Here is a 144,179-nt window from a genome sequence, read left to right as displayed (position 1 = left end):
CACCATGGAGCCGAAGACGGTGTCATCGCCAGTGCTTTTGGCAGCCGAAGACCACATTTGGTCAGGATAACTTGAACTAGATGTTCCCCTTTGAAATGGACAATTCTTGGTGCCCTTCCCTCTCATTATTTGGGGAGAGGCCCAAGGCCTCTATAAATAGAGCTAGCCACCACAGAGTAGAGGGGAAGACACCCAAGAGAGATCGAGACACCCTGGAGAGACCAAGGCACCGAGGACGGGAGAAATCTGGGGACGGCTGGAAATCTGGAGAACCATAGCAAAGAGAGAGGAAGAGGTGACTGAACTCACCCTAGCAGTTCATCGCACCAGCTCAAGAACACCTCTCACGAGGCTGTTCTTCCCTTGTACTGTCCATCATCATCCCAGAGGCAATCCACCACACCACACACTGGAGTAGGGTATTACACCACAACGGTGGCCCGACCCAGTATAAACATCGTGTCCCTTGTGTTGTTCATCATTTTCATCTTAGTTCGCACGAGAGGATCGGACGTAGATCGGTAGGGGAGAGATCTCCGCGTGCACCCCAGTGTTTGAACCTTAAGGGTCTGCCGGAACCCGAAACCCGACAGGGTTTAACAATCCCCAATTCAAATTCAAAAGAATTTAAACATGATGTAACACATGACTAGCTTGCTCAGAGCATACCAGAACTAGGGATGTGAAAACTCACCCCCACTAAGCAAGAATCTCGTCCCGAGATTCAAGCGTAGGGTAAGATGGAAGGGAAACACAAACTAACACAATCTTCATGATCCGGGTGGCACTTCATAAGAACGTTGATTCGATCACCATCATTGTCTCGATGTCTTGCCCCGAGAAATCCAACTAACATGACAATGAGAGGTAAGAGAAAACTCTAGAAGGATCGATCTTATCGAAGATCGAACAACTCAGGATTAACTCACGGAATGAGACATAGATACTTCTCACGATCTAAGACGCGAAGCACACATCAGGAGTGATGGAAAGAGGTAGATGACAAGGTTCTACTGGTAGGCAAAAATCCCACGCTGAAGAGGGTGTGGCAAGATCTCATGATAGCGATGAAATAATCACCATGATTGCATAATGGGGCACCTTAGGGAAGGTGAGTCATAGAATTATTCCCTTAAGTGGCAAAAAGAATTACTTTTGATCCATAGATCATTGAAACTCTCCATACCAGCCTGAGGCAATTCATAATGGATCGTTTAAAGGAGTTCGAAAGAATGACATACTCGGGCAAGAATAGATGATGTGAACTACCTTGTTGAAGACAACGCTAGGGATGATTTTGCTTGCACGTGCTCTCAAGAACTTGAGCATTTCCATATTCATCAAGGTTCTACCAACATCCGAGTCGAGGATCCTGGCAACACATCTTACTACCTTGACAAATAGTGATGGACAATGCAGGTGCATAGAAAGACAACCCTTTCTCAGATTTCACCTTAGCGAGGCCAAGGGAACGAAATCTGGATGATCGACCGAGAGACATGTAGCACTCGGCTTCTAATGTTCTCCTTGATGTACTGGTTACCATGGTCATGCTTTAAAGCATCAACATAGCCATCAAGTAGTGGTCGGACTTCGGAATACAAAGGATCCATAAGGAACAACTTCTGGAGTAAATCCTACGAAATCCTTATGGGGAGGTGGCCAGCTTCTTCAATCAAGATACTACAATATTAGGTCTTCCGACTGGGTGTGTCAGCCACGACATCCACTTTACCGGGTTACACAGAGACCAATATTATAGTTCTTGGGAAAACGTTCCAACCATCATATCTGCCTGAGATTCAGATCTGGTTGGTGTCAGCATATTCCAGACTCATCGAGTCTAGAAAGAAAAATGATAGTTTGCGACACAAATCGACGAAACGACGTTGCGAGATTCTCGGGAAATGGACTACGGTAGTAAGCTCCAAAATATGAGCTGGTTTTGCTACAAACAGGTGAACACGTTGCCCGAGACAAGCGTGACCACGTGGTAGTCTTATAATAAAATACTACCAAGTTCCGGTTGGGGAACCGTCATCGAGGATAACGAAGTCCTAACGTAAGTCATGATTCTTAAGAAGGAACTTATTCGCCTTGAACAAATCAATCAGTGGCTTGGTGTGCTAGGAAACACATATAGAATGGAGACAGCCAACCTATCAAACCATGGAGTACTTCGCACATATGCGGGACTAACTTGGGAAGATTCCAGAGGAAACAAAAACAATCTTTCTCAAACCCACAGCGACAACTTGCATCAAATACACATGAATTAGAGGAAGTCACTTCTTTCATCCGAACATATGCTTCATGAACAGGACATGAAGATAATGCTTATAAAAGTTTTCAACACTAGTATAATGTTCAACATGAATCATGGGGGAGACAAAGTGCTGCTGATGGGCTCAACAGCGACTCATTGGAATTTCCATATCACTGGACTTCCACCATCACGTGAACACGGTGATAGCCTTGGTCAGACCAAAAGATGTAATGGTGTATGCTCGAGGGATGAACCACGAGTAAGACAACATTACGAACATCGTTGGTTCTGATTTGACTTGACGATAGCCCATACTCAAGTCAAAGTTTTCACAAGGCAATAGATCCAACAACTGATCACGAGGACCAATCAATGGAGATATCATATTTCTTCAACACACACATAGAAGATATCCCTTAGAGATGAACTAAGTTAAGCAAAGCTTCTACCTTCCAACTCTCCAAGTTGTTGTCTAGCTCAACCAACTAGCTCAGGGATATCCAACACAGATTCTTGGAGAAGGGGTGATTTATAAGAAAACCAACTTGATCACGAACTCAACATAGCGGTCAGGTGACAACCATGTAATACTTCCGAGAAGATCTTCGGAAAATCACGAACCACCGATATGTTACTAAGCTCGAGAACAACCTTTCTTTTCAGGGCAAGATGATATGATCAAAAGAGTGAGGGATTGACATAATCCTAACTCATTGATCGAGGAGTGCACCAGAAATAAGGACTAGGTAGCACAATCTATCTTAGAATGATGATTCAATAACCAACACGCTAAGAATGAGAATATTGTCCATTTACTACCAAGCAACTAGTTGCTAGGATTATCTATTTCACACATCACGGTTCACTTGTCAGTATTTCGATTGCAATAACACGGAACCAAGGAGCGAATGATGATGGAGAGAAGTATCACCGTGTCAAGATTTCATAAGAGGTGGTGCAATTCTCATGACAATCCTGACATAAGGAGGCAACACTCCAAGGTAGAACAGAACAAAAGCTGGATCGGCATTTTGATCTGCGGAATACAACTGCTTTGACCCATTCCTAGATATGGATGAACTACGGGAGTTTGTTTCTCCTAGCCATTCCGGAATAGAATGGCTTGACAGACCACAAGAATAATAGGCGGGGGTCAGAATACAACTAAAGAGAACAACTCAAGGAACATATATCTTTCTGAGTTGTGGATGCATAGATTAATATGTCGAACCAAGTTCAACAGGTTTCTTCCAGATAACCCATGCAGAAAGGTAGAGTTGGCAGAATCACAATTATGAATGGAGAACTCCTCAAGAGTACTCTAATTGTGATATTTTGGTTCAAAGAACTTCTGCCTTAATGGTTCATGGTATTTGGAAGAAAGAAATACCACGGACCTCGAGGACTGTCGCAAGGTTACTAATATCCTCAAGGAATGAGCAAACACTATCAACAGGAGGTAAGTAGGGTGAATCTCGGGTTCAAGAACCCAGGAATAGAATACCTACTACTAAATGGCATCATGGGATGCTTTCGAGAATGGTGGCCAGAATCATCACACCGGAACACAAAACATGGCTAGATTACTAGGTGACTCCCTAAAACACCTAGGATCATAATAGTAGCTCGAACATATATGTCGAGGCAACAGAGTACCTCAACTCAGCGATTAGTATGGTTGAACTGGCCCAAAGGAACATCGGGAACGGAAAGAAGGGATTTGCAAATGCATCAGACTATTTAGAAACCTGGGATGACTCGGGAAGTGTAACGGTTGTAAATGCTCAAAAGATTTGAGACATCTTGCAAAATGGTGGCATAACCACTCAACAACACAATATCAAGGTTCCGAGATCAACTGTCAACATACAGAAGTAGTAGGAACGGAATTGAGGCTTGAAGCTATCAATTCTATAAGTCTATGGATGAGTAACACGTCATCCTGATAGATAGATGAGATGGCCTAGTTCTTAATCCTCGTACAAAAGAAGAGGTTGACTCAGATCAGAAGGACATAAGGTATAAGGAGTAAAAAGAGCCTTACGTTCCCTTCCACAATCAATTCCCTTACATAACTAAAGCATTTCTAGACACAACTTCGACCGGTTTGGCTTGGTAATCCTACAGGCAGTCAGGATCTAATACCAACGCTGTCAGGACCCCAATTCTAAGTCACACCGATCTAGCCTGTAACACCTCATATCACTTTGCGGCCTCATGCACGGTATTCCCATGGGTGTCGCCTTACCATGGCCCGGGACTGTTTCCGCCTTTTGGCTCACATATATGATAGTGTCGCTAGCATCCATATGACAGAGAGCCCTGGCCGACATGACTAGTCGTGAACCCAAAGTGGCACTAACTTACGGGGACAGGCATACATGAATCAACATCGAGCATGTCGGTCAGGAGCGTGCGAAGCCGGGCTATAGCACTGGGCTAACAGGACTCCGGGAACCCGGGCTATAGCAGGCTAGGCAGGATGCCGGATGTCACCGCGTGACATTTCCCCGAAGGGACAGACACAGGAATGAAGTGAATCACATGCCGGCCAGTCAAGTGTTCCGGAGCAGTAGTGCTGGGCTAGCAAGACTCCGGTGAACCGGGCTGTAGCGGAATACTATGGCTCATGGAAGCACAAGACTACATTTCCCCATAAGAGAGGCTACCAAGGATAAACAACTAGGTTGTCGGATCCCACACATACCAAGCATTTCAATCATACACACAATATGCTCGATATGTGTAAATACAACATGGCATCACAACATAACTCTATGACTCAAGTATTTATTCATTAGGCTCCGAGGAGCCAAGTATTACAAACATGGGTCTCATGACCCAACATACAGAGCATACAAGCAACAAGCACATGCGGAAGCTTAACTTGACTGAGTACAGACAACTACAATGAAGAAGGCTGAGAAGCCTGACTATCTACAAGACCCTGCCGAGGGCACAAGATCGTAGCTGAGGTAACAAGCTAAACGTCGAAGTCCACATGGAACTACTAGCGAGACTGACGTCTCTCTGCAAAACATAAATTAAGCAAACGTGAGTACAAATCTACCCAGCAAGACTTACATCAGAACTAACTACATATGCATCGGTATCAACAAGGGGGTGTAGAGTTTAACTGCAGCAAGCCAGCTTTGACTCAGTGGCTAACCTGAACTACGACTGCAAGCAACTCTTTTGAGGTGGAGCACACGAGTCCACATATTCACCATTCAATACACCACTATGGATCCGCTCCCGTCTCCCTAAGAGAAGGCCATCCATAGCACTCACACTTATCTTGCAAGTTTTAGAGTATCCACTTCAAGTTATCTATGAACTGTAGAGGCAACCCAGAAGTCCTTTACCGCGGACACGGCTATTCGAATAGATCATTTATAACCCTGCAGGGGTGTACTCCTTCACACACGCTCTCACCACTTACCACCATGTACACGTCGTGTATCTCGGCAACCTTCAAGCGGAAGCCTGGCGAGGGAGTCGGCCATGACCTGACTAACCACACAAGTCTCTGTCGGGTTTCGGGTTACGGCAGACCCGTCAGGTTCGAACACTAGGGTGCGCCCGAAGATCTCTCCCCTACCGATCTACGTCCGATCCTCTCGTGCGAACTAAAATGAAAATGATGAACAACACAAGGGACACGATGTTTATACTGGTTCGGGCCACCGTTGTGGTGTAATACCCTACTCCAGTGTGTGGTGTGGTAGATTGCCTCTGGGGCTGATGATGGACAGTACAAGGGAAGAACATCCTCGCGAGAGGTGTTCTTGAGCTGGGGCGATGAACTGCTAGGGTGAGTTCAGTCGCCTCTTCCTCTCTCTTTGCTATGGTTGTACCAGATTTTCAGCCGTCCCCAGATTTCTCCCTTCCTCGATGCCTTGGTCACTCCGGGGTGTCTCGATCTCTCTTGGGTGTCTCCCCCTCTACTCTGTGGTGGCTAGCTCTATTTATAGAGGCCCTGGGCCTCTCCCCAAATAATGAGCGGGAAGGGCGCCAACAATTGGCCATTTCGAAGGGGAACATCTACTACAAGTTATCCTGACCAAAGCTGGTCTTCGGCTGCCAAAAGCACTGGCGATGACGCCGTCTTGGGCTCCAGGTGACCTCCGTCCTGCCGTCCGGCTGGTCTTGGTCTCGTTGCACCGGAATGGTAACGTTTTCCTGATGCCTTGGCCTGTGCTTGCCCCCTTTGCACCAAAGGGGAAACAAGGACACTGCGTAGGCCGGTGCCCGCCTTGTCTCGGTCGTCATGGCTTGCGTCACGGGTTCCACGCGAGCCTGCCTGATGAGGCTGCCTCTGAGGAAGTTTCCTGTTGTCCGCCCCGCGAGGCTTGGCCCCTCACGAGTGTCTTGAGCTTGAGCTGATGAAGGTGGGTCGCGCTGGGCCCCCGCTTGAGCCACGCCGCAGGCCGTAGGTAGGCAAGTCTGGGGACCCCCATTCCCAGAACACTGACAGTAGCCCTGGGCCCAAGGCGCGCGTGGGCTTGTCTTAGCAGAGAAGAGAAGGGGCAAGCGCAAAGCGCCGCGGGCCCTAACAGCCTGCGGCCTTGGGCAACGCGTGGCAGTTGATTGGGCGTGGGCGCGGGCGTCTGCACTTCCCACGACGCCTCAGCAACTGCACGACTTGACAGGTCCCTTCTTGCAGAGATATGGGTCACGATTACCTGAGGTCATGATGCCCGGCGGTTGGCCTTCCCCGGCTATAAGTACGGGGCCGCGTGAGCTTCGCCGGTTCACCCCTTTCCGTCACTCATCCTCTTCTTCTTCCTCATCCTTGCTTCCTCTTGCGCCAATGGCACCGATCCACCGGTTTTGAGCTGAGGAGAAGGGAAGGGCCCCCAGAGAGGGTCCTGACCCCCTCCCATCGAAGAAGCGGCCAATCCTTTGTCACCGGGACGAAGGCGCCTGGCAGGTGGTGTCGAGGCCGTGGTACGAGCGGCCGCCGCATAGGTTTCTGCTGCCCTTGCACGCCTGCGTTGTAGGCCCCAGGGGGGAGGGCGTGGTGCAACGCTGACAGCGTCGCCGCCGACGCCAGCGAGTTACAGTGGTGCGCGTCGTCCCCCCTGGAGTCCACACGGAGCGCTCCTCTCGCGAGCTTGTGCTTCACGCCGCCATGCCTCCAACTTCGTGGATCCGCCTTCCTCCCTCCTTCGCCTTCGAGATGCCGCCGAGCGAGGCCCTGGAGCTCTGGCGGCAGCACGCCGACTGTGGCACCCCTGCAACTGGAGCGGAGGTCGTGGTCGTCGCTCCGGGCAAGGTCTTCAAGACCCGGGGATGGGGTGAGATTGCCCGGGTCTGCCGTGCGGACGGCGCCTTGGTTATCCATCTTGAATACGACAGTGCCTCCTTGATGTTCTTCAAGGTCTTTGATGCAGAAGGACGCCGGATGGAATGCTGCCCTAAGGGAAGCGGCAGTGGTGATGAACTGGCGAGAACCAGCCACGCCCATTGGTCCTCCTGCAGCTCCGCAGGCAGCAGCGGAGGGACTGCGGGCTTCAGCGGCTCCCTCGAACTCCTCGCGCACCTGGAGATGAGCGACGACAGCGACGAGCCTTCGAGCTCGCGCCGCGCTCGGAGTGTGGCAACTGCCTCGGGCCGCCGATGCCACTGATTTGGATGGGGTTGGCGCCGGTACTGGGAAGCCCACTGTTGATGATGGCGTCGCCTGGGGAGGTGCTAGCAAGTAGTGTTCCTTAGGGTTAGCACCTTTTGTTCCCTGCAAGGAATTAAAGCAACACCCCGCGTGGGTATGTAAGGCGTCTGTCGTGCTTTTGTAATTACTATATCCTTAATATGAATTAGCGTGAGGTGTCCGTTCTGTTCCGGCTAAGCTCCCCCTTTCTATCCCCACGAGGACTTGGCGCTCTACGCTGATAGGTCCCAGTCCCCAGGCAACCTTCAGCCGTCGCTGGTATGCCAGGTCGCGATGCCGTGGTCAAGGCCAGGAGGTGAGGGGCCCGAGGTCCGGTAAGAGCCCCCGAGTCGCGATGCTCGGGAGGTCCCCTTCAGCGCTCAAGCAACCCTTGCTGGGCGAGAAAGGAAGGTAGCGTCGCCATGACAGAGTTGCACTAGGCGGGGATTTAGAGCTGCGTTGGTCTAGCTTTTGCGACGGTGCAACTTATCTTGTGTGTCTGACGTAGTTCCTCGGAGAGGCGCCTGGCCCGAGAGGTAGTGGTCGAGGTACTGCTGGGTTAGGCCCTCGCGAGCTTCTTCCCACTCCCCCGCACTTTCCTTAACGCTCTACATCCTCAGGTCCCGGCCCTCGAGCGAGCTCAGCCGCCGCTGGTATGACAGGTCGCGGTGCCGTGGGTCAAGGCCAGGGGGTCAGGGCTGGAGAGCTAGTAGGAGCCCATGAGTCGCGATGCTCAGGCACCCCCCTTTTAACGTGCAAGCGGTCCGCGCCGAAGAGAGGGAGAGAGAACTCACGATGCCCCCAACATTGCTCCTGGAGTAGGTCCTACACACCAATCATGAGGAGAAACAAGGCCTATCGTTACGGTCGCCGGCCAACCTATGGTCACTCCGAGGGAGCGGTCAGGGCATTGAGGGCCTGGTGAGGTGGCGCCGTGCGGGGCTGCCGCGGCCAGAGCTCGACCACTCAAGTTTATCAACGCTGCAGGGACGGACCCGTGCGCACGTGCCGTGCCAGAGCGAGCGGCTCTTCAAATAGGCGTCGATCGAGCAGGTGATTAGGTCAGGTATGTTAAGCACATAGGAGGAAATCCAATTTCAAGCAAGCGTAGGTAAAAGGAACCGCCGCTGGGTTGGGCCCGAGCGGCATGGGGATGATGCAGCCCGAGGGGCGCCCCCAACAGGGTAAGTAAAGAGCATAACCAAAATGGATACATGTTGTGGGGACGGACCCACGTGGCCTGGGAATGGTGCAGCCCTGTGGGCGCTCCCAGCTGAAAGTAGAACTCTGAAAGATGTCACCTAGTCCTGTTGAAGACGAAGTGATGCTGAGGAATGAGCGACGCGTGGTGAACACGTCGGCCCTTATGAGCCCCCAGGCCCAGGGGCCTCGGGAGGCTCTGGTGGCACGTGCAGGTCTTCGTGGACCATCGCCACCTCCGCCAGGACCACGCGATGGCTAACCTCCTGAGCCTCCAGAATGCTCCTCAATAGGCGCTGATGTGTGACGACCACGCTCGGCAGGCCAAAGGGCATGCGAACGTAGCTGTGGGGTGGTCCCACGCAGCGCCATACAGCCGAAGGCCATAGGTGCTCCTAGGACGCAGCTCGGTTGAGCCCTGGTACGTCAACGCAGACGCGCAGTCCTCCATGCTCGCCTGGATGTGGGGCCACGGCAGGTAAGTGGCGGCTGCCGCGCATGACTCTGGACTCTTGTAGCTCTTGGGTGTTCCTTGCGATGAACTCCTGAGGGTTTTGTCTCCTTTGACTTGTACCTTTCTGAGGGAAGCGTGCCTGAAAGAAACCCTCCAAGTGGTGCCCGAGCGCCTCCCCCGCGACCTTGGCAAGGTTGGTGGCTCTCCAAGAGAGAGCCCCTGAGCCCTGCCCAAGGAGGGCACCTGCCGCGCCTTCCTATGCATGAGAGGGCGGCGCTCCCTGATCGGGCGCGAATCCTCACGCAATACCTCCGGAGGTGCCTACTTCCTTGTGGCTCTGGCCAGGTGAGGTCTTCTTCTTCTTGAGGGTCGCCTTGGGAGGCCTCCCACTCCTGCGATCTGGGTCTTCGATTGCTGCGGCTTGGAACGCACGCTCGAGCGTGCACACTGCGTCCCTTTCTTCACAGGGTACGGTGATGACTCCACCGCTTCTTGGCATCTTGAGGACATTGTAACCATGGTGAGTCACTGCCATAAACTTGGCTAGGGCTGGGTACCTGAGGATGGCGTTGTACGGCAGGCGGATGTGAGCGACGTCGAAGTCGATGAGCTCGGTGTGGTAGTTGTTGCGTTGCCCAAAGGTGCCCGGAAGGTGAACCTGCCCAATTGGAACAGTGGAACCATCGGTGACTCCTGAGAAAGGCTTGGTCGGCTGAAGCTGGTCGTATGGCACTTGGAGATTGTCGAACGTCTCGACGGACAGGACGTTGAGTCCTGCCCCACCATCGATGAGGGTCCTGGTGACCTGTATGTTGCTGATGACTGGGGAGCAAAGCATCGGGAGGACTCCGGCCGTTGCTGCACACTTGAGCTGGTCTGCGGAACTGAATGTGATCGCGCACAAAGACCACCTGAGAGGGCGCGTGGCCTCAAGCTTGGGAAGGACTGCATTCACCTCGCAAGCAAACTGCTTGAAGATGCGCTATGAGGCTGGGGCCTGGGCGCCGCCCAGGATGCAAGCAATTGCACGCGGCTCTTGGAAGCCCCCAGCCCCATTGTCTTGGTGTTGGTCTTTGTTCCTCCTTGGTGGAGGCGGCAGAGGAGGGAGGCCTGCGTTGCCGTGGGGACGGTCCTCACGAGGCTGGTCCCTCCAGCCTCCCTCGCGAGGCTGGTCCTGCCAGCGGTCCTCGCATGGGCGGTCATGCCATCCGTGGCGAAGGCCACGGTCTTCCGATCGTCCATTGCCTCTTCCTCCTCCTCGGCCATAGCCCCTATTGTTGTGCTCTGGCGTCGGCTGATTCACCCATCTTGCACGGCACTGAGCTCTTGACATTCGTTGGTGTTGTGGGTGTGGAGGTCGTGGTACACGCAGTACCGTCCACCCTTGGATGACTCAGGCTGATCCCTGCCTCGCTTGGTGTCTGGTTCCGCTGCTAGCACGGCAGCCCCCTTGCGCTTCACCTCCTTGGCCTTGAGCTTCTTTTCTTCCGGGTCGGCTGTCGGGAGCTCGAGGAGGGAGAGACGCCCTTCCTCAGCCCTAGAGCATTTGGTCGCCAAGTTGAACAGCTCCAGGGATGTGCACAAGTCTTCATGGATTGCTAGCTCTTCCTTCATCTTGACGTCGCGCACACCGTCGGAGAAGGCTGAGATGATGGCTTCTTTGGTCACCTTGGGGATCTTGAGGCGAGCATAGTGGAAGCGCTAGATGTACTTCTGCAGGGTTTCTCCTGGCTGTTGCTTGATACGGCGTAGGTCGCTCACGGCCGGGGGGCCGGTCGCGAGTGCCCTGGAAGTTGGCGATGAAGCGGGTGCGCATGTCGCTCCAGGAGGAGATCGTGCCGGGAGCCAGGTTTAGGAGCCAGGTGCGGGCGCCGTCCTTGAGCACCATGGGGAACCAATTCGCCGTGACCTTCTCATCTCCGTTGGCGGCTACGATGCCCAGCTCATAGAGCTGCAGGAACTCCGCGGGGTCCGCTGTGCCATCGTAGCGGGGAGGAAGGTCAGGCTTGAACTTGCATGACCATGTGACGCCGCGCAGCTCGGGGGTGAAGGCGAGGCAGCCCGCCATGGCCACCGGCGCCCTTTGCTGGTGCTGGACTCGTTCTTGCGGGTCACCACGCGCCGCCACTGGGAGCAGCGCGGGGTTTTGTCGTGGAGGCGCTGGGGCGCGATCTTGGCGCGCCGGTGCTGGGAGCGCGCGAGCACCTTCCCAGGGACGTGGGATCTCTTGGCAGCTCCCTTCTTGCTGCGCAGGCGCCGGACGTGGAGGGTCTCGCCCTGGGGCTGCGCGCCTTGGAGCCAAGGCACCTTCTTGGGGAGGAGGCGGTGGAGGCGCCTCCTGATCCTCGCCCCCTGCGCGGGACGGAGGGCGAGGCAGCGAGAGGGACCGCAAGGGGGAGCCCACTGCGGCACTGACGAGCTCGGTGATGCGGGCGAGCCAATCCTCATAGAGGTCGTCGACGGGGCGATAGTGCAGGAGCTCCCGCGCCAAGAGCAGTGAGGCGTGCGCATCCATGGGTGCGTGACGGTAGTGGGATGACGAGCCAGCTGGAGTCAGCGACATGGTGGCGGTGCGGCCATCCCGCCGCACCGAGGGGTGCTGGGACGAGGCCTGCTACTCGTTCCCCGCCAGGCCGGTGGCGGCGTTGGCGGTGGGCGACGGGGAACGACGAGGGGGGCCGCCGACGGGCGCCATCTGGGCGACGCGAGTGACGTGAGCAGCCCGGCGCTCGGCGCGAGCCCGACGAGCGTCAGCCATGGACACGACGGAAGATCACACGCGAACAGCGGAAGGAAGATTCCGGCGCACCCCTACCTGGCGCGCCAACTGTCGGGTTTCGGGTTCTGGAAGACCCTTGAGGTTCGAACACTGGGGTGCGCGCGGAGATCTCTCCCCTACCGATCTACGTCCGATCCTCTCGTGCGAACTAAGATGAAAATGATGAACAACACAAGGGACATGATGTTTATACTAGTTCGGGCCACTATTGTGGTGTAATACCCTACTCTAGTGTGTGGTGTGGTGGATTGCCTCTGGGGCTGATGATGGACAGTACAAGGGAAGAACAGCCTCGCGAGAGGTGTTCTTGAGCTGGTGCGATGAACTGCTAGGGTGAGTTCAGTCGCCTCTTCCTCTCTCTTTGCTATGGTTCTACCAGATTTTCAGCCGTCCCCAGATTTCTCCCTTCCTCGGTGCCTTGGTCTCTCCGGGGTGTCTCGATCTCTCTTGGGTGTCTCCCCCTCTACTCTGTGGTGGCTAGCTCTATTTATAGAGGCCCTGGGCCTCTCCCCAAATAATGAGCAGGAAGGGTGCCAACAATTGGCCATTTCGAAGGGGAACATCTAGTACCAGTTATCCTGACCAAAGGTGGTCTTCGGCTGCCAAAAGCACTGGCGATGACACCGTCTTGGGCTCCACGGTAACCTCCGTCCTGCCGTCCGGCTGGTCTTGGTCTCGTTGCACCGGAATGGTAACGTTTGCCTGATGCCTTGGCCTGTGCTTGCCCCCTTTGGACCAAAGGGGAAACAAGGACACTGTGCAGGCCGGCGCCCGCCTGGCACCCGCCTGGTCTCGATCGGCATGGCTTGCATCACGGGTTCCTCGCGAGCCTGCCAGATGAGGCTGTCTCTGAGGAAGCCTCCCTTCATCCGCCCCGCGAGGCTTGGCCCCTCGCGAGGGTCTTGAGCTTGAGCTGATGAAGGTGGGCCGCGCTAGGCCCCCGCTTGAGCCACGCCGCAGGCCACAGGCAGGCAAGTCTGGGGACCCCCGTTCCTAGAACGCCGACAAGTCTCTAGTCCAGGTTTATCACCTATTCGGGTTCCATCCGCGAGGAGATCCGGCCGGAGTTTCGCTCACAGCCCCAAACGATGTGTGCAGGGTTCCTGAGACACCAAACGGGTGCCCGGTACACCATGCCACGGTTTATCTACCGCATCATAGCCCACCCCTAGGGTCAGCGCTACGCACGGCCGCCAACACATCCTACAAACACCAGAAACTAGTTGCAACTCCTGGACAGAGGGCAAGGATAGTTAATAAGTCGAGAGGGTCCATTGGTTTCGGGCCCAATGCATGGTAGTAGCTGTTCGTGGATCACAAACATAGAACTCAGTTCCTGAGAACGGTTTCAATAAGACAACCCACCATGTACTCCTACATGGCCTCTCACCGTTACCTTTACCAAATCGTGTTCACACACTTAGCTCACACATAGTAGGACGTGTTCATCATTATTCCAACTCATCCCCAAAGAATCAGACCTGACTCAACTCTAAGCAGTAGCAGGCATGATAAACAAGCATGAATGAGTAGGCACATCAGGGCTCAAACAACTCCTACTCATGCTAGTGGGTTTCATCTATTTACTGTGGCAATGACAGGTGATGCAGAGGAAAAGGGGTTCAGCTACCTTAACATATAACAGTTGAATTGATGTTGTTCTAATGCAGTAAAAGAGAGCAGGAGCGAGAGAGTGGGATTGTATCAGAATGATCAAGGGGGTTTTGCTTGCCTGGCACTTCTGAAGATAGTATAGCTCTTCATCGGTGTCATCGAACTCATCGTCGGAAGCATATCTATCGAGAGGGGACAAATACCGGCAACAGAGAAGGAGAGCACAATCAATGCAATGCACAATATGATGCATGATCATGACATGTCAATATGTTGTGTTTTGAGCTAATGCAACTAGCAACATGTTAAATGGAGTTGGTTTGAACCCTAGGTTCAAATTCAAACTCCATATGTGAGGGTTTAAATGCCATTTATATGATTTGGCCTAAACAGCAGCCATGAGTTGTTCTAACATGCATGAAAATGGTATAGATGGATAGATTGGATTTTTCTGATCATTTTTCATATATAATTTATTTCATTCTGAGCTACGGTTGATTTTATATGATTTTTAGAAGTTTAAAACATTTTCTAGAATTTCCTGTGAAAGAATATATCCAGAAAAAGAGTTGTTGTGTTAGCATGACATCGGGGTGATGTCAGCCGGTCAAAGGCGTCGACCAAGTCAAACCTGACCAGTGGGACCCACTGGTCAGTGACTCGGTCCACTAACTGAGTTAGTTAGTGCTAAACTAACCCTAACTAGGCTGTTAGCGGGGCGGGGCCCACATGTTAGTGACTTGTTTAGTTGACTAAATTAGTTAGCTCTAATTAATCTAGAGTTAACTAATTAGGGGCTTGGGCCCACATGTCAGGGGAGGTCAAACCAGTGGTCAAACCCCGGTCAAACGAGTCAAACCCGTCGGCGACTCGACGCCGGCGAGGCCAGACGCGGCGGGGCAGCTCGGATTTCACCTACAGGGCACCGTTCGAGGCGCCATTTTGCTTTACGGCTGCGGAGCGACGAGGCGCGTCGGTGGTGGCCGTGGGCGGTGCCGGGGCGGACTACGGCGTCGATGGCAAAGACGACAACGGCGGCCGGAGCACGGCTATGCGCGGGCGGGGTGCTGCTGCTCGAGGCGAGCGAACGGAGGTGCTAGGCAGCACCTAATGGACAGCATGAGGATGCTGGAGCAACTAGTAGGAGCAGAGGGGCTCAGGGGTACGGAGCTCGCCGGCCATGGCGGACGGCGGCTTCGGGTGCTCGCGGGGCAGCAGCTATGGGGCGTGCGCGAAGCAAAAGGCGGAGGGGAGCGGTTCAGTGGCTCACAGCGAGGCATCCGGTGCAGATGGCGGGGTCGGGGAGGTTTCAGAGCGAGCGGGGCGGCGAGGTGAATCTCCGGCGACCCGAGGAGGATGAAGTGGTCAGGGACGGTGCTTCGAGGCGTCCGGCGCCGCGTGGCCCGGTGGAGAGGACTAGGGCGATGAGGCGGATCTTCTGGACTGCTCAAGGGGACGAGGGAGAGGCGATGGCCGCTGTGGTGCTAGTCGGCGGCGGCGGGCGCGTTCGGTGAGGTGGGGAACGATGAGGGAGGGGCAGGGGGAAAGAGACGAGTGGGTCGGCGCGATCCGGACGACAGCGGCGAGGTGTTTCGCGGCGTCGTGCTGGCCTCGGGCGGCCAGGCAGGTAGGTGTCGTGGCGCGCAGGAAGCGGGCGCGTCTCAAGCACGCGCCCTGTCCACTGGTGCTAGGCGGACGATGACTGGCGCTGGGCTAGTGGGCCACATAGTAGTGGACTGCACAGGTGATACCATGTACTTTCTCTCTCTCCTTTATTTCTGTTTTTTTTCTATTTATTTTTCTCCGTTTTGATTTAGTTTGAAAACTAAACTATTTATATAAATTCTGAGATTATTTGTGGGAGCTCTCTGCAATATACCAGCGATCCACAATTACTTTCAAAATATTTGGAGCTATAAAATTAGTTATAGATTTTATTTGCTCCCACTCAAATAGAATATGAATTAATTCAAAAATCCATAAATGGCCAAGAAATATGGTCATCATTTTTGGCAGAGGTTTTCACCTTTATCATAAATCATGAACGTTTTCAAAGTGCATTTTGGGGTCTTTGAAAATATTTTTATTTTTATCCTAGTTGCATTTCATTTGGTTCTAGGGTTTAACAATCCCCAATTCAAATTCAAAAGAATTTAAACATGATGTAACACATGACTAGCTAGCTCAGAGCATACCAGAACTAGGGATGTGACAATGGCGCGGCGGATCCAGCCGCCTTCCTGCTGGTCTACGAGGAGGCCGTTTGAGAAGCGGGGGGAGATGACAGGGTCATGGACAACTGGTTCCCCATGGCCCTGGCCGGCGTGCCACGCGCCTGGCTGCTCAGCCCGCTAGGATCCTCGATAGCCTCCTGGTAGGAGCTGTGCGATCTCTTTGTCGCGCGCTTCGCAGCACCAGCGCCCCCCGCCGTTGCGGCCATCCTCGGCGGCTCGCAGGCACCGCCCTCAGATCGCCACCTCAAGCAGTTATTCTGCCAAGTGGGCGCCGCCTCTGTGCAGCAGGGACCACCCTTGGGATGGGCGGCACCCCAGGACGACATCAGCTTCAAATAGGAGGACCATCCGACAGTCGCCGCCGGCTCGGGCATGCTCCCGTTGCTCTGCACACCCACTATCTGCAACGTAGCGGTCACCAAGACCGTCATAAATGGAGGAGCCGGCCTCAACGTGCTCTCCGTGGAAGCCTTCAGCTTGCTCCATGTGCCGCTCGGCCGGCTCCGCCACACCAGGCCTTTCTCGTCAGTCAGTGGTGGTTCCATCAGCCCCCTAGGGAGATCCGCCTCCCCGTCACCTTCGGCACCCGCGACAACTACCGCACTGAGCTTATCGACGTCGACATCGCTTGCATCGGCCTCGCCATCCTCGGGTACCAGTCCTGGCTTAGTTCATGGCAGCGACTCACCCTGCATACAACCTCATGAAGATGCCGGGGAGCAACTGCGTCCTCACCGTGGCTGGAGACACCAAGGAGGCCCTGATGACCCTCGAGCTCGTCTTCAGGGCCGCGGTAGCGGCGCGCCCCGCTGGTGAAGTAGCCCCTGAGACCCAAGGGGCTACGCCGGCAAAGAAGAAGCAGTTATTCTCGCAAGATCGGGCCAAGACGAAGCAAGTACGAGTCGAGGTGGATGGGGCCTCGGGAGCCACCTTCACCATAGGAGTCATCGTCGACCCGGATCTAGAAGAGGCACTGGTGAAATTCCTACGCGAATAAGGAGGTATTCGCCTAGGAGCCAAAGCAGCTGGTGGGGGTCCCAAGGGGAGTAATCGAGCACCACATGAGGGTGTGCCCCAATGTGCACCTGGTGAACCAGATGGCGCCGCGGCAGTCCACAGAGAAGCAGTCCTTCATCGTCCAGGAGACCCGCAAGTTACAAGCAGCGGGTGTCATCCACGAAGTCCGATACTGCTACCTCTTGAGCACTGTGTTGGTTTTGCCTTGAAGAGGAAAGGGTGATGCAGTAAAGTACCATACGTATTTCCCTCAGATTTTGAGAACCAGGGTATCAATCCAGTAGGAGATCACGCTCGAGTCCCACGCACCTACACAAAAAAATAAGAACCTCGCAACCAACGCGATAAAGGGGTTGTCAATCCCTTCATGGTCACTTACGAGAGTGAGATCTGATAGATATGATAAGATAATTTTTTGGTATTTTTATGATAAAGAGAAATAAAGATGCAAAGTAAAATAAATGGCAATAGAAATAACTAAGTGTTGGAAGATTAATATGATGGAAGATAGACCCGGGGGCCATAGGTTTCACTAGTGGCTTCTCTCAAGAGGATAAGTATTACGGTGGGTAAACGAATTACTGTCGAGCAATTGATAGAATTGAGCATAGTTATGAGAATATCTAGGTATGATCATGTATATAGGCATCACATCCGCGACAAGTAGACCGAAACGATTCTGCATCTACTACTATTACTCCACACATCGACCGCTATCCAGCATGCATCTAGAGTATTAAGTTCAAAAGAATAGAGTAATGCTTTAAGTAAGATGACATGATGTAGAGGGATAAACTCATGCAATATGATATAAACCCCATCTTTTTATCCTTGATGGCAACAATACAATACATGCCTTGCTGCCCCTGCTATCACTGGGAAAGGACACCGCAAGATTGAACCCAAAGCTAAGCACTTCTCCCATTGCAAGAAAGATCAATCTAGTAGGCCATACCAAAATGATAATTCGAAGAGACTTGCAAAGATAAACCAATCATACATAAAAGAATTCAGAGGAGATTCAAACATTGTTCGTAGATAGCTTGATCATAAACCCACAATTCATCGGATCTCCACAAACACACTGTAAAAGAAGAGTACATCGAATAGATCTCCAAGAGAATTGAGGAGAACTTTGTATTGAGATCCAAAGAGAGAGAAGAAGCCATCTAGCTAATAACTATGGACCCGTAGGTCTGAAGTAAACTACTCACACATCACTAGAGAGGCGATGGAGCTGATGTAGAGGCCCCTCGTGATCAATGCCCCCTCCAGCGGAGCTCCGAAAAAGGCCCAGAGATGGGATCTCTCTGGTATAGAAGGTTGCGGCGGTGGAATTAGGTTTTTGTGGTGCTCCTAGAAGTTTAGGGGGTACGCGGACTTATATAGGAGGAAGAAGTAGGTTGGTGGAGCAACGAGGGGCCCACGAGGGTGGAGGGCGCGCCCCCTGCCTCGTGGCTTCCTCAATTGTTTCTTTACGCCCACTCCAAGTCTCCTGGATCACATTTGTTGAAAAAATCACGTTCCCGAAGGTTTCATTCCGTTTGGACTCCGTTTGATATTCCCTTTCTACGAAACACGGAAATAGGCAAAAAACAGCAATTTGGGTTGGTCCTCCGGTTAATAGGTTAGTCCCAAAAATGACATAAAAGTGTAAAATAAAGCCTATTAACATCCAAAATAGATAATATAATAGCATGGAGCAATCAAACATTATAGATACGTTGGAGACGTATCAAGCATCCCCAAGCTTAATTCCTGCTCGTCCTCGAGTAGGTAAATGATAAAAAGAAGAATTTTTGATGTGGAATGCTTTCTAACATATTTCTCAATGTAATTTTTTCTTTATTGTGGCATGAATGTTCAGATCCGAAAGATTCAAGATAAAATTTTAGTATTGACATAAAAATAATAATACTTCAAGCATACTAACTAAGCAATTATGTCTTCTCAAAATAACTTGGCCAAAGAAAGTTATCCCTACAAAATCATATAGTTTTGCTATGCTCTATCTTCACCACACAAAATATTTAAATCATGCACAACCCCGATGACAAGCCAAGCAATTGTTTCATACTTTTAATGTTCTCAAACTTTTTCAATCTTCACGCAATATATGAGCATGAGCCATGGATATAGCACTATATGTGGAATAGAATGGTGGTTGTGGAGAAGACAAAAAGGAGAAGATAGTCTCACATCAACTAGGCATATCAACGGGCTATGGAGATGCCCATCAATAGATATCAATGTGAGTGAGTAGGGGTTGCCATGCAACGGATGCACTAGAGCTATAAGTATATGAAAGCTCAACGGAAGAAACTAAGTGGGTGTGCATCAAACTTGCTTGCTCATGAAGACCTAGGGCATTTTGAGGAAGCCCATCATTGGAATATACAAGCCAAGTTCTATAATGAAAAATTCCCACTAGTATATGAAAGTGATATCATAGGAGACTCTCTATCATAAAGATCATGGTGCTACTTTGAAGCACAAGTGTGGAAAAAGGATAGTAGCATTGTCCCTTCTCTCTTTTTCTCTCATCATTTTTTTATTTGGGCCTTCTTTCTTTTTATTTATCTTTTTGGCCTCTTTTTTTCGTCCGGAGTCTCATCCCAACTTGTGGGGGAATCATAGTCTCCATCATCATTTCCTCACTTGGGACAATGCTCTAATAATGATGATCATCACACTTTATTTACTTACAACTCAAGAATTACAACTCAATACTTAGAAAAAAATATGACTCTATGTGAATGCCTCCTACGGTGTACCAGGATGTGCAATGATGCATGAGTGACATGTATGAAGAATTATGAACGGTGGCTTTGCCACAAATACGTTGTCAACTACATGATCATGCTAAGCAATATGACAATGATGGAGTATGTCATAATAACGGAACGGTGGAAAGTTGCATGGCAATATGTCTCAGGATCGCTATGGAAATGCCATAATAGGTAGGTATGGTGGCTGTTTTGAGGAAGGTATCTGGTGGGTTTATGGTACCGGCGAAAGTTGCACGATACTAGAGAGGCTAGCAATGGTGGAAGGGTGAGAGTGCGTATAATCCATGGACTGAACATTAGTCATAAAGAACTCACATACTTATTGCAAAAATCTATTAGTTATCGAAACAAAGTATTACACGCATGCTCCTAGGGGGATAGATTGGTAGGAAAAGACCATCGCTCATCCCCGACCGCCACTCATAAGGAAGACAATCAATAAATAAATCATGCTCCGACTTCATCACATAACGGTTCACCATACGTGCATGCTACGTGAATCACAAACTTCAACACAAGTATTTCTCAAATTCACAACTACTCAACTAGCATGACTCTAATATCACCATCTCCATATCTCAAAACAATTATCAAGTATCAAACTTCTCATAGTATTCAATGCACTTCTATGAATTTTTTTATATTATCCCTAAAATAAAATTTCCATGTTGTTCTAAAGGACTCTCAAAATAATATAGGTGAAGAATGAGAGATCAACTATTTCTATAAAATAAAACCACCACCGTGCTCTAAAAGATATAAGGGAAGCACTTGAGCAAAAACTATATAGCTGAAAAGATATAAGTGAAGCACATAGAGTATTCTAATAAATGTCAAATCATGTGAGTCTCTCTGAAAAGGTGTGTACAGCAAGGATGATTGTGGTAAACTAAAAAGAAAAGACACAAATCATACAATACGCTCCAAGAAAAATACATATCATGTGGTGAATAAAAATATAGCTCCAAGTAAAGTTACTGATAGACGAAGACGAAAGAGGGGATGCCTTCCGGGGCATCCCCAAGCTTAGGCTTTTTGGTGTCCTTGAGTTTTACCTTGGGGTGACATGGGCATCCCCAAGCTTAGGCTCTTACCACTCCTTGTTCCATAATCCATCAAGACTTTACCCAACACTTGAAAACTTCACAACACAAAACTCAAAATAGAAAATCCCGTAAGCTCCGTTAGTGAAAGAAAACAAAACACCACTTCAAGGTACTGTAATTAACTCATTATTTATTTATGTTGGTATTAAACCTACTGTATTCCAACTTCTCTATGGTTTATAAGCTCTTTACTAGCCATAGATTCATCAAAATAAGCAAACAACACACGAAAAACAGAATCTGACAAAAACAGAACAGTCTGTAGTAATCTGAAGATAACGCAAATTTCTGAACCTTAAAAATTCTAAAATACGTTGATGGACGTGAGGAATTTATCTATTAATCATCTTCAAAAGGAATTAACTAAATATCACTTTCCAAATAAAAATGGCAGCAATTCTCGTGAGCGCTAAAGTTTCTGTTTTCTACAGCAAGATCAAAAATACTTTCCCCAAGTCTTCCCAACGGTTCTACTTGGCACAAACACTAATTAAACACAAAAAATAGAGGCTAGATAAATTATTTATTACTAAACAGGAGCAAAAATCAAGTAATAAAAATAAAATTGGGTTGCCTCCCAACAAGCGCTATCGTTTAACGCCCCTAGCTAGGCATAAAAGCAAGGATAGATCTAGGTATTGCCATCTTTGGTAGGCAATTCTTCAATAAGACACTTATAACCTCTAGGAGTTTCTTTATTTTTATTAATTATCAGACTCCTAGGCACAAAATCAAGAAAGTCATTTGTAGCAAATAGTTCCTTGATGATAGCAAAAAGATTGGGATGAACACTTATTGATTTTAAATCTGCAGTTTCCTTACTAGAGGATTCACCCTTATATTTAGGAACATAAACAAGCTTGGCAATTTTGGCAGGAGGATTTGGAGTATTTTTGACGGAAGAAAAAGCGGACCCCAAGTTGGTGATAATTCCCTCAAGTTTATCGATTCTAGTAGAATCTTGATCTGTTATTTCATTAACTATGGGTTCTTTTTCCTTAAAACTTTTCAGAGTAACTCCCACCTTAGATCCATATTGGGTAATTTGGTTGTGGATCTTTTTATCCAAACTCTCAATCAACTCTACAGTAGCAACTTTATTCTCAATAATTTCAAGCCATTGCATCACATGTTCCAAAGTTAACATCGTTCGATTAACCAAAAGAAGTGGTGAGCCAAACAAATCTATCATAGCATTATAAGAATCAAAAGTGTGGCTACCAAAGAAATTCCCTCCGGTAGTGGTATCAAGAATATATCTGTACCAAGGAATAGCACCTACATAAAAATTGCGGAGAAGAACGGAAGTAGATTGCTTCCCGGTAGATCTATTTTGAGCATTGCAAATTCTATACCAAGCGTCTTTTAGATTTTCTCCCTCCCTTTGCTTAAAATTAAGAACTTCATTCTCGAGAGACAACTGAGAAGATAGAGGACTATCCATAATGACAAGGCAAGCAAGAAAGTGACGAACGGAAAAGAGAGGGCAAATAAAACGGCAAGGGTGAAGTGGGGGAGAGGAAAACAAGAGGCGAATGGCAAATAATGTAATGCGAGGTTTAAGAGTTTGTGATGGGTACTTGGTATGTCTTGACTTGTGCGTAGACTCTCCAGCAACTGTGCCAGAAATGGCTCGTTGTCGGGAGTCAAATCTTGACTTGACTTGGCGCGAATCTCCCCAGCAACGGTGCCAGAAATCCTTCTTGCTACCTCTTGAGCACTGCGTTTGTTTTCCCTTGAAGAGGAAAGGGTGATGCAGTAAAGTAGCATAAGTATTTCCCTTAGTTTTTGAGAACCAAGGTATCAATCCAGTAGGATATCACGCTCGAGTCCCACGCACCTACACAAAAAAATAAGAACCTCGCAACCAACGCGATAAAGGGGTTGTCAATCCCTTCACGGTCACTTACGAGAGTGAGATCTGATAGATATGATAAGATAATATTTTTGGTATTTTTATGATAAAGAGAAATAAAGATGCAAAGTAAAATAAACAGCAATAGAAATAACTAAGTGTTGGAAGATTAATATGATGGAATATAGACCCGGGGGCCATAGGTTTCACTAGTGGCTTCTCTCAAGAGCATAAGTATTACGGTGGGTAAACGAATTACTGTCGAGCAATTGATAGAATTGAGCATAGTTATGAGAATATCTAGGTATGATCATGTATATAGGCATCACATCCGTGACAAGTAGACCGAAACGATTGTGCATCTACTACTATTACTCCACACATCGACCGCTATCCATCATGCATCTAGAGTATTAAGATCATAAGAACAGAGTAATGCTTTAAGTAAGATGACATGATGTAGTGGGATAAACACATGCAATATGATATAAACTCCATCTTTTTATCCTCTATGGCAACAATACAATACGTGCCTTGCTGCCCCTGCTGTCACTAGAAAGGACACCGCAAGATTGAACCCAAAGCTAAGGACACCGCAAGATCTAGTAGGCCAAACCAAACTGATAATTCGAAGAGACTTGCAAAGATAAACCAATCATACATAAAAGAATTCAGAGGAGATTCAAATATAGTTCGTAGATAAACTTGATCATAAACCCACAATTCATCGGATCTCGACAAACACACCACAAAAGAAGATTACATCGAATAGATCTCCAAGAGAATTAAGGAGAACTTTGAATTTAGATCCAAAGAGAGAGAAGAAAACATCTAGCTAATAACTATGGACCCGTAGGTCTGAACTAAACTACTCACACATCACCGGAGAGGCCATGGAATTGACGTAGAGCCCGTCCGTGATCAATGTCCCCTCCGGCGGAGCTCCGGAAAAGGCCCCGAGATGGGATCTCTCGGGTACGGAATGTTGCGGAGTGGAATTAGATTTTCATGGTGATCCTGGATGTTTGGGGGTACGTGGACTTATGTAGGAGGAAGAAGTAGGTCGGTGGAGCAACGAGGGGCCCACGAGGGTGGAGGGCGCGCCCAGGGGGTAGGCGCCCACTCCAAGTCTCCTGGAGCACGTTTGTTGAGAAAATCACGTTCGTGAAGGTTTCATTCCATTTGGACTCCGTTTGATATTCCTTTTCTATGAAACACTAAAATAGGCAAAAAACAGCAATTTGGGTTGGGCCTCCGGTTAATAGGTTAGTCCCAACAAATGATATAGAAGTGTAAAATAAAGCCTATTAACATCCAAAATAGATAATATAATAGCATGGAGCAATCAAAAATTATAGATACGTTGGAGACGTATCAGATACCCGGAGTGGCTGGCAAACCCCGTCATTGTGCCCAAGAAGGGCAGGAAGGAACGCATGTGCGTTGACTTCACCAACCTCAACAAGGCCTACACTCAGGACCCGTTCCCGCTTCCGCACATTGATCAGATCGTCGACTCCACTGCCGAGTGCGACCTGTTATGTTTCCTAGACGCCTTCTCAGGATACCACCAGATCAGGATGGCGGTGGAGGGCGTAGAGAAGATGGCATTCCTAACCCCGTGCGGGGTGTACTGCTACACGTGCATGGCCTTCAGGCTGCGTAATGCTGGGGCAATCTTCCACTGGCTGATGCACATCACCCTAGGCCAACAGCTCGGGAGGAATACTGAAGCCTACGTCGACGACATTGTGGTAAAATCTCAGGAAGCTAGGACCATCATTCAGGATCTGGAGGAGACTTTCGCCAGCCTACGCAAGATAGATTTGCGGCTCAAACCGGAGAAATGTGTGTTTGGCATCCCCTCCAGCAAACTTTCGGGTCTCCTCGTGTCGCATAGGGGGATCGAGGCAAACCTGGAGAAGGTCAAATAAATAGAAGACATGGGCCCACCACAGACTCTCTAGGAAATGAAAAAACTTGCGGGCTGTGTAACCTCACTAGGGCGCTTCAGCTTCTAGTTGGGGGAGCGTGCCCTCCCATTCTTCAAGCTGATGAAGAAGAAGGGCCCGTTCGAGTGGACTCCGGAGGCCGACATGGCGTTTCAGGACCTCAAGAGATACCTAACGAGCCCTCCAGTGATGGTGGCGTCTCGTCCCCTCGAGCCCCTGGTGCCTTACCTGGCTGCCACACCTCATTCCGCTAGCACAGCGCTGGTGGCCGTCTGGGAAAAGCGCCAGGCCAAAGGTCCGCCACACGGCGCTACACGTTCAGTCAAAACGGTATGGCACCAAGACGGCCTTCCTGAGGCTGCAGCGGCCCCAGTGGGTAACGAAGTTCCTGAGGTCCCCTAGTCTCAGGAGGTGCCCATGCCTCACGAGATCTCGGACTCCACCAACACTCCTGTCCTTGTCGAACAACCTGTGTCCTTCATCAGCACGGTGTTGCGAGACACACGGGCCTGCTACCCCATGCAGCAGAAGCTTCTGCTCACACTCCTCGTGGCCTCGCGCAAGCCACGCCACTACTTCCAAGGCCACCCCATCAAGGTCGTCTTAGCTTACCCGCTGGAGAGGGTGCTCTGAAGCCCCAACGCAGTGGGAAGGGTTGTCGAGTGGAACATCAAGTTGCAAGCCTTCTAGCCGAAGTTCAGCACCACCAGGGTCATCAAGGGAGCCGCGCTCGCCGACTTCATGGCGGAATGGACTGACGCTCCAGGGCCCGAAGCATGCGAGGATCGGTCTCTCTCGCCAGGAAGCGAGGCACCATACAGCTGGGTCATGTACTTCGATGGCGCCTTCGCGCGCTAGGGCACGGGGGTTGGGGCTGTACTCATCTCGCCCACCCAGGACAAGCTTTACTATGCCATGCAGCTTTGTTCCAGCAAGGTGAGAAGGTCTCCAACAACATCGCTGAGTACGAAGGTCTGATCGCTGGCCTCAAAGCTGTGGCGGCCTTGGGAGTGAGGTGGCTCACCATCAAGGGAGACTCTCAGCTCCTCGTCAACTTCTCCAACTAGGTATATGAGCCAAAGGACGAGCACATGGAGGCGTACCTCGCGGAGGTATGCCAAAGGGAGACGCAATTCTTGGGCCTAGAACTGCAGCATGTGCCTCACGACACAAACAAGGAAGCTGGTGATATCGCCAAAAGGGCGTCAGGGCATCAACCCCAGGAGCCTGGCGTCTTCGAGGAGCGGCTCTTTAAGCCTTCAGCGGCGCCTCTGGCTACGGAGCTTACGCCGCCTCAGGAGGAGCTCCCCCTGCCACCAACCTCTAGAGCTCCCGCCTGTGGCCCGACTTCAGGAGCACGCCTGCTCCTTGCGCTTGAACCCCAGGAGGGGTGCTGGACTGAAGAATTCAAGGTGTACCTGCTGCAAGGGACCCTGCCAGAGAAGGAGGGGCAGCGGAGTGCGTAGCTCGCCAGGCTACAACACACTTCATCCAGGACGGTGAGCTATACCAAAAACGATCGAATGATGTTTCTTTGCGGTGCATCCCTATGGAGCAGGGGTGCGAGCTGCTAGCTGACATACATGGCGGAGACTGCGGGCATCACTCGTCATCGCACCCTGGTGGACAAGGCATTCCACAGCGGGTTCTACTAGCCCACGGCACTCAACGACGCAACCGAGCTGGTGAGGTCCTGCGAAGCCTGCTAGTTCCATGCCAAGTGAATCCACCAGCCCGCTCAGGGCCTCCAGACTATCCTACTCTCATGGCCGTTTGCGGTCTCGGGGCTGGACATCCTAGGCCAGTTCCCTCAAGCGCCAGGGGGCTACCGCTACCTCTACGTCGCCATCGACAAGTTCACCAAATGGGCGGAGGTGGAAGCCACCCACACCATCCCAGCTGGCTCCGCGGTTAGGTTCATCAAGGGCCTGGTGAGCCGTTTCGGGGTCCTGAACCGCATCATCACCGACAACGGCTCGCAGTTCACTAGCAATCTCTTTAAAACATATTATTCTAACCTTGGAACGCAGATAGGCTACGCCTCAATAGCACACCCCAGAAGCAACGGCCAGGACGAGCGCGCTAACGCGGAGGTCCTGAGGGGCCTCAAGACAATGACCTTCAAAAAGAAGCTCGAGGTCTGTGGCATGGGCTAGTACGAAGAGCTCCAATCTATGTTGTGGTCTATCCGCACCATGATGTCCACTATGTTCTTGTAGACGTTGTTGGGCCTCCAAGTGCAGAGGTTTGTAGGACAGTAGCAAATTTCCATCAAGTGGATGACCTAAGGTTTATCAATCCACGGGAGGCATAGGATGAAGATGGTCTCTCTCAAACAACCCTGCAACCAAATAACAAAGAGTCTCTTGTGTCCCCAATACACCCAATACAATGGCAAATTGTATAGGTGCACTAGTTCAGCGAAGAGATGGTGATACAAGTGCAATACGGATGGTAGATATAGGTTTTTGTAATCTGAAAATATAAAAACAGCAAGGTAAGTAATGATAAAAGTGAACACAAAATGTATTGCAATGCTTCGAAACAAGGTATAGGGTTCATACTTTCACTAGGCAAGTTCTCTCCACAAGGATAACATAATTAGATCATATAACAATCCCTCAACATGCAACAAAGACTCACTCCAAAGTCACTAATAGCGGAGAAAAAATGAAGAGATTATTGTAGGGTACGAAACCACCTCAAAGTTATTCTTTTCGATTAATCCATTGGGCTATTCCTATAAGTGTCACAAACAACCCTAGAGTTCATAGTAAACTAACACCTTAAGACACACATCGACCAAAACCCTAATGTCACGTCAAGTATCTGCTGGTATGATTATACGGTATGCATCACACAATCTCAGATTCATCTATTCAACCAACACAAAGAATTTCAAAGAGTGCCCCAAACTTTCTACCAGAGAGCCAAGACGAAAACGTGTGCCAACCCCTATGCTAGATTCCCAAGGTCACAGAACCCGCAAGTTGATCACCAAAACATACATCAAGTGAATCAATAGAATACCCCATTGTCACCACGGGTATCCCACGCAAGACATACATCAAGTGTTTTCAAATCCTTAAAGACTCAATCCGACAAGATAACTTCAAAGGGAAAACTCAATCCATTACAAGAAGGTAGAGGGGGAGAAACATCATCAGATCCAACTATAGTAGCAGAGCTCGCGGTACATCAAGATCGTGCCAAATCAAGAACACGAGAGAGAGAGATCAAACACATAGCTAACCCACAAGTATAGGGGATCGCAATAGTTTTCGAGGGTAGAGTATTCAACCCAAATTTATTGATTCGACACGAGGGGAGCCAAAGAATATTCTCAAGTATTAGCAGTTGAGTTGTCAATTCAACCACACCTGGAAACTTAATATCTGCAGCAAAGTGTTTAGTAGCAAAGTAATATTTTTGGTGTTTTTTAGTGATTGTAAGAATAGCAATGGAAAAGTAAATAAGCGAAAAACAATATATGGAAAGCTCGCAGGCAATGGATTGGTGATGGAGAATTATGCCGGATGCGGTTCATCATGTAACAGTCATAACATAGGGTGACACAGAACTAGCTCCAGTTCATCAATGTAATGTAGGCACGTATTCTGAATATAGTCATACGTGCTTATGGAAAAGAACTTGCATGACATCTTTTGTCCTACCCTCCCGTGGAAGTGGGGTCCTAATGGAAACTAAGGGATATTAAGGCCTCCTTTTAATAGACTACTATAACAAAGCATTGTCACATAGTGAATACATGAACTCCTCAAACTACGGTCATCACCGGTAAGTATCCCGATTATTTTCACTTCGGGGTTAATGGATCATAACACGTAATAGGTGGCTATAGACTTGCAAGATAGGATCAAGATTTCTCATATATTGATGAAAACATAATAGCTTCAGATCTGAAATCATGGAACTTGGGCCCTAGTGACAAGCATTAAGCATACCAAAGTCATAGCAACATCATCTCAGAACATAGTGGGTACTAGGGATCAAACCCTAACAAAACTAACTCGATTACATGATAAATCCCATCCAACCCATCACCGTCCAGCAAGCCTACGATGGAATTACTCACGCACGGCGGTGAGCATCATGAAATTGGTGATGGAGGATGGTTGATGATGATGATGGTGATGGATTCCCCTCTCCGGAGCCCTGAACGGACTCCAGATCAGCCCTCCCGAGAGTGTTTAGGGCTTGGCGGCGGCTCCATATCGTAAAACGCGATGAATCCTGCTCCCTGGTTTTTTCTCCCCGAAATGGAATATATGGAGTCCAGGTTGAGGTCCGTGGAGTGTCAGGGGGCCCACGAGGCAGGGGGTGCGCCCAGGGGGTAGGGCGTGCCCCCACCCTCGTGGATAGGTGGAGGCCCCCCTGACATGGATCTTCCATCCAGTATTTTTTATATATTCCAAAATAATTCTCCATGGATTTTCAGGTCATTCCGAGAACTTTTATTTCTGCACAAAAATAACACCATGGCAATTCTGCTGAAAACAGCGTCAGTCCGGGTTAGTTCCATTCAAATCATGCAAGTTAGAGTCCAAAACAAGGGCAAAAGTGTTTGGAAAAGTAGATCTGACTGAGATATATCAGCATAGTGCCGGAACAGGGTCCTGATTGGTTTTTGGTGGCTACAGAGGATTGCGGCGGCGGACCTCCCAATCTAGGTTTCCTTTCTGGAGTTTTTGTATTTATAGGAATTTTTGGCGCCGGGAACAAGTCAGGGGGTCATCAAGGAAGGGGGGCGCGCCCAGGGGGGTAGGGCGCGCTCTCCACCCTAGTGGATGGCTCAGGACTCTTCTGGCCCAACTCTTTTATTTCGGGGGCTTCTTTTGGTCCATAAAAAATCCACAAAAATTGGTAGGTCAATTGGACTCTGTTTGGTATTCCTTTTCTGTAAAACTTAATAACAAGGAAAAATAGAAACTGGCACTGGGCTCTAGGTTAATTGGTTAGTCCCAAAAATCATATAAAATAACATATAAATGCATATAAAACATCCTAGATGGATAATATAATAGCATGGAACAATAGAAAATTATAGATACGTTGGAGACGTATCACACCACCGCCACCAAGCCAACAGGTGAGACTCCGTTCTTCCTCGTCTATGGAGCCAAAGCGGTTCTGCCTCAAGAGGTCAGGCATCGCACCACGCAGGTCCTGGCATTCGACGAGCCACGCCAGGACGCCATGCGCGGGATGGATCTCGTGCTAGGGGAGGAACGCCGCCGCCAAGCCTCGCTCCGTGCGGCAAGCTACCAGCAGGCGCTGCGGCGGTACCACTGCCGCAGCGTCCACTCCAGGACACTCGAGGTGGAAGATCTCGTCCTGAGGCAGGTGCTCTCCAGGGAAGGGCTGCATAAGCTCTCACCCATGTGGGAGGACCCGTTTAGGATTGTCCACGTCTCTAGGCCTAGCGCTGTGCGCCTGGAGACGCAGGACGGGATCCTGATAATCCCCAAGTGTAGGGAATGATCGTAGCAATTCCCAATGATGGAAGTGATAAGTATGGAGTGTCGAACCCACAAGGAGCTAAAGATAAGATCAATATTCTCTCAAGCCCTACCTTCCACTGGTACGATTCTACGTACACCGAATGTTTGCTTCCAACTAGAAACAAGAAATAAAACTACATTGTGGGTATGAAGAGGATAACTTTGCATGCTATCGGACAGCTAAAATATGAAAGTAGGTGTTGTTATCATAAAGTTAGAATATATTACTAAATATTATAAATAGCGAGTGTGGAATAATGATGGATCGGTGTGCGGAATTGTCCTAGGCAATTATTAACAAGACCGATAGTCGTCATTGCAATTTCATATGAGGGAGAGGCATAAGCTAGCATACTTTCTCTTCTTGGATCATATGCACTTATGATTGGAACTCTAGTAAGCATCCGCAACTACTAAAGATGATTAAGGTAAAACCCAACCATAGCATTAAAGCATCAAGTCCCCTTTATCCCATACGCAACAATCCCCTTACTCGTGTTTATGCTTCTGTCAATCAAGCAACGCACTATAAGCGAATCATGAACTTATTGCAACACCCTACAGGGGGAATCCCACACACTTGCATGACATGGAGGGCAAAATAGGACAGCACCAAAATAAAACGTACAACTCATACCAATCTAGATCATCAATCAACCCAAAGACAAAGGATATCTACTCAAAACATCATAGGATGGCAACACATCATTGGATCGTAATATGTGGCATAAAGCACCATGTTCAAGTAGGGATTACAGCGGGGTGCGGGAGAGTGGACCACGTAAAAGAGATGAGGATGGTGATGATGATGGTGATGTTGATGAAGATGATCACCGCGGCGATGATTCCCTCCCAATGGCACTCCGGCGCCACTGAGAGAGAGGAGGAGAGGTTCTCCCCCTTCCTCCCCCTCCTCCATGGCATCCCCCTAGATGGGGAGAGGTTCTGCCTCTGGTCCTTGGCCTTCATGACGACAATGGCCCCTCCGGGATCCTCCTCCATGCCCTTCGGTGATGATGGGCCCCCTCCGGCTGGGTGCCAGAGAGGGCCTAGATTGATTTCTCGTGGCTACAGAGGCTTGCAGCGGCGGAACTTCCGATCTAGGTCAATTTCTGGAGGTTGGGGTATTTATAGGAGAGGTTGGCGTCAAGAACAAGTCAGGGGCGCCATGGGTAGTCCACGAGGCACAGGGGCACGTCCAGGGGGTGGGTGCGCCCCCACCCTCATGGGGCCCACGGGACTCCCCTCCGGTAGATTTTTGTTCCAGTATTTTTATATTTTCCAGAAAAATTCTTTGTTGATTTTCATCGCATTCCAAGAACTTTTATTTTTGCACAAAAACAACACCATGGTAGTTCTGCTGAAAACAGTGTCAGTCCGGGTTAGTTCTAATAAAATCATACCAAAATCATATAAAACTATTGTAAACATGGCATGAATACTTCATAAATTATAGATATGTTGGAGACATATCAGCATCCCCAAGCTTAATTCCCTACTCGTCCTCGAGTAGGTAAATGATAAAAGAAATAATTTATGAAGTGTGAATGCTAGCAAGTGCATAAATTCGATCAATGATAGTTCCAATCACTTTTTATAGCATCATTATATATCATAACAGTAGCTCAACTCATAAAACTTCTCATGATCAAGTAACGAGCTATTCACATGTTAAAGTATAGATCATAAACTTTCTTGAGAACAAACAAACCATGCTCTTAGTCATCAAACAATTTCAATTCATCTTATTTTCAGGAAGAGTCTATGTAAGAGCCTTGATTCAGCAAACTCCACATACTCAACTATCATTTAATCTTTCACAATTGCTAATACTCATGTGATATTAATGGGTTCAAAGTTTTAGTCGGACACAGGGAAAGATAGGGGCTTATTGTTTTTCCTCCCAATCGTTTATCTCAACGGTAATGTCAACAATAATAATTTATGACAAGCTACATACAAGTGGATATATATATCCGGATCACTCCAACACAAAGTGCTTGCCAAAGGAAAAAGTGTAAAAAGGAAAGGTGATGATCACCATGACTCTTGTATAAGGGTAGAAGATAAAAGTAAAAGATAGGCCCTTCGTAGAGGGAAGCAGAGGTTGTCATGCGCTTTTATGGTTGAATGCACAAAATCTTAATGCAAAAGAACATCACTTTATATTGCCTCTTGTGATAAAGACCTTTATTATGCAGTCCGTCGCTTTTATTTCTTCCCTATCACAAGTTTGTATAAAGCTTATTTTCTTTGCACTAATAGATCATATATATTTAGAGAGCAATTTTTATTGCATGCACCGATGACAACTTACTTGAAGGATCTTACTCAATCTATAGGTAGGTATGGTGGACTCTCATGGCAAAACTAGTTTAGGGAATGCTTGTAAGCACAAGTAGTATCTCTACTTGGTGCAAAGAATTTGGCTAGCATGAGAGGGAAAGGCAAGCTCAACATGTTGGATGATCCAAGACAATATAACGTTTCGGATATTGGAAAACATAACCCATTAAGTTGTCTTCCTTGTCCAACATCAACCTTTTAGCATTTCATATTTTAATGAGTGCTCACAATTGCAAAAGATGTCCAAGATAGTATATTTATATGTGAAATCTCTCTTCCTTCAATATTCTTTCATGAATTGTTCAAGTGACCAAATCTGCGTTTGCTAACTTCCAATAAGTTTACTACCTATAGTTATTATGTGTGAAGTCATTACTCCCCATGTTGTAAGCATACGAAACGTATATAAATTCAGATTTATGATATTCAATTCATTCAAGCATTTACTCATAGGATATACATGAAGCGCATGAGTAAATGACAAACTACTCCAAAAAGATATAAGTGAAGAACGCTGAGTAGTCAAATAATTAACTAGCCATGGGACGATTCCTTTTTTTCATTCAAAATTTCAGATCCAATGATTTTAATCAAACAGCAAGTAAAAATTGAACATACGCTCCAAGCAAAACACATATCATGTGACAAATAAAAATATAGCTCCGAGTAAGGTATACCGATAGTTTTGAAGACGAAAGAGCGGATGCCTTCCCGGGCATGCCCAAGCTTAGGCGCTTGAGTCTTTGTTGAATATTACCTTGGTGTGCCTTGTAATCCCCAAGCTTAGGGTCTATCCACTCCTTATTCTCCTCATATCGATATCTCACCCAAAGCTTGAAAACTTCAATCACACTAAACTTAACGGAATTTTGTGAGATAGGTTAGTATGACAAAGAGTAAACCATTCAATTTGGTACTGTCAAAGACAAGGTTCGTAATTGTTCTCACACAATGCCCACTGTATCGTATCATTTCTACAATTTATATTGAGAAATATAAGCCATAGAAACTAGAAAACAAGCAGACTATGCAATGAAAACAGAATTTGTCAGAAACAGAAAAGTCTATAATGATATGAACACCAACCATACTTATGCTAATCCAAAAATTATAAAATAAATTGGTGGACGTGAGGAATTTGTCTATTCATCTTCTGAAAAAACAATCAACTCACTCGCACTCTTCTGTAAAAAATGACAGCTAATTTCGTGAGTGCAAAGTTTCTGTTTTTTACAGCAAGATCACATTAACTTTCACCCAAGTCTTCCCAAAGGTCTTACTTGGCACTTTATTGAAACAAAAGCTGTAATACATGGTTAATACATTAGCTTAATCATGAGAACACACAAAAATAGTAAGGGTAAATATTGGGTTGTCTCCCAACAAGCGCTTTTCTTTAATGCCTTTTAGCTAGGCATGATGATTTCAATGATGCTCACATAAAAGATTAGAATTGAAACATAGAGAGAGCATCATGAAGAATATGACTAGCACATCTAAACCTAACCCACTTCCTATGCCCAGGGATTTTTTGAGCACACAATTTATGGGAACAAGAATCAACTAGCATAGCAAGGGAAAACAAGTATAACTTCAAAACTTTAAGCACATAGAGAGGAAACTTGATATTATTGCAACTCCTACAAGCATGTATTCCTCCCTCATAATAATTTTTTGTAGCATCATGAATGAGTTCAAAAATATAACCATCACATAAAGCATTCCTTTCATGATCTACAAGCATAGAAATTTTACTACTCTCCACATAAGCAAAATTCTGCTCATTCAGAATAGTGGGAGCAAACTTCTTCTAAATCCACTTTAGATGATAGTATTATTCATACTCCAAAATATATATGTGAAGTTCATGGAGCATTCTACAATTAATGTAGTCTAACCAATATCCAAGCTCAAAATATATAAGTGAAGCACACGAAGCATTCTATAAAACCATACTCAAAAGATTTAAGTGAAGCACAAAGAGCAATTCTATAAGATCATACTTAAAAGATATAAGTGAAGCACATATAGTATTCTATGAATAAATAAAGGTCTATCTCATACTAGCATGGTTCTTAAAGGAAAAACAAAAACACAAAGGACACAAATTATGTGAACAAAACAAAAACCGAGGTATACCGATAATTGTTGAAGAAGAAGGATGGGATGCCAACCGGGGCATCCCCAAGCTTAGATGCTTGAGTATCCTTGAAATACTTACTTGGGGTGACTTGGGGATCCCCAAGATTGAGCTCTTCCTCTCTTTATTCTTCTCATATTGATAGCTCCTCGATCTTTCAACACTTCATCCACACAAAACTTTAACAAAAACTTTGTGAGATCCGTTAGTGTAAGAAAGCAAATCACTACCTTTAGGTACTGTTGCGAACTTATTTAAATTTCATATTATAACTATATCTACTGTATTCCAACTTCACCATGGTTCATACCCCCCTATACTACCCATAGATTCATCAAAATAAGCGAACAACTCATAGAAAACAGAACCTGTCAAAAACAGGACAGTCTGTAGTAATCTGGAAGTTTAAAAAATTATACAGAAGTAATGTTCAAAAAGTTTCAGACCCATTTGAATTTCCAGTAAAAAAATGTAAAATCACGCGCTACAGCCAAATTTTCTGTTTTTGTACTGGACATAGTAAACAAGCAATCTAATCATCCTAAAACCGAAGCTTGGCACATTATTTTTATAATACAATCAATATATACAAGGGGTTAATTATTTTTCAGAGAAGCTTCCATGAAATGTTTTACATTGTTTCCATGAGCATGAACACAAGTGCTCAAGGTCGACCCTCATTTCTTCAATGCATAATCTTCCAATCACTTCTCTTATTGAAAAACTTTTTAGGCATGAGAGCCAAGTAATTTTTTTGTATTTTAGTTCTTTTAAAAAAATTTGTGTGTTTCACCCCCAAATAAACAAAAACAAAAAGGAAAACAAAATCTACTAAGTGAAGAAAGCAAACAAGCACACACGAGAATATCAACCCCACGCTATTGCTATCTGGCAACGGCGCCAGAAAAGAGCTTGATAATCCGCAAGTGTAGGGAATCATCGTAGAAATTCCCAAAGGTGGAAGTGATAAGTATGGAGTGTCGAAACCACAAGGAGCTAAAGGTAAGATCAATATTCTCTCAAGCCCTATCTGCCACTGATACGACTCTATGTACACCGAACGTTTGCATGTTATCGGAGAGCTAAAATATGAAAGTAGGTGCTGTTATCATAAAGTTAGAATATATTACTAAATATTATAAATAGCGAGTGTGGAATAATGATGGATTGGTGTGCGGAATTGTCCTAGGAAATTATTAACAAGACCAATAGTCGTCATTGCAATTTCATATGAGGGAGAGGCATAAGCTAACATACTTTCTCTTCTTGGATCATATGCACTTATGATTGGAACTCTAGCAAGAATCCGCAACTACTAAATATCATTAAGGTAAAACCCAACCATAGCATTAAAGCATCAAGTCCCCTTTATCCCATACGCAACAATCCCCTTACTCGGGTTTATGCTTCTGTCACTCAAGAAACCCACTATAAGCGAATCATGAACGTATTGCAACACCCTACAGCGAGAATCCCTCACGCTTGCGCGACACGGAGGGCACAATAGGACAGCACCAAAATAAAACATACAACTCATACCAATCTAGATCATCAATAAACCCAAAGACAAAGGATATCTACTCAAAACATCATAGGATGGCAACACATCATTGGATCATAATATGTGGCGTAAAGCACAAAGTTCAAGTAGGGATTACAGCAGGGTGCGGGAGAGTGGGCCGCGTAAAAGATATGAGGATGGTGATGATGATGGTGATGTTGATAAAGACATTCACCGCGGCGATGATTCCCCTCCCGATAGCACTCCGGCGCCACCGAGAGAGACGAGGAGAGGTTCTCCCCTTGTGATTCCTCCTACATGGCCTCACCCCTAGATGGGGAGAGGTTCTCCCTCTGGTCCTTGGCCTTCATGACGATGATGGCCCCTCCGGGATCCTCCTCCATGCCCTCCGATGATGATGGCCCCCTCCGGCAGGGTGCCAGAGAGGGCCTAGATTGATTTGTCATGGCTACAGAGGCTTGCTGTCGGATCACCAGTTCCAGCAAAACCCTCAAGGTTCAAACACTGGGTGTGCGCGAAGATCTCCCCCCTACCGATCCACGTCCTAGCATAGCTAAGATATTATGAACTAATTCGACGAACTCATGACACAAGGGACAGGATATTTATACTGGTTCGGGCCACGTTTGTGGTGTAATACCCTACTCCAGTGTGGTGTGGTGGATTGTCTCTTGGGCCGAGGATGAATAGTACAAGGGGAAGAACAGCCTCCTGAGCAGAGGTGCTCTTGTGCTTGGTGAACTTGTGGTTGTCCTGGTTTCTCTCGATCTGACCTCCCTGGCTATGGTGGTGGCTAGTCCTATTTATAGAGGCCCTGGTCCTCTCCCCAAATATTGAGCGGGAAGGGAGCCAACAACGGCCAATTCGAAAGGGGACAACAAGTACAGCTTATCCTGACAAAAGCAGTCTTTGCCTGCAAAAGGCTCTGGTGGTGACGCCGTCCTGGGCTCCACGGTGGCCTCTGTCTTGCCATCCTTCTGGTCCTGGCCTCGTTGCACCGATATGGAAACCTTTGCCTGACACCTCGGTACTCCGTGCCTGCTCTTGCTTCCTTAGCACCAAAGAGGAAACAAGGACACTGTGCGTGTTGGCGCCCGCCTGATGCCCGCCTGGTCTCGATCGTCATGGCTCGCGTCACTAGAACCTTGCGAGGTTTGCCTGGCCTTGAACTCTCCACCCCTCGCGAGCCAGCCTGGTGAGGCCGCTCCCGAGGAGGTCTTGTGTCATCCGCCTCGCGAGGGTCTTGAGTCTTTGCTAGTGAAGATGGGCCATACGGGCCCGCTCGTAGAGCCACGCCGTGGGCCGCAGGCAGGCAACTCTGGGGACCCCCGTTCCCAGGACGCCGACAGTAGCCCCCAAGCACAAGGCGTGCTCGGGCTTGGCTTTGAGGCGAAGCCGAAGGGGCAAGTACGGAGCGCCGCGGGCCCCAATAGCCTGCGGCCTTTGGTCGACGTGTGGCGGTTGATTGGACGTGGGCGTCTCCGCTTCCCAACGCTGCCTCGGCAACTGCCCAACTTGACAAGTCCCTGCTGCATGCAAGGAAAGACCATCATTATTACTGTAGATCATGGAGGCCAGCGGTTGGCCTCCCCTTGGCTATAAATGGGAGGGGGCCCAGCCCCCGTCGCCCATCTCTTCCCATTCCACTTGCTTCTTGCTCTTTGCTCTATCGCTAGTTGCAACACCAATGGCGTCGTTGAAGAGGTTTTCCGCCGTGGAGAAAGGGAAGGCCCCTCGCGAGGGGCCCGGCTCTCCGGCGCCCAAGCGTGTACGTGGCCGTCCCCGCAAGCACTCCGCGACCCCCGCCGCGGCCCCGTGCAGCCGTGGCGGTGCCGCTTCGCGTGGCAGGGGCCGCTCCGGTCGCGGTGGTCCTGTCGATGAAGGGAGACATGCCGAGGTCACGCAGCCTCCCCGGCCGCGCTTCCACATGGCAGAGGTTCTGCCGGAGGTCGTCATCTGGTCGGAGAACCCGACCGGCAATAGGCTTCAGCTCCCAGGTTTCTTCGCTGATGAGCTGCCAGCCTCTGGTCCAGGCGGGCTCTGGCTGCAGGCGGATGGCTGCTACAGCAGGGCTTCCTGGGTCGTGGTCGAGGTCTCCATTGCAGGCAACATAGCCCTTGCCCGTGGCTGGCAGATGTTTGCCCCCGCGCGCGGCCTGGCAGGCGGTGCACCCTCCACTTCAAGTATGACGGTAACGCAACCCTCTACGTGAGGGTGTTTGGGGAAGATGGTCGCCGCGGCGGGTGCTTCCCTGAGGTCAACGATGGCGAGGAGGTGCTCGGCCTTGGTGATGGTCGTGATGAGGATGAGGGCGAACCCGCCCTTGGGGCCGACCACGTCTCGTCCAGCTACGGCGGCCCTTCCTCCAGCGACAGCCCCAGCAGCGGTGGTTACGACCAGCCGCCGCGCTCGCTTTGAGTGTGGTAGTGGGTCATCTCGTCGCCGCGCCTCCGTGAAGCGCGAGGAGGGGTCTTGCTGAGCTCAGGACGGCGCTGGAGCCTGCCCCCGTGAATCGCTGTAGGGGCAGACACCGCTTTTATTTTGTTCTTCCTTTCCTTCCTGCATCAAAAAGAAACCACAATGGGCCCCAGAGGGGCGTGTATCTTACTATGATCTCAATCACTATGCTATGTTTGTTGCTCCTGTGCTGTGTCGCAACTTCGTCATTTTGTGTAGGGATAACTTACCTTGACTTGTTCGGAGTAGCCTCCTCCTCACGAGGTGCTTGCTTGCTTCCCGGTGCCTGTCGAGGCTTCCTTGACCTGATAGGCACTTAGGAACTGCAAAAAAAATAGTCAAGAGGATTATCGTTCTCCCGAGGTTTGGTCACAGGCGCCGCTGGCCTTGACCCAGTGCTTCGTATCGCGGTACCCGAGGAGCACGAATTGAGAGAGAGAGGGCGCCAGCTGGTGGGCTCGAACGAGGGTACCTCGTGAAAAATAGAAGAATCAAGCTCACGAAGGTACCTGTTCAGCCCCCTTGCGAGGAACGCGCGTGCGCGCGAGAGAGAGTGAGTATAGGCCGACCAAAGAAATCAAGGCAGAAACAGAGGTAGAAGGCGAAAGGGAGAGACCAGCAAGAGACACCAGAAAGCAAATTTCAATTAAAGAGGGGCAAGCCAACTTCGGAAAGCAAATGAAAAGCCGCGTCCGACACCTAGTCTAGTCTTCGACATCTTCTTACCAGCACGGAGCTAAGTGCTGCCACTAGGACGAGGGAGGGAGCCCCCGAGGCCCAAGGGCGGCACTCCTGAGACTCCGGAGCGTGTACATCCCCACTCGTTATTACGTGAGAGTGTCACGGGCGGCGATCTTCACAGGCGCTGGGCCTTCTTCATAGGCGCTGGGACTTTCTTCACAGGCACCGGGCCTTCTTCATAGGTGCTGGGCCTTCCTTTAGGGGTAGAACTTTCGGAGGTGCTGAATGTTCCAGGCGTTCTGGATGGGTACCCCATCCTGTATCTCCAGGCGCGTGACTCCAGGCCTAGAGACATGGACGAACTTGAACGGGCCCTCCCACATGGGTGAGAGCTTATGCAGCCCTTCCTTGGAGACAACCCGCCTGAGGACGAGGTCACCCACCTCGAGCGTCTTAGAGCGGACGCTGCGACAGTGGTACCACCGCAGCGCCTGCTGGTTTCTTGCCGCCAGTAGCGCTGCTTCGCGGTGACGTTCCTCCCCCAGCACGTGGTCCATCCCGCTGCCTGGCGTCCTGCTGCGTTTCATCAAATGCTAGGACCCGTGTGGATCTATGCTAGGACACTGTGATAGAAGTCAACTCGTTCCCCCTCCCCTCCCCCAGGCCATGGCCTTGAGGTGCAGTTGAAGGAAGAGCTCATCCAACAAGGTGAGGATCTCCTCTGATTTTTTTGCCAAATTCTCATTCTGATCTGCTATACGATGAATTTCTATGAGCTGATTCTACTGCTTCTATATGATTCATTGCTATGAGCTGCTCCTACTGCTGCTATATGATGAATTGCTATGAGCTTCTGTTGCTATATGATGAATTGCTATGTGATGCTGCTGCTATATGATGAGTTGCTATAAGCTGATCCTACTGTTGCTATATGATGAATTGCTATGAGCTGCTCCTCCTGCTGCTATATGATGAATTGCTATGAGCTGCTCCTGCTACTATTATATGATGAATTGCTATGATCTACTGCTAGTACATGATGAATTGCACACTGCTGTTGCTGCTGTATGATGAGTTGCTCCGAGCTGCTGCTGCTATATGATGCTTTCAGGTGGTTCTGCTATATGATAATAACCAGCCACTTGGACCATCGTATTTCGATAAATAATTCCTCTTCATTTAAATTTAGCTCATGTGTTCTTCGTTTAAATTAGGCAATGGGATCTTGATGGAAGACAATGACCATAGTAGATTGTGCCAAGTAGATGGTATCTTTGTATTTGCATTTTGAACAAATATTGATGGTCCGCTTTCCTATCATATTAATTACTACACTAGATTCAATTTGTGATTTTGCAAGTCAAATTAATTTTCGCATGGGCAGCAAAATGACAAAATATAATGCAATCTAGACTTTTCACTAATCATACCACAGATAAGCTGAAAAGGCAGGCAATGAAAAGAACTGGTTGTTTTATTACCTGGATCTTATATTCAAAGGTGCTTATTTTCTTAGGATAACTCGAAATAAATGTCCCTAAGAAACTTGGCGAATAAAACTAACACACAAATAACATGTCATGATGATTGCAATGGAGGCCCAGTTCTTTTGCCACATTCTCCCTGAATTTGACCCCTACCTAGATTTTCCCAGAATCTTTGAGCCCCATTTGTTTTACAATCCTATCTAGTTAGGGTCTAATTAGGTAGGATTGTAAAACAAAAGGGGGTCAAAGATTCCAGGAGAAGCTAGAGAGGGGCAGATTCTGGGAGAATCCTGCAAAAGAACTAGGCCGAAGTGACCTACCATAGCACACTATATAGGCTCACCGTTGCCTCTCCTTTTTTGCGATGTTCCATGAAATTGCCACATACATCTTGTACTTGTTCATTGTGTAACCCTATCTGCATGTTGACACTGCTAATTTCAAATATCTCTACATGACAATGCATTGCATATCCCTTGCGCATATTTAAACCACCAATTAACGATTGTGTGTGTAGCATAAACTACCCATGACTCTGTGTGCTGGACTAGCAGGCACTCTAAGGGAGCCTAATGTAGTGCACTGGAATTCCTACATGCCACCTACGATTTTGTGTAATGTACTACCTCTGTTCCTAAATATATATCTTTGTAGAGATTCCAGTATGGACCACATACAGATGTATATAGATGCATTTTCAAGTGTAAATTCACTCATTTTTCTTTGAATGTAGCCGATAGTGGAATCTCTAGAAATACTTATATTTAGGAACAGAGGGAGTATCATGTATGACATCTACATATCTAATTTAGCAGCCAGTAGTAGAAATCATTGTCTTCACAAATGGAATACTAGTCGAAAATCCTAGCAAAGCATGCTGGCAGGCACACAACAATACAAGAGAGAGAGAGACGCACTTACAAAATCATAGCATTGCCTCAGTCCAGGATCTTGGTTGGCCAAGTTGTTACATCTAGAAGAAACATTATCCTTGTAGTTTTTGCCAGCTGCATAACATGTAACAGCGACCTGTTAGTATATTTGAAGTACATCAGGTAGGTGATGCTGGACGGGTTTAAAGGTGACAAGTACCTAGGCTATGGCGGGTGCTTGGCATCTTGCTAGACGGTGGGAATCAGGTTAGAAACGTGAAGGGTGATGACGCTCTGCTGGCTGTCAGGGTCCGCTAAGGAGATCTAGAACCATCGAGTAGGGTGTTTGTGGAGCGGCTCCGATAGGGTGGACTACGGTGTGGGCGAAGAGGATCTGTGGCTGTGGACGAGGGCGTCAGTGAAGTTGCTCCAGTGGTTGGGTTTACGATGGTGTCAACGATGGGGATCTGCGGCCGTGGACGGGGCATCAGAAGTTGCTCCGGTAGGTTGGATGAGGGTCGGACGAAGCGGATCTGAGGCCGTGGACTTGTGCATTGGCAAAGCGGCCCTGGTAGGGTTGAGAATGGTATAGGCGAAGCTACTCCGGTAGGGTTGACGATGGTGTCGGCAAAGCGGCTCCCGTAGGGTTGAGTAAGGTGTCGGCGAAGAGGATTAGAGGCCATCGATGAGGGCGTCGGTGGGGCGGCTCTGGGGGGTGTGGACAAATCGTCTCTGGTGGGGAATGCGAAGGAGCCACTGCAGATACACTATAGTAGACAAGAGTAGCAGTGAAGCAGATCCGGCGCCGTGGACAAGGACGACACTGAATGGGTTGTGGTATAGTGGTGGATGAGCAGATTACTTGTTTCTAGGGCAGGTGGGAGGGGTAGATCTAGTCGTAGAAGCAGATCCGTCGAGGTGGACGCCGCTGGCAGTGAATGGGCTCTAATGCGCCGGTGGTTGAGCAGTCTAGGGTTTTGAGAGGGGAGGGGTAGAAAGGCCAATGAAGTACAGACGACATGATCTAAGATGCTCTGGTGCTGTGGAGTTAGTCGTTTTTGCGAGAGAGGGAGAGGAAATGCGGGGTGCGGTGTGGGGGGGCGGACTGGAAGTTACCAAAGTAGCCCCAACCTATTATGTAAATAAGGGTTGTATTGTAACTATTGTTCTCCATGCACCAAGGACAAATGGGGAATTTCGCTTGCTAAAGACTAGGTGGCAGAAATTTTAGAAGGAGGCGGGAGATTTTGCCGCCCGTGGGATCGTTCGTATCCAGTTTCAACTAATTTTTGATAGTGCTAGCGGGAAGGTCATGCGAGACTTTGTACACGGGGCACACGTCAGTAGTTAATAACTGGTGTGAAGTCCACCCCAGAAAAAAAGACAATTACTCAGGATGATGTACCGATAACTTGGACGTTCACACGGGCGCGGCCAATCGTACGGGTGTAGAGGCACGTTCACAAAAAATGGATCAAATGCTCAGCCTATGTATTTCTCGTGTTAATAGATAATTTAGTGCCATTGGTTATTTACCTTAAACATAATGCATTGACGTGTTATTGTAGAGGCACACAAAAAGAAATGGATATTGTAGTCAGGTACTTAAAAGTGTTACCTCATATGATTACATAGCCTCCATTTCATAAATTCCATACCCGTTGAATTCATATATGAATATTACATATATTACTTCATAATAGAACCTTAAATCATCCGAGACTAATGAATTTGAATTCAAGACTAACAATGGTGCATGTACATGATAGCTGCATTGGTTGTTTGAAGAAACATCACTGTAACTTTGGCATGAACAATAGAAAAGGATTATTTAGAAAAAAATGTGATATGTGAGTGTCCAATCTTTATAGCGTTGAATCGATATTGTATCTTTGGCCACGATATGAAGTAGATATTGATTTATGTTCAACCGATGCACATCCACGATCGCTAGATAGTGATACGTGAATGAATTGTGCAATCTCTCTCACACGCATACATATCTCATTTCTCCGTGGGCATCAGAATCACACATGCGCTGTTAGATTTCACGTTCCGGGAAAACCCTTGAGGTTTGAGCACTGGGGTGCGCACGAAGATCTCTTCTCCTCCCGAGCTCGCACGGTCTGCGATCTCACGGCCTAGCTCGACGAACCCAAAGAACATGAGACACAAGATTTATACTGGTTCGGGCCACCGTTGTGGTGTAATACCCTACTCCAGTGTGGTGTGGTGGATTGCCTCTTGGGCTAAGGACGAACAGTACAAGGGAAGAACAGCCTCACGAGGAAAGGTGTTCTTGTGCTTGGTGTGCTTGTGTGGTTGAAGATCGGGCTCCCTTCTTCATGGTGGTGGCTAGTCCTATTTATAGAGGCCCTGGTCCTCCTCCCAAATATTGAGCGGGAAGGGATCCCACAACGGCCAAATTCGAAGGGAGACAACTAGTACGAGCTATCGTGACAAAAGTAGTCTTCGCCTTCCAAAGGTTCTGGTGGTGACGCCGTCTTGGGCTCCACAGTGACCTCCGTCTTGCCGTCCTGCTGGTCATGGTCTTGTTGCATAGATATGGAAACATTTGCCTGATGCCTCGGGACTCATCGCCTGCGCTTGCCCCTTTAGAACCAAATAGGAAACGAGGACACTGCGCGCTGGCGCCCGCCTGGCGCCCGCCTGGTTCCAGTCGTCATGGCTTGCGTCACAACAACCTCGTGAGGTGTCCCTTGCCTTGATCTCTCCGCCCCTCACGAGCCAGCCTGGTGAGGCCGCCCCTCAGGAGGTCTTGCATCGTCCGCCTTGCGAGGCCTGGCCCATCGTGAGGGTCTTGAATGTTTGCTGGTGAAGATGTGCCATACGGGGCCGCTGGTGGAGCCACGTTGCGGGCCGTAGGCAGGCAAGTCTGGGGACCCCTGTTCCTAGAACGCCGACACGCACACTTTTGTATTTCTCTCCCTCCATCAAGGTTAGAATTTGTCTTTCTACCCCGTCCTACAAGTCTCTCACATAGAAACACACACACTCTCTCTGCCGAGCACGCCCACCCCTTTAATTCCACCCACCCACCGCCATTAATCACTGGTGCGCGTCGGTGCTATACAAATGATTTTTAACCCCTTTCCGCGATGGCATTTGGAACCATCGCCAAGTGAGTGTGGGAGATAGGGGGGTCCTTCCCACACGACCCAAAAACCGACGGTGATAGGCCCTCCTGGCACACTGGCTATTGCAAAATGAGCTTGTGTGCGATCGGGTGAGGCAACGAAACCCAATCATTTCCGTTTGTATGTACGTCCCACACGATGAGTCCCAGAAAAATATTTTCATTCGTATGTATATCACACACAGTCAATCCAAGGAATACGTTTCCATTCTTATGTACATCCCACACAGTCAATCCAGGGAAAACGTTTCCGTTCGTGTGTACATCCCACACAGTTTTACTACTAGAACCGTTTGTGAAAGGTGTAACTATCACACATGCTCTGCCTTTGTTAACCATTTGCTTTTATCAACTACATCACACACGATTTGATGAAGAAAACTGTGTGGCATTGGGCTATCCATCACAAGGACTTTTACTGCTAGAACCATTTGCAAAGTTGCATGACCCATTTAGCAGGTTTATTAGTTTACAATTAATAAATCAAGTGCTACGCAAATTCACATTCATATCGAACAGCTCTCTGCAAATTTCATATCAGGCACATAAATATATTTTAACATCACAGTATGACAGCTACCTGAAAATAGCATAGTACAACATATAACTAGTTCAACTTCATAGAACAATATTAGAATAATATACACATTTCCCTAATCAAGATTATCCAGGCACCTCTTATCCACCTCTGCTTTCAGTTCACTAAGAAAGTGCCTCCTCCTTCGCTAACACCATCTTAGCAAAGTCTGATTTTAAAAATCTAAGCTCATTCTCCACCTTCGTCTTTTTATCCCGCATCTTCAAATATTCTTTAGCGTTGACAACACTTTCTCTAATCCTACCTCTATTCTCTTCCTCATACATGCTCCAGAGCTTTTCTAGGAACATCTTCAAAGACCATGGCCACTCTTGATCAACCCACTCCATGTGTCACAGCCTGATCTTTTGGCCCTTTCTTTTTCTTTTGTTTTTCTGAGATTTTTGCTTGAGTTTCCTTTTTCCGTGGCTGTGTGGTGTAGAAACTGAAGAAGATGACCTCTGCTTTCTTTCCAGAGTGGCTTTTCATTCTCAAAACCATCCCTAGATCTTGCCATTTCCATCTTGGACCAAACCCGAATATTCTTTTCCTTGGGAATATTCCTTTTCTATTAAAGGAATAACCCAATGTGCCCTAGGTTGTGAAGCAACCTATATTTCCATCACTCCTAAAATTACCAAATAATTTTCATAATTTTTTGGGTCATATCTTTCTAAAATATGGCAAGAATTTAATTGACCATCATGCTCAATTAATTCATTTCATATTCTGTCCTGAATGGCACATTGTGAAGCAAGTGCCATTTACCTTTGCCCAATTGACCCCAAACTTTTGGGAGACCTTTTCAGGTCCAAATAATTGACTCATGCCTAAATTCAACTTAATTTTCCTATTGAATATAGCCGAGCAATTTTTCAAAGTTCCTGTCTGAGGGAATTGGTTGTGAAGGAAGTACTAGCTAGGTTAATCCTGTTGAGTTGAAAATTTTCATGGAGCTTCATATCACCAAATCATCACCCTCCTACAGATTTGAGCTCATGCAATGCATCCTTGTGACCTGAGCATCAATTCTTTATTTCTGTCCAAATTTTTAGTTAGTGAACCAAGTACATTTTATATTGCTCCATTAGTGCTAATAATTTTCTAGGGCCTTCTCCTACCAATATAACCTATCTCTACCAAATTTGGGCATATTTCATCTAGCAATCTTCCCGCGGGATTTTTTTTAAGTTTCTATCCACAGAGGTGCTGTATGAAGGAAGTACCATTTTGGCTGGGCCAAATGGCACGAAATTTTTATGTCACTCTCATATGACCACATAATAGTGTCATGACCATTTTCAGCTCAATCCAATCTATTGGGTGAGTGCTTCTTACTGTTCTTGTTTCTCGACCAATTTATGTGGTTGTTAAGCAACTATATTAAATACTGGTCCAAATCATCTCATGATGCACAGGACTATAGTCCTTCCTAACTTAAACTACACTGACATCTAATTTGCCTCTTAACCTCACTCCGTTGATCACCGCATAATGATCAGGTTTGCAACAACAAACTTCAGAGCTCACTTACCATTTAACCACAGAGTCTTTAACCGAGCTACCACCGCAGTTGAAACCTCACCTGGAAGGACTCTCCCCTAGACAACAATTGCCAGCCATTTGGCTCTTCTTCATGCTAGCTCACGCAGTGACCACGGGGCAGACGTGCCAAACCGATGCGCTCTAGAAACGGCGGCGCTATGCTCGTCCGTTCTCTCCTCGTCTCGACTCAAAGCCATGTCCAGTAGCCTCTTCGTGATCGACCGCGTCACCCTGACCTCACCCCCTCCGTCTGCTTCCTCGTCGGCGCGCACCCATGGGCGCACAGTGCTGACAGGGCATTAATGGCGCCCGGTCGCTTCCTCCCTGCCCGTTGGCCCTCTCTACCCTCGTGAGCCCTCCTCTATTGGTCCTTGTCGCCGTCCGCCAAGCTCGCTGGCGTGCACATGCGTACACGGACATGCCCGAGCCGCGCCCACACCTCCACGGCCACAGCCTCAATGCCCCTCCTATTTAAGGCCTCCCCCGAGACCCCTCGAGCTCACCACCAGCCTTGCATCGCTCCACTACCCCTCCCCAGCCTCTCAAACGAGCTTGAGAACCTCTCCTGACCCTCCCATGGTCGAAGCCTCGTCGCCGACCTCTGCTTAAATTAGCCCGAAGCCAAGCCCTCATCCACCTCTAGCCACCACCATCGCCTTCCCCACACTCCGGCGACTATCCCCTCCCCTTAGTTCCTCGCCGGAGCCCCTCTAGGGCCGTGCCCCGAGAATAGCCGCTGCCCTTTGTCGCCTCCCTGTCGCCGTGAGCCCGATCGCCGCGAGCCTGGCTGCCCTAGCCCTTCCCGCCGCTTCTGCTATGCGGCATGGATGCGACTCCTCTCGCCGAACTCGCCGGATGCCACGCCTCGGCTGGGGACGGCCAGAGCTGGCCAAGCCCGTCGCCACTTGCCCCTCCCCTGCCTCGCCTCTGCTTCTGGTCGGGGAAGCGGGGGAAGAAGACGACCGACCAGGCCAGGTGGACCCCGCATCGCCTTGACCCCACTGGTCAGCCTAACAGGGTGTTGACCCCGGTACTGACGTGGATAAGTGAAAACGGTTTTTGGTGAGTATGTTTTCCCTTAGCGAAAGCGTATTTTAGTTCTACTTCAGAACGGAATACGTTTCTCTGTTCTGAAAACGTATTATCAGAAAAGGCGTTTTCTGTTTTTTAGCTCAGGGGCCTGTTTGTAGAGATTCTTTTTATAGATTGGTCCCTGAATTTAGTTGGGCTTTAACTTTTTGCTCGAGACTCTGAATGAGGTGAATCCAACGCCAACATCATCGTCTCGTCGAGCCCGTTCCATTCACATCATTTTCGCTATGGTTTGACACTTTGAAAATAACCTTTTTGCCCTTGCCCCTAATCAGCCCACTTTAAGAGTCGTTTCCAGCGAATCTTTCCGCAGCTTCACAGCACTTCTCCCGAGAGCCTTCTTTATCCCCAGGCAATCCACAATCACCATTTGCATGATGGCCATGTAGTAGCTTTGCTTTTCAACTTGAATCTTTAATAATTGTATGTTTGTTTTGCTACTGCTGTTGTTATTTCGGTTATGCTTATGGATCGGTAGTTACTGTCATGCTATGTTTTCTTGCACTCTATTCTTCTTGCTAGTATTACTTTCATATTTCCATGCTCGATAGTAGTACAGGTTGGGTTGGTCATGTTCTCCGGTGCATGACTAACGTCGGTTACCGAGTACCGTTGACATGCATTGTTCCTTTGCTGTTAGTTGGTTAAGTGTTTACTCGGTAATATTATTGATGTGTTATCGCATGGTATTTATTGTTGATGTTAGTGGTCATGTTATACTATGAGTAGTGTTGCACTTGTGATATTCTTGCTCGTCATTATGCCATGCTCAGTTGGATATGGTTCATTGTTGATATGGTTGATACTTATGTTCTACCCTCATGCTCATATTGATATCATGCTCATGCATTATAATTGCATCTTGTTATTTTATCATGGCTCAGCATATTGCGTTCAAGTTTAACAGGATTAAATTGTACTTGAACAACTGTTGGCTGAGTCATGGTGCCACCATATCGAGCTAACCAGTGCAACCACGCTTGCGTTTATGGGAAGGTCCTAACTAGGTCTATTGTTGTGCCTCTTGCCGGTGCCTCCAATGAGGGAAGGTTATGCGTGGGCGCTACCTTGGCCAGGTAGGACGGCCTAAGCCTTGTGAGCCCGTAGTTGGATGATAAGCGCTTTTGTCCTAGTTTGGGACCGTTTTTCTTTTGCCACGACGGTGGCCGTGATGCCTTTGCTAGGCACGGGGCCACCCGGGACTGAACCCCAAAGGGGTGTTGGTCGGAGTGGTTGGGAGAGTTTCATGGCAGTAGGTCGGTTTTGTCAGAACGCCGTTGGTCCACCCAATGGGAGTGCGAGGCCATGGGTTATGTGGTGTGGGTAAAGTGCGCTACCTCTGCCGAGTGTATATTAAATCTATCGATACTCGCGCCCACGGATAAGGGCCTAATTCGTAGTTGGTCACACTATAGGTCAACAGTAATAATAATAGTGTGCTTAATAACAACCCTGGTTAGATGATGAGAAAGAGATTGCTTGTGATCGTGAGATGATCACCGTGGTATCGAGTATACCGAGTTGATGGATATATGCGGTTGTGATTGTGAGATGATCACCGTGGTATCAAGGATGCCGAGTTGATGGATATTTGGGGGGTTATGCGAGAGTCAAGGATGAAGTTCAAGCTCCTTGTGGTCATGTAATGATTACTACGGTATTTTTAATACCAAGCTTGATTGGATCCTGAGATGTTCGGGTGATGTCCGTGTTGGTTACGGGGTTACCCGAACAGAGTAAGTTGGTGCATGATAACGTCATCATGTTGCATGATAGTTCCATCATGTTTATATGTCCATGCCATGCTCATATTGTTCTAGCTGTATCATGTTGTGCATGCCATGTTGCTCTGATAGTATCATGTTAATCCTTGTTAATCTGTAACTGCCATTGAGGGAGTCCTGGATTAGGGGGTGTCTGGATAGCCGAACTATACCTTCGGCCGAACTCCTGGACTATGAAGATACAAGATGGAAGACTTAGTCCCGTGTCCGGAAGGGACTTTCCTTGGTGTGGAAGGCAAGCTTGGAGATATGGATATGTAGATCTCCTACCATTGTAACCGACTCTGTGTAACCCTAGCCCTCTTCGGTGTCTATATAAACCGGAGGGTTTTAGTCCGTAGGAACAACAATCATACCATAGGCTAGCTTCTAGGGTTTAGCCTCTCTGATCCTATGGTAGATCTACTCTTGTACTACCCATATCATCAATATCAATCAAGCAGGACGTAGGGTTTTACCTCCATCAAGAGGGCCCGAACCTGGGTAAAACATCGTGTCCCCTGCCTCCTGTTACCATCCGGCCTAGACGCATAGTTCGGGACCCCCTACCCGAGATCCGCCGGTTTTGACACCGACATTGGTGCTTTCATTGAGAGTTCCTCTGTGCCGTCGCCATCAGGAAGTATGCCTCATCCCGTCTTTAAAGACGGCACCGTTGCTAAGGGAGCTTTGGCTATCGGCCAAACTCTCCGGCTAGGTGGTTTCCTTATGACCGCCTGTTCGGCTGCTGTGCCGACGATGACCTCTCGGGTCATCGAAAGCAATCTTCACGTCAGCTTGGAATTCGCCGAGCAGCTAGATCCAATGGAGCTCTCTTCCCTAAACGAGCTCTTGGATCGCATCACCGCCCTCAGAGTCGCTACGGATTACGACCAGATTGGGCCTAAACCCGATCTGAGAGAGATTAAGTCTCCCCAGGTCACCCATCACGTTGTCGTGGTAGAGGGACAGTGCGGCGACCCTTCATCTATCTTAAGGACTAGCTATGTCCGGATTCCCGATCCCTCCAAGCCGGATACCCGCGGAGGGGAGGACATCACTCAAGACCTGAACTTAAAGTCAGGCAACGGGCTAGATTCATTGGGCAGCATCCAAGAATCCAAACATCCGAGTTCGGAAACTCCTTGGCCCCTAGGTCTCAGATTGGGTGAGGTTTCGGATTTGATTCCACCAACCCACCCATACATAAGCGATCTATCCCAAATTAGGTAAGAGCCCGAAGAAACAGTACATCATTACAGGGCTAGATTCCTCCTGGTTATGAACAGGATAAAGGACTGTCGCGAGGAAGACACAATTTCATTCTTCTGCAATAATTGCACGGACAAGGGAATCCTCAACGCCATAAGTCGCCGTGATATTACACGCTTCGCTGACTTGGCGTCCATAGTACGAAATCTTGGGGAACGCAGTAATTTCAAAAAATTTCCTATGCACACGCAAGATCATGGTGATGCATAGCAATGAGAGGGGAGAGTGTTGTCTACGTACCCACGCAGACCGACTGCGGAAGCGTTGACGCAACGTAGAGGAAGTAGTCGTACGTCTTCCCGATCCGACCGATCCAAGCACCGTTACTCCGGCACCTCCGAGTTCTTAGCACACGTACAGCTCGATGACGATCCCCGGGCTCCGATCCAGCAAAGCGTCGGGGAGGAGTTCCGTCAGCACGACGGCGTGGTGACGATCTTGATGTTCTACTGTCGCAAGGCTTCGCCTAAGCACCGCTACAATATGATCAAGGTGGAATATGGTGGCAGGGGGCACCGCACACGGCTAAGGAACGATCTCAAGGATCAACTTGTGTGTCTAGAGGTGCCCCCTGCCCCCGTATATAAAGGATCCAAGGGGGAGGGGGCGGCCGGCCAGGAGGAGGGCGCAGGAGGAGTCCTACTCCTACCGGGAGTAGGACTCCCCCCCCCAATCCTAGTTGGAATAGGATTCCCCGAGGGGGAAAGAGAGAGAGGGGGGCCGGCCACCTCTCCTTGTCCTAATAGGACTAGGGGAGGGGGGAGGCGCGCAGCCCACCTTGGGCTGCCCCTTTTCTCCTTTCCACTAAAGCCCACTAAGGCCCATATAGCTCCCAGGGGGTTCCCGTAACCTCCAGGTACTCCGGTAAAATCTCGATTTGACCCGGAACACTTCCGATATCCAAACATAGGCTTCCAATATATCAATCTGTATGTCTCGACCATTTCGAGACTCCTCGTCATGTCCGTGATCACATCCGGGACTCCGAACTAACTTCGGTACATCAAAATGCATAAACTCATAATAACTGTCATCGTAACGTTAAGCGCGCGAACCCTACGGTTCGAGAACAATGCAGACATGACTGAGACACATCTCCGGTCAATAACCAATAGCGGGACCGGGATGCCCATATTGGCTCCTACATATTCTACGAAGATCTTTATTGGTCAGACCGCATAACAACATACGTTGTTCCCTTTGTCATCGGTATGTTACTTGCCCGAGATTCGATTGTCGGTATCCAATACCTAGTTCAATCTCGTTACCGGCAAGTCTCTTTATTCATTCCGTAATACATCATCTCACAACTAACATTTTAGTTGTAATGCTTGCAAGGCTTATGTGATGTGCATTACCGAGAGGGCCCAGAGATACCTCTCCGACAATCGGAGTGACAAATCCTAATCTCGAAATACGCCAACCCAATATGTACCTTTGGAGACACCTGTAATATATGCTCCTTTATAATCACCAAGTTACGTTGTGACGTTTGGTAGCACCCAAAGTGTTCCTCCGGTAAACGGGAGTTGCATAATCTCATAGTCATAGGAACATGTATAAGTTATGAAGAAAGCAATAGCAACATACTAAACGATCGGGTGCTAAGCTAATGGAATGGGTCATGTCAATCAGATCATTCAACTAATGATGTGACCTCGTTAATAAAATAACAACTCTTTGTTCATGGTTAGGAAACATAACCATCTTTGATTAACGAGCTAGTCAAGTAGAGGCACACTAGTGACACTAAGTTTGTTTATGTATTCACACATGTATTATGTTTCCGGTTAATACAATTCTAGCATGAATAATAAACATTTATCATGATATAAGGAAATAAATAATAACTTTATTATTGCCTCTAGGGCATATTTCCTTCAGTCTCCCACTTGCACTAGAGTCAATAATCTAGATTACACAGTAATCTTTCTAACACCCATGGAGCCTTGGTGCTGATCATGTTTTGCTCGTGGAAGAGGCTTAGTCAACGGGTCTGCAACATTCAGATCCGTATGTATCTTGCAAATCTCTATGTCTCCCACCTGGACTAGATCCCAGATGGAATTGAAGCGTCTCTTGATGTGCTTGGTCCTCTTGTGAAATCTGGATTCCTTTGCCAAGGCAATTGCACCAGTATTGTCACAAAAGATTTTCATTGGACCCGATGCACTAGGTATGACACCTAGATCGGATATGAACTCCTTCATCCAGACTCATTCGTTCGCTGCTTCCGAAGCAGCTATGTACTCCGCTTCACATGTAGATCCCCCTACGACGCTTTGTTTAGAACTGCACCAACTGACAGCTCCACCGTTTAATGTAAACACGTATCCGGTTTGCGATTTAGAATCGTCCGAATCAGTGTCAAAGCTTGCATCAACGTAACCTTTTACGATGAGCTCTTTTTCACCTCCATATACGAGAAACATATCCTTAGTCCTTTTCAGGTATTTCAGGATGTTCTTGACCGCTGTCCAGTGATCCACTCCTGGATTACTTTGGTACCTCCCTGCTAAACTTATAGCAAGGCACACATCAGGTCTGGTACACAGCATTGCATACATGATAGAGCCTATGGCTGAAGCATAGGGAACATCTTTCATTTTCTCTCTATCTTTTGCAGTGGTCGGGCATTGAGTCTTACTCAACTTCACACCTTGTAACACAGGCAAGAACCCTTTCTTTGCTTGATCCATTTTGAACTTCTTCAAAACTTTATCAAGGTATGTGCTTTGTGAAAGTCCAATTAAGCGTCTTGATCTATCTCTATAGATCTTAATGCCTAATATGTAAGCAACTTCACCGAGGTCTTTCATTGAAAAACTTTTATTCAAGTATCCCTTTATGCTATCCAGAAATTCTATATCATTTCCAATTAGTAATATGTCATCCACATATAATATCAGAAATGCTACAGAGCTCCCACTCACTTTCTTGTAAATACAGGCTTCTCCAAAAGTCTGTATAAAACCAAATGCTTTGATCACACTATCAAAGCGTTTATTCCAACTCCGAGAGGCTTGCACCAGTCCATAAATGGATCGCTGGAGCTTGCACACTTTGTTAGCTCCCTTTGGATCGACAAAACCTTCTGGTTGCATCATATATAACTCTTCTTCCAGAAATCCATTCAGGAATGCAGTTTTGACATCCATCTGCCAAATTTCATAATCATAAAATGCGGCAATTGCTAACATGATTCGGACAGACTTAAGCATCGCTATGGGTGAGAAGGTCTCATCGTAGTCAATCCCTTGAACTTGCCGAAAACCTTTTGCGACAAGTCGAGCTTTGTAGACAGTAATATTACCGTCAGCGTCAGTCTTCTTCTTGAAGATCCATTTATTCTCAATTGCTTGCCGATCAGCGGGCAAGTCAACCAAAGTCCATACTTTGTTCTCATACATGGATCCCATCTCAGATTTCATGGCTTCAAGCCACTTTGTGGAATCTGGGCTCACCATCGCTTCTTCATAGTTCGTAGGTTCATCATGATCTAGTAGCATGACTTCCAGAACTGGATTACCGTACCACTCTGGCGTGGATCTCACTCTGGTTGATCTACGAGGTTCAGTAGTATCTTGTTCTGAAGTTTCATGATCATTTTCATTAACTTCCTCACTTATTGGAGTAGGTGTCACAGAAACAGTTTTCTATGATGTACAACTTTCCAACAAGGGAGCAGAAACAGTTACCTCGTCAAGTTCTACTTTCCTCCCACTCACTTCTTTCGAGAGAAACTCCTTCTCCAGAAAGTTTCTGAATTTAGCAACAAAAGTCTTGCCTTCGGATTTGTGATAGAAGGTGTATCCAATAGTTTCCTTTGGATATCCTATGAAGACACATTTCTCCGATTTGGGTTCGAGCTTATCAGGTTGAAGCTTTTTCACATAAGCATCGCAGCCCCAAACTTTCAGAAACGACAACTTTGGTTTCTTGCCCAACCACAGTTCATAAGGCGTCGTCTTAACGGATTTTGATGGTGCCCTATTTAACGTGAATGCGGCCGTCTCTAGAGCGTATCCCCAAAACGATAGAGGTAAATCAGTAAGAGACATCATAGATCGCACCATATCTAGTAAAGTACGATTACGATGTTCGGACACACCATTATGATGTGGTGTTCCAGGTGGCGTGAGTTGCGAAACTATTCCACAATTTTTCAAATATACACCAAACTCATAACTCAAATATTCTCCTCCACGATCATATCGTAGAAACTTTATTTTCTTGTTACGATGATTTTCAACTTCACTCTGAAATTCTTTAAACTTTTCAAATGTTTCAGACTTATGTTTCATTAAGTAGATATACCCGTATCTGCTTAAATCATCTGTGAAGGTGAGAAAATAACTATATCCGCCACGAGCTTCAATATTCATCAGACCACATACATCTGTATGTACGATTTCCAACAAATCTGTTTCTCTCTCCATAGTACCGGAGAACGGTGTTTTAGTCATCTTGCCCATGAGGCACGGTTTGCAAGTACCAAGCGATTCATAATCAAGTGGTTCCAAAAGCCCATCAGTATGGAGTTTCTTCATGCGCTTTACCCCGATATGACCTAAACGGCAGTGCCACAAATAAGTTGCACTATCATTATCAACTCTGCATCTTTTGGCTTCAACATTATGAATATGTGTATTACTACTATCGAGATTCAATAAGAATAGACCACTCTTCAAGGGTGCATGACCATAAAAGATATTACTCATATAAATAGAACAACCATTATTCTCTGATTTAAATGAATAACCATCTCGCATTAAACAAGATCCAGATATAATGTTCATGCTCAACGCTGGCACCAAATAACAATTATTTAGGTCTAATATTAATCCCGAAGGTAGATGTAGAGGTAGCGTGCCGACCGCGATCACATCGACTTTGGAACCGTTTCCCACGCGCATCGTCACCTCGTCCTTAGCCCATCTTCGCTTAATCCGTAGTCCCTGTTTCGAGTTGCAAATATTAGCAACAGAACCAGTATCAAATACCCAGGTGCTACTGTGAGCATTAGTAAGGTACACATCAATAACATGTATATCACATATACCTTTGTTCACCTTGCCATCCTTCTTATCCGCCAAATACTTGGGGCAGTTCCGCTTCCAGTGACCAGTCTGCTTGCAGTAGAAGCACTCAGTTTCCGGCTTAGGTCCAGACTTGGGTTTCTTCTCTTGAGCATCAACTTGCTTGCTGTTCTTTTTGAAGTTCCCCTTCTTCTTCCCTTTTCCCTTTTTCTTGAAACTAGTGGTCTTGTTGATCATCAACACTTGATGCTCCTTTTTGATTTCTACCTCCGCAGCTTTCAGCATTGTGAAGAGCTCGGGAATAGTCTTGTTCATCCCTTGCATATTATAGTTCATCACGAAGCTCTTGTAGCTTGGTGGCAGTGATTCGAGAATTCTATCAATGACGCAATCATCTGGAAGATTAATTCCCATCTGAATCAAGTGATTATTATACCCAGACATTTTGAGTATATGCTCACTGACAGAACTGTTCTCCTCCATCTTGCAGCTATAGAACATATTGGAGACTTCATATCTCTCAATTCGGGCATTTGCTTGAAATATTAACTTCAACTCCTGAAACATCTCATATGCTCCATGATGTTCAAAACATCGGTGAAGTACCGATTCTAAGCCGTAAAGCAGGGAACACTGAACTATCGAGTAGTCATCAGCTTTGCTCTGCCAGACGTTCATAACATCTGGTGTTGCTCCAGCAGCAGGCCTGGCACCCAGCGGTGCTTCCAGGACGTAATTCTTCTGTGCAGCAATGAGGATAATCCACAAGTTACGGACCTAGTCCGTGTAATTGCTACCATCATCTTTCAACTTTGCTTTCTCAAGGAACGCATTAAAATTCAACGGAACAACAGCACGAGCTATCTATCTATAATCAACATAAACAAGCAAGATACTATCGGGGACTAAGTTCATGATAAATTTAAGTTCAATTAATCATATTACTTAAGAACTCCCACTTAGATAGACATCCCTCTAATCCTCTAAGTGATCACGTGATCCAAATCAACTAAACCATGTCCGATCATCACGTGAGATGGAGTAGTTTCATTGGTGAACATCATTATGTTGATCATATCTACTATATGATTCACGCTCGACCTTTCGGTCTCCGTGTTCCGAGGCCATATCTGTATATGCTTGGCTCGTCAAGTATAACCTGAGTATTCCGCGTGTGCAACTGTTTTGCACCCGTTGTATTTGAACGTAGAGCCTATCACACCCGATCATCACGTGGTGTCTCAGCACAAAGAACTTTCGCAACGGTGCATACTCATGGAGAACACTTCTTGATAATTTAGTGAGAGATCATCTTATAATGCTACCGTCAATCAAAGCAAGATAAGATGCATAAAAGATAAACATCACATGCAATCAATATAAGTGATATGATATGGCCATCATCATCTTGTGCCTGTGATCTCCATCTCCGAAGCACCATCATGATCACCATCGTCACCGGCGCGACACCTTGATCTCCATCGTAGCATCGTTGTCGTCTCGCCAATCTTATGCTTCCACGACTATCGCTACCGCTTAGTGATAAAGTAAAGCATTACATCGCGATTGCATTGCATACAATAAAGCGACAACCATATGGCTCCTGCCAGTTGCCGATAACTCGGTTACAAAACATGATCATCTCATACAATAAAATTCAGCATCATGCCTTGACCATATCACATCACAACATGCCCTGCAAAAACAAGTTAGACGTCCTCTACTTTGTTGTTGCAAGTTTTACGTGGCTGCTACGGGCTTAAGCAAGAACCAATCTCACCTACGCATCAAAACCACAAAGATAGTTTGTCAAATAGACTCCGTTTTAACCTTCGCAAGGACCGGGCGTAGCCACACTTGGTTCAACTAAAGTTGGAGAGACTGTCGCCCGCAAGCCACCTATGTGCAAAGCACATCGGGAGAACCGGTCTCGCGTAAGCGTACGTGTAATGTCGGTCCGGGTCGTCTCGTCCAACAATACCGCCGAACCAAAGTATGACATGCTGGTAGGCAGTATGACTTATATCGCCCACAACTCACTTGTGTTCTACTCGTGCATATAACATCAAACCATAAAACCTAGGCTCGGATGCCACTGTTGGGGAACGCAGTAATTTCAAAAAATTTCCTACGCACACGCAAGATCATGGTGATGCATAGCAACGAGAGGGGAGATTGTTGTCTACGTACCCACGCAGACCGACTGCGGAACCGTTGACGCAACATAGAGGAAGTAGTCATACGTCTTCCCGATCCGACCGATCCAAGCACCGTTACTCCGGTACCTCCGAGTTCTTAGCACACGTATAGCTCGATGACGATCCCCGGACTCCGATCCAGCAAAGCGTCGGGGAGGAGTTCCGTCAGCACGACGGCGTGGTGACGATCTTGATGTTCTACTGTCGCAGGGCTTCGCCTAAGCACCGCTACAGTATGATCGAGGTGGAATATGGTGGTAGGGGGCACCGCACACGGCTAAGGAACGATCTCAAGGATCAACTTGTGTGTCTAGAGGTGCCCCCCTGCCCCCGTATATAAAGGATCCGAGGGGGAGGGGGCGGCCGGCCAGAAGGAGGGCGCAGGAGGAGTCCTACTCCTACCGGGAGTAGGACTCTCCCCCCCCCGAATCCTAGTTGGAATAGGATTCCCCGAGGGGGAAAGAGAGAGAGGGGGGCCAGCCACCTCTCCTTGTCCTAATAGGACTAGGGGAGGGGGGAGGCGCGCGGCCCACCTTGGGCTGCCCCTTTTCTCCTTTCCACTAAAGCCCACTAAGGCCCATATAGCTCCCGGGGGGTTCCGGTAACCTCCTGGTACTCCTGTAAAATCTCAATTTCACCCGGAACACTTCCGATATCCAAACATAGGCTTCCAATATATCAATCTTTATGTCTCGACCATTTCGAGACTCCTCGTCATGTCCGTAATCACATCCGGGACTCCGAACTAACTTCGGTACATCAAAATGCATAAACTCATAATAACTGTCATCGTAACGTTAAGCGTGCGAACCCTACGGTTCGAGAACAATGCAGACATGACTGAGACACATCTCCGGTCAATAACCAATAGCGGGACCTGGATGCACATATTGGCTCCTACATATTCTACGAAGATCTTTATCGGTCAGACCGCATAACAACATACATTGTTCCCTTTGTCATCGGTATGTTACTTGCCCGAGATTCGATTGTCGGTATCCAATACCTAGTTCAATCTCGTTACCGGCAAGTCACTTTATTCGTTCCGTAATACATCATCTCACAACTAACATTTTAGTTGTAATGCTTGCAAGGCTTATGTGATGTGCATTACCGAGAGGGCCCAGAGATACCTCTCCGACATTCGGAGTGACAAATCCTAATCTCGAAATACGCCAACCCAATATGTACCTTTGGAGACACCTGTAATATATGCTCCTTTATAATCACCCAGTTACGTTGTGACGTTTGGTAGCACCCAAAGTGTTCCTCCGGTAAACGGGAGTTACATAATCTCATAGTCATAGGAACATGTATAAGTTATGAAGAAAGCAATAGCAACATACTAAACGATCGGGTGCTAAGCTAATGGAATGGGTCATGTCAATCGGATCATTCAACTAATGATGTGACCTCGTTAATAAAATAACAACTCTTTGTTCATGGTTAGGAAACATAACCATCTTTGATTAACGAGCTAGTCAAGTAGAGGCACACTAGTGACACTAAGTTTGTCTATGTATTCACACATGTATTATGTTTCCGATTAATACAATTCTAGCATGAATAATAAACATTTATCATGATATAAGGAAATAAATAATAACTTTATTATTGCCTCTAGGGCATATTTCCTTCACGAAAGTACTATGCGATGGAAAGCGCCTCGAAAACTGAAATAAAATTCTGGGACAATCCGGCTTTGAATACAAACCTAGTCCGAAATAAAAGGGTGCATCATCGCCAGACACCTGGGTTCAATACCAAAAAGCAAAAGCCCTCTGCAGGGCACGGAACCATACTAGAAAGATGGCTTGATGGACCCTGTAAATTTCACAGTGCAGAGGGCACCACACCAACTCACAGCCTTAGAGCATGTTGGATACTCCGGCAGGTGGCAAAAATTGGTGAAGATCTTCTAATTCCAGAAGCCACAGAAAGCCACCCCAGAGAAACCAGTACGGTTTTAACAGTCTTCGAGACTTTCGCATCAAATAATATGCGAAAAAGAACACTTAGCGGCCTTGCCGAAGTCTACCAAGTAGCAACAATAAACCCATGGAGTGACACGGCTATTACTTTTAACGCCAGTGATGAACCTAAATTCCGAACAGCCCGAGCACCAGCCGCATTGGTCCTTAGTCCAATAGTGGACGACTTTCATCTTACCAAGGTACTCATGGATGGCGGCAGCGGATTGAACCTCATTTATAAGGAAACCCTTCAAAAAATGGAAATAGACTGGAACCGCATTGAGCGAAGTAGCACAACCTTTAGAGGAATAAACCCCAGTCGGGAAGTGCGCTGTACAGGAAAAATCACACTAGATGTGGTGTTCGGCACGCCGGATAATTATAGGTCCGAAGAGGTCACGTTCCAGGTGGCCCCGTTCAGTAGCGGATATCACGCTCTGCTAGGGCGGGAAGCGTTTACAGTCTTCCAAGCAATACCCCATTACGGGTACATGAAGCTCAAGATGCCCGGGCCTAACGGAATCATCACTCTCGCTAGTGATCCGGACATAGCACTCCGCGCCGAAAACAAGACAGCCGCACTGGCCCTCGAGGCGCTATCCAAAGCCCTAGCGGCTGAGGAACTGACTGCGCCGCGCTCCATGGTGAATAGGGACGATGTGATACTTGATAAAAGATCCAAGTCCACCTCGTTTAAACCGGCGGACGAAATAGTCAAATTTTAGGTCCATCCAACGGACCCCAATAAAATAGCTTCCATCGGGGCATAGTTAAACCCTGATGTAGACGCCGCACTGCGAGAGTTCCTACGAGATAACTGGGACATTTTCGCCTGGCACCCTTTAGACATGCCAGGAATCCCACGCAGGCTTTCCGAACACAGCTTAAATATCCTAAAAGGATTCAAGCCAGTCAAACAGGCTCTTCGGCGTTTTTCTGAACCTAAGAGACAGGCCATGGGAGAGGAACTAGCCAAGCTATTGGAGGCCAGATTCATCAAAGATATAAAACACCCGGACTGGCTAGCAAACCTGGTGATGGTACCAAAGAAGGACAAATCCTGGCGCCTGTGCGTTGATTTCAAAGACCTTAACAAGGCTTGCCCAAAGGATCCCTTCCCTCTCCCCCGCATCGATCAAATTATCGACACTACCGCAGGACACGATTCGTTGTGTTTCCTCGACGCATACTCCGGCTACCATCAAATAAAGATGGCAGAGTCAGACCAAGCCGCAACGGCATTCATCACACCATACAGCCCATTCTGCTTCAACACAATGCCCTTCGGGCTCAAAAATGCCGGCGCAACATATCAGCGCATGATTCAGACATGTCTGGCAAACCAGATCGGCAAAACAGTGGAGGAATGCGTAGATGATGTGGTCGTTAAAACAAGACATGCCGAATCTCTAGTAGACAACTTGAGGCTAACATTCGATAACCTCCGAACATACGACATTAAGCTCAACCAGGAAAAATGCATTTTCGGTGTTCCAGCCGGAAAGCTCTTGGGCTTCATTGTATCCGGTAGAGGAATTGAAGCAAATCCAGCCAAGATCCGAGCTCTGTCACAATTGGATATGCCGAAGGACCTCAAACAAATACAAAAATTAACCGGATGCGTGGCGGCTCTAAGCCACTTTATCTCCCTCTTAGAAGAAAAGGCCCTACCCCTTTACCGCCTCCTTCGGCGCACCGAACACTTCGAGTGGACAGATGCAGCCACGGCCGGAATCGACGAAATAAAAGCCATCTTGGCAACAAACCCAGTCCTGGTCACGCCAAACATTGGCGAACCAATGCTATTATACATTGCAGCAACCCATCAGGTCGTAAGCGCAGTGCTCGTCGTCGAACGAGAAACGGACTGACACAAATTCCCCCTTCAAAAGCCGGTCTACTATGTGTCCACTGTCCTTACTCTGTGCAAGTCACGGTACCCGCATTATAAAAAGATTGCGTACGCGGTATTTATGGCATCCCGGAAGCTGCGACACTACTTTCAAGAGTGTTCAATAACAGTAGCCTCGGAAGTGCCACTTAACAATATTATAAACAACCGCGACGCGATGGGCCGGATTGCAAAATGGGCCATTGAGCTCCTCCTGTTCGACATAACATACAAGCCACGGCGAGCTATCAAGTTGCAAGTTTTGGCCGACTTCGTCGCAGAATGGACGGAGGCCGAACTTCCTAAAGAGTACGGCACATATTCAAACTGGGTCATGCACTTCGACGGCTCCAAAATGTTGGCCGGTCTAGGGGCTGGAATCGTTTTGACGTCCCCCATAGGAGACACAGTTCAATACGTACTCTAGATAATGTACACAGACTCCAACAACGCAGCCGAATATGAGGCCCTTTTACATGGTCTTCGGATGGCAGGATCCATGGGCATTCAAAGCCTAGAGGTGCGCGGGGACTCGAACCTCGCAATATCCCAAATAAATGGAGACTTTGATGCCAAGGATCCAAAAATGGAAGCTTATCGCAACGCTATCCTAAAAATGTCAGCTCGGTTCGAAGGGCTTGAATTTCACCATATAACCCGGGAAAATAATCAGGCCGCAGATGTCCTAGCATGCATCGGCGCAAAACGCGATGTAGTCCCCCCCAACATATTCTTGGAAAGGCTGTTCAGGCCGTCCGTAGTATGGGAAGGGGAACCTGGCAATAACAGCCCGGACCCAACCGCACTGCCCGACACCGAATACTCTGACATAATTGGAGGCTTTGCCAATGAAATAACACCTTCAGCCCACGTAATAATGGCCGTCATCGCCCCGTGGACAGAACCATTCCTCGCCTACCTTACCAGGCAGGAACTCCCTGAGGACCAAAATGAGGCACGCTGCATAGTGCAGCGATCTAAAGCCTATAAAGTCCATGAGGGAGAGCTTTATAAGAAAAGCACTACCGGAGTCCTTCAAAGGTGCATCTCTGAAGAGGAAGGGCGGAACCTCCTGGCTGAAATTCATGCCGGACTCGACGGTCAACACGCTGCAGCTCGGTCCCTTGTAAGCAAGGCCTTCCATACAGGCTTTTATTGGCCGACAGCCCGGGCAGACGCCCAGGACTTAATCCAACGATGCGTCGGTTGCCAGCTTTTTGCAAACCAAAGCCATATGCCACCCACCGCGCTCCAAACTATCCCCATCACTTGGCCCTTCGCGGTCTGGGGGCTTGACATGGTTGGACCCCTTAAAGGCGGAACCCACAAGAAAAAATACTTACTGGTCATGGTGGATAAGTTCACCAAATGGATAGAAGCCAAGCCTGTTAAGACGGCCGAATCTATACCGGTGATAGACTTTATATCCGGGGTTGTACACCGTTACGGCATCCCCCACAGCATCATCACTGATAATGGCACGAACTTTGCGGCCAATGAGGTAAAACTCTGGTGCAAAAACATGGGCATCAAGCTCGATTATGCTTCCATCTATCACCCACAAACTAACGGCCAGGTCGAACGTGCAATTGGTCTTATCATGAGCGGCATCAAACCCAGAATAGTGCGGTCCCTTAAGGAATCTAATACGCACTGGGTAGAGGACCTCGGCTCCCTACTCTGAGGGCTGCGAACCACGCCGAATTGCACCACCGGATACACACCATTCTTCATGGTGTACACCGCAGAGGCAGTTTTGCCCTGCGACATAATTCATGACTCACCTCGAGTGCGCATGTACGAAGAAAGAGAAGCCGAGCTCGATCGGCAGGACAGTTTGGACGCCTTGGAGGAAGAGCAAGACGTGGCAAAAGCCCGTTCCGCATTCTATTAACAGCAGGTTCGAAGATACCAAAGCAGAGAAGTACGGGCCAAAAATTACAATGTTGGTGAATTAGTTCTACGCCTGCCGGACAAGAAAAAGGACAAACTCAAGCCCAAGTGGGAAGGTCCCTTCATAATTGACCAAATCCTGACTGGTGGAGCGTACCGCCTGCGAGATGCATCGGATAACCGACTCGAGCCGAACCCATGGAACGCAGCCTGTCTCCAAATATTCTATGCCTAGCGCCGCACTTTGTGTTCGTCTCCTTCCTCTGTCCATTTTTTATATACTTTCTGTCTTACATTTCTCTCCTTCTCCTCTCTTTCTCTTATAGCCTTCAAAGGCTCATAAAGTGACACGCTATCTGCGCTCATTAAACCTGGGGTCTTCTTTAAACAGAAGCTTATTTATACGGGCTTCATGCCCAACACATGTGTCACACTTCCACATGTACCTTTTATTCACCATTATATGCATCGATATGACTTAAGTTTTGGCCAAGCTGGGTTGCCTGGCTCTTTTTCTTACCCCTACGTTCCCGATTGTTCGGCTAGGTTGTAAAGGGAGCACCTCTGCGATTGTTACTGCCGGGTCAGCCGGATGTGTACCTCAGACTGGGTGAAGCCGAAAGCTAGCGTTCTTAAGGGAATATTCGGTCGGTGAACTAAATATGATCTTTTTTCACTTATTTATCTATACGCCCCCAGATGTTTTTCCTGCATCTCTTTTCGCAGAATGGACATGCACTTTAGGGCATGCCTCCCAGGGAAAGGAACCCCTAACAGAACTATTCTCCCTAGAAGATGTTTCTTACTAACCATGTAATATAACATAACGAGTTGGGCACTTGTCTGTTCAAGCACTAATGACCCCTACGCCTGGTTTCCATGCATACCCCGGTTCTTATATAACCGCGAGGGTATTCGGACACACTCCGGACCGTCAGGTCCCGAGGTTGAAGCGAAAAGGTCGGCCATGACAAACAATCTACAATCCGGCTAGAAGGCATGACACATGTCAATTATAATTACATAGTCAATCTGACTGATTGTATTCCTCTTCAATACCAACTAACAGGCTGTCTAGTTTAGAGTCCTGTTGGGAATACTTTGCGGCCAATTCTACTTGGCCGTATACTAAGCTCACAGGGATCTCCTTCCCATCGGGCCCCACGGGTCCGACCTCGGCCATGTGGTTTGGGTCAGCCTTCGTGTACCGCGTCTTCACCATGGCCCAGGCCTCCCTGGCGCCTTGACGGCAAGCCGACATCTTCCACAATCAGAAGCGCCGCTGCTCTTCCTTCAGCTTCTCTACAAGCTCTCCAAGGCCTTCGGGCATGGAGACGGATGGCCACAAGGCCTGGGCGATGCTTTGCATCACCTGCCGAACTCGCTCGTGCAGTTGTGAGAGCTCGGGAAGAAGGTCACCCGTAGAACCGGGAATTTCCTCTGCAGGACGCCCTGTTAGCATGCCTACAGACATTCCTCTATTAATCGACTTCCTCGCCGAACTCTTTTTTCAAAGTTCGTTTAACCATTTACTATATATGCCGCGTCGAAGCTGCTGATTCTCCTTCATGGAGTCCAATAGCTGGGCACGAACATCCTTCAGTTCAATGCCCAGCTTGGTGTTGGCATCTTGGAGATCGTTCTTCTCCCGCCTCACCTTTGTCAGCACGCTCTCACCAGCCTTCAGCTAGCGTCGGAGTTGTTGCTCTTCCGGATTTAATCCGACGCCATCTGCAATTTCATTTGTTAGATTTGCACCCACGCCGCACTTCGCAAATTACTTATCTTTCGAAGCGTATATTACCAGAGGGGGTCTCCTTGGGCTCCCCTGCCACGACTAGTGTGGCCTCAAGTTGGGCTTTGCACTCCTCCAGCTCCTGGGACAGTAGGGTATTCTTTTCTGTAAGAACCTGCATAACAAATGATCCTTAAATCAGTTATTCTAACTGTTTCAAGTCTCGGGGGCTACTGGTATATATATAATTACCAAAATTTTCTTACCCGTATGTCTTTTACATATTGCTCCGTGGCTCTGGCTAGACCATTTTGAGCGGCACGGAGATACGCATCTCCCAAATTGAAGGCATCCAATGCTTCTTGGGAGAAACAAGCACCGCAAAGAACTGTCCGGCGACGCCTGTGGTTCATGGCACTCTCCACCTCGGAATTGGTGGCAGACAGCCGGTCCGCATCCTCTGTCGGAGGAGCGTCCGGTGCGCGCCTCATGTTCGCCTCCGCTTTCGGACCAGGCTTTGGAGCCTGGCTGGTGGAGGCGCGATTGGCAGCCTCTCTGGATATAGTCTGGCGAGGTCTCTTCCTCCTGAAGAGAGAAGGACGTTAGTATGCCTTGAAGGAATAACACCTGGGAATAAGATGGCGCGCTATACCTCTGCGCCGGCGTCTCAGTCCGGACCGCACTTCTTTTCAGCCCGCGGGGCCTTGCCGCCCCTCGTTGGCTAGTCGCCGCAGGCTCGGCCTCCCGTCTCAAGGACCTCCCCTGCAAAACACGGTTGTCATATGGAAATCGAAAACACGCGAGGATAGATCCCTTTTCAGAGTGCTGGGACTTCGGTCTTAGTTACCTGTGAGGCTGGGAGTAGCCCTGGGTAATCGGCCGTAATGGCCACCAAGGCGTTGTCCTTGCTCAATTGATGAAACACCCCATCAATCAGCTCCACAGATCAGTCCAGATCCTCTTGAGAGGCCGGGTTGAGGGACCATCTCGGATCCTCGGGTTGTGGAGGAGGGCTGTTTATTTCTTTAACAGCCTGGCGCAGTTCCTTCGTTAAAGTCGTTAGACTGAATATTTAACAATGGTAATATAAAACGGATGGGCAAGTAGAAGTGTCCACTTACCCAATTTGGGGGATTGTACATAGAAAATCCACCCTGTGGGTTGACGCGGAGAAGTTCCTCCTCTTCTCCCTTGTACAAAGCGGACAAGGTCTTTATTAGAGCGGCAACCGAATCCTGCCCCTTACGGCCGTAGCGGGTGGCGTCGTCCTCCCCGTTGAAGTCCCACATGGGGCGGCCTCTATACTGAAGCGGCTGCACCCCTCGCATGATGCATGCGGTCATGACCCCGATCATGGTCAGTCCGGAATGAGCTAACAATCTTATCCGGCCCATCAGGTAAAGAACGTCCCTGTCGCTTTCTCTCTGAGGGCTCCGTGGGCGCCAGCTTAGGCGCTTCTTTAGGGGAGTACTGTCGAACTTAGGGAGGCCGATCTGGACAGGATCCGGCAGCGGGACGTCCTCTATATAAAACCATTCCGAAGGCCAATCTTCGGACGCCTTCTTTGGGGTTCCGGATAGATATCCGGTCCCGGTGATGCGCCACACTTCGGCTCCGCCCACTTGATATATTGACCCCTTCTTAGAACGGGGCACGAGGCAGAATAGCCTTTTCCACAGCGTGAAATGAGCCTCGCAGCCCAAAAACAGCTCGCAAAGGGCTACGGAGCCCGCGATATGCAATATGGAGGCAGGCGTGAGGTTGTGCAGCTGGAGGCCATAGAACTCCAGGAGCCCCCGGAGAAATGGATGAATTGGAAATCCGAGCCCTCTTATTAAGTAAGGGACAAGGCATACCCGCTCTCCTTTGGAGGGATTGGGGGCTCTCTCCGCTTGCTCTCTGCCATTATAGGTAGCAAGTCCGGCTCGAACCGGGACCATATAGGCCGGGGGGAGAAATCCCTTGGTCTGGAGCGTCACTAGCTCACTGTGTGGGATGGAGCACCTCTTCCAATCTCCAGGCTAAGGGCTGGAAGGGCGAGAGGAGGAGCTGCGGTGGCCGGCCATGATAGAATGGACCTCTGTCGGATAAGCTCTGATGAATACTCGTGGAGGGGAGAGGGTGTGGTTTGGATCTAAATCCTCGTCCCCTTAAGTAGGAGGCTCATTCACGCGGCTAGGGTTGTAAATATAAAAAAACATCCTGACTTTTCATATTCATTTAACACGTGGAAGACGGCCATTATTGGGCGTAGAAGCCAAGGAGTGCTACATTTACAAGAAATCGGACACTATTCAATAGGTACACGGAATTTGGAGGAGAACCCGCCTTGCAATGCCGAAGACAATTTGCGCGCCGGACTCGTCGTCATTGAAGCCTGGTTCGGGGGCTACTGAGGGAGTCCTGGATTAGGGGGTGTCCGGATAGCCGAACTATACCTTCGGCCGGACTCCTGGACTATGAAGATACAAGATTGAAGACTTCGTCCCGTGTCCGGAAGGGACTTTCCTTGGCGTGGCAGGCAAGCTTGGCGATACGGATATGTAGATCTCCTACCATTGTAACCGATTCTGTGTAACCCTAGCCCTCTCCGGTGTCTATATAAACCGGAGGGTTTTAGTCCGTAGGAACAACAATCATACCATAGGCTAGCTTCTAGGGTTTAGCCTCTCTGATCTCGTGGTAGATCTACTCTTGTACTACCCATATCATCAATATCAATCAAGTAGGACGTAGGGTTTTACCTCCAGCAAGAGGGCCCTAACCTGGGTAAAACATCGTGTCCCCTACCTCCTGTTACCATCCGGCCTAGACGCACAGTTCGGGACCCCCTACCAGAGATCCGCCGGTATTGACACCGACAGCCATGTTGTTGTCTGTCTTGATTGCTTTGGTTGCTGTGAGCTTGCAAGTACATTCAGTGTACTGACCTGGCGTGTCATGCCAGTTTGCAGGTCATGTCGGACTTGCTTGCTTGTTTGCCATGGATTTCCTTGTTTGCGAGCTAGGATAAGCGTTCCAGCCAGAGTCCCTGTAGAGTGGAGTTCATCACCGTCGTCGTTGTTCCCCTGCATCACGTTGTTCTGCTGCATGCATGGAGCAACTAGGGTGGGCGTAGCATCGTCGTGCCGATGTAATCCTCTTGTATCCATATAGCTTGTAATAAAGAGCTGATTTGTTCTATGCTAAGTAGTGCCGTATTCCAGAAGACTTCTCCTTGATCTCTTGGCTGGAATACGGGGCGTTCCGGTTTTTCTGAGCCGGGGTGTCACAGGCTTGGTATCAGAGCAGGTCTAGCAATAGGATGCCCTAGCCCGCGCGAACGTTAGAAAGTAGTAGTATGGAGTCTAGTTGGTGTGTAGCACTTGTTTGCTACATTTGTTTGTTGCGCAACACGCATATAGGTAAATTCTTCTGCCAGAACCACCGTCAGTCAGGTGGCATCGGTAACAATTAATCTTGTGAGTGTAGGTGGCATCGGTTGCGATCCACTACCTGCACCCTCCTTAGCATGCCTGCTCTTCGGTGTTTGGCGTCATCTCTGTACCAGCAGAGTGATGCCCTGGTGCCAAGGGTTCCAGACACCATTCACATGAGTTATGCTTAGGTATCTAATATCTGGGTCTGTCAAGTCAGACCAAAGGTCAATTCAACGGCTTGATTCCAGCAACTATGGTAAAATAGCACACAACCTACTATCCCCTTGGAAATGCCGACAGAATGAATAATTAGGATGAGGAATAACAGTCTCGAAGCATGTGCCCTCACCTATGTGAATCACCAAAGGATAGCCTGTCTGGAATAAAATTCTTCTGCCAGAACCACCGTCAGTCAGGACCGCGAATACTATCATATAAGGCCGTACCACTTTTATGCTGGCCACGACAGGAGACAGTCAAATATGTGGTACGGATCTAACACTCAAGACAGTGGAGTCAGTCAAGATGATTAAGAAATTCCTGCAATAAGTCAGAATGTGTCAGAAAAATAGTGATGCCTCAACTCACTGTTTGGAACCCGAAGTACCTGCATTTAGTGGAAGAACCCAATGCAAGGAGTAAGAGCTTGGGTGTTCATCGGGAAAAATCTAATCAGCAATTCATGGAAGTTTCCCAGTACAGCCACAACAATCAAAAATCACTCTCGGATTTGTGAGATGGACATATATTTCAGTCAGGATAATAAATCACACTCCGCTAAGTCAACAGATATGAAAAGAATTGGAGCCAGTATAAGCATGAAAATGGGAGGTAAGTAAAGCAAACCACCCCAGAGCCAGTCGGGTAAGTCAGATGAAGAATTTAATGGGAACAATCAATAAAGGAAAAAGGATACTCGAGTTGGAAACGGTCTCATTAAGTCAGTATATGCATACTTGTTCCCTGAGCAACCAAATCTCGAGGATAAGATTTCTTTAAGGGGGGAAGAGATGTCACAAACTGATTTTTTGGCCCTTTCTTTTACTTTTGTTTTTCTGAGATTTTCTATTGAGTTTCCTTTTTCTGTGGCTGTGTGGTCTGGAAACTGAAGAAGATGGCCTCTTTTTTCTTTCCAGAGTGGCTTGTCATTCTCAAAACCATCCCTAGACCTTGCCTTTTCCATCTTGGACCAAACCCAATATTCTTTTCCTTGGGAATATTCATTTTCTATTAAAGGAATAATCCAATGTGCCCTAGTTTGTGAAGTAACCTATATTTCCATCACTCCTAAAATTCCCAAATAATTCTCATAAATTGTTTGGGTCACATTTTTCTCAAATATGGCAAAATATTTCATTGGTCATGTTTCCCATCATGCTCAACTAGTTCATTTCCTATTCTGTCCTGAATGGCAGATTGTGAAGCAAGTGCCATTTACCTTTGCCCAATTGACCCCAAACTTTTTGGACACCTTTTCATGTCCAAACAATTGCCTCATGCCAAAATTCAACTAAATTTGCCTAGATGATGGAAAGCGAGACGCCTCCACCGGCCTCTCCGCCCCATAGAGCAGACGACTTCGAGGTGTCATCGCGGATGGTCTCCCCCGACCAATAGGTGGTGTGAGGGACGATGAAGATATTACTTGAAGGTGATACTTCGGTGGCCCAGGGTCCAGGGACTAGTAATGATAGCCCCGAACAATCCGGTCTACAGCCGGATACGAATAAACGGATCCCTTCAAAGGGTGTCCATACTTCTACAGTAGCCACCGGGGATCCAGAGCCGCCGAATATACTAACTAACATGCTGCAGCAGGCGCCCGTCTCAGAGGAACATCGTACCTTGATGGGCACGATGGTTGAAAAGGTCCTGTCCGCGAAGCGCGGATTGAATGAGGACTTTGTGGGCCTGCTAAGAGGTTTTGAGGTTTGTACTGTAATATGTTCCATTGTGTTTTATTCACAAAATGCACCTTTGTATAGATGGTAGCCCTTGAGACTCTGATTGGCTTCCCGAGGGAGGCAATCAGAGGATCAAAAGAACTGCCCAGGGACTGACCTGATTAATTGGAATACAGGTTGTTTCTCCCCTGAGGACTGCCCGAACTACGGATATTGTCGAGCTGCAGCGGAAGCTTGATGTGGTAGGGGATGACATTGTGTTAATCAATAGGCGTCTTGACGAGTTTCAAGGTATGTATTCAGAGCAGCCCTTATACATACGTGTCTATAACATAAGCGTGACGCTGAAAATTGCATACTAGGATACATATGGATGCGGCCGGTGCCGCCGCCGTTGAGATTCTTGGTAAAGATGTCGGCTGCCGAAAAGGCGTCGGCTGAGCTAAAGGCCGAACAAGCTGCTCTGCGCCAAGATGAGGAGAAAATATCCGCGATGGCGCTCGAACTAAAAAATGCTACTAGCCGCTATGAATATCTTGAGAAGAAGAATGAAGACAAAATGGATGAACTTGACAAGGCCTTGCGAGAGGCGAGAGAAGCGCGGTCTGAATCCAGAGCAGCCCATGAGGAGATCCGGCAAGCTGGGGAGATTGCGGCCGGTAAGCCCTTTTTGCTACAGACTAAGTTCGGCGATCTGAACTATGCTTAGCTTAACCAAGTGTGGAGTTCTCCAGACGAGTTTTCAGACTTGCTGAAGAGTTCTTCCGATGTGGCGCAGTTTTACCAAGCGCAAGAGGGGTATACACGGAGAAGCTTTTCTGGTCACAATTTGGCGCATCAAAGCACCCTCTGTTGCTGAATGAACAGATGTCCCAATGGGCGCTGCCATGATGAACGTCATAGTCCGGCTGGTGCGGCGGCTTGTTGATGCGGCGCCAAGTATCGACGCTGGTAAGCAGTCGGCGTGCATTGAGGGTGCACGGATGGCCTTTGCTCGTGTGAAGACATACTGGGGGAAGATGAAGGCCATCGATGTTGCAACGAAGAGTCCACCCGAGGGTGTCGGCTTTCTGGGAACAGGGGTCCCCGGACTTGCCTGCCTGTGGCCCACGGCGTGGCTTTGCTAGCAGGCCTATACGGCCCATCTTCATGAACAAGACATTCAAGACCTTCGCGAGGGGCCAAGCCTCGCGAGGTGGATGACGCAAGCCCTCCTCAGGATCTGCCTCGCCAGGCAGGCTCGCGAGGGGCGGAGAGTTCAAGGCCAGGCAAACCTCGCGAGGTTCTCGTGATGTGAGCCATGATGATCGAGACCAGGCGAGCGCCAGCGCGCGCAGCGTCCTTGTTTCCTCTTTGGTGCTAAGGGTCAGGCGCAGGCGCGGAGTACCGAGGCATCAAGCAAGGGTTTCCATATTGGTGCAACGAGACCAAGACCAGCAGCACGGCAAGACGGATGTCACCATGGAGCCCAAGGCGGCGTCACCACCAGAGCCTTTTGCAGGCGAAGACCACTTTTGTCAGGATAGCTTCTACTAGCTATCCCCCTTCGAATTGGCCGTTGTGGGATCCCTTCCCGCTCAATATTTGCGAAGAGGACCAGGGCCTCTATAAATAGGACTAGCCACCACCATAGCTAGGGGGGTCAGATCGAGAGAGACCAAAACAACCACAAGTTCACCGAGCACAAGAACACCTCTCCTCAGGAGGTTGTTCTTCCCCTTGTACTGTTCATCCTCAGCCCAAGAGGCAGTCCACCACCACCACATTGGAGTAGGGTATTACACCACAGCAGTGGCCCGAACCAGAATAAATCTTGTGTCCTTTGTGTTGCGAATTTGTCGAGTTAGTACGTAAGATGTTAGCTGAGTTAGGACGTGGATCGGTAGGGGGGAAATCTTCGCGCGCACCCAAGTGTTCGATCCATAAGGGTTTTACATGAACCCGTGATCCAACATGTGGCGCCCCAGGTAGGGGTGCGCCGGAGTCTTTCTTCTGTCGATTCGCGCTCCACCAACTCCACGCCCGCTCCCCATGGTGGGCACCCCTCTAGCTGGATATACTGGTGCCCACAGCGGTGCTCGGGGGCTCCGAGCCCTTGCCCCCGCCTTGAGACAAGTGCAGTGGCCACCCAAGTTCAAGCCGGAGATGCCGCCGCACTACGACAGCGCGACGGACCCGTCGGCTTTCCTGCTGGCATACGAGGAGGCCGTTGTGGAAGCTGGGGGCGGTGACAAGATCATGGCCAACTAGTTCCCAATGGCCCTTATAGGTGTGCCGCGCGCGTAGCTCCTCAACTTGCCGGAGTCTTCTATCGCCACCTGGGAGGAGCTGCGCAACCTCTTCATCACTCGCTTTGGGGAACCGGCGGCGCCCATCGTCACAACCCTTCTCGGTGGTTCGCAAGCACCACCCTCAGATCGGCATGCCAAGCCGTACTTTGGCCAGATCGGCGCCGCTTCCAAGCGCCCGGGGGCTCCGCCTGGCTGGGCCACGCCTAAGGCCGACCTCACCTTCGACTCAGAGGATCATCCCACCTCCACCATCGGCTCGGGTGCGCTACCGATGCTGTGCGCGCCCACCATCTGCCACGTATCCATCACCAAGACGCTCGTCAACGGCGGCGCCGGCCTCAATGTGCTCTCTGTCGAAGCCTTCATCCTCCTTCACATACCGTTCGAGCGGCTCCGGCCCAACAAGCCCTTCTCGGGGGTTGGCGGAGGCTCCGCCCACTCCCTGGGCAGATCTGCCCCCCTGTGACCTTCGGCACACGCGACATCTACCGCACCGAGCTCATCGACTTCGACATCGCCCACATTGGCCTCTGGTACAACGCCATCCTCGGGTACCCAGCTCTGGCCCAGTTCATGGCAGCAACCCATCCTGCTTACAACCTCATGAAGATGTCATGGAGCAAAGGTGTCCTCACCATCAAGGGGGACGCCAAGGAGGCCCTGGCGACGCTCGAGCTTGCCCTCAAGGCCACCCCAACAGCACGACCCGCCGACGCGCATGCCTCCAAGGCCAAGGGAGCCGCACCAACCAAGAAGAAGCAGTTCTTCACTCGACAAGGAAGAAACCAAGCAAGTGCCGGTCGAAGAGGATGGGTCTTCAGGAGCAACCTTTACCATAGGCGCCAACCTTGAGCCTTGTCAGGAGGGGGTTCCAGTGAAGTTCTTGTGTGCAAACAAGGGAGTGTTCACCCTAGTGTTCGAACCTTAAGGGTTTTGTCGGAACCCGTGATCCGACAAAGGGCAAGGACCATCGCGCACCGGAGCATTATTTTGAGGACATCTTAGAGGCTGCCCGCTTGATAGAGGGTCAACGCTCAAAAGACATAATATTCGAGTGAGGTGTATGGGAATTGTAAAAGACAATTTTATATTTAATCTATTTTATGTTTTGCTCGAAAGCTTTTGTTCCTCCTGTGCGGCCGTTTTTGTGTAATCTAAAAGTTTTCCAGTCATCGGCTTCAGCCCCCTCATAGGAAGTACGGGGATGTTCGGAAAAGCATTTGATCACTCTTGACCCAACGTCTTGGTCCAGGAAGGAGGTGACAATGCGGTGAACCAGGCAATCAGACTATAGGGCGTTAACACTTTCACTTAGCCATAGGAGTTTTTATGGTGGGTCTACGATATAGCCCCTGGTATATACGCGGTTTATTTTCAATAAGATGCGTTGCAAAAAATGATCTGAAAAAGATCCTTCATATGACACGGAGAGAATCGCTAAAGATTCTGATAAGTCCTCGAGTAGTTGACCAACTCTCGCCGCATCATGACAGTCAGTTTTCGGCTTTCTCTACTGAGGTGCTTGACCAGATGAACCGGAAGCACAATCGCAGTAGTTCTCCCTTTAGTACCCTAGCCGATAGAGCGGAACGTAGGGTAGCAAGCACAGGAGCCGGGCAACCCAACTATTGACCCAGGACATGATTCGGAGCTGATGCATATAAGGCCAAACTCGCGACGCCGAAGTACGCTATAAAGCTGTTCGGACTTGCCGGCAACTCATTTGATCCCATACCGAGCCCCTGGCGGGTTATGCCGAGATGTGTCTATAACACAACCACAGGAGCAAAAATTCGGATTGATTAGGAAAAAGTCCATACTGGACAATGGCTACTTTTACTGGGAGCTGAGTGATATGCCAATTATTATATAGATAACAAAACCGCGACTCTGGCTGCTTGACATGCCAGGGGTCGAAGGCTGAGGAAAAAGGCACTTTATAGGCTCGGAATAGAGAGCGCGGTCTACAAAAAGTTATTTTGGACCTCCTGTCACACGTCTGCACCGCCTGTCCTCGGTTAAGGGATTCCTTGACAGGAATAACCCTTGGGTGATTGTATGAACCCGAACTCTGGTAGAGTCCTCGGGATGACCGGTCCTTGAGCTACCTGTAGAGGGAGAAAAGGAAAAGGGCATTTAGAAAAGTAGGGTTATAGGGGTTTGCAGGCCCACCCTCATTGTGCTTCCTCCGATGCCCAGGGTATTTCAAGTGCATAATTATGTATGCGCGGTACCCACTTCAAAGGCATATTAGGCAAACTGCAGAAGTTGAATTGCTAGTCCAGTATGGACATTGATCGGTCATGTTGAATGGAGACCGGCGGCATGATGGCCGACGTGGTATGTGACGTGACAAGGCCGTTGCGTAGTTCGGCTGAGGTAGCCGTAGTGTGATCTCCTGTACGGAGGGAGTGTTCCGTGCGCTCACCTCTAGGGGTGTGTGTCACGTATACCATATTTATTGTTTTTGCGTCGGGGGGAAACTGCTTCTAACCCTCGTTGTTCGGTTGGTGAACCTGTTCGTCGTTGCTATCGTCGGGCGGCCTCTTCCCCTTGTGTTCGGCATTTAACTTGCCGGCCTGTTTGAAGACCCAACATTTTATGTTGGTGTGATTAGCTGGTTTATTGGGGTGGCCATGGATCTGGTAGGGCCTATCCAATATTTTGTCTAAATTGGATGGTCCGTCTTTGTTTGCCGTAAATGGCTTCTTCCGTTGGCCGGGTTTGGGGCCGCTGAATCCAGCGTTGACCACGGTGTCCTGTGTGCCCTCATTATTATTGTGACATTTTTTTTATTGCGTCGTGGCTTTCCATTACCGTCCTGCACTTCGGAGGTGCCCGGATCGCTGGCGCTATTGCTTCTACGGGCGAGCCAGTTGTCTTCTCCCGCGCAAAAGCAGGTCATCAGAGCGGTCTACGGGCGAGCCAGTTGTCTTCTCCCGCACAAGTTGACATAGACATTGGTTTTTCCTAGTCGAGGTGGCGGGCAAGCCACTCGTCCCAGACCCTGTGTTTGAAGGCCGCGAGGGCTTATGCATCGGGACAATCAACAATTTGGTTCTTTTTAACAAAACCTAGTCCAGAGCTTTCTCGCGGACTCTCCGGGCTACTGGACAATGTGACTTAGGTCATCGGCATCCGGTGGCCGGACATATGTACCTTGAAAGTTATCGTGGAAGGCATCTTCCAACTCCTCCCAGCTGCCAACTAAGTTTTTAGGTAGACTGTTTAACTAGTGCCGAGCTGGTCCTTTGAGTTTTAACAGGAGGTATTTGATGGCATGAAGGTCGTCTCCGCGGGCCATGTGGATATGGAGAAGGAAATCCTCAATCCACACCGTGGGATCTATTGTTCCGTCGTATGATTCGATATTCACGGGTTTAAACCCTTCTGGGAATTCATGCTCCATTACTTCGTCAGTGAAGCAGAGTGGGTGTGCGGCGCCTCTATATTGTGCCACATCACGACGTAGCTTAGATGGAGTCTGTCTACGGTTTTCGGCCCGGTCATGACTAGACTTGTCACGTCCGAATAGGTAGCCGCCGTTGCGCGTCGAGGCACGTCCTCATGATCTGTAGATCGATCTCGTATGTTCTGCTCTGCTGTCCAGGTCCTGCCGAGGGTCGTATGTATGATCCCGAGCTGTTTTATCTCTGTTTTTTCTTTGGGTTGAGGCGGGCTGCTGTTCGGCTTGAGCTGCCGCTTTATCCCGACCGCATGGTGGTCAATTAACCGCATTGTCCCGGCTGCGTGGTACAGGTTTCGGTGCCTCCTCACAGAACTAAGGTAGCAATCTGTTCTTCGGGTAACCCTTGGTTGTGCACTTGAGGCCATATTTTTCAGCTATTAGGATGTATGTCCATCTATCATTGAGTAGGTCTTGGTATGCTTGGAGTTGCTGCTGCTTCCTTTTCAGGCTCCTTGCAGTGGCCAATAGCCAGCGTTTAAAGCGCTCCTGCTCGAGAGGTTCCTCAAGCACGATGAAATCCTCGTCGCCGAGGCTCTCCTCATCCTCGGAGAGCGGAAGATAATTACTGTCCTCCGAGTCTTCGTGTATGGCCTGTTCATCGGGGCTATCGTGCCCGTCTTCCCATTCACCCTATTTGGACGTTGCCTCAACAGGGTCTTCATTGTCTCCGGCATCATCCGGGGTGTTGTTTTCTCCGGTGCCATCGTTGTTGTCTTTTGCACGACGTGACTTAGAGCGGCGCGGCTAACGCCGGCATCTAGGCTGTGTCTCAGGAGGTTTATCCTCGACCGGATCATCTTTATCATCGTCGTTAGGTTCTTTAGGTGTATCCACCATGTATACGTCGTATGAAGAAGTGACCGTCCAACGTCCAGTAAACGGCTGGTTTTGGCCTTGCTCCTCATCGGCATCGTCGTCTATACCGTCGAGGTCTTCGGAGCTGTAATCGAGCATGTCGGTTAAGTCCTCGACAGTGGCTATGGAGCGGGTGGCGGGTGGGAAGCAAAATTCTCCATCATCAGCCCCTAGCACTACTAGGGAAAACCTTATACACAGAACTTTAGCAGTAGCGCGGGTCAAAGAAGCACGCTGGTGCTAAGTAGCAGTAGCATGCCTGTGCAAACCGCACTATTGATAATGTTTTAGCAGTAGCGCGTCTTGTTCCAAACACGTTACTACTAAAATTCCCATGGCTTAGCCAATAGGCTACCAATAGTAGTAGCGACCTATATCGAACCGCGCTACCGCTACTTTCTTTGTAGCAGCGCGTTTTAATCTAAACTCGCTACTGCTAAAGGATATAAAATTAAATGGAAAGAACATAGAAAGGTAATTGAAAACGAAAGAAATAGAATAAGGTGAAAGGAAAAAAATAAAATGTGAAGAAAACTAAATGAAAAAGGGGAAAAAAGAGAAAGGAGTAGCAGTAGCGTGTATCCCAGAACGCACTGTAGCTAACGTAGCAGTAGTGCTACTTCTACTTCTGACTTAACCACGGGGTTCATCCTTCCCCACGGCCACTTCCCCCAAATCCAGCTCTCCACTCTCGCCGCCGCTGTCGCCCGTCGACCGCCGCGTGCTCTCGGCACACCCTCTACGTCGTCTCCGACCCCATATTCAACGCCGTCCCCGGCCCTGACCTCAACGCCACCCCAGACGCCGCCCCCGACCCCGACCTCGACACTGCCATTCGCCGCGCGCACGAGGCCCAACCCCGACCTCGACGCTGCCTGCCCCTCCCTCGTCGTAGGCACCCGAGGTGAGCACGCCTGCTCCTCCCTCTCCCCTACCTCTGCCTAGGGTTTCTTTATATTTTAGTTGCATCAAATTAGTTAGGGTTCATGTAAGGGTGGAAACGAATCGGATGCGGATGCGGCTCAAATGAGTTAAGGTTCAACTAAGGGTGGAAAACGAATCAAATTTCTAAGATGCATCATAAAACGAGTAAAATTTGACCACTTATTTCACTTTATAGTTGGATAATTGGAATATCCTCTACCACTTTCCATGCCTAGCTTCATCAAATTAGATGGTAATTAGGGCAGTAGTTCCTAGGTACTAATTTGTTAGTAAAAACTAGGTACTAATTAGGTACTAGTTTATTTTTATTTATAGTAAGTTTATTTTTAATAAGAACTAGTTGAATTAGTAGAACTAGTTAATAAGAACTTGTTGCTGTTTTTTAGTTAAAGCATTTTTTCCCGCATCGACATGGACGATGCCTATCCCGCATCCTCGTCGTCGAGTCGGCGGAGGACGATACCTGCTTGACCAGATGGGCCATGTGCGGTACTGGGCTCCGCCGGGGTGGTACTGAGAGGCGCTACCTACCGGGGGGTGCAGGTTGGTAAGGAGCCAGCCTGTCGTTGACCCGAACCTTCTTTGGTGGCGGTCGCGTGGGCCAGTGATGGTCCAGAGGCTCGAGGACCCCGCGGAGGTGGTGCTTCGCCATGTCATTGAGGAGGATGCGCACGTCCATCGCTACTTGTTTGCGTTGGAGCACAGGTTCTTCAATACCTGGCAGGTTCTCCAGGGATCTCACTGGAGCTATGATCCCGTGATGGTTCCTTCTCTGTGGGTGTCCACCGCCCGCGCCGATACCCGTCGTGTGCTAGGGTTTTAGTTGTATTAGTGATGTTATATGTATGACACTACTCGGGATGTATTAGTGATAATATTCGACGATGTATGGATGCATGAGATGATTTACTTTTGCTTATTGAATGCATGCTAATTTGAGTCCTATAAGATATTTTGAAATGTATATCTTGTGTTGCTCAAATAGGATATGTGCTTGCCCAAGTGGCCGGTCATGTTTGCAGGTTACACCTTCGAGTGGCCTATGTTTTGCCGGAGTGTTGATTCATTTTCGTTCCGGTAAATTTTAGGCGCTCGATATGTCCTATTTTAGCAAAGGTCATGCCGGATTTTTCCGTGAATTTTGGCATGACTTGTGCCAGAAGATGTAGGAAATATCGAGTGCCCCGGATTTGTGTGTTGAGTATCCTGGTAGTTGTCTTCGATCGATTTTCAATTAATGTTTTAACTAAGAACATAGGAAATGTCTGACGATGAAAAGGATTTCGGTATTTGCAAATACTGCGAAGACGAGCGCGGCCTGTGCGACGGAATCTTCCTAGATGATGATAGGCGCTTCAGCATGAAGCTGGACGAGAACTTCGAAGTGGATATAGTAAGTCACAACGACAAGTCTTTTTTCGTAATTAAGCATGACATTTGCGTCATTTGCTTCAACTTATAATTTAAGCATGACATTAAGCATGACATTAAGCATGACAAGTCTTTTTTTTACTATTCTACTAGCGTATCCCCTGCCATGGAAGAGTTTTTGTATTGGATAAGATAGGTTTCAGTCGTACTATGGAGGAAAAGAAAGTTTACTTGAAGACCGAGCATGGTTATATTTTCCACGCAAAATTATACAATTCAGATGACTACACCTATTTTGCATGCAAAACATGGCAAGCACTATGCAAGACTTATGCATTTGAGCCTGATATGGTTATCACCTTTGATATTCGTCCGGAAGATGATATTGAAGGTAATACCGACATCTGGGTCGATGTGCAGACGCCTCCAGTTATACCATTATGTAAGTTTCTCAACCATATTTATGTCTTTGATATTGTTTATTCAAAAATAGTTGACAACTAATTTGTATTGTCAGCTTATTTCGGTGCAAGCAAACATGTCCAGCGCTTGGTAGACAGGACCTACTACTGTCTCGAGGCTGAACTAAACTACGAGGAGCTAAGTCATTATGTTTCATGGCTTGAGGATCTTGATACTGTAAAGACAAATTTTCTTCCTGCATTTAGAAATGTTAGTGTTCGTAATGAACTACAGTCACATCTTTTTAGGAAGGAAGGTAAGATTTTTACTATTTGTCCTCAGTGCATCTTTTCCATACATTATTTTTGAAGCTAAACTTCATTGCTAAGTATGTTACCATACGATGTTCTTCAACAGGGACTCCCGATGAATGTTGTGCCTTATGGGATCGAGACTAAAGGTACCATGAGTATTATTAGCTTACGGACAAGATATCCTACAGATTACCTTATGCATTCAAGATTAGCGACAAATGCTTAATAGTGCAAGACTGGACCAAATGTGTGATGGAGAAGCGCAGAAAAGTACTAGGGGGTAGTAAACAGATGCGCTTCCCACGATTAGGAGACAGGTTCATCTGCATGCTCCAACTTGATCAAGGAGGAGAGCTACACATGTTTTATGTTATTTTACCTAAGAGAGAGCAGCAGGAGTGATTAGCTAGCTAGAAATGAGTTTGAGGATGATGATGTGCTACAGTATTACTATGATGATAAAATAGCTAGTGTTGGTGGTAATGACTATGATGATTATTATTAGCTAGTATTAGTGGTGATTAAATAAATACTGTTGGTGGTAATGACTATGATGATGATTAAATAGCTTGTGCTGGCGGATTAGATTCAAGTGGAGGCAACATGTGGTGCACATCGAAAGTACTACTAGTCCAAACTGATCAAGTTTGTATTAGTAGTATACTTTTGACATGCACCACATATTGCCTCCACTTGAACCTAATCCACCTTCATTTGACTCATTGTTATGGACATAATGATGTAAACCTCATAACTGGTATTGTACCAATATTTCTACGATGGCGCATAAATGCACTAAAAATAAAAAAAGAATACTAGTAGCGATGGAGAGAAAACACGCTGCCAGTAGTTACAATAGCAGTAGCGTGGGAGTGAACAAACGCTGCAGCTATTTGTCCTAGCAGTAGCATGTGCGGGCATGTGTTACTGCTAAGCAATAGCTATAGCGCCTTATTAGTACCGCGCCTACCCGCGCTACTAGTGAGCACAAAACCAGCGCTACTGCTAGGGTTTTCCCTAGTAGTGTAGTTCGAACCGGATATAATTCGGATGTAAGTCCTCCGCCAAGGACAGGTTCTTTAATGAGTTTAGCATGTCGCCCAAGGGCGAGTGTTGGAAGATTTCTGCGGCGCTGAATTTGAAGATCGATAAACGATCAAGTTCGTTGTCCGCGAGCTCACATGGCTCGGAACTTATGGACGGAGATGAGTCCGGAGTTCCTGTGGCACAGGTGATGTGTGAGATCAAGTCTATTCACGGCTCCAATGCCGGGGAATTTGTGGCCTCCATGGCGGGGTTGAGCTTCCCGTCCATGGATGGTGTTGTCTGCTCCGGATCTAAGGCCAGAGCAGTTATAGGAGCTATCTCCTGGATGCGGTCTGATGACAGATTTAGGTCATGTCCATCTAGGTGACCTGGAGTGTTTGCCGCGGTCTCGAATCCGACAAAGATCAAGTCTCCACGGATGTCCGCAACGTAGTTCAAGCTCCCAAATCTGACCTGGTGGCCGGGGGCATAGCTATCGATCTGCTCCAGATGGCCAATCGAGTTGGCCCATAGTGCGAAGCCGCCGAACACGAAGATCTGTCCAGGTAGGAAGGTCTCACCTTGGACAACATCGTTGTTGACGATTGGAGGGGCCATCAAACCTTTTGGGGACGGCACAGTGGAAATCTCAATGAAAGCACCAATGTCAATGTCAAAACTGGCGGATCTCGGGTAGGGGGTCCCAAACTGTGCGTCTAAGGTCAATGGTAATAGGAGACAAGGGACACGATGTTTACCCAGGTTTGGGCCCTCTCTATGGAGGTAATACCCTACGTCCTCCTTGATTGATCTTGATGAATATGAGTATTACAAGAGTTGATCTACCATGAGATCGTAATGGCTAAACTCTAGAGGTCTAGCTTGTATGGCTATGGTCATGAATCTATCCCCCTCCGGACTAAGTCCTTCGGTTTATATAGATACCGGGAGGATCTAGGGTTACACTAGGTCGGTTACAAAGAAAGGAATCTACATATTTGGTCGCCAAGCTTGGCTTCAACGCCAAGGAGAGTCCTATCTGGACACGGGTGCAGTCTTCGGTCTTCGTGTTCTTCACAGCCCATCAGCCCGGCCGAAGGATAATAGGCCGGATGCCCGAGGACCCCTTAGTCCAGGTCTCCCTCACTCGTCGCCGCGCACCCATGGGCGCACAGTGCCGACAGGGCATTAATGGCGCCTCGGCCACTTCCTCCCCATGCCCGTTGGCCCTATCTACCCCCGTGAGCCATCCTCTGTTGCTCCTCATCACCATCCGCCGAGCTCGCTGGTGTGCACAAGCGTACGTGGACGTGCCCGAGCCGCGGCCACGGCCTCGACGCTGCGCCTATTTAAGGACTCCCCTAAGACCCCTCAAGCTCACCACCAGCCTTGCATCGCTCTACTACCCCTCCCCAGCCTCTCAAATGAGCTCGAGAACCTCTCCTCCCCCTCCCATGGCCGAAGCCTCGCCGCCGGCCTCTTCTTGTATTAGCCCGAAGTTGAGCCGTGCTCCACCTCTAGCCACCACCATCGCCATCCCCACACTCCGGCGACTCACCCGCTCACCTCAGTTCCTCGCCGGAGCCCCTCTAGGGGCGTGCCCCGAGAACGGCCGCAACCCTCTGTCGCCTCTCCGTCACCGCGAGCCCCATCACCCTGGCCCTCCCCGTCGCTTCTGCTGTGCGAGATGGATGCGGCTCCTCTCACCGAGCCCGCCGGATGCCGCGCCTCGGCCGAGGACGGCCGGAGCCAGCCAAGCCCGTCGCCGCTCGCCCCTCCCCTGCCTTGCCTTGCTTCTGGTCGGGGGAGCGGGGGAAGAAGAAGACCGAGCCAGGACAGGTGGGCCCCGCGTCGCCTCGACCCCACCGGTCAACCTAACAGGGCGTTGACCCCGGTGCTGACGTGGATAAGTGAAAACGGTTTTCGGTGAGTACGTTTTCCGTTAGCAAAGCGTACTTTACTTCTACTTCAGAATGAAATACGTTTCTCTGTTCTGAAAACGTATTATCACAAAAGGCGTTTTCTGTTTTTCAGCTCAGGGGCGTGTTTGTAGAGATTCTTTTTACAGATTGGTCCCTGAATTTCGTCGGGCTATAACTTTTTGCTCGAGACTCCGAATGAGGTGAATCCAATGCCCACATCTTCGTCTCGTCAAGCCCGTTCCGTTCAGGTCATTTTCACAATGGTTTGATGCTATGAAAATGACTTTTTGCCCTTGCCCCTAATCATATCCCTCCAAGATAGAATCGTTTTCGGCGAATCTTTCCGTGGCTTCAGCTCACATCTCCTCGGAGCCTTCTTTATCCCCAGGCAAGCCACAACCACCATTTGCATGATAGCCATGCAGTAGCTTTGGTTTTCAACTTGGATCTTTCATGACTGTATGTGTGTTTTGCTACTGCTGTCGTTATTTCGGTTATGCTTATGGATCGGTGGTTACCGTCATGCTACGTTTTCTTGCACTCTGTTCTTCTTGCTAGTATTACTTTCATATTGCCATGCTTAATAGTAGTACATGTTGGGTTGGTCATGTTCTTCGGTGCATGACTAATGTCGGTTACCGAGTACCGTTGATATGCATTGTTCCTTTGTTGTTAGTTGGTTAAGTGTTTACTCGGTAATATTATTGATCTGTTATTGCATGGTATTTATTATTGATGATAGTGGTCATGTTATACTATGAGTAGTGTCGTACTTGTGATATTCATGCTCGTCATTATGCCATGCTCAGTTGGATATGTTCATTGTTGATATGGTTGATAGTTATGTTGTACCCTCATGCTCATATTAATATCATGCCCATGCATTGTAATTGCATCATGTTAGTTTTATCATGGCTTAGCATATTGCATTCAAGTTTAACCGGATTAAATTGAACTTGAACAAATGTTGGCTGAGTCATGGTGCCACCATATCGAGCTGACCAGTGCAGCCACGCTTGCCTTTATGGGAAGCTCCTAACTGGGTCTATTGTTGTGCCTCTCACCGGTGCCTCCAATGAGGGAAGGTTATGCGCGGGCGCTACCTTGGCCACGTAGGATGGCATAAGCCTTGTGAGCCCGTAGTTGGATGATAAGCGCTTTTGTCCCCGTTTCGGACCGTTTTTGTTTTGCCATGACGGTGGCCGTGATGCCTTTGGTAGGCACGGGGCCACCCAGGACTGAACCCCAAGGGGGTGTTGGTCGGAGTGGCCGGGAGAGTATCATGGCAGTAGGTCGGTTTTGTCAAAACACCGTTGGTCCACCCGAATGGGAGTGCGAGGCCATGAGTTCTGTGGTGTGGGTAAAGTGCGCTACCTTTGCAGAGTGTATAGTAAATCTATCGATAGTCGTGCCCGCGGATAAGGGCCCAGTTCGTAGTTGGTCACACTATGGGTCAACAGTAATAATAATATTGTGCTTAATAACAACCCTGGTTCGATGATGAGAAAGAGATTGGTTGTGATCGTGAGATGATAACCGTGGTATCTAAGATACCATGTTGATGGATATATGTGGTTGTGATCGTGAGATGAGCAGCGTGGTATTGGGGATACTGAGTTGATGGATATTTGTGGGGTATTGCGAGAGTCAAGGGTGAAGATCAAGCTCCTTGTGGTCATGTAATGATTACTGCGGTATTGTTAATACCAAGCTTGATTGGATCTTGAGATGATCGTGTGATGTCCGTGTTGGTTATGAGGTAACCCGAATAGAGTAAGTTGGTGCATGAGAACGTCATCATGTTGGATGATAGTGTCAGCATGTTTATATGTTCATGCCATGCTTGTATCATTCTAGCTGTATCATGTTGTGCATGCCATGTTGTTCTGATAGTGTCAAGTTAATCCTTGTTAATCTGTAATTGCCATGCTATTGTCTGTCTTCATTGCTTTGGTTGCTACGAGCTTACAAGTACATTCAATGGACCTGGCGTGTCATGCCAGACTTGCTTGCTTGTTTGCCGTGGATTTCCTTGTTTGCGAGCTAGGATAAGTGTTCCAGCCAGAGTCCTTGCAGAGTGGAGTTAATCACCGTTGTCGTTGTTCCGCTGCCAGTAGTTATTCCGCTGCATCACGTTGTTCTGCTGCTTGCATGGAGCAACCGGGGCAGGCGTAGTGTCGCCGCGCTGATGTAATCCCCTTGTATCCATATAGCTTGTAATAAAAGCTGATTTGTTCTATGCTAAGCATTGCCGTATTCCAGAAGACTTCTCCTCGATCTCTGGGCTGGAATACGGGGCGTTCCGGTTTCTCTGAGTCGGGGTGTCACACCAAGTAAGAACACTTCCATTCATGCTATAATATTTAAAACTAGATCAGTGACAATTGTAGGGGAAATGGGTTTATAGCAACATAGAAAATCACCAATACTTATTTTCAAAAACTAAAGAAACAGGTTAATTATGGCATATCTTCTCAAAAAGATCAATGTGCAAATGAATTATTTGCTACTAAGACAACAACCAAATTCTGAAACATCAGAAGCTATAATTAACTACAGCAACGCTATGAGTTCTTACTCATGTATTGTAAATAACAAATTGAACATTTTATGAGGAAGGTAAATATAACTGCAACAGCATAGCGAAAGTGTTTGGATGACAAAAAATTGATACTAACAAGTGTGTACATGCACAAATTTAGTAACATAGAACTAATAGCACTAAGGCCTTCCACTATGTATGCCAAAACTAGTGTAAAGACAACTGTTGCTACATCTCGCATCGGTGCCCTGCACTGGCGAGCCGATGCAGCAGCAAAAAAACAGGGACCCGGATTCCGGAGCACCTAGTTGCTTTGATGCCCAGTTCCTTCATGCCATAAAGGTTTAGTATTTTACTGCTTGGCTCCTCGGATGTGTGGACCAAAGTTAGCTCCACAAACTGCTGAAGCGGAGCCATATAATTTTCTAATGGCACCGCTGATGAGATGGCAACATTTTTAGATACTAGGTACAAACTGTGACACTGTCTTAGGATGCGTTTGGCTGAAGGTGTGGTACGAATGGGTTGGGACCTTGACAGTGTCTGAATCACATCTAATAAATGATTTGTAACGACGGAAGAGGGTCTAACCTTCTCTACACATGCCCTAAACTTCCTCCCACTGTCCACAGGTTCAAACTCAACTAGCTTCACGCGTGGAGATTGATGGTGACAACGAGCAGACAGATCTTTAGCCACACCGCTCCATTTGTTGCAACAGATGGTCCTAGGGAGCTACAAGAGGAAGAAATGACTCAAATCGACCGCTAGATTAAAATCCTTCATTCGAGCTATAGCCCGAGAGAGAGAAGAGAGGCAAACCTGTGTGGAGAAGGAGTCGAAGGAGGAGGAGGAACCGTTGGAGAGGTCCTTGAAGAAGACCATGGCGACCCTGGCGGTAGGATGCGAGACGATGAGAGCGAGGAAGCAAGCGAGGAAGCAGCTATAGCTTAGGAAGGAAAGAAGGAAGGAGGAAACAGGGGAAATGTGACTTGTGGTCGGGTCGAAAATAGGGTGGGGAAGGGGGTAGATATATTGGTGGTAGGCCAAAATTTTCAAATCTGGAGGGAAACTTTGCGCGCGGTGCCGCCGGACACCATTCACTTTTCACGATTGTGTGCAACACAAACGATTCTTCTACTTCACGCGCATGGGATGAGTTTGATAATTCAAATTTTGGCGGAAATTTCCTCCGGTACGTCATTGCATAATTTAACATCGCTTGCTAATTTGGGCACACAAAAGAGCGTACAGCACACATGCCACACTTAATGAATCGAGCAATTTTAGTAATTAAACAGAGCCAGTTGACCTAAACATTGCTCTAACAAAAGACCAACATTAAAAACAAAGCCTAAGTATGCATAATTTTAACAAATCTGCTGTCGCCCCGGCCTTTGCACAGCCAGTGTGAGATGAGACGTCGATGACTGGTCCTTGCGAAATGCCGCCGTTGGTGGACTCCGCGTCCCCCCTACTGAAGTCAACTGCGTCCTCGTCCTTGTCCTCGGTACCATCCTCAAGGTTATAGTACTTGTAGTAGTGGCTGCGCCAGAGCTCGCGTTGGTACTCTACCGACGATTCCTCGATGGACAGACTCTACTCTACCTCAACCTCAGCCACGCGCAGCGCCTCCTTCCCGCGCTCCTCGATCTCCGCCGCCTCCTACGTCTCGAGCTCCTGCTCGGTGATCTCATGAGGAAGCAGGTGCTCCATGGCCACCGCCACCTTTTCGTACGTGGGTTGTATGCTAGATTCTGAGGTGTCCTAGAATATCTTGGCATGCACGTCCTCGATCTTGGCGTAGATGGCCTCGACCCGGGCCAAGGCGACATCGGCGGCACGGACGGTAGCTCGAGCGCTCTCGGCTTTTGCAGCCGCCGTCGCAGCAGCAGCTGCAGCCGTCTCGGCTGCCGCAGACGCCCTCTCATCGGATGCAGCCACGCTCAATGCGGATGTGGCGGCACTCTCGGTGTAGGAGGCCACGCTCTCAGTGCAGGAGGTGGCGCTTGGGGAGGACACGACCATCGTACGGGCCTTCACGAAGCGTTTCCATGGTGTCATCTTTGTAAGAAGGGGGTGCGGGAATGGGGATCAGGATTCGTGGATTCAGGGGTTGCCAACACTGGAGCAAACGAGCCGGCGAAGCTTAAGGAGGAAGACTTAAATGGTCCCAGAAATTTTCATCGCTAAAGGTTCCTACAAGAAAAATTGTGTGTGAGTTGTGGATATTTTTTATTAGCTGTGAAAGAAGAATTTGGAGTAAAGAGCAAATGGATGGTGTTTTAAATGTATGAGAAAATATGTAGTACTAATACAACTGTCATGTCAAATTTTGGAAAATTTCAGGGGTCATTTGACCTTTTAAGAAATTTAAGTGATTTTCTAGCCATTTAATGACCGTAATTCAAATTTGAACTACATGTACATGCAACAGCAAACCATAACAATTTGAAAAGTCATATTTTGTGTACTTATGTGCGATTTAATTCCATGTGCAGTAAATTGGAAGGAATTTTCAAACATATTGGTCTAATGGCTATGACACAATTAAGGATGGAGTGCCCTGGCATTTAAATTCCAAAAAAATAAAAAAAGATTAGAAACACATGAAACCTTGCTTGATGTAATGTCATGCCACCAAGATGATGTGGTAAAAAATTTGGCGTTTGACGAAAGTTTGGACACACACCCCTCACAAACTGAAGCAACTCACAAGAAGGCTCGTGTTTCCGAGAGGGAACAATGCATGTTTGATGATGAACGGGAGACAGCTTCCCCTTACGGCCTTCAATTTTTTTCTACATTTAACGTGCACTTATACAACTATCATTTGAAAAATTGGAAAATTTCAGGTGTCATTTGACCTTTTAAAGACATTTAAGTGATTTTCTAGCCATTTAATGACCGTAATTCAAATTTGAACTACATCTACATGCAACACCTAACCATAACACTTTGAAAAATCATATTTGTGTACTTGTGTGCGAGTTAACTCAATTTGCAGTAAATTAGAAGGAATTTTCAGACATATTGGTCTCACGGCATGGACAGATGCATGGAGCGCTCATTTCCTCATGTCCATCTTACCTTGGTGGCCTGCATTTGCTCGGGAACCGCAAAAGCTCGTTAGGAAGTGCGTTAGAAGATTTGTCATTTGCCTTGGCCCTGACCTGGCACCATGTATCGCGATACCCGAGGGGCATGGACTAGGAGAGGCACGCCAGCTTTTGGGCTCGAATGTGGGTGGCTCGCGAGAAGGCAGAGAAGGGAGAAAATGCTCGTGAGGGCACCTGCCCAGCCCCCTCGCGAGGCATGCGAGAGAGAGAACACGAGCTAACCCGAGCCAGAAAAATGCAGCGAGAGGTGAGGGGGTCAAATCAGCAAGGAATGCCAAAAGCAAATTTCGATAAAGAAAAAGGGAGCCAAATACGGAAAGCAAATGAAAAGTCGCGTCCGGCACGTAATCTAGTCTTCAAGTCTTCTCACCAGCGCGGAGCTAAATGCTGCCACTAGGCGTGGGCGGGAGCCCTAGGGCCTGAGGCCGGCACTCCTGAGACTCCGGGGCGTGTACAGCCCCAACTCAATATTACGTGAGAGTGTCATGGGCAGCGATTCTTCACAGGCACCAAGCCTTGTTCACAGGCTCTGGGCCTTTCTTCTCAGGATCTGGGCCTTTCTTCACAGGCTCTGGGCCTTGCTTCATGGGTAACACTTCCGGAGTTGCTGGATGTTCTAGGTATTTTGGACTGGCACTTTGTCTTGTGTTTCCAGGTACACAACGCCAGGCCTAGAGATGTGGACGACCTTGAATGGGCCCTCCCACATTGGTGAAAGCTTATGCAGCCCTTCCTTGGAGAGGACCCGCCTCAGGACCAAGTCACCCATCTTGAGTGACCTGGAGCGGATGTTGCGGCAGTGGTATCGCCGCAGTGCTTGTAGGTACCTCGCCGCCCGTAGCGCAGCTTCGTGGCGACGTTCCTCCCCCAACACGAGGTCCATCCCCCGCGTGGCGTCCTGCTGCGTTTCGTCGAACGCTAGGACCCGTGCGGAGCGATGCTTGACCTCGTGAGGGAGGACCGCTTCAGCTCCGTGGACGAGGAAGAATGGAGTCTCTCCCGTTGGCTTGGTGGTGGTGGTCCGGATGGACCATAGTATGGACTGGAGCTCATTGTGCCAACCCCTACTGCAGGCCTCCAGCTTCTTCTTGAAGGTCCTGGTCTTGAGGCCCCTCAGGACCTCCACGTTACCACATTCGGCCTAACCATTGCTCCTGGGGTAGGCCACCGAAGTGTAGCAGATCAGCGTTCCAAGGTTAGCAAAGTAGGTTTTGAAGAGGTTGCTAGTAAACTGTGAACTGCTATCTGTGATGATGCGGTTGGGGACCCCGAAGCGGCTCACGAGGCCCTTGATGAACTTGACAGAAGAGCCGGCTGGGATGGTACGGACGGCTTCCACTTCTGTCCACTTGGTGAACTTGTCGATGGCGACGTAGAGGTAACGGTAGCCCCCTGGCACTCGAGGGAACGGGCCTAGGATATCCAGCCCCCAGACCGCGAACGGCCATGTGAGTGGGATAGTTTGAAGGCCCTGAGCAGGCTGATGGATTTGCTTGGTGTGGAATTGGCAAGCTTCGCAAGACTTCACCAGCTCGGCTGCGTCGTTGAGTGTTGTTGGCCAGTAGAATCCACTGTGGAACACCTTGCCAACGACGGTCCGTGACGACGAGTGGTGTCCGCAGTCCCTGCTGTGCATGTCCATCAGCAACTCCCTTCCTTGGCGACTGGATATGCAGCGCAGTGTGACATCGTTCGGTCGTTTCCTATATAACTCGCCATCTTGGATACAGTATGCCGTGGCTTCCCAGGCCACGCGCTCCGCCTCCTCTTCCTTCTCCGGCAACGTCCCGTGCGTTAAGTACTCCTTGAATTCCTTGGTCCAGCATTCCTCCTGGGGATCGAGCGCCAAGAGCAGCCGAGCTCCGGAGGTCGGTCCACACGTCGGGGCTCCCGTGGCCGGAGGCAGGGGGAGCTCCTCCCGAGACAGAGTCTTGCTTGAAAGAGGTGGCGCAGCTGATGGCTTGAAGAGCCGCTCCTCAAAGACGCCTGGCTCTTGCGGTTGCTGCTTGGATGCTCTCCTGGCGATGTCATCGGCTTCCTTGTTGGTGCCCCGGGGCACGTGCTACAGCTCTAGGCCCGAGAACTGTTTCTCCATCTTCCACACCTCCGCGAGGTAGGCCTCCATATGCTCATCCTTTGGCTCATACACCTTGTTGGAGAAGTTGACCAGGAGTTGTGAGCCGCCTCTGACGGTGAAGTGCTTCACCCCTAGGGCCGCTGTAGCCTTCAGGACAGCTATGAGGCCTTCGTATTCTGCGATGTTGTTGGAGACCTTCTCGCCATGCTGAAAGCAGAGTTGGACGGCGTAGTAGAGGTTGTCCTGGGTGGTCGAGATGAGCACTGCTCCAGCCCCTGCGCCCTGATGTGCGAAGGCGCCATTGATATACATGACCCAACCATCTGGAGCCTCACTTCCTGGGGAGGTGGACCGGTCTTCTCCTTCCTCAAATGTCGAGGCATCCGTCCATTCTGCCACAAAGTCAACGAGTGCGGACCCCTTGATGACCCTGGTAGTGCTGAACTCCAACTGGAATGCTTGCAACTTGATGTTCCACTCTGCGACCCTTCGGCTGAGTTAGGGCTTCTAAGTATCCTTTTCCAATGGGTAGGCTGAGACGACCTTGAAGGGGTGGCCCTGGAAGTAGCGTCGCAGCTTGCGTGAGGCCACCAGGAGTGCGAGCAGGAGTTTCTGGGGCATGGGGTAGCGCGCTCTCGTGTCCCGTAGTACGGTGCTGACAAAGTACACCGGGTGTTCGACGAGGGCTGGCATGCTGTCGAGGCTCGGGTCCTGCGGAGATCGGGGCATATCCTGTGGTGGAAGGGTCCTTGAGACCCGACTGTCCTCAGGAGCTTCTGCGACGCCGCCCTGCTGAGCTTTGCCTTCCACTGCTGATGCCTTTGTTGTGCCTTCCTGACCGCGCGCTACTTCGGCCTTGGCCTGGCGGGGCGCCCTTGGCTTGGCGCTCATCCCAAACTGCCACCAGCACCGTGCTGCCAGAGTACGGGGTGGCAGCAAGGTGGAGTACCAGAGGCTCGAGGGGCCATGGTGCCACCATCACCAGGGGGCTAGTAAGGTATTTCTTGAGGTCTTGGAAGGCCCGGTCGGCCTCCGGGTTCAACTCGAACGGGCCCTTCCTCTTCATGAGCTTGAAGAATGCCCTAACGTGGTCACCCGCCCAGTTTGGAGATGAAATGCCCTAACGTGGTCACCCACCCTGCTGGCTTCTGCATCTCTTTGAGGGTCTGTGGCGGGCTCATGTCCTCGATCCCTCTGTGGGATACGAGGAATTCCAGCAGCTTGTCGGAGGGGACGCCGAACACGCACTTCTCCGGGTTGAGCCTCAATTTCACTTGGCGCAGGCTCTCGAAGGTCTCCTCCAAGTCTTGAATCAACGTCCTTGCCTCACGAGACTTGACCACTATGTCGTCGACGTAAGCCTCTGTGTTCCTCCCGAGCTGCCGCCCCAGAGCGATGTGCATCAACCGCTGAAAGGTCGCGCCCGTGTTGCGCAGCCCGAAGGGCATGCAGGTGTAGCAGTACACCACACATGGTGTCAGGAAGGCCGTCTTCTCCACATCTTCCCCCGCCATCTTGATTTGATGATACCCTGAGAACGCATCCAGGAAGCACAACAGGTCACACTCAGCGGTGGAGTCGGCAATCTGGTCGATGCGCGGGAGCGGGAACGGGTCTTGAGGGCAGGCTGTGTTAAGATTGGTGAAGTCGACGCACATCCGTTCCTTCCCGCCTTTTTTCGGCACCACGATAGGGTTTGCCAGCCATTCGGGGTATTGGACCTCTCGGATGGCACCTGCCACTTCTAGCTTGCGTGTCTCCTGGACGATGATGGCCTGCTTCTCAGTGGACTGCCATCTTGCTCGCTGCTTCACAGGACGGATGTTGGGGCATACTCTTAGATGATGCTGGATCACCTCCCTCGGGACCCCTACCAGCTGATTAGGCTCCCACGCGAACATCTCCTTGTTCGCGCGCAAAAACCTCACCAAGGCTTCTTCTTGTTCCTGGTGGAGATTGGCTCCGATTGTAAAGGTGGCTCCTGAAGGCCCGTCCTCGCTGACCGGCACCTGCTTGGTTTCCGCCTTGTCTTGGGTGAACAGATGCTTCTTCTTGGTGGGCGCAGCCTCCCTGGCCGCGGGGGTGCCAGCGTTGGTGGGTTGTGCCGCGGCCGCGGTCTTGAGGGCGAGCCTGAGCGCCGTCACGGCCTCCTTAGTGTCCCCCTTGATGGTGAGGATGCCCTTGCTCCCCGGCATCTTCATGAGGTTGTAAGACGGGTGAGTCGCCGCCATGGACAGAGCGAGAGCCGGGTACCCGAGGATCGCGTTGTACGGGAGATCGATGCGAGCGATGTCGAAGTCCACCGGCTCGGTACGGTAGTTGTCGCATGTGCCGAAGCTGACAGGGAGGCGGATCTGTCCCAGGGAGTGAGCAGCTCCACCACCCACTCCCGAGAAGGGCTTAGTGAGGACGAGCCACTCGAGTGGCACGTGGAGAAGGCTGAAGGCTTCCACGGAGAGCAAGTTGAGGCCAGCACCACCGTCGATGAGGGTCTTAGTGGCGGCCACGTTGCAGATGGTGGGCGTGCAGAGCATCAGGAGCATTCCGGAGCCGGCGGTGGAGTCGGGGTGGTCTTCTGAGCCGAAGGTAAGGTCGGCCTCTGGCGCAGCCCAACCCGGCGGAGCCCCCGGGCGCCTGGAGGTGCCCTCGATCTGACAGAGGAACGGCTTGGCATGGCGGTCTGACGGCGGTGCTTGAGAGCAGCCCAGCAGGGCCACGAGTGCATGGTGCGCCAGCATTGCATAGCGAGTAGTGAAGAGGTCGCGGAGCTCCTACCAAGATGCCACGGTGGATCCAGGAAGGTTGAGCAGCAAGGCGCGTGGCTCGCCGGCGAGGGCCATGGGAAGCCAGTTGGCCATGACCTTGTCATCACCCCCAGCTTTGAGGACGGCCTCCTCGTACGCCAGCAGGAAAGCTGACGGGTCCGCCGCCCCGTCGTAGCGCGACAGCATCTCCGGCCTGAACTTGGGCGGCCACTGGACCCGCTGCAGGGCAGGGGCCAGGGCTCGGATCCCCTTAGTCGGCATTAGGGTGCCTGCCATGTGGGCGAAGCGTGGTCACGACGGAGCACCGATCGGCGGAGGGGAAGCTGCGGTGCACCCCTACCTGGCGCGCCAAATGTCGGATGTGGGGTTCCGGCAAACCCTTAAGGTTCGAACACTGGGGTGCGCGTGAAGTCTTTCCCTCCTACCGATCTACGCTCTAGCTCGCTAAGATCTCGCGGACGAACTCGACGAACTCGCAACATAGAAAGACACAAGAGTTATACTGGTTCGGGCCATTGTTGTGGTGTAATACCCTACTACAGTGTGGTGGTGGTGGATTGCCTCTTGGGCTGATGATGAACAATACAATGGGAAGAATAGCCTCCTGAGCTCGAGGTGTTCTTCTGCTTGGCTAACTTGTGTGTGCGGGGATGACCTTCTCGCCCTCCCTACCTATGGTGGTGGCTAGTCCTATTTATAGAGGCCCTGGTTCTCTTCCCAAATATAGAGCAGGAAGGGAGCAACAACGGCGGGCAATTTTGAAGGGGGACAGCTAGTACAAGCCATCCTGACAAAAGTGGTCTTCGCCTGCCAAAGGCTCTGGTGGTGAAGCCGTGTTGGGTTCCACGATGACCTACGTCTCGCTGTCCTTCTGGTCTTGGTCTCACTGCAGCAAAATGGCAACCTTTGCTTGATACCTCGGTACTCCTCGCCTGCGCTGGTCTCCTTAGCACCAAAGAGCAAACAAGGACGCTGCACGCGCTGGTGCACGCTTGGCGCCCGCCTGGTGTCAATCGTCATGGCTCACGTCACGAGAGCCTCATGAGGTTTTCCTCGCCTTCATATCTCCGCTCCTTGTGAGCCTACCTGACTAGGCCACTCCAGAGGAGGTCCTGCGTCGTCCGCCTTGTGAGACTTGGCCCCTTGCGGGGGTCTTGGATGCCTTGTTTGATGAAGATGGGCCATACGGCCTGCTGGCTTAGCCTCTCCGCGGGCCGCAGGCAGGCAAGTCTGGGGACCCCCGTTCCTAGAACGCCGACACCCCCTCAGAAACCGAAGCAACTCACTAGAATGCTCGGGGTTCAGAGAGGGAACAATGCATGCTTGACGACGAACTGGAGATAACTTCCTCTTACGACCTTCAAATTATTTGCTACGTTTAACATGCACTAATACAATTTTCATGTAAAAATATGGAAAAAATTACGGGTCATTTGATCTTTTAAAGACATTTAAGTAATTTACTAGCCATTTAATGACCGTAAGTCAAATTTGAACTACATCTACATGCAATGACTAACACTAACAGTTTGAAAAATCATATTTGCGTACTTGTGTGCGAGTTAATTCCATGTCCAGTAAATTAGAAGGAATTTTCAAACATATTGGTCTCATGGCATCGACACATGCATGGAGTGCCATGGCATCTTAATTCCAAACAAATGAAAAAATGATCGGAAACACATGAAACCTTGCTCTATGTAATGTCATGCCACCAAGATGATGTGGTAAAAAAATTGCCCTGTTTGACGAAAGTTTGGACACATACCGCTCACAAACCGGAGCAACTCACTAGAAGGCTCGTGGTTCCGCGAGGGAACAATACATGTTTGAAGACGAACGGGAGATAGGTTTCTCTTACGGCCTTCCAATTTTTATACATTTAACGTGCACTACTACAACTGTCATGTGAATATTTTGAAAATTCTAGGGGTCATTTGACCTTTTAAAGACATTTAAGTGATTTTCTAGCCATTTAATGACGGTAATTCAAATTTGAACTACATCTACATGCAACAGCTAACCATAATCTTTAAAAATCATATTTGTTTACTTTTCTGTGAGTTAATTCCATGTGCAGTAAATTAGAAGGAATTTTAAAACATATTGGTCTCACGGCATGGACACATGCATGGAGTTCCATGACATTTAAATTCCAAAAAATAAAAAATGATTAGAAAAACATGAAACCTTGCTTGATGTAATGTCATGCCACCAAGAAGATGTGGTAAAAAAATTGTCTGTTAGACGAAAGTTTGGACACACCCCCTCACAAACCAAAGCAACTCACTAGAAGGCTCATGGCTTCGAGAGGGAACAATGCATGTTTGATGATAAACTAGAGATAATTTCGTCTTACGACCTTCAATTTTTTTTTCTACGTTTAGCTTGCACTAATACAACTATCATGTGAAAAAATGAAAAAAATCCAGGGGTCATTTGACCTTTTAAATACATTTAAGTGATTTTCTAGCCGTTTAATAACCCTAATTCAAATTTGAACTACATCTACATGCAACGACTAATAATAACGGTTTGAAAAATCATATTTGTGTACTTGTGTGTGAGTTAATTCCATGTGCAGTAAATTAGAAGGAATTTTCAAACATATTGATCTCATGGCATGGACACATGCGTGGAGTGCCATGGCATCATAATTCCAAAAAATGAAAAAACTATTAGAAAAACATGAGACCTTGCTTGATGTAATGTCATGTCACCCAGATGATGTGGTAAAAAAATTGGCCTATTTGACGAAAGTTTGGACTCACACCCCTCACAAACCAGAGTAACTCACTAGAAGGCTCGTGGTTCCGAGAGGGAACAATGAATGTTTGATGACGAACGGGAGATAGCTTCCTCTTACGGCCTTCAATTTTTTCTACGTTTAACGTGCACTACTACAGCTGTGATGTGAAAATTTGGAAAATTCTAGGGGTCATATGACCTTTCCAAGACATTTAAGTGATTTTCTAGCCATTTAATGACCGTAATTCATATTTGAACTACATCTACATGCAAAGGTAAAAATAACGGTTTGAAAAATCATATTTTTGTGTACTTGTGTGCGAGTTAAAAAATCATGAGACGATGTAAATATCTGGTGTTCAAAGAAGAAAATGTTAAGATCTGGCAAGACAACCGCCCCCCACACAATTGGCACTTTATTGCATGGCTCGAGGTTTGGTAGGTGAGTGGCGGGGGTCATTAATCAGACATGGTTCTATATTGGAAACCGTCAGCTATTAAGTTCACACACGAATTTTGCTGTGGGAATCGCGTGTAATTCAAACTACAATACTCATAAATTCTAGCGAGCGGCCTGTGCACTGTTCCCGTCGATCTAGATTTCGGCCGCCAATAAATACGACAAGAAAGCCAAGCAAGTGTCGTTCAAGAAGGAGATGGCAGAGGAGGGAGCCAGGTACCAGGCGGCTTGTGAAGCCCGTGATGCCGCATGGAAAAAGGAGGTGGCGGAGCTTTGTGGGCGGGCGCATCGTCGTGCGGAGGAGGTGTACGAAGACGGGTACTTCGCGAGGAAGGTCAAAGGCACTGGGCGCTTCATCGCTACATGGAGGTGGTCTGATAAGCTCTAGCGTGCCACCGACGAGGAGCTCTGATGGGTGCCCAACAAAATGGCAAGATCGTTCGCCAGCAAGAGGCAGATCGGTACGTGAAGTGCTGCGAGGCAGAGGAGGCGGACTACTGCCTCCGCACTGGGAAGACGCCGCGCACCAGGGAGCTGCTGGCGAGGGGCTACCGGAATACTGGCCCTAGGAGGGATTATTAGTTTTAGTATTGCTCATTCTCAATTTTATGCATTGTACCTAGTAGTTAAGTATCATCACGTATATGTGATGATATTATATATATTCTGTGATGAACTAATGACCAATTAATATATATATATATATATATCTTATGAATTCCATATTCTATCTATTTTTGTATACTAATTTCAATATAGCTGTCATCATCCACATATACAGAATGGAAAGCGTATACACACACATTGAAACAAAACATATAAGAACGGAAAACAGAGTACACACATTGAAATAGAGCAATACTATGACTGCTGTGAGTACATAGCTATCCACATCGAAATGACTCAACAAAATAAAACGCGTCTATGAGACCATGACCAGCAGCCCTTGCCTACGGTAGCTCTTGGCTCTTCCTGAACTCAAGCAGGCGTTCATCCAAGCGGTCGACACGCACGTGATACATCTGGATGCGACGGCCATGTTCCTCTACTGCGCCTAGGTGGACACCTGGACAAGAAGGCGGTCGAGCCTACTGACCATCGTGCTGGCATCGAGTGGACAAGGCGAACAACGCGACCCATGCGAATGGCACAGCCGTCCTCTGGTGCATTTACGGCGCAGAGGGCCTCTGCCCACTCCTCGTGGGTACAAACGATATGTGTACCTAGCTGCGACGCCCTCTCAACACCAGGCAAGCGCTGACGAATCCGCTCTTCCTATGCGGCGCGCCGCACCTCTCGCTCTGCGGTGCTCCAATGATCTGACCATGTGGTGAGCCGCAGCCTATCGGCGCGGACGTGCATAGCTTGCTCTACGGCATGCCATTGATCATGTTGTGCGGCGAGCTGCAACCTCTCGGTGCTGACATGCCTATCTTGATCTATGTTGCTCAAGCGCCATGTGCCAAGGGCCTGCTCAACCTTAGTGATGACACGCATCACGGCATCGTCCTTCGCGTTGCCGGGGAGCTCCTCGGCCTCGATAGGTCGTGGTGCCTGCTCATTTTCCTCGTCGACGAGGTTGATGGCAAAGGCAGCGCTTTGTTGAGTTGGCAAGCTTGGAAAAGGTGGATGTGCTATAGGCTGCGCTTGTTACCTCCGTGCGTCGCGCGCCGCCTAGGTTTATGCGCGATATCGCTGGGTGGCGGGAAACTAGTGAGGAAATGGCGGGAAATGGTGGCGTGTTCATAAAATGCCATCAATTATGGAAACTTAGAATAGAAGGAACATCGAGTTAGCACAAGAAGTAGACGATGATCAGATGATCGTTTATCCTAGTTAATTATGTATGTAATTGTTTACTTTGGTGTGTGGAAAAGTCATGTGTGTACTAGCCACCTATGTAATTGGATGTTTGCCGCGTATTACACACATCTTGTTTATGTGAAACATTTCTATTCTCTTGGCTCAACAAAAATAGTTTATCGGAATGAACTGCATGCCCTCCACTTCACACACCTTGATCTGGTTGAACTGTTTCTATTGTGTTGCCTAATCGAAAATAGCTAATCCGAGTGAACCGTATGCCGTATATCGCACACACCTTGATTTGGCTGACCGTTTCCATTGTGTTGCCTAATCACAAACAGTTCATCCGAGTGAATCATAAGCTGTATATCGCACACGCCTTCATCTGGCTTCCCGTTTCTTTTGTTCTGCCACATCGCAAATAGTTAATTGAATTCAACCGTATGCCCTGCATCGCACACGCAACTAAAATCTGAACCGTGTTTGATGCATCTGTCATCGCAAATGTTTTGCAGCTTTTTTGACGGGTTTTTTACACCACTATTTGCGATTAATACATCACACACAGTTTCGTCAAAGGGTCTCTAATCATAGTGTCATGTTAGCAGCAACCTGCAGTAGTGAATGTCTCAAAGTACAATTATGCCTCTCACACATATGCCTAAGGTTAACTCGAGTCCCGGAACCATATGAATACATAAAGTGGGATTCTAGTAGAGCACCTTTTGTTTTGAGATTTTGCTCTCTCTCTCTCTCACACACACACGCGCGCGCGTGTGTAGACATTGTTTCTCTCTTTATTTTTTTCCGGCACTTGCATGCACACCGCTTGTTTATCTTTGTGATGCTTTAAGTATGCCTCGCACACATGCTCTCTACCTATCCCTTAATATAGATATGTGTCACACAAACTCCTTCTCCCTATATCTAAGTGTCACTGCCCCCCCACACCCACACAGACGCACTTCCCGACACCGAAGGAGTAGGGTGACACCTCGAACTTGATACTAATCTCCTGGCTTCTCTCTCAAACACACACAAACACACACACACACACACACACACACACTACCCAACCCCGAAGGAGTAGGGTGGCACCTCGATCTTGATAGTAATCTATTTACTAGCTTCTCTCTCAAACACACACACATACACAAAGACTCGCTAGTTGTGCCTCTGTTCCTACCGCGCGCAATGACAGCAGAAGAGTGACAACTCAATCTTCATCTTAATCAATCAATTGGTTTCTCTCTCAAACACATACACACACACACACAAACAAACACACGCTAGTTGTGTCTCTGTGCCTCACTCACACACACTCATTACGTCCTTCTCTCTGTAGCCCCATCGATATGTAGACTTCTCGCGCGCGCATAGCTATAGTGACCATGACGCTGAACCTAGTGTGCCTTGTTTTTACCGGCCTCATGTGATAGTTTTCACCCTGTTTTCTGTTAATTAACAAGGCAACCTTTTCTTTTGTTACTACTAGTGAATCTAAGATCACCGGGGTAGACATAAAATATATCAATTCAACCCAAATATCGTAGTAACTATTTTAAAAGAAACTAGCTAGATGCCCGTGCATTGCATGGAACATCAAGATGCATTTGTATGAGTAGTTTATCTTGTGAGGGAAACGGATGAATGAGGGAAGGCCTTATTTGCAATTGTGGAGAGCGTTGTGGGTATCTTTTTGCAAAATTGCCATAGTTTCCTTCTTATTCATTAGATATAAATCCGACGGCCTATATTGCAGGATGGTAGGCACACCATCATCACCAAATCTGTTTTCTACCCCTCCGTTCCTAAATATTTGTCTTTTTAAAGATTTCAACAACGTACTACATACGGAGCAAAATGAGTGAATCTACACTCTAAAATATGTCTATATACACATCCGTATGTGGTAGTCCATTTGAAATCTTAAAAAGACAAATATTTAGGAACGGAGGGAGTATAAGAGTAGACATAGAGATATATCTCTAGCATCGTCCACAACGAAAATGTGCTGGACTGGTTAGCGCCGGATGCTCGCAACGAGATGACCTCAGTTCGAATTCTGTCCTTTAACTTTAGATTTTTTATATTATATGTTATTTAATATAAACTTCTTTCGCTACTGTACTGATAGTGGAACCCACAAAGTACTTAGGATACAATATTAAGGATGGATTTATTACTTTTTAACTTTTTGTACGAAGCTGTAGCCACCTTGCAAGTCATGTGTACACTATACATGCAATTAACATTTTATAGAGGGAGAATCATACACGCAATTAACTCAAATGGATTCGATGTGACTCTATTATTTCTATCATAAGAGCATGTCCAATGGCACCCGACAAATTTCCTCCTGCTTCCTTCTCCAGACGACGACATCCAACACCAATGCATACTTTTTCACAACTCTAACTAACCAGAGGAAATTCGTGCAAACATGGACTTATTTCATATACGCATGAAGGATTTCATATAAGAAAGCTGGATCTTCATATAAACATGATGGATTTCATTACATTTACATGAACTAAGCGGTGCTAATCTGGCTCTCGTGGTATAATTAATACCTAATCTAAATGGCCGCCCACCGACCCCTTTGTGTTTCTCATGTCTGGAAGACACTTGCGGGGTCGACAAAGGTCCTCGAAAGAGACGGATTAGCAAAGAAACCACCTGAATACACAGTTGTCGCCTCGGCAGTGTCCTTCCTGGGACCCAAGTGGCGGCGGCCTCCCGTGTTCTACTTCTCCTCGATGATGGCGGCGGGCACGGAGAAGCTGGGCATCGACTCATCTGTCTCCACGCACCCAGCTTATGTCTCTGCTTGCATGGTGCTGCCGCAGGCACGGGAGGTGGGCCCACAGACACGGGAGGCGAAGCCACCGCAGACACTGGTGGCACGGTATGACGCGGCAGCGACGACGCCCGTGCTGCCATGCTCACTGCCATGCCGGTGTGGAGCAACTAGCCACTCCTCACCGAGCTGAACTGGAGCAGCGAGTTGCTAAACCACACACTGGCTTGGGGAGGCAACTGGCTCTGTTCGGCCAAGAGAGGTTGGTGAAGCACCGAGAGGCCTCGCTCTTTTCCGGAGGGCTCGGCGGGCCACCCAGCGGGGTAGTATGCTGGAGAATGGCTCCTCGGAAGCCATCGGAAAGAGTGGAGAAAATGGTGAAGGAGGAGATGGGGGAGTGGTGGAGGGTTGCGATTCTTGCTCGCTGTCTGTCTGGCCTCATTTAAATAGAGGGCATACGGTAGGATCTTGGCCGGCGTTTGGCCTCGTTTAAACTAAGGGCGGACGGGAGGAGCTCCGTCGGCGTTGCGTTTAATTCTAGCCCGCTCATGAATGGATGTGTGGCTGTAGTAGGTTTCTTGGTTTGCATGCGGGTTTAACGGAGGCGTTTGATGGAGGCAAGGAGGCGTCTTCCGCTGGGCGTGCATTCGGTGGCGCAGTACTATTCGATTTGACAACTACCAGTAAACCAGGATAGTTCCTGATACGGCTTTAATGTAGACGAGGGAGAGGGTAGCGGTTCCCGAAATGTTGAATGGACAATGATGCATCCTCCTTCAGTTAGCATCCTGAATGCATGAGGGAAGTAATGGAAGGAGGACGGGCAAAAGAGGCAGCACAATGCAAATGCAACGCAGTTTGCACTCATATAAAGGCGCCCCTCCATTACAATGCATCAACCACATCGTACGCACCTAAGCACCTACACTAAGTGCAAAAGTGTTCACTTCACACCCATGGCGACGATGCATGCAAGCGGCCGGCGGCTGTGCAAGATGGTCCACGATGCCGGCCTGTGGCATGGCACCGAGGATCACCTCCACGGATTGTTTGCGACCGGCTGGTTCATGGCCATCGTCGACGCCAGATACGACTCTTAGTTGGACCAAATGATCATTGCCACCATCAACAAGTCCACCATCGTCAAGAAGCCCGCGGCCGACATCGCCATACTCCTCCAGCCCACGCGCCTGGTCTCCTCATGGCCTGCCACTCTAATCGGCCTCCATGGTGAGAACCTCCTTCAAGCACTGCTGGCCCTACGACTGCCCGTCGACGCAATGAAGAATGTCCACCTGGAGGTCACGCTCGCCGCGAGGCGCCTTGCCCTGAAAGAATTCGTCGACCTAAACATCCACGTGTACGAGCAAGTCGTGTACATAGGTATCTACAAGGTCGGTGAGGGCACTGCGACATTGGCCTTCGTTAACCGGCTGGAAGCATTGGACGCCCTTGTTGAGAAGAACCTTGACCTCACCACAAAAGCCGCCGGTCGATGGCCCGGCGCACTAAGTCGAGGAGGAGGAAGTCATACGTTAATGGATGCATCTTTCTTATTGCCTCCTATAACCACCACTATGATTGCATCATCGTGGCCTTAATTCTTATTGCACTATTGCATTCTCGTTCCAGTCAATACAAACATGTGTGATCCCTTTGCTCACATTTGGATGGAATTTTATGCATCACTGTAACTAGTACTCCACCCGTCAATTTATAAGTTGTGCTTACCTTTTCCATCAACTTCGTGCAACGCATGGGCATCTTGCTAGAAACACTACACCATGTCGAACCGCATGTGACCAGACCGACGATGCGCCAACCTAGCTACTACCCTGCTTATCTGGCGGAAAAAATCGTTATTTCTATCTACCGATCATGCTAAGGAGCAGAACCAAATGTTAAAAATTATACATGTTTCTCTATCTCTACTCTTATAGAAAACAGAGTTGGTGATAATGATGTGCCTACCGTCCTGCAATATTGGTTGTTCGATTTATATCTGACAGATAGGAAGGAAACTATGGTGATTTTGCAAAAAGATACCCACACCCCTCTCCACATTTGCAAATAAGGCCTTCCCTCGTTCATACTTTTCTCCCACAAGATAAGCTACTCATAAAAATGCATCTTGATGTTTCGTGCAATGCATGGGAATGTTGGTAGTCTCCTATAAAAGACTCAGTTGGTGATGGTGGTGTGTCTGCCATCCGTCATTTCTGACCATTAGATCTGCATCTACCGGCTGTGAGGTAAGTTTTGGCATTTTTGTAACAATAGCCCACTTCTCTGCTCCAATTTGTAGAAAACCCCTAATTATCTTGAAAGCAACCAAATCCCTCCCTCACCTCATCAAAACAAACTGAGAAATATATTTTGAGTGAAAAGTAATATATTTTTTGTGGTATATATGTATATCAAAACAAGAGTGTTTTCTTTCAAGTTTGTGAACAAGTACTATTCTACTTTTGATCCATCACAATGCACGGCACATTGCTAGTAAAAGAAAAAGGCCTGCCGCGTTCGCGTTGCACCCCCACACACCCCGGAATCGGGAGTACTCCATGACCCGTTCGGCATGCCACATAGCTAGGGAAGGCGTGGTGCCTAGCATTTTCACTTTCATGTGTTACCGTAGTTGAGCAAACCGACTATCAGAAAACCGCACCCCGCTTGCCGCGTTGGAAAACAGAAATGGGGCAGGGAAGATCTAGATGTAGCACGAAAGCCAAGAAATTTGGTGTCAGATGGGGCTCGTTGATAGAGTACGAGCACTCCGTACTACTACTCCTACTAGTACGAAGTTTGTACTACAACTAGTACTACCACTATACAACTAGCTGGTACGTGCATGGCACAACATCGTAGGAACAAAATAATGGGAAGATCTTGTTTTGGGTGATTTATCTTTTTTTTTCAGTCAACATAGTAAGAATAATATGATGTGGGCGAACCCATGCAGCTTATGTGGCTTGGTTGCATGGCTAGTAAAGGCTAGAGAAAAATAAATAGATACTTTGGATCCATTGCAACGCATGGGCCGGCCCACTGTAGTAGTAAGAAACAAATTCCGGGTTTGGCACGAGTTTGTACTGCGAGAGCACCACAAGGCCTGGCGCAGGAATTACATTTCCATCTTAGGGCCCACGGGACTGAGCTTTAGTGGCTTAGTGCACCGGCCTCCGAGTCAATGACATGTGGACCTTAAATGCGGCTGGCCCACATGTCATTCTCATGAAAGTAGAGCGGCGGTGGGACAGAGAGGGGTGAGGCGCAGGTCGGCAGATGAGGCTTACTTGCTCCCACTAGTAGAAAAAGGGTCAAATGTGAAGCACATTAGTGCCGGTTTGAATTTGAGCCGGCACTAATGTGACAATTAGTGCCGGTTCCAATGGCTAGGCGGGCGGGCATCATTAGTACCGGTTCGTGGGCAACCTTTAGTACCGGTTCATGCCATGAACGGGTACTAATGAGGCTGTGTCAGGCTATGGTCAGGCTGGGGCCCCCACGAAGACCTTTAGTACCGGTTCATGCCCTGAACCGGTACTAGAGTTTCTTAGTAAGCTAATTTTTAGTCCCACCTTGCCAAGAGAGAGGAAGTATGAGCGGTTTATAAGCCGTGAGTGCACAGACAATAACGAAGAGTTGCAATGCTCACCTGCATGTTGATTAGCTTCAAGCCTTGCGGAATAGCATAGATTTCACTGAGCTATGTGCAGTGCCATCTACACTATTCCAAATGGCTTGAAGCAAATTAACCAGCATTGCACCTCTTTTTTATTTTCAATAACTTATTTGAACTCCGGACTTCTTTTTTGTTCAGTATGCATCATTCAAAGCGACATCATCAATTTCCAACATGTTCTGACATCATTTGTTGTTTTTCGGTGATTTACCTAATTGTTTAGAGAGCTAAATGACCGTGAAATTGAAAATCACTACAAAATGAATTCTGAAAATGTTGAAACTTGGCATGGTATCATCATTTCACCCGCACAGCATGTGCGAAAGAGTAGAGAGGGTCACGACAAAAACTGGATGCACTTCGTGTACAAACTGGACAAACTCTTTCGGAGCATCAGGGTTTCGGATGAGAACTCGTCTGTTACACAGGCACTTCAATGTTATTTAAACTTATTTGAACTCTGGACTTCTTTTGTGTTCAGTATGCTGCATTCAAAGCGACGTCATCAATTTCCAACATGTTCTGACATCATTTATTATTTTTCGGTCATTTACCTAATTGTTGAGAGAGCTAAATGACTATGAAATTGAAAATCACTACAAATGACTTCTGAAAATGTTGAAACTTGGCATGGTATCATCATTTCACCTGCATAGCATGTGCGAAAGAGTAGAGAGGGTCACGGCAAAAACTGGACGCACTTCGTGTACAAACTGGACAAACTCTTTCGGAGTATCAGGGTTTCGGACGAGAACTCATCTGTTACACGGGTACTTCAATCTTTTTTAAACATATTTGAACTCCGGACTTCTTTTGTGTTCAGTATGCAGCATTCAAAGCAACGTCATCAATTTCCAACATGTTCTGACATCATTTGTTGTTTTTCGGTCATTTACCTAATTGTTTAGAGAGCTAAATGACCGTGAAATTGAAAATCACTACAAAATGACTTCTGAAAATGTTGAAACTTGGCATGGTATCATCATTTCACCCGCATAGCATGTGCGAAAGAGTAGAGAGGGTCACGGCAAAAACTGGACGCACTTCGTGTAGAAACTGGACAAACTCTTTCGGAGTATCAGGGTTTCGGAGGAGAACTCATCTGTTACACCGGCACTTTAATGTTTTTTAAACTTATTTGAACTCCGGACTTCTTTTGTGTTCAGTATGCAGCATTCAGAGCGACGTTATCAATTTCCAACATGTTCTGACATCATTTGTTGTTTTTCGGTCATTTACCTAATTGTTTAGAGAGATAAATGACCGTGAAATTGAAAATCACTACAAAATTACTTCTGAAAATGTTGAAACTTGGCATGGTATCATCATTTCACCCGCATAGCATGTGCGGAAGAGTAGAGAGGGTCACGGCAAAAACTGGACGCACTTAGTGTAGAAACTGGACAAACTCTTTCGGAGTATCAGGGTTTCGGACGAGAACTCATCTGTTACATGGGTACTTCAATCTTTTTTAAACGTATTTGAACTCCGGACTTCTTTTGTTTTCAGTATGCAGCATTCAGAGCGACGTCATCAATTTCCAACATGTTCTGACATCATTTGTTGTTTTTCGGTCATTTAACTAATTGTTTAGAGAGCTAAATGACCGTGAAATTGAAAATCACTACAAAATGACTTCTGAAAATGTTGAAACTTGGCATGGTATCATCATTTCACCCGCATAGCATGTGCAAAAGAGTAGAGAGGGTCACGGCAAAAACTGGACGCACTTAGTGTATAAACTGGACAAACTCTTTCGGAGTATCAGGGTTTCGGACGAGAACTCATCTATTACACGGGCACTTCAATGTTTTTTAAACTTATTTGAACTCCGGACTTCTTATGTGTTCAGTATGCAGCATTCAACGCAACGTCATCAATTTCCGACATGTTCTGACATCATTTGTTGTTTTTCGGTCATTTACCTAATTGTTTAGAGAGCTAAATGACCGTGAAATTGAAAATCACTACAATATGACTTCTGAAAATGTTGAAACCTGGCATGGTATCATCATTTCACCCGCATAGCATGTGCGAAAGAGTAGAGAGGGTCACGGCAAAAACTGGACGCACTTCGTGTACAAACTGGACAAACTCTTTCAGAGCATCAGGGTTACGGACGAGAACTCATCTGTTACACGGGCACTTCAATGTTTTTTAAACTTATTTGAACTCCGGACTTCTTTTGTGCTCAGTATGCAGCATTCAAAGCGACGTCATCAATTTCCAACATGTTCTGACATCATTTGTTGTTTTTCGGTCATTTACCTAATTGTTTAGAGAGCTAAATGACCGTGAAATTGAAAATCACTACAAAATGACTTCTGAAAATGTTGAAACTTGGCATGGTATCATCATTTCACCCGCATAGCATGTGCGAAAGAGTAGAGAGGGTCACGGCAAAAACTGGACGCACTTCGTGTAGAAACTGGACAAACTCTTTCGGAGTATCAAGGTTTCGGAGGAGAACTCATCTGTTACACCGGCACTTTAATGTTTTTTAAACTTATTTGAACTCCGGACTTCTTTTGTGTTCAGTATGCAGCATTCAGAGCGACGTCATCAATTTCCAACATGTTCTGACATCATTTGTTGTTTTTCGGTCATTTACCTAATTGTTTAGAGAGCTAAATGACCGTGAAATTGAAAATCACTACAAAATGACTTCTGAAAATGTTGAAACTTGGCATGGTATCATCATTTCACCCGCATAGCATGTGCGGAAGAGTAGAGAGGGTCACGGCAAAAACTGGACGCACTTAGTGTATAAACTGGACAAACTCTTTCGGAGTATCAGGGTTTCGGACGAGAACTCATCTATTACACGGGCACTTCAATGTTTTTTAAACTTATTTGAACTCCGGACTTCTTATGTGTTCAGTATGCAGCATTCAAAGCAACGTCATCAATTTCCGACATGTTCTGACATCATTTGTTGTTTTTCGGTCATTTACCTAATTGTTTAGAGAGCTAAATGACCGTGAAATTTAAAATCACTATAAAATGACTTCTGAAAATGTTGAAACTTGGCATGGTATCATCATTTCACCCGCATAGCACGTGCGAAAGAGTAGAGAGGTTCACGGCAAAAACTGGACGCACTTCGTGTACAAACTGGAAATAGAAGAAAAGAAATAATGCAGAAAAGAAAAAAAAACTATACAGAAAAATTACTCAAAAATAAATAGAAGAAAATAAATAGTGCAGAAAAGAAAAAAACTATATAAAAAATTACTCAAAAATAAATAGAAGAAAATAAATAATGTAGAAAAGAAAAACTATATAAAAAATTTGTTGGCGCGCTGCCTAGTGGGCCTGCCAGACCTAGGGTGTGCAAATGCAAGCCCAGAAGGGCCAGCAGACTCAGAGGGCAGCGCGCCCTAGTTAGGCCCAGAAGCCTGCTATATAGAGAAGCTCGAAGGAGCAGCCGCGGCTGGGTTTATAAACCAGTGCGGCTGCCCTTCGCTCGGCGAGGTGGGACTAAACATTTGTGCACCGCCGGTGGCAGCGCACAACCATTAGTACCGGTTGGTGGCTCCAACCGGTACTAATGGGGGGTCTTTAGTACCGGTTCGTGGCACGAACCGGTACTAAAGGGGTCGTTTCCCGCCCCTTGGCCTTGCAAAAATTGGCCTTTAGTATCGGTTGGTGGCTCCAACCGGTACTAAAGACCCCTCCTATATATATGGCACTTACAAAAATATCAGTTTCATCGACCACCAGTACTTCTTCTCGATCCAACTTCTTCGCCGCGCCCGCCGCCCATCGCGCGCCGCCCTCGCCGCCCCCGCCGTCCATCGTCGCCGTCACAGCCGTCGCCCACGCCACCCATCGTCGCCGTCACCGCCGTCGCCCCCGCCACCCGTCGTCGCCGTCACCGCCGTCGCCCCCACGTGCCGCGCCCGTCGCGCCGCCGCCTCTCGCCCCCGCCGCGCCCGTCCCCTTCGTCGCCCGCCGCCGCCAGTACGCCACTGCCCCCCGCTCGTACACACACACACACAGAGACACACACACAGACACACGCACCACACACCACACACACACATTGTTTTTACTTATTTTCTATTTTCTGTTGTTTAGATTAATGTTAGATAAATTACGTAGATAATAATGTTAAATGTTAATGTTAGATGAATTGTATGGAAAAGATGTTAAATATTAATGTCAAATATATTTTACATGAATTAGAACAAGTTGAACTAGTTGAATTAGTATAGCTAGATATTAATTAGGTATATATATGAGATTTGAACTAGTTGAATTAATATAACTAGTTTATTTTTATTATGAAAATTAATATAACAAGTTTATTTTTAGTAAGAAAATTTAGGTATATGAGATTTGATGATCTAATCAAAATATTACTATATAGAACTACCTACTTTATTTTAGTAAGAAATTAATAGAACTAGTTTATTTTTAGTAAATGCTTAGTTGAATTAATAGAACTAGTTTATTTAGTTGAATTAATAGAACTAGTAAGTGTTTAATGTTTCACCTATATATGAACATGTGTTAGATATTAGATATAAATTATATGATATATATTTAATTTAGTTATATGAGATTTCATTATCTAATTAACATTTTATTATATAGAACTAGCTACCTTATTTTTAGTATGAAAATTAATAGAACTAGTTTAGTTGAATTAATTAGTTGAACTAGTTAGTTGAATTAGTTCAATTAATTAGGTATATTCTTCGTAAGTGCTTAGTTGCATTAGTTCAATTAATTAGTTGAACTAGTTGAATTAACAGAATTATTTGAATTAATAGAACTAATAAGTGTTTAATGTTTCACCTATGAACATAGGAATGTCGTCTGACGACGAACACGATTTCATTATGTGCGAATACTGCGAAGACCAGCGCGGCCTGTGCGGCAGAAATTTTCTAGTTGATGATAGACGCTTCAGCATCAAGCTGGATGAGAACTTCGAAGTGGATACAGTAAGTCACAACGACAAGTCTTTTTTCGTAATTAAGCATGACTTATGCTTCATTTGCTTCACCTTTTAATTTTAATTTTTCACTATTCTACTAGCGTATCCCCTGCCATGCAAGAATTTTTGTCTTGGATAAGATAGGTTTCAGTCCTAACGAAACTATGGAGGTAAAAAGAGTTTACTTGAAGACTGAGCATGGTTATACCTTCAACGTCAAATTATACAATACAGACACATACACCTATTTTGAATGCAAAACTTGGCAAGCACTATGCAAGGCTTATGCATTTGAGCCTGATATGGTTATCACCTTTGATATTCGTCCGGAAGATGATATTGAAGGTAATAGACACATCTGGGTTGATGTGCAGATGCCTCCAGTTCTACCATTATGTGAGTTTCTCAACCATATTTATGTCTTCGATATGAGATTATTTGAACCAGTTGAATAATTAATAGATCTCAATTTATATTGACAGCTTACTTCCAATCAAGCAAACATGTCCGGCGCTTGGTAGACAGGACCGTCCACTATCCCGGGGCTGAACTAAACTGTGAGGAGACAAGTCATTATGTTTCATGGCTTGAGGATCTTGATGCTGTCAAGACAAATTTTTTTCCTGCACTTAGAAATGTTAGTACTCAAAACGTGCGAACAATAGTGTTCGTACTGAACTACGGTCACATATATTTAGGAAAGATGGTAAGATTTCTACTATTTCTCCTCAGTGCATCTTTTGCATACATTATTTTTTTAAGCTAAACTATATGATGTTCTTCAACAGGGATTCCCGATGAATGTTGTGCCTGATTGAATCGAGACTAAAGGTACCATGAATATTGTTAGCTTACGGCCAAGATATCCTACAATGCACTTTAGTGCATTCAGGATTTCTAATAGCGAGGAATGCTTAATAGTAAAATACTGGAGCAAAATTGTGAACGATCACAGAGAAGTACTAGGGGGCAGCAATCAGAAGCGCAACCCACAATTAGGAGACAGGTTCATCTGCATGCTCCAATATGATGAATCAGCAAAGCTATACATGTTCTATGCTATTTTACCTGAGAGAGAGCTGCAGGAGTGATTAATTAGCTAGTTCATGCTCTTAGTACTTGTCCTCTCATGTCCGTGTTTTTCGTCCTGAACTTACTCTCAAAGAGTGATTTGCTTTTGTGGTGTTATGAATGCTTATAATATCATTACCATGTTGAACTCGATGCTTTGCTATGAAAACCGTTGGTGATGATATATATGATGCAAGAGTTTTTATATTAATTAATATGATGATGATGATGAGTTATTATATCATTTATGAAAGAAATTGCATATTAGTTTCAACTGGATGGATTCTAGCTAAGTGATCAAGTATATGCCATATCCATATTACCTCGATCACTTAAGTAGGTGATCAAGTATATATAATATGGATATGACATATACTTGATGACTTAGTTAGGATCCACACGCATCCAGTCAAACTAATCACCTAATGATTTAACAACTCATTATAATGTAAAACAATCACTAAATTAAATTGAAAACACAAAATTAAAGTAAAAATAAAAAATAAAACCAAAACACACCAAAACATTTAGTACCGGTTGGTGTTACCAACCGGTACTAATGTCCTACGCGCCCACGGAGCTGGCTCGTGCCACGTGGTTGCCTTTAGTGCCTACAATTTAGTGCCGGTTACCGAACCGACACTAAAGGCCCTTACGAACTGGTGCTATTGCCCGGTTCTGCACTAGTGTCCCCTCCCATGCTCCAATCCGTAATCCCGCATCACTAATTTTCATCCGACGGTTATAATAGATTTCCTCGTGTGGGTCATCTATAGCCTCAAAGAAAGGTAAACAAAAGCCATATTTCCAGGAAATAATTTCCTGCATGAATCTATACACGCATGCAAGCCCCTTTCTTTTCCTGCTCGTCCTCCTCTGGATCATCAGCTGCATTGACAATGTCGGTGCCAATGCTAGAGCGTCGCAACAGGTGCCTACCAAAGCCATGTAGCACGCTGCGGCGCCAGTGAGTACCATCTCCTCCATGCCAACATCGGTGTCTAGGCCAAGCCCATGCAGCTGCTCCCGTAGTATTTTACCCGCATGTTGGACTATAGTACAACACTGATCTTGGATGAGACCATGGAGCTTGTGGCCAACAGAAGTCTCTGCCTGGCCGACGCATGTTGAGGTGCTTGAATGTCGTGATGTGCCGCACAACGTTTATTAGCTGAATTTTACTGTCACTTGTTACTATGGAAAGTAATCCTCTAAGGGGCTTGTTCGGGGTATCTTCACCACGACTAGTACAGCAAAGAGTTGCTTCTCAACCTACTGAACCTACTAAAAATGAAAATGAAAATGAAAATGTCTGCTTTGAAATTCCTTCGGGCATATTAGAAAAACTGCTAGCTAATCCTTTTGTAGGAGACAGAATAATGCATCCCGATGAGCACCTAATATATGTTGATGAAGTTTGTGGATTATTTAAGCTTGCAGGTGTACCCGGAGATGTTGTTAAGAAGAAGGTCTTCCCTTTATCTTTGAAGGAAGTTGCATTGACATGGTATAGGCTATGTGATGATACCGGGTCATGGAACTACAAACGATTGAAATTGGAATTTCATCAAAAGTTTTATCCTATGCACTTGTTCATCGTGATCGCAATTATATATATATAATTTTTGACCTCGCGAAGGAGAAATTATCGCTCAAGCTTGGGGGGGGTTTAAATCAATGTTATATTCATGCCCCAATCATGAGCTCTCAAGAGAGATGATTATTCAAAATTTATATTCTCGGCTTTCTGATAACAATCGCACCATGTTCGATACTTCTTGTGCTGGCTCTTTTATGACGAAGACTATTGAATTCAAATGGGATTTATTGGAAAGAATTAAACGCAACTCTGAAGATTGGGACCTCGACAAAGGTAAGGAGTCAGGTATGACACCTAAGTTCTATTGTGTTAAATCTTTTATGGATACCGATGTTTTCGTAAATTTAGCACTAAATATGGACTTGACTCTGAGATAGTAGCTTCTTTCTGTGAATCTTTTGCTACTTATGTTGATCTCCCCAAGGAGAAGTGGTTTAAATATCATCCTCCCATAGAAGTAAAAGTTGCTGCACCTATTAAAGTTGAAGAAAAGACTATCACTTATAATGATCCTATTGTTCCTACTTCTTATGTTGAGAAACCACCTTTTCCTGTAAGGATAAAGGATCATGCTAAATCTTCAGCAATATTAAAACATATACACCTCCTGAGCAAGTTAAAGTAGAACCTAATACTACTATTGTTAAAGATATCTTGTGTGATAATATTGATGGGCATGTTATTAATTTCCTTGATGAGACTGCTAGAATTGCTAAACCTTGTGCTAAAGATAAAAACAGACCTGTGGTAGGCATGCCTGTTATTTCTGTTAAAAATAGGAGATCATTGTTATCATGGCTTATGTGATATGGGTGCTAGTGCTAGTGCAATACCTTACAACTTATACAAAGAAATTATGCATGATATTGCACCTGCTGAGATAGAAGATATTGATGTCACAATTAAACTTGCCAATAGAGATACTATTTCACCAATGGGAATTGTTAGAGATGTTGAAGTCTTGTGTGGGAAAACTAAATATCCTGCTGATTTTCTTATTCTTGGTTCCCCACAAGATAGCTTTTGTCCCATTATATTTGGTAGACCCTTCTTAAACACTGTTAATGCTAAGATAGATTGCAAAAAGGATGTTGTTACTATCGGTTTAGATGATATATCTCATGAATTTAATTTCTCTAAATTTAGTAGACAACACCGTGAAGAAGAATTACCCAGTAAGGATGAAATTATTGGTCTTGCTTCTATTGCCGTACCTCCTAGTGATCCTTTAGAACAATATTTGCTAGACCATGAAAATGATATGTTTATGAATGAAAGAAGGGAAATAGATGAAGTATTCTTTAAACAGGAACCTATTCTAAAACACAATTTGCCTGTTGAAATCCTAGGGGATCCTCCTCCACCCAAGGGTGATCCCGTGTTTGAGCTTAAACCGTTGCCTGATACTCTTAAATATGCTTATCTTGATGAGAAAAAGATATATCATGTTATTATTAGTGCTAACCTTTTAGAGCATGAGGAAGAGAGATTATTGAAAACTCTGAAGAAGCACCGTGCTGCTATTGGGTATACTCTTGATGATCTTAAGGGCATTGGTCCCACTCTATGTCAACATAAAATAAATTTGGAAGAAGATGCTAAACCAGTTCGTGATCATCAACAATGGCTGAATCCTAAAATGAAAGAAGTGGTAAGAAAGTAAATACTAAAGCTCCTTGAGGTAGGTATCATTTATAAAGTTGCTGATAGTCAGTGGGTAAGTCATGTCCATTGTGTCCCTAAGAAGGGAGGTATTACTGTCGTTCCTAATGATAAAGATGAATTAATTCCTCAAAGAATTATTACATGTTATAGGATGGTAATTGATTTCCGCAAATTAAATAAGGACACTAAAAAGGATCATTACCCCTTACCTTTTATCGATCAAATGCTAGAAAGATTATCCAAACATACACATTTTTGCTTTCTAGATGGTTATTCTGGTTTCTCTCAAATACCTGTGTCAGCCAAGGATCAATCAAGGACTACTTTTACTTGCCTTTTTGGTACTTTTGCTTATAGACGTATGCCTTTTGGTTTATGTAATGCACCTGCTACCTTTCAAAGACGCATGATGGCTATATTCTCTGACTTTTGTGAAAAGATTTGTGAGGTTTTCATGGACGATTTCTCCGTCTATGGATCTTCTTTTGATGATTGCTTAAGCAACCTTGATCGAGTTTTGCAGAGATGTGAAGAAACTATCTTGTCTTGAATTGGGAAAAGTGCCACTTTATGGTTAATGAAGGTATTGTCTTGGGGCATAAAGTTTCTGAAAGAGGTAATGATGTTGATAAAGCCATGTGTCGGTGTCAAAACCGACGGATCTCGGGTAGGCGGTCCAGAACTATGTGTCTAAGGCAGATGGTAACAGGAGGCAGGGGACACGATGCTTACCCAGGCTCGGGCCCTCTTGATGGAGGTAATACCCTATGTCCTGCTTGATTTTCTTGATGATATGAGTATTACAAGAGTTGATCTACCACGAGATCAAAGAGGCTAAACCCTAGAAGCTAGCATATGGTATGATTGTATGTATATATCTATCGACTAGCCTGGCCTTGGTTTATATAATGCACCAGAGGCCTAGGATAACAAGAGTTCTAGCTGAATACCCCGGTGGGGAGAAGTCCTTGTCTTGATCGCCAAGTCTTGTGGAATCTTCCTTGTATGCGGCAGCTGTCCGAACTGGCCAATGAGTATACGGCCAAGGGGGTCCTCGGCCCAATCTAACAGATCGGGAGATGACGTGGTGAGTACCCCTTAGTCCAGGACACCGTCAGTAGCCCCCTGAACCGGTCTTCAAGTTAGGGACACTCCTCGATTCTTCTGAATTGTTCTTCATCTTCGGTCATCAGTCTTGAAAACTGGTTCAACAAATCTTCTTCGATCTTGATTATCACCAACGTGCATCCGAAGAGTTTATACATTCGGTATCCGAGGAGCCCCTTTAAGTTTCCGGCCTTTATCAATGCCTTGTTATTTTTATGCCACACCTCGAGTTTGAAGTTGTTCCCGGATGGCAGCGTCCTCTTGCGTCCGAGCTCCAACGCTGGACTATATTTTTGGTATCTTTTGCGGACAAGCACCAATGCCGGACCGCTTCCGAGCTCCAACGCAGGAATGTATCCGAGCTCCAACGCCGGACTATGTCCAAGCTCGAACACCAGACTGTATCAGAGCTCCAACGCCGGACTATATCCGAGGTGTCATAAATCACCTTGGTTCAAAAAAGTTGAAGGAATTTAGCCGAGCTTTAATGCTGAAAATGCCCTCTATGGAGCCAAGCACTAGGGCCCGAGCTTTATGCCAGACTGCTTCCGAGGTGGTGCACCACCCCGAATGTGGGCCGATTTTTTGTCAATATTTTTGATTGGTGCAATTTATTCTCTGTCGAGATATATAGCCAGTAGCCCTCAAGGTGTGTATCGGTTTAAAACCCGAGATGCACCTGAAGGATGACATAAGACCGTTGATCCCAGTAGCCGTTGAGACTCGGGTTGATATGCAAAATCGGTCCGAGGATCAACTCCTAGCTCGGCAGAATACTTCGGGACACAAAAAGCGGTGTGCAGAGTCCTCGAGACTCAGGCTGGTTGCGGCCGACCAACCTGAGGATCAAAATCTCCTCGGAAACTATATTGCACTTAAAATTTTATGCATTGGACAGGCAATGCAGTAGCCCCCGAGACACTGGTCGGGTGGCAACACCAAATTAGGGGATCAATGTGCCCCTTTAATATTTGTAAATAAAAAGCCCGAAGCCCAGTAGCCCCCGAGCCTAAATGCGGGCACGGGTGGCTGAATTAAGGATCGATGCCCATAGTAAAATCACAAATTATGTGTAATGACTCTATGTATCCAAGTACTTTACGTCATTAATGCTCATATCCGCATTGTATAAAACTTTGTTGACCGACCATCGACTTCCACCTCCTCGGCCAGTAGCCGAGGAGTGTTTGTCCTACTTTAGAAAGCCATTATGAGGGCAAAGATTTACGACAAACAAGGAAATCTGGCCATACGGTTTTATAAACAAAGGTACGCAGATAGATATGTTATATTACTGTTTAACATAAGAAATGTCTTCCAAAGAAAATAGTCCCACTATCGGTTCCTTTCTTTGGGTTGTCATGCTAAGCATGATCATGAAACCTCAGCTCTAATGTAAGAGCAAAATATTGAGGATTTAGTTTGGGAGGCCAGTTACTAGCCCCCAGTAGTGTTCGGCGACAGTCGAGGTCAAGCCGTAAACACTTCGGCCAATGTTATGAATGGCCCATCATTTAACACAGTCATCGGATCGCTGACCAGTTTACACTTATCTGTGACAGTCAGTTTTTGGCTTTCTCCACTGAGGTGCTTAACCATGTGAACGGGAAGCACAATCGCAGTGGTTCTCCCTTTGCACACCTAGCCGAACAAAGCGGAACATAGGAGGCAAGCGCAGGAGCCGGGCAACCCAACTATTGACCGAAGACACAATTCGAAACTTATGCATATATAGCAATATCCAAGAATGTTTTTGCCGAATCTCTAAAGGTGTCCGGCGTTGCACGGCGAGACTTGTGATGAAAACACACAAATAGTTTAAAAGTGCAAATCTTGGAAAACCAAAAAACGCCAGTAAAAACATGACGTCCGAACAAGATCAGGTGTTCGGTGCCAATCCGAAAATTGGAAGAGAAAAAAAAATTGTGCTTCTGTCGTGTTTTGACAACGACCAAGTAGAAAACACATTCACAGCTCATATATAAATTTTAAGAGCCCCCAAGTGACTTGGGTAAAAGAATTTTATATATAATGATTGTATGTACCGAAGTACTTATATCATATTTGTGTTCACCCAAACTTTAAATGCGTCTTAACCGATCGTCGGCTTCTCCCTCTTCGGCCAAGGGCCGAAAAGTGTCATGTACTCCGCCTGTCAAGAGTATCGATGGTGTTTCCGATGACCAGACAATCAGGCCATAAGGCTGTAACAGACAAAGCGCGCTCAGGGAACTTATGCTATATTACTAACAAAGTGTAAGAAGCATCTTCGAAGAAAATAGTACCCCCACCGATACCTTTCTTCGGTGCTCATTACTACTATGAGACTTGTGTAATAGATTTTTTGTACTCATGAGTTCCGTTGTGTGCCGACCATGATTGAAAACAAGAAGAGCGCTAGCTTTTGGCTTCACCCAGTCTGAGGTCAGAGCTCGGATGACCCGGTCATGACAATCGCAGAGGTGCTCCCTTTACTCCCTAGCCGAACAATCGGGAACGTAGGGTAAACACAGGAGCGAGGCAACCCATCTTGCAAATCGCTTAGGTCAATATGGTGCATATTGTGGCGTAATACACGAACAAGGAACGAAGCCGTACAAGTATAATCATATGCAAGAGGAAAAGCTCCATCAAGGGAGCCCCCAAATAAACGGGGTATTTGAATATGTGAGTCACAAACAAAGTTATGACAAGGAACTTTGTCCCAAACAACTTTGTGCCGAAAAGTATAATGCTTGGCCGAACCGAACAAAATTTAAAACTGAAAGTTTTTGAGCATGAAAGCGACTTAGCTGGTTAATGTGCTCGACGTTGATGACACAGGCCGAGATTGTGGCGGGACGAGATCCTAGCCCCCAAGCCGGTCCCGAGATGTCTGAGTAAATAACTCGGCTGGATGAAGTGGTGATACAGCATAGTCGATGGGCGAGGTGAGTAGTAATGTTTGTTCGTGAGGACATGGGCGAGGTGAGTAGTAACGTTTGTTCCTGAGGACATGGGTGAGGTGAGTAGTAACGTATGTTCCTGAGGACATGGGAGAAGTCTTGCTATATGCACATTAATACCCCTCTGATTATGAACATGAATATGCTTTGTGAGTAGTAACGTTTCTTCCTAAGGACATGGGAGAAGTCTTGCTATTAGTAGTCATGTGAATTTGGTATTCGTTCAATATTTTGATGAGATGTATGTTGTCTCTCCTCTAGTGGTGTTATGTGAACGTCGACTACATAACACTTCACCATTATTTGGGCCTAGAGGAAGGCATTGGGAAGTAATAAGTAGATGATGGGTTGCTAGAGTGATAGAAGCTTAAACCCTAGTTTATGCGTTGCTTCGTAAGGGGCTGATTTGGATCCATATGTTTCATGCTATGGTTAGGTTTACCTTAATACTTTTGTTGTAGTTGCGGATGCTTGCAATAGAGGTTAATCATAAGTGGGAAGCTTGTCCAAGAAAGGATAGTACCAAAGCACTGGTCCACCCACATACCAAATTATCAGAGTACCGAACGATAATCATATTAAAGTGATGAAAACTAGCTTGATGATATTCCCATGTGTCCACGGGAGCGCTTTTCTCTATATAAGAGTTTACCCATGCTTGTCCTTTGCTACAAAAAGGATTGGTCACCTTGCTGCACTTTATTTATTTTTGTTACTTGTTGCTCATTACAAATTATCCTATCACAAAACTATCTGTTACCACTTATTTCAGTACTTGCAGAGAATACCTTGCTGGAAACCGCTTATCATTTCCTTCTGCTCCTCATTGGGTTTGACTCTCTTACTTATCGAAAGGACTACGATAGATCCGCTATACTTGTGGGTCATCAAGACTCTTTTCTGGCACCGTTGCCGGGGAGTGAAGCGCCTTTGGTAGGTGGAATTTGGTAAGGTAAATTTATATAGTGTGCTGAAATTTACTGTCACTTGTTACTATGGAAAGTAATCCTCTGAGGGGCTTGTTCGGGGTATCTTCACCACGACTAGTAGAGCAAAGAGTTGCTTCTCAACCTACTGAACCTACTAAAAATGAAAATGAAAATGAAAATGTCTGCTTTGAAATTCCTTCGGGCATATTAGAAAAACTGCTAGCTAATCCTTTTGTAGGAGACAGAACAATGCATCCCGATGAGCACCTAATATATGTTGATGAAGTTTGTGGATTATTTAAGCTTGCAGGTGTACCCGGAGATGTTGTTAAGAAGAAGGTCTTCCCTTTATCTTTGAAGGAAGTTGCATTGACATGGTATAGGCTATGTGATGATACCGGGTCATGGAACTACAAACGATTGAAATTAGAATTTCAGCAAAAGTTTTATCCTATGCACTTGTTCATCGTGATCGCAATTATATATATATAATTTTTGGCCTCGCGAAGGAGAAAGTATCGCTCAAGCTTGGGGGGGGGGGGGGTTTAAATCAATGTTATATTCATGCCCCAATCATGAGCTCTCAAGAGAGATGATTATTCAAAATTTATATGCTCGGCTTTCTGATAACAATCGCACCATGTTCGATACTTCTTGTGCTGGCTCTTTTATGACGAAGACTATTGAATTCAAATGGGATTTATTGGAAAGAATTAAATGCAACTCGGAAGATTGGGACCTCGACAAAGGTAAGGAGTCAGGTATGATACCTAAGTTCTATTGTGTTAAATCTTTTATGGATACCGATGTTTTCGTAAATTTAGCACTAAATATGGACTTGACTCTGAGATAGTAGCTTCTTTTTGTGAATCTTTTGCTACTTATGTTGATCTCCCCAAGGAGAAGTGGTTTAAATATCATCCTCCCATAGAAGTAAAAGTTGCTGCACCTATTAAAGTTGAAGAAAAGACTATCACTTATAATGATCCTATTGTTCCTACTTCTTATGTTGAGAAACTACCTTTTCCTATAAGGATAAAGGATCAGGCTAAATCTTCAGCAATATTAAAACATATACACCTCCTGAGCAAGTTAAAGTAGAACCTAATACTACTATTGTTAAAGATATCTTGTCTGATAATATTGATGGGCATGTTATTAATTTCCTTGATGAGACTGCTAGAATTGCTAAACCTTGTGCTAAAGATAAAAACAGACCTGTGGTAGGCATGCCTGTTATTTCTGTTAAAAATAGGAGATCATTGTTATCATGGCTTATGTGATATGGGTGCTAGTGCTAGTGCAATACCTTACAACTTATACAAAGAAATTATGCATGATATTGCACCTGCTGAGATAGAAGATATTGATGTCACAATTAAACTTGCCAATAGAGATACTATTTCACCAATGGGAATTGTTAGAGATGTTGAAGTTTTGTGTGGGAAAACTAAATATCCTGCTAATTTTCTTATTCTTGGTTCCCCACAAGATAGCTTTTGTCCCATTATATTTGGTAGACCCTTCTTAAACACTATTAATGCTAAGATAGATTGCAAAAAGGATGTTGTTACTATCGGTTTAGATGATATATCTCATGAATTTAATTTCTCTAAATTTAGTAGACAACACCGTGAAGAAGAATTACCTAGTAAGGATGAAATTATTGGTCTTGCTTCAATTGCCGTACCTCCTAGTGATCCTTTAGAACAATATTTGCTAGACCATGAAAATGATATGTTTATGAATGAAAGAAGGGAAATAGATGAAGTATTCTTTAAACAGGAACCTATTCTAAAACACAATTTGCCTGTTGAAATCCTAGGGGATCCTCCTCCACCCAAGGGTGATCCCGTGTTTGAGCTTAAACCGTTGCCTGATACTCTTAAATATGCTTATCTTGATGAGAAAAAGATATATCATGTTATTATTAGTGCTAACCTTTTAGAGCATGAGGAAGAGAGATTATTGAAAACTCTGAAGAAGCACCGTGCTGCTATTGGGTATACTCTTGATGATCTTAAGGGCATTGGTCCCACTCTATGTCAACATAAAATAAATTTGGAAGAAGATGCTAAACCAGTTCATGATCATCAACAATGGCTGAATCCTAAAATGAAAGAAGTGGTAATAAAGGAAATACTAAAGCTCCTTGAGGTAGGTATAATTTATAAAGTTGCTGATAGTCAGTGGGTAAGTCATGTCCATTGTATCCCTAAGAAGGGAGGTATTACTGTCGTTCCTAATGATAAAGATGAATTAATTCCTCAAAGAATTATTACATGTTATAGGATGGTAATTGATTTCCGCAAATTAAATAAGGCCACTAAAAAGGATCATTACCCCTTACCTTTTATCGATCAAATGCTAGAAAGATTATCCAAACATACACATTTTTGCTTTCTAGATGGTTATTCTGGTTTCTCTCAAATACCTGTGTCAGCCAAGGATCAATCAAGGACTACTTTTACTTGCCCTTTTGGTACTTTTGCTTATAGACGTATGCCTTTTGGTTTATGTAATGCACCTGCTACCTTCCAAAGACGCATGATGGCTATATTCTCTGACTTCTGTGAAAAGATTTGTGAGGTTTTCATGGACGATTTCTCCGTCTATGGATCTTCTTTTGATGATTGCTTAAGCAACCTTGATCGAGTTTTGCAGAGATGTGAAGAAACTAATCTTGTCTTGAATTGGGAAAAGTGCCACTTTATGGTTAATGAAGGTATTGTCTTGGGGCATAAAGTTTCTGAAAGAGGTAATGATGTTGATAAAGCCATGTGTCGGTGTCAAAACCGACGGATCTCGGGTAGGCGGTCCAGAACTATGTGTCTAAGGCAGATGGTAACAGGAGGCAGGGGACACGATGCTTACCCAGGCTCGGGCCCTCTTGATGGAGGTAATACCCTATGTCCTGCTTGATTTTCTTGATGATATGAGTATTACAAGAGTTGATCTACCACGAGATCAAAGAGGCTAAACCCTAGAAGCTAGCATATGGTATGATTGTATGTATATATCTATCGACTAGCCTGGCCTTGGTTTATATAATGCACCAGAGGCCTAGGATAACAAGAGTTCTAGCTGAATACCCCGGTGGGGAGAAGTCCTTGTCTTGATCGCCAAGTCTTGTGGAATCTTCCTTGTATGCGGCAGCTGTCCGAACTGGCCCATGAGTATACGGCCAAGGGGGTCCTCGGCCCATCTAACAGATCGGGAGATGACGTGGTGAGTACCCCTTAGTCCAGGACACCGTCAGTAGCCCCCTGAACCGGTCTTCAAGTTAGGGACACTCCTCGATTCTTCTGAATTGTTCTTCATCTTCGGTCGTCAGTCTTGAAAACTGGTTCAACAAATCTTCTTCGATCTTGATTATCACCAATGTGCATCCGAAGAGTTTATACATTGGGTATCCGAGGAGCCCCTTTAAGTTTCCGGCCTTTATCAATGCCTTGTTATTTTTATGCCACACCTCGGGTTTGAAGTTGTTCCCGGACGGCAGCGTCCTCTTGCGTCCGAGCTCCAACGCTGGACTATATTTTTGGTATCTTTTGCGGACGAGCACCAATGCCGGACCGCTTCCGAGCTCCAACGCAGGAATGTATCTGAGCTCCAACGCCGGACTATGTCCAAGCTCCAACGCCAGACTATATCAGAGCTCCAACGCCGGACTATATCCGAGGTGTCATAAATCACCTTGGTTCAAAAAAGTTGAAGGAATTTAGCCGAGCTTTAACGCTGAAAATGCCCTCTATGGAGCCAGGCACTAGCGCCCGAGCTTTATGCCGGACTGCTTCCGAGGTGGTGCACCACCCCGAATGTGGGCCAATTTTTTGTCAATATTTTTTATTGGTGCAATTTATTCTCTGCCGAGATATATAGCCAGTAGCCCTCAAGGTGTGTATCGGTCTAAAACCCGAGATGCACCTGAAGGATGACATAAGACCGTTGATCCCAGTAGCCGTTGAGACTCGGGTTGATATGCAAAATCGGTCTGAGGATCAACTCCTAGGTCGGCAGAATACTTTGGGACACAAAAAGCAGTGTGCAGAGTCCTCGAGACTCAGGCTGGTTGCGGTCGACCAACCTGAGGATGAAAATCTCCTCCGAAACTATATTGCACTTAAAATTTTATGCATTGACAGGCAATGCATTAGCCCCCGAGACACTGGTCGGGTGGCAACACCAAATTAGGGTATCAATGTGCCCCTTTAATATTTGTAAATAACAAGCCCGAAGCCCAGTAGCCCCCGAGCCTAAATGCGGGCACGGGTGGCTGAATTAAGGATCGATGCCGATAGTAAAATCACAAATTATGTGTAATGACTCTATGTATCCAAGTACTTTACGTCATTAATGCTCATATCCGCATTGTACAAAACTTTGTTGACCGACCATCGACTTCCACCTCCTCGGCCAGTAGCCGAGGAGTGTTTGTCCTACTTTAGAAAGCCATTATGAGGGCAAAGATTTACGACAAACAAAGCAATCTGGCCATACGGTTTTATAAACAAAGGTACGTAGATAGATATGTTATATTACTGTTTAACATCAGAAATGTCTTCCAAAGAAAATAGTCCCACTATCGGTTCCTTTCTTTGGGTTGTCATGCTAAGCATGATCATGAAACCTCAGCTCTAATGTAAGAGCAAAATATTGAGGATTTAGTTTGGGAGGCCAGTTACTAGCCCCCGGTAGTGTTCGGCGACAGTCGAGGTCAAGCCGTAAACACTTCGGCCAATGTTATGAATGGCCCATCATTTAACACAGTCATCGGATCGGTGACTAGTTTACACTTATTTGTGACAATCAGTTTTTGGCTTTCTCCACTGAGGTGCTTAACCATGTGAGCACAATCGTAGTGGCTCTCCCTTTGCACACCTAGACGAACAAAGCGGAACATAGGAGGCAAGCGCAGGAGCCGGGCAACCCAACTATTGACCAAAGACACAATTCGAAACCGATGCATATATAGCAATATCTAAGAATGTTTTTGCCGAATCTCTAAAGGTGTCCGGCGTTGCACTGCGAGACTTGTGCTGAAAACACACAAATAGTTTAAAAGTGCCAAAAGCTCGGAAAACCAAAAAATGTCAGTAAAAACACGACGTCCCAACAAGATCAAGTGTTCGGTGCCAATCCGAAAATTGGAAGAGAAAAAAAATTGTGCTTCTGTCGTGTTTTGACAACGACCAAGAAGAAAACACATTTACAGCTCATATATAAATTTTAAGAGCCCCCAAGTGACTTGGGTAAAAGAATTTTATATATAATGATTGTATGTACCGAAGTACTTATATCATATTTGTGTTCACCCAAACTTTAAACACGTCTTAACCGACCGTCAGCTTCTCCCTCTTCGGCCAAGGGCTGAAAAGTGTCATGTACTCCGCCTGTCGAGAGTATCAACAGTGTTTCTGATGACCAGGCAATCAGGCCATAAGGCTGTAACAGACAAAGCGCTCTCAGGGAACTTATGCTATATTACTAACAAAGTGTAAGAAGCATCTTCGAAGAAAATAGTACCCCCACCGATACCTTTCTTCGGTGCTCATTACTACTATGAGACTCGTGCAATAGATTTTTTGTACTCATGAGTTCCGTTGTGTGCCGACCATGATTGAAAACAAGAAGAGCGCTAGCTTTCGGTTTCACCCAGTCTGAGGTCAGAGCTTGGATGACCCGGTCATGACAATCACAGAGATGCTCCCTTTACTCCCTAGCCGAACAATCGGGAATGTAGGGGTAAACACAGGAGCGAGGCAACCCATCTTGCAAATCGTTTAGGTCAATATGGTGCATATTGTGGCGTAATACACGAACAAGGAACAAAGCCGTACAAGTATAATCATATGCAAGAGGAAAAGCTCCATCAAGGTAGCCCCCAAATAAATAGGGTATTTGAATATGCGAGTCACAAACAAAGTTATGACAAGGAACTTTGTCCCAAACAACTTTGTGCCAAAAAGTATAATGCTTGGCCGAACCGAACAAAATTTAAAACTGGAAGTTTTTGAGCATGAAAGCGACTTAGCTGGTTAATGTGCTCGACATTGATGATGCAGGCCGAGATTGTGGCGGGACGAGATCCTAGCCCCCAAGCCGGTCCCGAGATGTCCGAGTAAAGAACTCGGCTTGATGAAGTGCTGATACAGCATAGTCGATGGGCGAGGTGAAAACCCCAGTCCGACCGCGGCGACGAAGCAGGCCGGTAGTGTGACGTCGAAGCCCCCATCGTGTGTTAATGAAGTGATGACGAAGCCCCCGGTGAGCCGAATGACGTGGTACATCAGTACGCTACGGTGACAGTGCTGCCCGAATTATCTACTTGTGCACAGAAAATAGTGCAAGCCGGAGATAATAGGAATAATAAAAAAATTGTTGCATAATCAATAATTTATGCAAAGTGAGTAATAAAAGAAATATGGCTTGTGCGCCGAACACTCGATGAGGTAGAGCTCTCTCGGCGATGCCGAAGTCCCTGAGGCAAACGAACAGGTCGGTATGGCAACACGACCAACAAGGTGATCACGCGAGCCGATTTATGCTGATTAGGACGACAGCGTTGGCTTGCCGAAGAGACCACGTGACGCAGTCGAAGTCGATCACCTACACACATAAAATAGTGCGGTCCAAAAAGGATAATTGCTTTTCGCAAAAATAATTTATTGAAAGAGATGTGGCCTGGCCGAAGTCATGTCGATGCAGGGTGTCAGCCTGACGCGGTGAAGGCGTGGCCAAGCCCGAATTCGCATGCCGGTCTTAGTTCCAGATGCGGCATTCGCCGAACTGTATACGAAAACTGACTGAACCACCACGCGATCGTTGTTAATGCGGCCACCATTTGATAGACCTGTGTATAGATGATGAAACAAACCGGAGTAATAATTCCTTGGGAAAAATAAACCCAAGCAAGAAAAAATACTAGGATTAATAGCACCTGGTTTATCTGTTGTAGCAATCTGGAGAATGGTTACTCCCAAATTTGGGGCTCGATCTGCACACCATTGCCTGATGGGTGATGAAGCGGTGGCATGGAGATGCTAGCAAAGGTTGGCTCGCCGAGGAAAAGCCCGTGGTCCAGCTAATGTGATGAAGTTGGTCGGCTGGTGCCGCCGAAGTCTCTGAAGTAAGTTGATGAAGAGATGGTGAAGCCCTCGGTCTAGCCGAGGAGACGTAGCAGGTCGGTAAGGAGAAGTTGCAGCTATCGTGTCTGCCGAGGTGTTGAAGCAGTTCGGCGTGATGGACATTGGCTTGAAGAAGCAACAGTGCGGCCATGCCGACGCAGGTCGTCACTTGTGACGCAGTCAATGCCGGCTTGATGAAGTGACCATGCGACGATGCCTGTGTTCCCGCTCCGTATATTCCGTGGGGCGGCGATTTTGGTGATGATTTATCTTTGGTGATTCCGAACACTTGTTCGCTCGCGAGATGATGATCTGAAGTAGTTGAGCTCAGCTCAAAAGGCGACGACGTGTCTAGCGCGGGTCGGTAGCCGTGGAGCAGTATTGTCGGACTGGTTTGACACCAGTATGATAGTGAATATTACCTCAGAGGAGGCTCAAAATTTTATGGGCACGTATTTAAAAACAACCGACAATACCCTAGGAGAAAATTCCTTTAAGAAGGTTGTCCCATACCACGTTCATAAAGAAACATGAATTCGGGTCGGATCCGTATTCGCGCAGAAAACAGACCCGAAAAGTGATGCACTAATTGGAAGGTTCCCGGAGTTTGGACGGTCGGATCGAGCTGAAATTTTTGGGGTGTTAGATATATGAATTCCGCAGCCGATCAATTGTTGGATCTTCCAAAGGACGTCCGAGCTAGATGCTGGAGACCACGCCCTAAACTCGTCCAGATTCCCGTCCAGATTTGACAGGGCTCCGGTATATCATAGATTGCCGGATATTCATCCATCGGAACTCGACGAAATTTTGCATGGTTGTTGTAGACTCAATTCTGCACAATTCCACCAAAGGGATCGTCAAAGCGATGCTCTAAGAAGTGGTGGCAGCGGATACAAGTTCGCTGTTCGGAAAAACAGCATGGTCGCCCGAGGGCAATGTTAACGTTGAGCCCCCGAGCTCCATGGATGATTCCTCCATGATCTTGATAGAGATCGGAGTTGATGTTGATGAAGGCCCTCGTCCGAACATGACGATCGGAGATGGAGCACGGTCCTCGGTTTAGCCAAGGTGACCAGTCCAGCCGGCGACGAAGATGCCGGCATCGCGGTTGACTTGCAGACGAGCCATCGATCCTTTTCCCGATCACACAGCGGAACTCTCAATGAAAGCACCAATGTCGGTGTCAAAACCGGCGGATCTCGGGTAGGGGTTCCCAAACTATGCGTCTAAGGCGGATGGTAACAGGAGGCAGGGGACACGTTGTTTACCCAGGTTCGGGTCCTCTTGATGGAGGTAATACCCTACGTCCTGCTTGATTGTTCTTAATGATATGAGTATTACAAGAGTTGATCTACCACGAGATCAAAGAGGCTAAAACCTAGAAGCTAGCCTATGGCATGATTGTATGTATATATCTATCGACTAGCCTGGCCTTGGTTTATATAATGCAGCAGAGGCCTAGGATAACAAGAGTCCTAGCCGAATACGCCGGTGGGGAGAAGTCCTTGTCTTGATCGCCAAGTCTTGTGGAATCTTCCTTGTATGTGGCAGTTGTCCGAACTGGCCCATGAGTATACGGCCAAGGTAGTCCTCGGCCCAATCTAACAGATCGGGAGATGATGTGGTGAGTACCCCTTAGTCCAGGACACCGTCACTAAGGTTGATGCTATTGAAAAGATGCCATGTCCCAAGGACATCAAAGGTATAAGAAGTTTCCTTGGTCACGCCGGATTCTATAGGAGGTTCATTAAGGACTTCTCAAAAATTTCTCGGCCTCTGACTAATTTATTGCAAAAAGATATACCATTTGTCTTTGATGATTATTGTGTAGAAGCATTTGAAATAGTTAAAAAAGCATTGATCTCTGCACCTATTGTTCAGTCACCTGATTGGAATTTAACCTTTGAAATTATGTGTGATGCTAGTGATTATGCTATAGGTGCTGTTCTAGGGCAAAGAGTTGATAAGAAATTAAACGTTATTCAATATGCTAGTAAAACCCTAGACAATGCTCAAAGAAATTATGCTACTACTGAAAATGAATTCTTAGCAGTTGTATTTGCTTGTGATAAGTTCAGACCTTATATTGTTGATTCTAAAGTAACTATTCACACTGATCATGCTGCTATTAAATATATTATGGAAAAGAAAGATGCTAAACCTAGACTTATTAGATGGGTTCTCTTGCTACAAGAATTTGATTTACATATTGTTGATAGAAAGGAAGCTGAGAACCCCGTTGCAGAAAACTTGTCTAGGTTACAAAATGTGCTTGATGACCCACTACCTATTGATGATAGCTTTTCTGATGAGCAATTAAATGTCATAAATGCTTCTCATACTGCTCCATGGTATGCTGATTATGCTAATTACATTGTTGCCAAATTCATACCACCTAGTTTCACATACCAGCAAAAGAAAAGGTTCTTCTATGATTTGAGACATTACTTTTGAGATGACCCACATATTTATAAAGAAGGACTAGATGGTGTTAGTAGACGTTGTGTACCTGAGCATGAACAGGAATAGATCCTATGCAAGTGTCACTCCAAAGCTTATGGAGGTCACCACGCTGGAGATAGAACTGCACATAAGGTATTGCAATCTGGTTTTTATTGGCCTACTCTCTTCAAGGATGCCCGTAAGTTTGTCTTATCTTGTGATGAATGTCAAATGATTGGTAATATTAGTAGGCATCAAGAAATGCCTATGAACTATTCCCTCGTTATTGAACCATTTGATGTTTGGGGCTTTGATTATATGGGACCTTTTCCTACCTCTAATGGTTATACACATATTTTAGTTGCTGTTGATTACGTTACTAAGTGGGTAGAAGCTATTCCAACCAGTAGTGTTGATCATAACACTTCTATTAAAATGCTTAAAGAAGTTATTTTTCCAAGATTTGGAGTCCCTCGATATTTAATGACTGATGATGGTTCACATTTTATTCATGTGCTTTCCGTAAAATGCTTGCTAAGTATGATGTTAATCATAGAATTGCATCTCCTTATCACCCACAGTCTAGTGGTCAAGTAGAATTGAGTAATAGAGAGCTCAAATTAATTTTGCAAAAGACTTTCAATAGGTCTAGAAAGAATTGGTCCTAGAAACTTGATGATGCATTGTGGGCCTATAGAACTGCATATAAAAATCCTATGGGTATGTCTCCACATAAAATGGTTTATGGAAAAGCATGTCACTTACCTCTCGAACTAGAACACAAGGCATATTGGGCTATTAAAGAGCTCAATTATGATTTTAAACTTGCCGGTGAGAAGAGGTTATTTGATATTAGCTCACTCGATGAATGGAGAACCCAAGCCTACGAAAATGCCAAGTTGTTTAAAGAAAAAGTTAAAAGATGACATGATAAAAGGATACAAAAGTGTGAGTTTAATGTAGGTGATTATGTATTGCTATACAACTCTCGTTTAAGATTTTTTGCAGGAAAACTTCTCTCTAAATGGGAAGGTCCTTACGTTATCAAGGAGGTCTATCATTCCGGTGCCATAAAAATCAACAACTTTGAAGGCACAAATCCGAAGGTGGTGAATGGTCAAAAAATCAAACATTACATCTCAGGTAATCCCATAAATGTTGAAACCAATGTTATTGAAACTGTAACCCTGGAGGAATACATAAGGGACACTTTCCGGAACGTTTCAGACTCCAAAAAGGAATAGGTATGTGGTACGGTAAGTAAAACGACTCCAAAACAATTTTTAAGGCAATATTTCTCCGTTTTGGAATATTTAGAAAAATAGAAAAATAAGAAGCAGTCCGGGAAGGACACGAGGCCTCCACGAGGGTGGAGGGCGCGCCCCCCTACCTCGTGGGCATCTCGTGCGCTCTCTGGACTCCATTTTCTTACACGACACGTATTTTGGTCAGTAAAAATTCATTATATAATCTCTCAGAGGTTTTGACCTCCGTATCACGCAAATATCTCTTGTCTTTGTTTCGAGCTATTTTCTGTCAGGGTTGTCAAGGCCAGGCACTATGTCGTCTCCCTCCTCCTCCAACCATGAGGGCAACGATGCTTGGCTAATGAAGATAGAGGTGAAGAGAGAAGAACCCATGGAGATCAACAAAGAGGAAGGGATAAGAAGGCCATGGAGGACCAATTTCCGGTAATAGAAGATATCCTTCAACTTGATCACAATCTTCTTACCCCAACTAAGATCGAAGCTTTCAAGATGATTGAATTAGCTCGAATACAAAATAAGTATCACACACGTGAAAATATTTTGTGTTGAAGGAGCATATCATTGCACTCAAAGGCATTATCCGCAAGTTAGAAGACCTCCTACGCTCGATGTGCGACTATCCATCATCAACAACTCCACCTTCTTCACCAATAAAGGAGACATAATCACATGGGTATGGGCACTCCCCTTGGGAACTGCAAATCTTGGAGGAGTGCCCCGGTATCGTATCACCATCACTTCTATCTTTACCGTTTTCTTAGTTCGATCCTTTTGGTAATATCTTGATCTAGTAGAATAAAAGTTCTTAGTATGATCTAGTTGTGAGTTTTTCTTTATGATCCTTCTAGGTAATCGAGTCCATGAGCTATATATAATAAACATTAGTGGTGAGTCAAGGGCTTGATTATTTTGCCATGATCCTAAGTGAATAAAAGAAAAGAGAAAGAAATAAAAAGAAACAAAGAGATCATATGGATCTTATGGAGAGTAATGAACTCACATAGAAAAAGTATGATGCATAAAAGTTGTTGAGAGTTGACAAACATAGTTTTGGTGATCGTTGCAATTAATAGGAAGTAATAAAGAAAGAGAACTCTTCACATATAAATATACTATCTTGGACATCTTTCATGATTGTGAGCACTCATTAAAATATGACATGCTAAAGAGTTGACGTTGGACAAGGAAGACAACGTAATCGGTTATGTTTTCTTACATCTGAGATAAATTATATTATCATGGATCATCCAACATGGTTGAGCTTGCCTTTCCTCCTCATGCTAGCCAAATTAATCGCACCAAGTAGATATACTACTTGTGCTTCCAAATACCCTTAAACCAGTTTTGCCATGAGAGTCCACCATACCTACCTATGGATTGAGTAAGATCCTCCAAGTAAGTTGTCATCGGTGCCAGCAATAAAAATTGCTCTCTAAATATGTATGACTAATAAGTGTGGGAGAAAATAAGCTTTATATGATCATGTGATATGGAAGAAATAAAAGTGACAGACTGCATAATAAAGGTCCATATCACAAGTGGCAATATAAAGTGACGTTCTTTCGCATTAAGATTTTGTGCATCCAACCATAAAAGCGCATGCTGCTTCCCTCTGCAAAGGGCCTACCTTTTACTTTTATCTCCTACCTTGCATAAGAGTCATGGTGATCTTCACCCTTCCTTTTTACATTTTATCCTTTGGCAAGCACAGTATGTTGGAAAGATCCTGGTATATATGGCTAATTGGATGTGAGTTTTCATGAACTATTATTGTTGACATTACCCTTGAGGTAAAACGTTGGGAGGCAAAACTATAAGACCCTATCTTTCTCTATGTCCGACTAAAACTCCATACCCATAAGTATTGTGTGAGTGTCAGCAATTGTGAAAGACTATATGATAGTTGAGTATGTAGACTTGGTGGAAAGCTCTTATATATTGACTCTTTCCTCTGTTATGATAAATTGCAATTGCTTCAATGACTAAGATTATAGTTTCTTAGTTTTCAGTGAAGTTTATGATTCATACTTGGAATTGTGATTAAATTGTTACTCTAGCATAAGAGATCATATGACAAGAATTATATAAGTTGTAGTTCTAAGAATGATAATGATGACCTCATGTCCGTATTTTATTTTTATCGACACCTCTATCTCTAAGCATGTGGACAAATTTTTCGATTTTGGCTTTCGCTTGAGGACAAGCGAGGTATCAGCTTGGGGGAGTTGATACGTCCATTTTGCATCATGCTTTTATATCGATATTTATTGCATTATGGGCTGTTATTACACATTATGTCACAATACTTATGCATATTCTCTTTTATTTTACAAGGTTTACATAAAGAGGAGAATGCCGGGAGCTGGCATTTGGGCTGGAAAAGGAGCTAATATTAGAGACCTATTCTGCATAGCTCCAAAAGTCATGAAACTTCACGGAAGAAGTTTTCAGAATATATAAGAAATACCGAGTGCAAGAAGTTCACCAGGGGGGCCACACCTTGCCCATGAGGGTGGGGGCGCGCCCCCTACCTCGTGGGCCCCCTGGTGGCCCTTCGATGACCATCTTCTGCTATATTAAGTCTTTCAATGAGGAAAAATTCATAATCCATCTCCTCAGACGAAACTCCGCCGCCATGAGCTGTTCTACCGGAGCTGTTCTGCCAGGGAAACTTCCCTCCAGGAGGGGGAAATCATCACCATCGTCCTCACCAATGCTCCTCTCATCGGGAGAGTGCAATCTCCATCAACATCTTCACCAGCACCATCTCCTCTCAAAACCCTAGTTCATCTCTTTTATCGAATTCTTGTCTCCAAGTCCGGGATTGGTACCTGTGGGTTACTAGTAGTGTTAATTACTCCTTGTAGTTGATGCTAGTTGGTTTATTTGGTGGAAGATCATATGTTCAGATCCTATATGCACATTAATACCCCTCTGATTATGAACATGAATATGCTTTGTGAGTAGTAACGTTTGTTCCTGAGGACATGGGAGAAGTCTTGCTATTAGTAGTCATGTGAATTTGGTATTCGTTCGATATTTTGATGAGATGTATGTTATCTCTCCTCTAGTGGTGTTATGTGAACGTCGACTACATAACACTTCACCATTATTTGGGCCTAGAGGAAGGCATTGGGAAGTAATAAGTAGATGATGGGTTGCTAGAGTGACAGAAGCTTAAACCCTAGTTTATGCGTTGCTTCATAAGGGGCTGATTTGGATCCATATGTTTCATGCTATGGTTAGGTTTACCTTAATACTTTTCTTGTAGTTGCGGATGCTTGCAATAGAGGTTAATCATAAGTGGGATGCTTGTCCAAGTAAGGACAGTACCCAAGCACCGGTCCACCCACATACCAAATTATCAAAGTACCGAACGCGAATCATATGAACGTGATGAAAACTAGCTTGACGATATTCCCATGTGTCCTCGGGAGCGCTTTTCTCTATATAAGAGTTTGTCCAGGCTTGTCCTTTGCTACAAAAAGGATTGGGCCACGTTGCTGCACTTTATTTACTTTTGTTACTTGTTGCTCGTTACAAATTATCCTATGACAAAACTATCTTTTACCACTTATTTCATTACTTGCAGAGAATACCTTGCTGGAAACCGTTTATCATTTCCTTCTGCTCCTCGTTGGGTTCGACACTCTTATCAAAAGGACTACGATAGATCCCCTACACTTGTGGGTCATCAGTACCTGTCTGTGTACGTGTCCATCCGTATAACGCTACATGTGCCACTGGCTAGTTGAGGTCATTCTTTTGAATCAACGTGGCGAGACATTTTATGATTCCTTTTTATTTCTACACCCCTCCTGACAGGTGGGACCTATGCAAACAGATATAAAAAATGTGTCGTAGCTGGTTCGGATGGATATTGGCGCATGCGTGGGAGACACAACATTCTCTGGTTAAGGAATACGCGGTTAGCCTAAAAATACCTTCTTCGTGCTTCCGCATGCACGGGAATTTGGTTCTGCTTGCAATATGGATGATACCTGGAGGATAAAGTGAACCCAGAGGCATGCTAGCACAGGTGACCTATAACTGCTATACAGTACTACTCCGTATGTTCCTACTAGTAGTAGTACAACTATGGTACACTTGATGGTCAAAATATTATTCATCCGGTCCTCATAGTGAAGTGACAAGACCCTGCGCCCGAGGTGACACTAGTCTAGGCGGCTTGTTCGGGTTACCAAAGTCAGCCTCACCTTGTGCACTATGCAGTCACTATCACCGCCGTTGTATAGCATGCCTCGCCTCGTCTCCCTCTCCCCTAGCACCATCCCATCTCCATCTTCGTCTCGCCGGAGAGCCTGAGGTCACTCTTCATCATCTCACTGTGCCCCCGCGTACCCTCACCTCACTCGCCTCCCCCAGTACCACTATTCCCTCACTAGCCGCTCTAGCACCGAGACCCTTCTCCCCCGTCCCCCAAAAACCCCACCTTACAAACTCCACCATGTCTAAATGCATGCCGTGCAGCATCGATATGAGTAGTGATCGGAGCAATCTCCCCAGTGACATCCTCGACCTCTATTGTTCGTGTATGGATATGTTGAGCGCCGTCCAACTGGCTGCATGCTCGAGGGACATGCACACGGCCATCGTCGAAGTGAGGCCTAAGCTTTTCAAGACACCCTGCTTGCTACTATCTGGTCTTGCGAGATTTGCTAACCATGATATGGAGGAATACATGATGCCCCTCGACTTCAATACGACCTCCATTAGCTGAAACTTCTTTACATGTATGTAGTGGCTCGCCATACATAATTTCCCTCGTCTTCGATCTGATCACCATCGCTCGAAACTTCTTGGCAGGTATGTACTAGGTCGGCATGAACTCCCACTGGATGGCTGCCATCAGAGAAGACCAGACAAAGTTGGTGTTCGTGAACTTCCACACCTCCCATCAGATTATCCTTCCTACGTTGCATCATATAGGGTTTTACCGTCGCGTTCCAAGTCATCTAGATTACGTCGTCAGTTGGATGCACCTTGTTTTGCAGAATATTGTAATCCGCCAAGTGCCCACACAAGATGTGTATTACGCAGACTTCAAGCTAATTGCCTTGTTCCACCGCGGACTCACCTATCTTTCCACTGGTGCCTTCTTTAGCTGGAGACAACTCATCTCGAAGTGGATCGTCAAAGCTGATACTCACTTCTATGAAGCTATTGAACACAATGGCATCATCTACGCGATCAACAAAGCAGATGGCACCACGTATTGCTGGGACGACGCGTGTAAGTTGTTTCCGTCTGTTGTTAATGATAATGCCGTGACACTATTTGAACTTTTTGTGATGATTTGCATATCCTTGTTTGTGCAAAATTTGAGTAGAACTATGGCAATGTATTAGAGACGCCGTAAATCAACTATATTTGGAATGAGTTAATTCATGCGATTGTGACTGTCGGTGTCAAACCGGCGGATCTCGGGTAGTGGGTCCCGAACTGTGCGTCTAGGCCGGATGGTAACAGGAGGCAGGGAACACGATGTTTTACCCAGGTTCGGGCCCTCTTGATGGAGGTAAAACCCTACGTCCTGCTTGATTAATATTGATGATATAAGTAGTACAAGAGTAGATCTACCACGAGATCAAGGAGGCTAAACCCTAGAAGCTAGCCTATGGTATGATTGTTGTATATGGAGTTGATTGCCTACGGACTACAACCCTCTGGTTTATATAGACACCGGATAGGGTTAGGGTTACACAGAGTCGGTTACAATGGTGGGAGATCTTGAATATCCGCATCACCAAGCATGCCTTCCACGCCAAGGAAAGTCCCATCCGAACACGGGACGAAGTCTTCAATCTTGTATCTTCATAGTCCAGGAGTCCGGCTGAAGGTATAGTCCGGCTACCCGAACACCCCCTAATCTAGGACTCCCTCAGTAGCCCCTGAACCAGGCTTCAATGACGACGAGTCCGGCGCGCAAATTGTCTTCGGCATTGCAAGGCGGGTTCCTCCTCCAAGTCCTTCATAGAAGATTGTAAACACCAAGAGTAGTGTCCGGCTCTGCAAAATAAGCTTCCACATATTGCCATAGAGAGAATAATATTAACACAAATCAAATCTACTAACGTATTTCCGCAGTGCGTCATCACACTACAGCCAAGTCCCTTCCTCGAATCATTTTTACTTTTCCACCTCAGCATGTTTTGCGAGGCGGTTTCCTTGGCACGTCTTGTCAAAGAAGAGATCATGTACCCCCTTTACGGGATTCTCATCAATACGTACGTGGGTAATCCAATCGCGCCACTTATCACGGCGCTTGGGAGGCAAGCGAGTTTTACTAGGCAGGTGGGGACGCACAACCGCATCCACCCATATAAGGGGATAAGGATCCACCTTGTTACCTACGCCTTCTTCCTCCTTTGCCTATCCATCTCCTGCGCACTCGAGCTCCAGCGCCCAAGCCCGCACTTCCCACCTTAACCTTCTCCAGCAATGTCCGGAGCGGGAGGCAAGTGGATGGTCTACTCCGTCATGGAGGGCCATATCAAAAAGCTAAGGAAGGCCGGATACTTGCCCAAAGAGATCGCGCACCGACTTCCCGAGGAGGGGCAGCTTCTCCCCACCCCAAGGCCCCATGAGAGGGTAGTATTCCTTCCCCACTTCCTCCACGCACTAGGTTTTCCACTCCACCCATTTGTCCGGGAGCTCATTTTTGACTATGGCCTGGATTTCCATGATCTGGCCCCAAACTTCGTCCTCAACATCTCGGCGTTTATCTTCATGTGCGAGGCTTTCCTCCGCATCCGCCCCCATTTCGGCCTCTGGCTCAAGACCTTCAGCGTCAAGCCCAAGGTGGTGCGCGGCAACCAGGCGGACTGCGGAGGTGCCATGGTGGGCAAGATGGCCAACTTCCTATGGTTCGAGGGCTCTTTTGTGGAGACCTTAAAGGGGTGGCAATCCGGGTGGTTTTACATCACCGAGCCACGCGATCCGAAATGGATCGCAGCCCCCGAGTTCCGATCCGGACCCCCCACGCGGCTTATGTCCTGGAAAGAGACGGGCCTGTCGTGGGGTGACGAAAAATAGGTGACCGGATTGCAAACATGCATCCCGTCCCTGGTGAACAAGCCAATCCAGCTTGTTAATTTAATCGAGGTTATGCTCGTCCGCCGGATCCTCCTGTGCCAACAACGGGATTTTAATCTGTGAGAGTTCGACCCGGCGCAGCACCAAACCCTTAGCAGGCTCTTCGACACGACATACGAAGATGCCTGGAAGGTGCTATTCAAGGGCGCCGAGGCTCCCGCATCCGCTTCCGAGGACCGCGGATACAGCTCGCAGCGTCACGCTAGCGAGGTAAGCTATCTTCACCTTTTACAGGATGTTAAGCTTTCTTCATAGTTTGACTCTATGCGGGATCTAAACTCCCTTACCTTTGACAGGCTTGGCGGGCGATATCCGTACCGATTAACTGTCCAGCTCCGCTGCCCGAATACCCAGCCCCAGCTCTACTAGTGAAGCTACTAGTTCCGGCGCCTTATGTGGTGCCGGAGAAGAAGGCCAAGAAGAAGAAGACCACGGGGACTCGAAAGAGTGCCCGCAACGTGGTGGTGTCGGACTCGTCATCCGACGAGTCCGAGACGCCCTCTTCCCATGAAAACGAGGAGGAGGAAGAAGAAAACTCTCCCCCCCAGCGGAGGGAGGAGAGAAGAGGAAGGCCGCCCCAACGGGAGAGGCCGAGGGGTCTAGGAAAAGGAAGACCCCTCCGCCGAACTACTCCCCCGACACCGAAGAGGGCAGAGAGGAGTGGCCAAACAGGGCCAAGCGTCCGGCGAAATCGTAAGTTCGAATATCAGAGTAACTCATGATGTTCCTTTGTTGCACAACTTTCCCTAATGTCGAACGTAATTATGCAGCCCGCCCCGGGCCGAATTCAACGAATCGTCGGGCGGCTCCCTGGACTCATCGGACGTGAACTCAGTTCCGCCCGCTGTCTCACCCCGCACTGCAGATGACGCCGAAGTGGCGTCGCGACAAGCTCTGGTGCAGGAGGAGGTGGTCCCGGAGGAGCCGCAAGTCAACCTCCCGGACTCCAGGAGTGAAGGGGATAAGGCCCCTCAGGGCTCCAAGTCCGGCTTTGTGCCGGACACCGCGCCGGAATCTTCAACAGTTCCGGACCGCGGTAGGCGAACTCCTTCCAAGAGGAGCAAGCCTTCTGAGCCGGCAGCCTCCGTCCAACCGGAGGTGCCGGACAATCTTCTTGAGGTTCTTGACGGCGCCTCCATCGACGAGGAGCACCGTACTATTATGAGTACGGTGATCCAGAAGGTTCAGTCCGCCAAGAGCGGACTGACTGAAGCTTGCGCTAGCCTTCTAACAGGCTTCGAGGTAAGTAAACATATATAAAAATAGTATCGCATAGACAGTAGCCCCTGATGCTCTATTTGGCGTTCGGAAAGAAAAGTCGAATAGAGGATCTAGTAAATTTCGCAGGAGTCTAATAGTAAAGAGTCAATATGCGTGTGCAGGCTTCGCTGCTATCCACCGCCGCACTGACTGCGGAGGTGGGTGTCCTGAAACAGGACCTCAAGCAGACCGAGCAAGAGCTCGGCCTTGCCAAGCGGCAGCTCGAGGAAAAAGAAGATAGGAAATACCTTACAGAAAAAGTGCCTATAGAGAGGTGTGATTGCAAAAAATAACAGGATTGCACTGCTTATTATAGGGGCCATGACTGAGGTGGCAACCTTCAAGCAGGCGCTGTCCGAGGCCGAAAAGAAAATGGCCGCGGAGCGCACCGAGCGAGAGAAACTTGGGGCTCAGGTCGGCGAGGTGCAGCAAGAGCTTCAGGCTATCATGAAAAAACATGAGAGTTTGGAGCTTGAGTCAAAGACCCAAGCGTCCGAGCTCGCGGCGGCCCTTGAGACTGCCAAGTCTGCCAAGGCCGAAGCCCAAAAGGCCCTCCAAGAGTTGGAGGAGATGAAGAAGATAGCAGCGGGTAAGGCATTCTTTATGCAAAGCAGAAATATAAAAGTAAACTACTTTTTACTTACCCGAATCCGGAGTTCTCCAGGGGCATTCGCCGATCTTCCCCGCAGCGTATCCGACGCCGCCGCATTCTACCGAGCTGAAGAGGGCAGCTCGACGGAGAAGGTGTTGTGGTCTCAGTATGCTGAGGCCGGACACCCTGTGCCCTTGAGCGACCAGCTGAAACAGCTGGTCGAGCTCCACAAGGCGGCCGAACAGGCCATGAAGGGCTTCATAGTTCGGCTGTGGCCTGGAGAGGCCCTGCCTGGGTGCTACTTCGGGCTGGTGCGACGGCTGGTGGAGGCCTGTCCAAGGCTCCAGGTCATCAAGCGCTCCGTCTTCATCGAAGGTGCCCGTCGGGCCCTTGCCCGTGCAAAGGTGCACTGGGGTAAGCTGGACGGTGAGAAGCTTGTGAAGGACGGGCCGCCGCCGAGGAAGGAGCATCGCAAGCCCGAGAACTATTAGAAGGATGTTCTTGCGGGTGCCCGCCTTGTGGCAGATGAATGTACCAAGGATGTAATTTTTGAATAAACTCACTCATTTTTATCCTGTGCGCTGAAAACTTGTTCATAGGCGCTTAAGCAATGCTTGTTGAATTTAAAATATTATTTTCTGTGCGGTCGTTTATCAAAAAATTGAGAGATGGCCAGTCGTCGGCTTCTGCCCCCATGCCACTAGTGCTGGGGTGTTCGGGATAAACCTGAGCGCTCTTTTTCCCATAGTTGGGTCCTTCGAGGGAGGCGCTCAGCACAACGAACCAGGCGATCGGACTATAATGCTTGAACACTCTCACTTAGCCACAGAACTTTATAATTTTAAATTTCGGCGAAGCCCCTAGTTCGGAAGACCGAGTTGGGGGCGCTATCCACGCCTTGGCCGCACAAATCCGGCTCCTCGCTCGAAGCGGCATAAGTCTTTAGGGACTCTAAAAACCTCTCGAACAACGACCGGTCTCTCGCCTCATCATGACAGTCAGTTTTAGCTTTCTCCACTGAGGTGCTTAACCCAGCTCAACCGGGGGACAATCACAGTGGTTCTCCTAGTGCTACCTTAGCCGATATAGCGGAACGTAAGGCACCAAAACATAGGAGCCGGGTAAACCCAACTATTGACCCAAATCATGATTCGGAGCCGATGCATATAGTGCTATAAGTTCGGGGTGCCGCACTTGTGAAAGTGTATGGACTTCTCACACCATTATGAGGGGTACTGAAGCCCCTGGCGTACTTGCCGTACCACGGTGTACGGGTGCAACATGTCATTAATGAACATATATAAAAGAGAGTAATGGAGAAAATAGACAAAAGCTATGCATTGTTTATAGAGAGGCTATTTATCAAAGCCGAATGATACAAATAGTGCGGTAAGCAAATGATATTGGACTATTCCGTATGTCCTGACCAGGGGCAGGCCGCGGAATTGTATTTAAAACAGGTATACCGCTCGTAATAGAGACCACCTGGGAGTTCCATAATGCGGCATGGCTTGTCTGCATCCCTGGATCTTGCATCGTTTGTGCGGCAGTGGAATTGCCGAACAGGTCGTCCGAAGTATGGAGTCCTGAAAGTAAGAAAAAATTAAAAAAAGAATCCGGCAGCCCCTAGTACGTTTTAAGCCGTGTTTTGGGCGTGCCGTTATTGTGCCCCTTCCCCTGTGCCCATGGTATTTCAAGGGCGTAGTTATGTACGTGAGGTACTTGTTTCACTATGTCGCGAAAGCTGGGGTTGGGGCCGCATTGCTACGCTTGCTCAGAGTGTGCCAGGCGGTCCTGCTGTGGGTTACTCCGGGCGCGCTTGGCAGTGTCTAGCGTTTTAATGGCCGGACTAGAGAATTGCCTGAGAAGGCTACTTTGTACCTCCGCTGCGAGAGCCGCCGTGTGCTCCTCCGTACGGAGGGAGCGTTCGGTGTTTCCGTTGACCGTAATTACTACTCGAGGGCCTGGCATCTTGAGCTTGAGATATGCGTAATGCGGCACCGCATTGAACTTTGCGAATGCGGTTCGTCCGAGCAGGGCGTGATAGCCACTGCAAAACGGGACTATATCGAAGATTAACTCTTCGCTTCGGAAATTGTCCGGGGATCAGAAGACCACGTCAAGTGTTACCTAGCCTGTATAGTTGGCTTTTACACCTGGTATAATGCCTTTAAATGTCGTTCTTGTTGGCTTAATCCTTGAGGGATCTATGCCCATTTTCCGTATTGTATCCTGATAAAGCAGGTTCAGGCTACTGCCGCCGTCCATGAGGACTCTTGTGAGATGAAATCCGTCGATGATTGGGTCGAGAACCAATGCGGCGAAGCCGCCATGACGGATGCTAGTGGGATGGTCCCTTCGATCAAAAGTGATCGGGCAGGAGGACCATGGGTTGAACTTTGGGGTGACTGGCTCCATCGCGTATACGTCCCGTAGCGCACGCTTCCGCTCCCGCTTGGGAATGTGGGTTGCGTATATCATGTTCACCGTCTGCACTTGTGGGGGAAAGCCCTTCTGTCCATTGTTGTTCGGCGGCTTGGGCTCCTCGTCGTCGCTGTGCAGCCCCTTGTCTCTGTTTTCGGCCGTTAACTTGCCTGCCTGCTTGAACACCCAACAATCCCTGTTAGTGTGATTGGCTGGCCTTTCGGGGGTGCCATGTATCTGGCACAAGCGATCGAGTATTCTGTCCAAACTGGACGGGCCTTGAGTATTCTTTTTGAATGGCTTTTTCCGCTGACCGGATTTATAGCCTTTGAATCCGGCATTGACTGCCGTGTCTTCATTGCTGTCGCTGTTAACGCGGCATTTTTTCTTATTCCGACGTGTCCTGCCACTTTTGTCCTTGGTATCCAAATTACCAGGGTTCTTTGATAAGTTGTTACTGCGAGCTAGCCAGCTGTCTTCTCCCGCGCAAAAGCAGGTCATGAGTGTCGTGAGGGCTGCCATGGATTTCGGCTTTTCCTGTCCCAGGTGCCGGGCAAGCCACTCATCGCGGATGTTATGCTTGAAGGCTGCTAGGGCCTCTGCGTCCGGACAGTCGACTATCTAGTTTTTCTTTGTTAGGAACCGTGTCCAGAATTGTCCGGCCGATTCCCCTGGCTGCTGAATTATGTGGCTTAAGTCGTCGGCATCCGGCGGTCGCACGTAAGTGCCCTGGAAGTTGTCGAGGAATGCGGCTTCTAGGTCCTCCCAAGAACCGATTGAGTCTGCTGGCAAGCTGTTAAGCCAATGCCGGGCCGGTCCTTTAAGTTTGAGCGGGAGGTATTTGATGGCGTGTAGATCATCACCGCGTGCCATGTGGATGTGAAGGAGATAATCATCGATCCATACCGCCGGGTCTGTTGTGCCTTCGTATGATTCGACGTTTATGGGTTTGAAACCCTCTGGGATTTTATGATCCATTGCTTCATTTGTGAAGCATAGCGGGTGTGCGGCGCCTCTGTACTGGGCTATATCACGACGCAGCTCGGAAGAGTTATGTCTGTTGTGTTCGGCCCGGCCGGATTTGTTGTATCCGGAGTGAAGATCATTGTCACACGCCGTAGGGCGCCTGCGCGATCCGTAGATCGATCTTGTTTGTCTTGCCTTATCCTCCAGTATGTCTCGCAGGTCGGGCACATTTTCCCGTGCCTTAGTTGAGCGGCGTCGGGGCATGGCTTGGGTGGAGGGCTGAGAGGCCTCTCTGTCGCGGCCGCGAGGTGGCCGGTCTGCCATGTCATGCGCTGGTGATGTAGGTGCTTCCTCCTCTGATCGGGGTAGCGGCCTGTGCTTCGGGTAACTCTTGGAGGGGCGTTCGAGTTCATACTCTTCGGCCGCAAGGACTTCAGTCCATCTTTCAGCTAGCAAATCTTGGGCAGCTCTAAGTTGTTGCTGCTTTTTCTTGAGGCTGCTTGCCATGGCTAAAAGCCTGCGTTTAAAACGCTCTTGTTCGGCGGGGTCTGATGGTATGACGAATTCGTCATCATCGAGGCTTGCCTCGTCTTCGGAGGGAGGCGTATAGTTATCATCCTCGACCTCTCGGTCTGCCGCTCTCTCATGAGGGCTGGCTTCTCCATCTTCCTGTGCCGAATCTTGCTGAGGTGGGTGTTCTTCGGCGCTATCCGGGGTA

Source organism: Triticum urartu, chromosome 7A, assembly GCF_056163025.1.
Source record: "Triticum urartu cultivar PI428250 chromosome 7A, HENAU_Tu73, whole genome shotgun sequence".
Lineage (NCBI taxonomy): Eukaryota > Viridiplantae > Streptophyta > Magnoliopsida > Poales > Poaceae > Triticum > Triticum urartu.
This window is presented reverse-complemented; position numbering follows the sequence as displayed.